This window comes from Elgaria multicarinata, chromosome 20, assembly GCF_023053635.1.
Source record: "Elgaria multicarinata webbii isolate HBS135686 ecotype San Diego chromosome 20, rElgMul1.1.pri, whole genome shotgun sequence".
Taxonomy (NCBI): Eukaryota; Metazoa; Chordata; class Lepidosauria; order Squamata; family Anguidae; genus Elgaria; species Elgaria multicarinata.
In genome coordinates this window covers 7,415,479-7,545,806 of record NC_086190.1, presented here as the reverse complement: position 1 = coordinate 7,545,806, position 130,328 = coordinate 7,415,479, and the positions used below count along the sequence as shown (strand labels likewise).

Below are 130,328 nucleotides of genomic sequence, written 5' to 3'. Positions count from 1 at the left end.
GAATTGTTCCAAACCACCTGCAAATGTTTCTTTACTGTTCAGATGCTGATCAGACTTCAAAATCTCCTGCAAAAGGTCAGTAATTTCCCCCCTCCCTCCCTCATTTTTTTCCTCTCTCTCTCTCTCTCCCCTCCCCCTGCAGCCCACATATTGGGCAGTTCAGACTAATCTTGTTGTGGTGAGCTGGAATATGAGACATTCTGGAGGTGTGCGTATGTGTGGGTGGGTGGGCAAACCTCAGGGCCAGCTTTAGGGGACAGGGTTTTGGGGGAGACATTGCATGTCCTTTCCTGTTCCCCACCCCCTCCGCATAGCACCTCTGTTGAAAGGAGCAGAGCATGACTCACCTGCATTCTTTCAGGCTGCAACCCTTTTCCCACTTACCTGGAGGCCTCAAATGTGCAGTTGGGGTTAAAAAGCAGTGTTGTTGTTTTTTTAATGATACAGGCGTAGAAAATTATGCATGGTGTGGAGGATGTGAATAGGGAGACATTTTTCTCATTCTCCCATAATAGTAGAACCCAAAGGGATCTACTGAAGCTGATTGGTGGGAGATTCAGGACAGATCAAAGGAAGGACTTCTTCACACAGTGCAGAGTTAAACTATGGAATTCGCTACCACAAGATGTAGCGATGGCCACCAATTTGGATGGTTTTAAAAGGGGGTTGGATACATTGCTGGAGGAGAAGGCTATCAAGGGCTCCTACAGCTTGAAGTGTTGTGATGAAGACGGAGTTTCACCGGGTTGCTGCATGCACACAAATGACACTTGCTGAATCATAGAATCATAGAATAGCAGAGTTGGAAGGGGCCTACAAGGCCATCTAGTCCAACCCCCTGCTCAATGCAGGAATCCACCCTAAAGCATCCCTGACAGATGCTTGTCCAGCTGCCTCTTGAAGGCCTCTAGTGTGGGAGAGCCCACAACCTCCTTAGGTAACTGATTCCACCGTCGCACTGCTCTAACAGTCAGGAAGTTTTTCCTGATGTCCAGCCGGAATCTGGCTTCCTTTAACTTGAGCCCATTATTCCGTGTCCTGCACTCTGGGAGGATCAAGAAGAGATCCTGGCCCTCCTCTGTGTGACAACCTTTTAAGTATTTGAAGAGTGCTATCATGTCTCCCCTCAATCTTCTCTTCTCCAGGCTAAACATGCCCATTTCTTTCAGTCTCTCTTCATAGGGCTTTGTTTCTAGACCCCTGATCATCCTGGTTGCCCTCTTCTGAACACGCTCCAGCTTGTCTGCATCCTTCTTGAATTGTGGAGCCCAGAACTGGACACAATTCCCTTTTCTATGCAACTGCTAAAGATACAGGAGCTCAGTCCTCCTTTTCATATGGTCACCCTATCTCTCGTATATGTAGTTTCTCCCTTTGGGCAATGCAAGGTAGTAGCACCCAGGCTGAACGAACTCCTACTTACGCCCCCAGCTCTCATACTTGCTGTGGGCCCAAAGCCTGACATGCCTTCAAATGATCCCTGCAGCAGGCAAGGCTGATGTCAACAGATGTTGGAGCCTAAACACTGATGCCAATTTTGTTCCTATGCACCCTGCTGCAGGGTTATTTGGTGACAGTGGCTGGGCCTGGAAAGCTAGCCACCATTTTATATTTCCCACAGTTCCTCGGAACTTTTGCCATTGCAACATTCCAGGGCATCGTGGGGAATTAAAATGGCAGCTGACTTGGCATAGAAAGCAGCTAGTGCTAGGTAAGCCCCTAGCTTCAGAAGACCAGGGGTGGGGGGAGGATGACAATAGGAGACACCTTGCCAGGGGGGGTACCTGTAAGCTAAACAGCCGTGGCAAAGGTCCACGTTTGACAATTTTCTGCTCAGTTCCCTCTGTTTACTTTCAACACACAATGGAGTGAAATGACCCTGTGAGAAAGGGAATATTGAAGGGGCATGTGGGTGAACGTGAGAATGAGAGGAGATGCAGTGAAAACTAATTTGAGCCAATTAGATTGACTAATTTACGGTTGGTAATGAGGCTCCTGTAATATGCAGACTCTTGCAAAATGAGAGGAGAGGGGTGGAGGCTGGTGGCTCTGATTTTGGTGGGGCTGTGAAGCCATTCTGGGTTTTAGTCCATAGCTAGACCTAAGGATTATCCCAGGCAAATGGAGGGGTCGTCCCTGCCTGCTCCCGGGATCCCCGGTGTGTCATTTGGATGCACAGAGATGATCCAGGGACAATCCCAGGATATTGGGCTGGTCTAGCCATGGCCTTAGTCAGAGCCAGCTCTAATTGTGTTTTTATTTGTGTTGTTGTTGTTGTTGTTGTTGTTGTTAAGGGACTGGACCTATTTGGGGGATATGGTTCAGCCCCTTGGATATCTCCTTTAGAGTTCTGGCTGGTTCTGACTAAAACCCAGAATGGATTTATGGCCCCCACTGAAATTGGAGCCACCAACCTCCACTGGATGAGGGTATATTGCAGGAGGGGAGGGCAGACTTCTGGCCTGTGGAATCTATTTTGGTGTTTTTTTACTAGAACACCAAGGTCCACCAATTGGGGCCAGATGCAAAATGGTGGCTTGAGAAAGAGCCAGGAGCCATACACTGGGGTGACTTGCGTACACAAACCTGTATCTGAGATGCTACAGATCAAGGATTCTAACAGTCTAAAGAGTACTGTTCAACACTGGGAGTTGGAGACTCTCGCCAATCTACTGCAAATCACCTAGAGTAGTAGTAGCAGATCCCGATCTACCTTCTGTCTGACCCTGTATCTCACACACACACACACACACACACACACACACTGTTTACTTCCAACCAATCATATGTTTTTCTAAAGTCGGGTTTCTCCCACCCCCACCCCCACCCCCTCTTCCTTTCAGAATGCAAAACCCGTTGGTTTGACCGTGACAATCCTTCTGGCACTGGGGACTATGAACTCATGTCACAACTCTGGGATGAAAATCCTGATAAAATCTGCCCCAATCCGATTGCAATTGAGGTCCAGACGGTGGACGGGATTCCAGCTTCCGAGACTGGGCAGAAGTTTTCTGTGTGAGAATCCACATCTCTTTTCTGTGGGATGGGATCAGTGGCTTAGGGTTGAAAAGGAGAGCCAGTGCAAGCCAAGCACTTAGGGTTCTGGAGCAGATGAGTGGGTTCAAATGCAAAGTTCATTGGGTGACCTTGAGCCAGTCACTACCTTTCAGCCCAACCTATCTCACAGGACTGTTGGGAAGCTAAAACTTGCAGGGAATTATGCGTGTTGCTTTGAGCTCATTGAAGAAAGAGGTGAGATATGAATCTAATAAATAAATCAAATCAAGAGGTGTTGCAGTAAAGCCATGTTTAGGAATGGATGGATCTCCCAGTTTCACTTTCTCCCTCATTCATTTAAAAAAAAACCCAATCTCAAGTCCTTTCCAATCCCGCTTATGAAGACATTTCGAAATTTGGTGAGCTTTTTATCAAATGATGAACTGAACAAAATTCATGCCCATCCCGAGCCGTGGTTCAGTCTTGCTGTGCATTAAATAAATAATGACTAGAGGTGGGCAGATGAGCTGCCCCTTGTCCGGTGTAATCTATGGGACAGAGAGCTCAATAGAAACGAAATGGGTCATCCCAGAGATCTTGGGTGCTTTCCTAGAAGATCTTGGGTGGTTTTCCAGCAGTAATTAAAACTGTCAGCTTATGAAACAAGAGTGGTTGGAGGTTCTTCAGTGGTGTTGGGGTGACGAAAACATGGCTTGAACTACATACTGACTTATTTTTCTGGCACAGAGGTGTGTAGGAAGCAGGGACGGACAGATCAGTCAATTTTTATTTCACTCAGTTTCTCATTTTTCCAACCCTAAGCTTAATTTTATGTTTCTAGATCAGTTTGCAATTTTTAAACATTTCTACCCAAAAACTGTCTGTGTTTTGTGCACATTTTGCTGAATATCTGCATGTTATTCACGCAATTTTCACGCAATTTCCACTAATACATTTCTGTACATTACGTATTTTTGTGTGCACAGTTTCCTTATTTACACATCTTTACATATCTTTTGATTGGCAAACTGCATTGGATAACGTAGAAAAGTGCACTATCGACGTAAAACTGTGTTTCGGTTTCCCTATTAGATTGGGAAACGCAAATGTTGAACCCATTTCTCCTACATCTTTAGTTCGAAGAGCTTGATGCTCATTGTTCCATGGTTAAGAGATGCTCTCGGATTCCTTAGCGGGCTTCTTGTCTCCTGCATCTCCTTAGTAGATCCACAATGCTTCTTTATTTATTTATTTATTTATTTATTTATGGCATTTTTATACCGCCCAATAGCCGAAGCTCCCTAGGCGCTTTCAGCTGACCTTCACAGCTCCATCTCTGACACCCCGCTGTTGCGCATTGTCCCCAACAGGAACGATGCCACCCGTGGATTCGCTTGTATCAATGCCCAGCAAGGGAAGGGAAAATCGTGCTTTGACTACAAAATACGTCTAACTTGCCCACCACCCTACTGTCCCCCTGGTGAGTATTTGCATATTTCTTACTCATGCTGTAACCATGGGTGAAAGCCAGTGTGATGTAGTGGCTAGAGTGTCAGACTGGGAGTCAAGAGATCCAGGTTCTAGTCCCCACTCGGCTATGGAAACCCACTGGGTGACTTTGGGCCAGTCACAGACTCTCAGCCTAACCCACCTCACAGGGTTGTTGTGAGGATAAAGTGGAGAGGAGGAGGATTATGTATGCCGCGCTGGGTTCCTTGCAGGAAAAAAGGCAGGATATAAATGCAATAATAAATAAAGTAAGTAAATAACTAGTTTATTACAATCAGAAGACCAGCAAAGAAAGACAGCGCTGTGAATATAATGATACAAAAGCAATACTAATTAATTAAAAAATAAAACTGAATAAGTAGATTTGAAAAAATTGCACATTTCCCACTCATAACAATGCAAGGTTTAGCAAGTTAAAACATTGCTGAACATTTAACACCATCCCACGCAACTGCAGCAGAGCAGAATCTAACCACCTTGGTAGTTACTCATGGATTCTGGTCAGCCAAGAGATAATCGGTATAAAACACATCAGATCTCTCAAGTATTCCTTGTAAAATAGGAGTAATAAAAATATGCCAAAAGTTACTACAGAAGGAACAATGCAGCAGTATGTGGCCAACAGTCTCCCCACCACACCAGCTTCACATCTTTTATATATTTAAGAATCTGACTTTTCAAGGTTATCTGTATTTTCCCACATTCTAAATAATGGTCCAAATCTCCAGGTGCTGTAGCATCAGCCTCCAGGGAAGAGGGGAAGCACAAAGCACTTAAATCTTTGTGGATTACGCAAGTATAGCCACACAGATCGAAAACCCAACATGTTTATAGTTGTAGTTGGGGTGAGTGGGTGGGATGAGGAGACTGGGGCTGAAGGAGGGAGAGACCACACCAGTTCCTCCTGCCTGTCCTGCCCATGGGTGAGGATGAGATGTCCATGGGGCACAAAAGATGCCTGAGGTGGGCCTACCGAGGTGGGTGGTGGGTAGAGTGAGGATGAAGTTGTGGGAGCTTATATAGCTCCAAGTAGACAATTCGCTCCAAGGAGATCTGGAAGTCAACAGAGAGTTTTCCTCCTCCTTGTCCCAGGACGCCCCTCTCATGCTCCACCCGCCTTCCTGAAGAGCAGAGAGCCTTAAAGGGGCAGTCCTCTACCCTGGAGCCTCGCATTCCATCACCTCTCAGTCTCCTTCTCCCTGGCGTGTTTGTTGTGCTAGTGAGCAGACGCTAGCGAGTGGGAGACCCCTGGTTGCGAGTGGGAGACCCCTCAGGGTCACAGCTCAGTGGTTGCTGGCTCTCAAGGGTTGGCAACCTCCATCTCAGTGTCCAGGCCTGCACCACTCCCCCTCTCTGGCAGAACCCAGGCTGCTGCTCAAGGTCAGGGGGGGTCATGACGCCGCCATTTCAGAGATCATCACAAGCGATGTGGGGATGGGAGTGCACAGGAGGCAGATAGTATGGAAAACCAGAGGCTCAGTACTGACTTACACAGTCTCTGAGTAGCTTAGACTGAGGAGCCAGGCCGGGGTCGGCTGTGATACAAGGCCACACAGAACCCTGCTGGCTCAAGTCACCTGACCCCTCCTCGGCTAAAACTCTCCGGCCACCGGAAATGATGCCGCTGCAGAGTAACAAAGATCCCCCTGAAGGAGCAGGTTCGTGGCTTGGGGGTTCTCCTAGAACCATCTTTGTCACTTGAGGCACAGGTGGCCTCGGTGGCACGGAGTGCCTTCTACCAACTTCGGTTGGTGGCCCAGCTACGCCCCTATCTGGACAGGGATAGCCTAGCTTCAGTTGTCCATACTTTGGTAACTTCCAAATTAGATTACTGCAACGCCCTCTACATGGGGCAGCCTTTGAAGACTGTCCGGAAACTGCAGCTTGTGCAAAATGCGGCGGCCAGTTTGATAGCTGGAACAGGAAGATTTGAGCATATAACACCGATTCTGGCCCGCTTGCATTGGCTGCCTATATGTTTCCGAGCCCAATTCAAGGTGCTGGTTTTAACCTATAAAGCCCTACATGGCTTGGGACCACAATACCTGATGGAACGCCTCTCCCAACATGAACCTACCTGTACACTGCGCTCAACATCTAAGGTCTTCCTCCAAGTGCCTACTCCGAGGGAAGCTCGGAGGATGGCAACAAGGGAGAGGGCCTTTTCAGTGGTTGCCCCCTGACTGTGGAATGATCTTCCCGATAAGGCTCGCCTGGCGCCAACGTTGTTATCTTTTCGGCGCCAGGTCAAGACCTTTCTCTTCTCCCAGGCATTTTAACAGCATTTAATAACGTTAAGTTTGTTTTTAATGGACCCCAGAATTGTTGTTTTAAATGAATACTGTTGTTGTTTTTATACTGTTTTTATGTTTTTTAATTTTTTTGTTTACTTTTAATGTTTACTATTTTTAATTGTTGTAAACCGCCCAGAGAGCTTCGGCTGGGGGGCGGTATATAAAATGTAATAAAATAAATAAATAAATAAATAAATCAGGCCGGCAGTATCCTCTGCTTACAAGATGTCCCAGGAATGGGGGGGGGGCATGATGAGGCACTTTGGCCTTGTTATCACTATGGATGGATGGATCTATCTCTGTCCTGTTTCACTGGGTGCCCAAGAAGCTGCCGCTGCCGCTTGCCCCCACCCACTGGGCCACTTATGCCCATGGAGGGCTCAGCTAGCAGACTGGGAGCGCCTCACCGCTGCTTGCTGCTAGAAGCAAGCTGGCATTTTAAGGAAGATCAGAGCTCTGGCATTTCTGTATATTTATGATGCGCAAAATAGTAGCCACCAAAGGCAATTTCTACAATATTAGAGGAACATACTGGGCGTGGGGGAGTCTGCTAGACTCCTGGACCCAGTCAACGGTGTGGGTGTGGGTGTGTTCCCCTCCCTAATTACCAGAATCCCTAGTCTGTGATCCACGGTATGTTATAACCATTTCCTTGCTGGGACGCAAAGCCCAAGCAAGATAACATGAAAACTCAATCAAACCAAAGTAAATGACCAAAAACTAATGTCAACAACAGAGAACAAAATTGCATCATTTTCAAATATCACTGGCAATTTCCCCATCTTTGATAGATTAGATCTGAAGCTCTGTTAAAAAAAGAAACACTCATAACCCCCGCCTGAAGCCAGATATATCAACACTATGAAGATAAATATGTGTCACGGGTGAAAAGCACAGAGGTAAAAACAAGGCGAATGAGGAATGCAAGCGAGCCAGCTCTGATGAGGATCTCTCTCTTCAGCCCCCAGCCCCCAGGCTGCAGCTGGAACGGCATTGCCTCCTGCCCGCACTCCCCAGCCTGAACGGGAGCAAACCACTAGTACCAAAAGTCAGAAGGGAGGTAGGAAACGAGATGGAAAATCACAGACTCACCTCACATTTGCAGCAGTCTGCATCGTGAGGAGTAAAAGGCCTCTCGAAGGAAAAGAGAGTTCACAGTATCACAGGGAGACTATGAACATGTGTCAAATAGTCGCTCCCTATTTATCAGGAGTGATTCCTGTTTTCTGCAACCTTCCCAAGGTAACACACTGACCCTATTTTGGCCTTACTTTACATTTGGGACAGGTGTGAAGGGAAAGATCCAATACCCGGGAGGGGGGGGGTAAAAGGGGAAAAGCTGCCCAGTGGCGTCATGGAATGTATGCCATTGTTAGAGCAGAACAACAATGGAACCAGTTACCTAGAGAGGTGCTGGGCTCTCCCACACTGGAGGCCTTCAAGAGGCAGCTAGACAACCATCGGTCAGGGATGCTGTAGGGTGGATTCCTGCATTGAGCATGGGGTTGGACTCGAAGGCCTTAGAGGCCCCTTCCAACGCTACTATCTCTGGGTCCAGTTCCAGCTGAGAGCCCCCTTCCTCCTGCTACCAACTGTCTCTGCAGAGGCCACCAGTGAGGGAGGAAGCAGCAGCCAGGCACCTCTCCACCGTGCCTGGGTCCAGCTCCAGCTGAGAGCCCCCTCCCTCCTGCTGTCAACTGTAACTGCTGAACTTTGCAACTAAGATTGTAGTGCCTGAATTTGCTTTCCTTTCCCCCCCCCTCCTCCCTCCCAATCCCCTTTCCTTTTGTGTCATGTCTTTTAGATTGTAAGCCTGTGGGCAGGGACTGTCAAGAAATACTTTTGTAAGCCGCCGTGGGAGCCTTTTTTGGCTGAATGGCGGCATAAAAATCCTTAAATAAAAAATAAAAATAAAAAATACTATTCTATGATTCTGTGATTCTATGTCCACTGTATTTTTAAGTATACAAGCAGAATACATGGGAAGCAAATAGTTTGTCCATCAGCAGGCAACAAATCCCCCATCTATGCAGCCTTCCAGCCACTCTCTTCCAAGGCTGAATTGTGAGTTTCAGTTCTGATTTGTCTCTTCAGCCCCCAGTCCTCAGGCTCCAGTCTGGCCAAAGATGACCTTCCCTCCTGTCCAGACACCTCAGCCTGAACCACAGAAAACCACTGAGAGTCTAAAGGGAGGTAAGAACACAAATGCCAACGTGAACATACACTTGGGGGATTTTGCAGTTTGCATCACCTGGAATAAATGCCTTGTTCACAGAGAAGAGGGACCACAATTTGGAGGTTTTATGAACACGTGTCAACCATATATGCTTCAACACTCCCAATTTGTCAGGGGCAAACCCTGTTTACTGGGTCCTGCTCTCGATAAAACATTGGCGCTATTCTGTCCCGCGTTCATCTGCAAGACAAATGAAGGCGAAAGGTCCAAATGCTAAGAAATTCCAGGGGAAGGTCTATTCAGTGTTATTTCCTTTGGCTGAGAAAGACAGAACTGGACAATTACCATGTCACTGTAATATTTACTTTATTTATAAATATACCAGGAGAACAGACTGAGATCAAATAGGAATGCATCAGGCAGCAGATCTCTGAAGAGCAGCTTATGCAGACCTTCCACCCACTCCCTTCCAAGGCTATGTCCTGAGTCTCATCTCTGACCTTTCTCTTCAGCTCCCAGTCCTCAGGCTCCAGTCAGGCCAGAGACAACCTTCCCTCCAGCCCAGACACCTCAGCCTGAACCAGGGGAGACCACCGAGAGTCAGAAGGGAGGTAAGAACGCAAACAAAGATGAGAAAACACAGACTCAACTGGGATCTGCTGCTGCATGCAATATCTAGAGGAAAATGACTTGTTCAAAAAGAAGAGGAATGACAAGCTGTAAGGCAGATAATTATATGTGTCGAGCACATATGCTCCAAGTTTCCCTATTCACCAGCAGTGGTGCCTGTTTCCTGGGTCCTCTTCTTGGTAAACATGCCCCTAGTCCATCCCTAGTTCTTCTGAATTGTAGATCCTAAAATATCCGTGAGGGAGAAATATCCAAATACTGAGAAGGTCCAAGGTGGGATTAACTCCCTTCCAAGGCTGCATCCTGACTTTCATCTCTAATGCGTCTCTTCAGCCCCCACTCCTCAGGCTCCAGTCAGACCAGAGATGACTTTCCCTCCAGCCCAGACACTTCACCCTAAACCAGAGGAAACTACTGAGGGTCAGAAGGGAGGTAAGAATGGAAACAAAGATCCAAAGTGAACATTCAGTTTGTATCTGCTCCCTGTATGTCATCTAGGATACTGGGCACCACTTTTGAGCGATTTGTATCACCAAGCAGGCAGGGCCATCTCACGGGGAGATTTCCCTAGCAAAACTGTAATGCCCAGTATGTAATGCTACTTAAGGTAATACAGGACCAGGGGCTGTCTGGATGAGGGGTTTGCCCTGGGGTGGATCCACAGTGGTGGCAGGTCATCTATGTGACGCAGCCGCCATCGCAAAGCCACCCAGGGGCAAACCCCCAAAGCTCTGCTTTAAAAAGGTTGGCTGCTTACCGCAACATTTTGCAGCGAGGAAGGCACCAATGTGCATTCGCTGTCTGTCACCTTGCTCTCGATTTGCAGCGGAGGTGTGACCCAGCCAAGAGCGACCCCTGATTGGTTGCCCTTGGCAGGGGGAGGGGGTGGGCCAGCAAGCTGAATGGCTGCTAGAATGCCTTCCCATGTCTCTGGCTTGGACAGAAGGACGCCTATGCTGTAAAGTTAAAAAACGGTTAAAAGAAAGATAAAACCTACGGGGGCACGGCCGTGCCACCGTATCCATGCACCACCATGCAATTGCACGTGTTTGGAAAAACTGGGGAGCACCCTAGGGCACCTGTGCAGTGTTGTCCAATTGTTGAACTTAGTGGGATTTACTTTCCATGAAATATCCTTGGGATCGGGATTGGCCATCTCGGTTAGGGGAAGATTGAGTTGACTGCTTGCTAGACTGGATCTTCTTTAAAAGAACACAGATCAAGAAACTGGATGGATGGAGAGGAGATCCTGGGGGAGGGGGGTGATTATGAAGAGGCCAAGCTCCAGTCCAGGTCCCGAAGCAATGGAGCCAGCAGTGTTTCTTTCCCTACCGACGAAGAAACAACAGCTCCTTGTAGAAGATCTGTGGACGCCTGCTTCAAATGCGCCAAGTAGATTTAACTCTGGCCTTAAACACAGAGGTCTTTTTTTTTTAATTGATTAAATATATAAACAAAGCAGATTGGAAGCAGGCAGCATATCCTAAAAGAACAGCGTACGGAGCGGTCCAACTCCTTCAAGACTGCATCCTGATCTTCATGCCAGCTGAGTACATTTCATCTCAGTGATGGGGAGCGCTGGGCACTCATGGTGTCTTTGTGATACTGGTTTTATTTATAACTATTCAAACAGACACCACTGGAAGCAAATAGGTCTTCCTTCAGCAAGCACGCAGCAAATCCCCACCCTATGCAGCCTTCCAGCCAGCCTCTTCCAAGGCTGAATCCTGAGTTTCATCCTTGATCTTTTCAGGTCCCACCCCCCAGGTTCCAGTCAGGCCAGAGATGACGTTCCCTCCAGCCCAGACACTTCGCCCTGAACCAGAGCAAACCACGGAGAGTCAGAAGGGAGGTAAGAACGGAAACAAAGATGCTATTCACTTGGTGTCTTCTCCCTTTGTGTCCTCTAGACCATTGTGCACCTGGCCCTCCCCACTTGTGAGTCATTTGTATCACCAAGCCGGCAGGGCCAACTCCTGGGGAGATTTCTCCAGCAATACTGTAAGTAAGGCCCAGATGCATCATAAGAGGTATTGCAAGCCCAGGGCAGTGTGGGGCATGTTTGCTGGTCCCAGGCACTCCATTCTCCCCTCCTAGATTTGGTCTTAAAAGACCAAGGAAAAGTGTGGATATGTTGTAAGCAAGCAATTTGAAGCAAATTGTGATATTGCACAATATTGTTCCAGATCACAGGGCACGTCTGTTAAGGTTCAATTTCCTGGCTTTGTGGAGCTTCAATCTACATAACATAGAATGTCTCTATTTTGTCCTTACTTTACATTTTGGACAGGAGTGCAGGGAAAGATCCAATATCTGAAGAGTAAAAGGCGCAAAGCTGCCCAGTGGCTTCCTGGAAAGAGTATGTCTGTGTGAGCACACTGGTAGCAAAGAGGTCCCCCATCAGCAAATCTCCCAGCCTATGCAGCCTTCCAACCACTCCATTCCAGGGCTGAATCCTGACTTTCATCTCTGATCTTTTTCAGTCCCCACCCACCAAGTTCCAGTCAGGCCAGAAACAACCTTCCCTCCTCTCCAGACACCTCGCCCTGAACCAAAGCAAACCACCGAGAGTCAGAAGGGAGGTAAGGACGCAAACAGAGATGCCAAAGTGAACATTCAGTTGGGGGATCTGTGATTTGCATCACCTGAAATAAATGCCTTGTTCAAGGAGAAGACAGACCACAATTTGGAGACTGTGTGAACATATGTCAAGCATGCCTGGAGGAGGGCAACCAGGATGATCAGGGGTCTGGAAACAAAGCCCTATGAAGAGAGTCTGAAACAACTGGGCATGTTTAGCCTGGAGAAGAGAAGATTGAGGGGAGACATGAGAGAACTCTTCAAATACTTGAAAGGTTGTCACACAGAGGAGGGCCAGGATCTCTTCTCGATCCTCCCAGAGTGCAGGACATGGAATAACGGGCTCAAGTTACAGGAAGTCAGATTGCGGCTGGGCATCAGGAAAAACTTCCTGACTGTTAGAGCAGTATGACAATGGAATCAATTACCTACGGAGGTTGTGGGCTCTCCCACACTAGAGGCATTCAAGAGGCAGCTGGACTACCATCTGTCAGGGATGCTGTAGGGTGGATTCCTGCATTGAGGACTCGATGTTGGACTCAATGGCCTTTTAGGCCCCTTCCAACTCTATTATTCTATGATTCCATATATACTTCAACACTCCCAATTTGTCAGGAGTGCGCCCTGTTTTCTCATCCCGCTCTCGATAAAACATTAGCACTATTCTGTCTTGTGTTCATTTAAAAGAGACATGAAGGACAAAGGTCTAAATGCTGAGACGTTCCAGGTGAAGATTTATTCAGTTTTGTTTCCTTTGGTTGAGAAAGAGAGAACTGACCAATTAACATGTCACTGTAATATTTGCTCTGTTTATAAGTACACAAGCAGAACACGCCGGAAGCCAATAGAACCTCTTTCATCATGCAGCAGATCCCTGAAGAGCAGCTTATGCAGACCTTCCACCCACTCCCTTCCAAGGCTATGTCCTAAATCTCATCTCTGACCTTTCTCTTCAGCCCCCAGTCCTCAGGCTCCAGTCAGGCCAGAGACGACTTTCCCTCTTGCCCAGACACCTCAGCCTGAACCAGGGGAAACCACCGAGAGTCAGAAGGGAAGTAAGAGATGCCAAACTGTTCTTATATGGAATCCGCTACCACAAGAGGTGGTGATGGTGACCAATTTGGATGGCTTTAAAAGGCGGTTGGATAAATTCCTGGAGGAGAAGGATATCCATGGCTATTAGCCCTGATGGTAATGTGCTACCTCCAGTGTCCAAGGCTGAGGAACATGGGTAGGAGGGTGCTGTTGCACCATGTCCTTCTTATGGGTCCCTGGTTGTCAGAGAGTTGGCCACTGTGTGAACAGAGCGTTGGACAAGATGGACCTCCTTTGTCTGATCCAGCAGGGCCCTTCTTACGTTCTTAACTGAAGGTTCAGAGCGTCTGTTGTTATGACATCTAGAATCTTGTCACTGAAGTTCTTGGCACTGAAATGACCCAATCATTTCATCACCATCATCATCATCATCATCATCATCATCATCATCATCATCATAAAAATAGTTCCCAGAGCCCCTAGGAAGGTACAAAAACAACATGGTGAAAACGTAGGCAAAGGCGCAGATTTTCTTCTTTAAAACAAAATGCAGACAACATGGAAACAAAACAATTGCGGTTTTGAGGCGTAAAAGAGACATTGTTAAGTATACATTTCATTGTCAACTGGAACTTCCTTTTCCTAAGTCATTAATCAAAATTGAATTAACATGAATAATCAGCATCGATCATACCTAACGCTGCTTCTCTTACATCAGCCTTACATGCCGTATGGTACGACATCTAACATGAAACAAAGCCCCATGAAGAGAGACTGAAAGAACTGGGCATGTTTAGCCTGGAGAAGAGAAGATTGAGGGGAGACATGAGAGCACTCTTCAAGGACTTGAAAGGGTGTCACACAGAGGAGGGCCAGGATCTCTTCTCGATCCTCCCAGAGTGCAGGACACGGAATAACGGGCTCAAGTTAAAGGAAGCCAGATTCCGGCTGGACATCAGGAAAAACGTCCTGACTGTTAGAGCAGTGTGACGGTGGAATCAGTTACCTAGGGAGGTTGTGGGTGCTCCCACACTAGAGGCCTTCAAGAGGCAACTGGACAGCCCTCTGTCAGGGATGCTTTAGGGTGGATTCCTGCATTGAGCAGGGGGTTGGACTCGATGGCCTTATAGGCCCCTTCCAACTCTGCTATTCTATGATTCTATGATTCTATGTATTTCCATTCCATTTTGGAAGTCATTCTTTTGTAACCAGTATTGGCCAAACTTGTCCCACTCTTCTAAAGGGTCATATTTTGTAACAAGGCCCTCCCAGATTTTCTTATCATACAGAACTGTGTGCATGAATGTCATGTGCCAAATTTTCCCATTCTCTTAAGGGTTGTAATTCTTCCCCCCCCCATGCCCCAATTTTTGGCTATTAGTAATAGTGGAGGCTGATGGCTTCGATGGCAGTGGGGCTGTGGGTTTCAGTCAAAACCAGTCAAAACTCTAAAGGAACTATCCAAAGTGCTGAACCCAATCCCTAAAATCAGTTCAGTACCTTGGACAGCTCCTTTAGAGGCCTGACTGGCTCAGACTAAAACCCACAATGGATTCACAGCCCCACTGACATCAGAGCCATCTGGGTTATGATTAGTAACCCAGCTGAGACTAGCATGTTGACAAATGTCTTTCTACTCTTAGATGCTTCTGATCCATCCATCCTGCTCAATAAGATGACCATCAGCTCCATTAATATTTTATACTCAGTAATTTTCAAAGATTCCCTTCTTAGAATCCGATATGAGCCACACATGGGGTGTGAATCATGTTTATACCGCTACCCTGACCAGCTTTCAGTCTCATCTCTCTGGTCCTTTTGTCTCTTGGCAGGGTCCGGACCTGATGTGGAATCTCTACTGGGGCCATCTCCAGCTCCTGACTCTGAGCAAAGCCTGTGTGGCGAAGACCAGTCCACACCAGAACCTGAACCTGTGACACCTCCTGCCCCAGCCCTCACGTCTGAACTGCAAGAGATGCCCCCAGTCCCAGCACAAGGTGTGTGCAAGACATGGGCACAAGGGTGCTTTCTAGCCCTTGTCTTTCCCACTGCAGACTGTGTTTTACTTGGGCATGCCTCTGAAATGTTCCTGATCAAAACATCTCCCTGGATTTTAGAGCTCTTGCTCCCAAATGGAACCTTTGCATTAGGAATCATCCACTGCTTCGTTGTTTTAAATGTCCAAATTGTGTAAGGAGTTGCTGGTAAGAGGCCTTGGTAAAGAAAAAAGAAAAAAAATGTTGGAGGGGTAGTTGTCCGGGGGGGGGGGGGGTTGACATGGGAATGACATCACCTACCCCTGTTCCAGAAGCACATTATGTTTGAAAGGTTCAGCAGTAAATGCCCCACCCAAGACAGGGGAGTGGTTTTGATAGGCTGGAGCGCTGGGCTGAAAACAACAGAATGGAATTTAATAGGGATAAATGCCAAGTTCTACATCTAGGAAAAGGAAACCAAGATGGGGGATACTTGGCTCAGCAATACTACAAGCAAGAAGGATCTTGGAATTCTTGTAGATCACAAGCTGAACCTGAGCCAACAGCGTGATGTGGCTGCAAAAAAAGCAAATGCTATTTTGGGCTGCATTAATAGAAGTATAGCTTCCAAATCGTGTGAGGTACTGGTTCCCCTCTATTTGGCCCTGGTTAGGCCTCATCTTGAGTATTGCGTCCAGTTCTGGGCTCCACACTTCAAGAAGGATGCAGTCAAGCTGGGAGGGCAACGAGGATGATCATGGGTCTGGAAACAAAACCTTATGAGGAGAGACTGAAAGAACTGGGGAGTCTCTGCGGAGTCTCTGGGGAGACTGAAAGAACCTGGAGAAGAGAAGGCTGAGGGGAGACATGATAGCACTCTTCAAATACTTAAAAGGTTGTCCCACAGAGGAGGGCCAGGATCTCTTCTCGATCCTCCCAGAGTGCAGGACACGGAATAACGGGCTCAAGTTAAAAGAAGCCAGATTCCAGCTGGACATCAGGAAAAACTTCCTGACTGTTAGAGCAGTACGACAATGGAACCCATGACCTAGGGAGGTGGTGGGCTCTCCCACACGAGAGGCCTTTAAGAGGCAGCTGGAGAACCATATTTATCAGGAGTGATTCCTGTTTTCTGCAACCTTCCCAAGGTAACACACTGACCCTATTTTGGCCTTACTTTACATTTGGGACAGGTGTGAAGGGAAAGATCCAATACCCGTGGGGTAAAAGGGGAAAAGCTGCCCAGTGGCGTCATGGAATGTATGCCATTGTTAGAGCAGTACAACAATGGAACCAGTTACCTAGGGAGGTGGTGGGCTCTCCCACACTGGAGGCCTTCAAGAGGCAGCTAGACAACCATCAGTCAGGGATGCTTTAGGGTGGATTCCTGCATTGAGCAAGGGGTTGGACTCGATGGCCTAAGAGGCCCCTTCCAACTCTACTATTCTATGATTCTATGATCCTATGAAGCAGGCCTGTTAAAAATACAAAGTCAAATGTACCAGGCAACCCTATTTTTAAACCTGAACTACTAGAGAAAATAATGGGTCAATCGGTTGTTTTATATATTTTTACCTTTCTTTTTTAAAAAATAAGAATGCCTTGATTAAACAAACAAGCAAACAAAACCTCCCAAAGGTGTTTTATTCAAAAGCAGACCCAAAGTTTAAAAGGTGCCCCATGCCATTTGGGGCGAGGGGAAAGAGAATCGCAGATTGACAGAGCTATCCTCTGCATGCCTAAGCAGATGTAGGCCCCATTCAGCTTAGTGGGACTTCTCGCCAAGTAGACACGCTGAAGAATCAGCAAAATGATTTTGAGAAACTGTGACCTAAGTCGCAGCCCACACAACAACCCACAATGAGTTGTCACCCTTGCTTGATTCAGGCTGGCTGGTCAGGAAGTCTGAACCTGGCGCGATTTCCTCGGTGTGGTTTGTTAACCGTGCACAAGCCACCCTAAGAACCCATGGCCTGTTGTTGGGTTGTTCAGGGTGGCTTGTTTGCTGAGGGGCTTGTCGTGACATGTTTTTGTGAACCCAGCAGAGTGGCTTGTGCATGGCTTGTCGGAAAGGGCTACAAGAGTGGCAAAAATTATTATTATTATTATTATTATTATTATTATTATTATTATTATTTATTTATTTATATAGCACCATCAATGTACATGGTGCTGTACAGAGTAAAACAGTAAATAGCGAGACCCTGCCGCTATTTAGGCTTACATTCTAATAAAACCATAATAAAACGATGAGGGGAAGAGAAAGCAGACAGGCACAGGGTAGGGTAAACAGGCACTGGGTAGGGTAAACAGGCACTGGGTAGGGTAAACAGGCACAGGGTAGGGTAAACAGGCACAGGGTAAACAGGCACAGGGTAGGGTAAACAGGCACTGGGTAGGGTAAACAGGCACAGGGTAGGGTAAACAGGCACAGGGTAGGGTAAACAGGCACTGGGTAGGGTAAACAGGCACTGGGTAGGGTAAACAGGCACAGGGTAGGGTAAACAGGCACTCGGTAGGGTAACAGGCACAGGGTAGGGTAAACAGGCACTGGGTAAACAGGCACAGGGTAGGGTAAACAGGCACTGGGTAGGGTAAACAGGCACAGGGTAGGGTAAACAGGCACTGGGTAGGGTAAAACTAACAGTATAAACCCAGTTGCGCCTTGCAATCTGGCTGTGTCGCCTCCTGCATGCGCACACACCAGGCTGCCATGTTTGTCTATCAGTACAAATAATGAGATGAGATATATGGGATGAGAAAGTAAAATGTGGGAGGGGGCTGCTGCAAACTTTATGCCTCCCAAAAGATGGCTCTGGCCGTGCTCTGACCAGTGATTGCAAAGGCACTGTGGTAACTGACGCGAACGACATAGTTTTATACAAAGAACCTTCACTGGTTCTTCTGCAATAATACCATAACCTCATAGGTTCCCTTACCACCACTTATCTGGCTGCAGGTCCAGATGTTCCTCATAAGACAGTCCCTCTCAATGGAGTGTTTGCATTCTAATCCCCTCCCCCCATTTTCCCTTTTCCATGGCCTCCTTCAGTTTGCACAACACGCTGGTTTGATCAAGACGATCCTGCTGGAAGTGGAGACTATGAACTCCGTGCTGATATTGGGGACAAGAATCCTGACGAAATTTGCTCCGAACCAATGGCCATTGAAGTCCAGACACTAGATGGGACTCCTGCTTCTAAAACAGGCCAACAATTTTCCGCGTGAGCATTCAGAATTCTGTGAAATGGGCTTGGGACATTTATGGCACATTGGATTATTATTTTTAATTTATTTTTACTGCGGCCTATATTTTGATTTTGTGTCCAAGCTAATGGTCCAAATTTCAGAATATTTTGATGGAATGAAACCAAGGGTGATTGGGACCTATCTAAATAGTATAGCAGTGCCTATTTAAATAGTACAATAGTGCCATGCTTACATTGGGGTTGATCCAGTGAAGAGGAAATTTTGGATATTTATCGGAAGCCGAAATAAATTGGGATCTGATTTAGCATGCTTGTTTGCATTTAGTAAACAAGACTAAATGTAAAAAGTACACCGTGTTAGTTTTTCATGCTAGAAAATAACACTTTTTTTTCCCCAGCAGCAAAATACTTGTTGAAATACTTAATTAGACAAATAAATTCAAGGAAGCACACAAACATGCAATCCCATATCCACCTACCTGGGAGTAAGTTCCATGGAATTGTAATCATCCAATCCTACACATCTCTACTCAGAAATAAGTCCTATTGAGTTCAAGGAATTTACTCCCAGGCTAAAGGATTACAGCCTAAGGCTAAATACACTTACTGGAATAAATCCCATTGAACACAGTGGGACTTACTTCTGAGTATACATGCAGAATGTTGCACTATTTGTTGTTGGGTGTCAGTCAGAACTCTAAAGGTGCTGAACCCAATCTCCAAAATAGGTTCCGCATCTTGGTTAGCTCCTTTTGAGTTCTGACTGAAACCCAGAGCTGATTCACGGCCCCACTGACAGCGGAGCCACCAGCCTCAGCTGCACATAAAACACATTCCAATAAGCTAAACATGGGGGCACCAAAGCATGGATCGCTCTTGCAATGCTATTTCACCTTTCCTTTGAACAGGAATGATGCCATTGTCGGTTTCTCCTGCATCAATGCCATGCAGGGGAAAGGGCAGCGCTGCGCTGACTATCGAGTGAGATTCATCTGCCCACAGTCTTTCTGCTCAGGTAAGTGTCTTTACCTCCGTCCTTTGAGCCTTGGTGACAAAGACACTTCCTGGATCTTACCTGTTGACACCTGCTTCCCTTTTGCTTCCTTTTTCTGATTCCTCACCTTCTCTCAAAACCTGCCAGTCAACTCCAATATCTGAACACAAGAAAGACAAAACTCCAGTTCTTCCCCATGCTCCCATTAGAGATCCCTACAAAATTCTCCCCATCTGAATTTCTCCTTGGATTTTTTTTTGGGGGGGGCGTTCCACACTACCTGAAAAAAGCCACAACAGGGTGAGATCTGCAATGAAATGTTGCAGTGTGAACATGTCTTCAGGGTGCCATCCATGCTCTCTTCCAATATACTCCATTCAGCCTCTGGTTTTCTCCTAAAAAAGTGGTTTTTCTCCGCTTCAAAAACTCAAATTTACGTGGCCGTGGATCATGCCTGGTCTTCATTGGGCCCTTTAAGGAGTTTGTTTTCCCTTAGAGGATTTTTTAAAATTGGATTTCTATAAACCTTAGAGTTCCTCTGAACATGCTAACACCTCCCCATTGGGACCTCTTTGAATATGCAATTTTCCACAGTATTCCTTTTGGTTCACTAAATTCCTAATTCAATAATGTCTCATCGGTAGCCAGCCACTAGGCCAATTTCCACAAATTTCATCAAAAGTGAAACTCAAAGCCCATATAAATCTGACAATTTGGGATATATAATTTAAGAAGCGTAACAATAATAGGTGCAATGGATATTTTTCAGCCATTATGAAGCTTGGCCTTTGGCGAATATTGTAGACATCCAGATGTATGTTATTTGGCAATGGATCAAATCAAATATGGATTTTCATATCAGCTTTTTTGATACAGTCTTCCCTTTTCAGGATCCTGACAATTGAGTCTTATTATATAAGAAAATTATTCAGCTTTGTATCTTATTTAAATCATCATTTCCAAGGTCCTCTCTGGCGTTTTTCATTTTTTGAATTATAGACAGCTTTCTATAAACAGTGGGGATCAGCCATTCCCCCACTAATGGGAGTTGTGTGTTGAGGGAGATGGCATTTTTTTAAACCACAGGGCAGCCGTCTTTCTCAACCCACAAGGGGAAATGGCTGTTCCGATCAAATTTCATCCCATCTCACCGTCCTGAGTGATGAAACTTGGAAAGTTAAGTTGTCTGGTTTCAGCACCTAACCAGTGGTGGCTGATGGCTCCAATGTTAGTGGGGCAGTGAATCCGCTCCAGGTTTTAGTCAGAACTCTAAAGGTGCTGTCCAAAGTGCAAGGCACAAAATGGGGATGTGGCATTTCCTTAGTTCATTGCATTGATCCCCATCTTTCAGCATAGGAACATAAGAAGAGCTGTGCTGGATCATACGTGTTCCCATAGAGGCCAACCAGATGTCGTTGAGAAATCCAAAAGCAGGACATAAGGGCAACAGCATCCTCCCACTGAAAATTTGGGATTTTTTTCTCACAGGTTCCAAAGACCAGACAACACCAGGACCAGAGCCTGTTACACCTCCTGCCCCAATTCCCACCTTGGAACAAGAACAAAGTACTGCATCCATCCCAGTGAAAGGTATATACATACATCTGCAGCACTGAAACAGTTTCAGGGGATGCATGCGCAGGACCCAAAGACTCCGTCCTCATACATGAGGAAAAACTTTGAACGCAGTCACTGGGTAAAGACCTAGATGCAAGCTGGTCATTTGCAGGGCAAAGAGAATGCAAATTGGCTGAAGGAAACAAGAGCTACCGCAAACTGAACATGTGCCAATTTGGGAATTAATTTTAGAACTTCTCCTAGTTAATTCTTCCAGAATCCAGGAGAATGAGTCAAAAGTAATTCAGGAATTTTTTTATTATTAACAGTATTGATATACTGCTTAATATCTACAGTAGATTCTGGAGTGGTGCACAGAGGAATAAAACAGTAAAAAGAAAAAAGATTAAAAACAGCAAATTAAAACTGTTCAATTTAAAACAAAGGACCAATCAAAATAGTGGCAGAGGAATGCTTCCTGCGAAAGAGCTGTTCTCAGGAGGTGCTGGAAGCAGCACAGTGTCGGCGCCTGCTTGACCTCCAGGGGCAGGGAGTTCCAAAGGGAAGGGGCCACCACACTCAAGGTTCTTCTCCTGGTGGACTCCAGCAAGGCCACAGGTCCACGTGGAACCACCAGGAGCATGCCATCTGATGACCTCAGTGACCGGGCATGTTGGTAAGGGAGAAGTTGCTCTCTTAGGTATCCTGGTCCCAAGTTACTACCAGAACCTTAAACCTGGCCTGGTAGTGAATAGGCAATATAAGAGTGGTATAAATTTTCTCATGCCTAGATTTGAGGCCCCATAGCCCAATACAACCCAAGTTATAATAGCTAACACGAGAAAGTGAGCCAAGCCACAGAGTACAGATCAAGTCCTATATGCTATGGATTACATGTGAATCTCAGGAGAGTAGTCTTGAGTGGAAAGGAAGAACAACTGGCTAAGGAAGAACATGGGAGTGTGGCATTTCTTTGGAAAGATTGCTCCGTCGCGCTGGACGTCATCTCCCCGGAACAAACTCAGGATCTTTTTCCACAGGTGGCCCAAACCAGACCACAGCAGGATCAGAGCCAGTTACTGCTCCAGCCCTGACTCCCACCTTGGAACAAGTCAAAAGCCCTTCACAAACTCAAGCACAAGGTTTGTGGCCATGCCAGGAATAGCGAGGCAAAACCCGGGTCATTAGGTTGTTCAAGTCATTGGGCAGATCCTTGTATAGTAAACTCGGACCACAAGTTTACTATACAAGGGTCTGCAATAATAGGAACACAGGACGCTGCCTTTTACCGAATCAGACCCTTGGTCTATCTAGCCCAATATTGTCTACACTGACTGGCAGCAGTGCTGTATCTAGACTGCATATACTTCAGGGAAGTGAATCAAACAAGAGGCTACAGGTCAAATAACACATGATATGCATGATACAATCCTAAGGATGGTAACGGAGGGGTGGGGTGGGGGAGGAGGAGGACCAAACCAGGTTTGGTTAAGGCATAAACAGGGATGGGGGCATTGTTCAGAGAGCTTGCTCAACAGCACCAGCGCTCATCCTTCAACATCTAACTCAGCATCCTTTTCAACAGCTGGCGAAGACCAGATGACTCCAGGACCTCCTGCCCCAACTCCCACCTCAGAACAAGTCCAAAGCAGTTCAGAGATCCCAGTGAAAGGTAGTGGAGAAAGGAAACACGGGCAGCCATACTCAGCAGCAGTGGACCTTTGAATCCCAAACGCTGAGAACCGACGAGAGCGGGGTGGCCTTCTGCTTCATGACCTCCTTATGAGCTTCCCAGAGCAGTGGGGCTGGACTCGATGGCCTTCAAGGCCCCTTCCAACTCTACTATTCTATGATCATGGAGGATACTTGCTTCTACTGAGTGGCATAGAGAGAACACACATTTCCATCCCTAAAGAATCTCCAACAGCTTTGTTTTCTTCTCTTTTTGTTCAGCTTGCAAGACTAATTGGATTGACCGAGACGACCCCACAGGGACTGGGGACTATGAACTCTTCACTGATATCTTGGATGAACATCCTGATGCAATTTGTTTTGATCCAATTGGAATTGAAGTCCAGACACGGAATGGGACGCCAGCGTCTGAGACCGGGCAGCAGTTTGCCTTGTAAGACTGTGGGGTGGGTTGAGAGAGAAATAGTAGAAGCTGTCCAGGCTGGGTCCAAGTGAGCTGAGTTTCCCTTTTGGTGACTGCGAACATTTATATTTTGCAGCGAAAGCTGTCCCAAAATGTAGGAGTGAGGTATTATATTGTAGACAACTTTTACAGCAGTTTACTAAGGTCTCACCACATTATTATTATTATTATTATTATTATTATTATTATTATTATTATTATTATTTATATAGCACCATCAATGTACATGGTGCTGTACAGAGTAAAACAATAAATAGCAAGACCCTGCCGCATAGGCTTACATTCTAATAAAACCATGATAAAACAATAAGGAGGGGAAGAGAATGCACCAAACAGGCAGTATAAAAGTCGGAACAAAATCAAGTTTTAAAAGCTTTAGGAAAAAGAAAGGTTTTTAGCTGAGCTTTAAAAGCTGCGATTGAACTTGTAGTTCTCAAATGTTCTGGAAGAGCGTTCCAGGCGTAACGGGCAGCCGAAGAAAATGGACGAAGCCGAGCAAGGGAAGTAGAGACCCTTGGGCAGGCGAGAAACATGGCATCAGAGGAGCGAAGAGCACGAGCGGGGCAATAGTGTGAGATGAGAGAGGAAAGATATTTCATAGATATGGATTTACCACCACAGAGGGAAGACTGCCCCATACTCGTCCCATAATATTCAATGGAGAAAAGGAGTCTTGCCTTCTTGAGAGGAAACCTAGCAAATGTACAGATCTATTTGAGGGCTCTGAGACTTCTATTAGAATTCTCCCCCTCGTCTCATTTATCCACAGTTCATCTTTCAATTCATTGTTCTGAGAAATTTGTGAGATTTCTCTTTTTTTCTCACCCACTTCAACCACTGCCTGAAACAGAAGACCCCTACTCCAAGTTTTGGGAGGGGGATGTGTGGCAGCCACCACTGTGACCACCACCACCACCCACCTTACACACACACACACACACACACACACACACACACACACACACACACTGCCCTGTGATGCAATGCTAGATCTGGAACATTGTGCAGGACACACACAAAAATGGCCATGCTGCCAACATAACTTGCAGCAGCAGCAGCAGTAACATCCCACACACCCCCGTACCCCTGCACCAAAAAAGAAAAGAAGAGAAGGCAGTGCTACTGCTAATGATGAGCCCCATCTCAGGAAAGTGCTGGAGAAATTCTCTGCTCCCTGTAGAAATTCACTGAAAGGGTCCCCCAAGTTTCTCTGACCACAAATGGGGTGCAAAATTTGGAAGGGCCATTTCCACACAGCTTGGCAGTAAATTCAAATCTCTGGGCCAACATGTTTGAATTCAAGACATGCTCAGCTGCTGTTCCACATGGCAGCTCTTCTTGAATCTAGATCTGAAAGGTGTGTTCTCAAGTCCGGATTCCGATCCTGTTCCGGTCTGAGGAGGGAGGACACCTTGCTCCGAGCTCTCGGAACTACCAACAATTATTTTTAGTATTCTTTTTTTAACTCGACCGATTTTAGCTCTCTTTTTTCTTACAAGCCTTGAACATTTTATCTTGTATTTTTTTTAAATCTACCACTTTTTAAAAAATCTATTAGTAAATCTACCACTGAGCAGGTGGCCAAATTCCTGAATTTGGCCATCCGCACCAGATCGCTTATGGATGTTGATTGCGCTTAAATCCACAGATTAGCAATTTTATTACCTACATATCCCTCCCTTTTTCACTATGCTAGGCCCCAATAACCCAATTCTGTTCCATTTTCAGAAACCAACAAATAACAATCTAGTATCTTTAACGATTTTGTAACACTCCTTCTTTTTTATCCCTACTCTGTATTGTTTTATATAATGGTGTATCTTCTTGTTTTATATTGGTCTGTTGACTGTAAATAAAGAAATACAATACACATGGCTAAAGAACATAGATCTGACTTCTTCCCCCCCCCCAACCCTCATACTAGCCGTTGCATCTGTTTTCAATTCTCTTTGTGGACTTGGGGCCCCTGCTTTCCAGGCACCTGGGATAACTGCTGGAGCTCCATCTTCCCGTGTTTGATTGCTCTTTTGCTTTATACGACCCTGACAGGAATGATGCTTCACAAGGGTTCACCTGCGTCAACGCCGACCAAGGGAAGGGCATTTCCTGCCTAGACTATCAGGTGCGGTTCATCTGTCCAGAGTCCTTCTGTGGTGAGTAGCAAAGACCCTGCTTGGTGCAAGTGCATAGGAAAGAGACCAGACGGTCCAGCACTTATCTGTGCCCCATATCCTGAGCACCATCCTCTTTCTCTGTCCCTACCATGTTTTTCTCTGCTCTGGTCTCTTCCGTTGAAACAAGAAGTCTACCAGTGCCAACAACCAGGGCCCCCGTCTTTAGGGCGGCATTTTGGCGCTGTGAGGCATCATGAACCCGCACTTGCGTTCGTTCCCAGCATGTGCACAGGAAGGAAGGCAAGTGAGAATTTGCCGACCCCGTGCCTCTGGAAAAGTAAAAAAAAAAAAAAAACGAGGGAGGGGAGGAGAGGAACAGGGACGTTCCTCCCCCCCTTTTAATTTTCTAATTGTATCAGCGAAGCTCTGCAGATACAAATAATAATAATACTAAAAACGGGGAGGGGGAACAAGGCAGCCAGAGGAGGATGTGAGAGGGACTGGAGAACCACGTCTCCTCCCTCTGGCTGCCCATTCCTCCCCACCCATCCGCATTTCTTTTTATTTATATTATCTGTAGCTGCGGAGATTTCATTCTATGTTGAGTAAGGAAGATGCAGCTTCTCTTTCTATCAGCCCAGCAGGGAAGGAAAAGCAGCTGAGAAACAGCCAGGTTCAGCTGTCAAGGGGTGGGAAATCCAGAGGGAGGGGGCTTGGGCAGCCACTGTGGACGAAGGCCCTCTCGGCTACCTGAGGACCAAGAGCATCTCAGGTGTGTTTTCTGGTCTTTTTAAACTCTCTCTGTGTTTGTATTCTCACTCTTTTCTCTTTTTCTCTGTTGCCATCAGCAACTCTAGCCCACCGGCTCTTGTTTCATTATCGTATTTGATTGAGAAGCTGATTATTGCTTGATTTTTTTCCCTCTCCCTGTATTTTTTATTATGTCATTATGATATAAAAATTCATGATCCAGCCTTTATTATACCCCAACCTTTTTCATACTTAGGCTTAAATCATCTTTGAATACATTGTTTAAGCTAGTAAAGAGATATTGGGGTGGGGGGCACGGGACCTGTTGTATACAACGATCCTGTAGGTGTCTACACAGAAGTAATTCCCACTGACTTTGATGGGGGTTACTTCCAGGTAAATAGGCAAAGTATTGCAATGTTAGCCTGCAGTCCTATACCCACTTGTATCCCATTGAATTGAATAGGACTTACTTTTGAGTAGACCTATTTAGGACTGCACCATCATACCCTTATTTAATTTTATTTATTTAATATGTTTCTTTGTCACCTTGGTCTTCCCAAGACAGCTTACAATGTAATTGTTATTATTAATACATGAATATTTTATGTAATTTCTAAATGTGGGCGGCTTGTCTTATATAGCCACATTCTATATATATCGGGATTGGGGAACTCCTCACCCCCCATCTACCAGGGCCTCTCTCTGCCCCCTCATTCTCTCTCTCCCCCTTCCTTCCTGCTCAGCAGGCTGCTGGGAGAGGGGTAGATCGCTCGTGCCAAAATTCAGAAACGGTTGCTTGAACGGAGCATTTGAGATTACATCACAGGTTGCCCACCCCTGTTCTATATCTTTGCATTTATGACTTTCCTACGACATTTTGTGGGGTTTTGTTTTAATTATTGTGGAAGACACCTGGGCTCGTGTGGAGTGGAAGATGAGAGATAAAAACCCATAAAATAAATAAATGCTCCTTTACAGCAGGAAAGGGCCAGACAGAAGCAGGATCCACACCTGTTGCACCCACCACATCTGTGCCAGCAACACGGACATCTCCCCAGAGTACGACACAAGGTAAGGCACGGAGGCGGGCGCACCGGGAGAGGTAGCAAAAGCAACGAAAGAAACTCACACAGATCTTTGCGTAAATGCGGGTGCTCTGTGGTTCAGGATGGGCTGAGTGGTTTGCAAAAGATGCTGCAAAACTGATGTCAACATTTGTTTCGCTTTTGGGGAGAGCTGGGCCACACAGTGATTCCTTCTTCTCACATCAGCCCGTTGGTTTCTGTTCACCACTCTGCCGCAAAGATCATCTTCTTGGCTAGCCGCTCTGACCATGTTACTCCGCTTCTGAAATCTCTTCATTGGCTTCCAATTCACTTCAGAATCCAATATAAACTTCTCCTGTTAACCTTCAAAGCTTTTCACGGTCTAGCTCCTTCCTATCTCTCCTCTCTCATCTCACACTATCGCCCCGCTCGTGCTCTTCGCTCCTCTGATGCCATGTTTCTCGCCTGCCCAAGGGCCTCTACTTCCCTTGCTCGGCTCCGTCCATTTTCTTCTGCTGCCCCTTACGCCTGGAACGCTCTTCCAGAACATTTGAGAACTACAAGTTCAACCGCAGCTTTTAAAACTCAACTAAAAACTTTTCTTTTTCCTAAAGCTTTTAAAACTTGATGTTGTGCAGACTTTATACTGTTAGTTTTACCCTACCCTGTGCCTGCTTACCCTACCCTGTGCCTGTTTACCCTACCCTGTGCCTGTTTGCATTCTCTTCCCCTCCTTATTGTTCCATTATGATTTTATTAGAATGTAAGCCTATGCGGCAGAGTCTTGCTATTTACTGTTTTACTCTGTACAGCACCATGTACATTGATGGTGCTATATAAATAAATAAATAAATAAATAAATAATAATAATAATAATAATAATAATCTATGACGCTCCTTTCACAGGATCGCTACAAGAGGCTTTTTTGTTTGACGCAGACAAACTTGCCACATTCTGCTTCACATAAAGGGGTGGTGGGTGTGATTTAAAGCAGAAATGAGTACAGAGGGGCTTCACCTGGTAGCCACCCATTGCTTGAAATCCCCACATCCCGTGGTTTAATTTTTGTAAACTTCCCACAGAGCTTCAAGGAGAAATGCCGGAAAGTGGAAGTGAAAATGGTCAAGCTGGGGAAGGCGCTCAAAACCTTCCTTCTCACCCACTGCTTTGAATCACACTCCTGTTTGAGTTGGGGAAGGGACAAGGCTGCAGCTCAGTGGCAGAGCACACACTTCGCACACCTAAGGTCCCAGGTATCTCTAGATAGGGCTGGGATAGACCCCAGTATAAAACCCTGGAGTGCTGATGCCAGTCAGTGTAGAATAAATGGTGCTAGCTGGATCAATAGTGGGACTTGATCCGAAACAATTTCTTCCAGCCTGCTTATTTTCCCAAGCCTTTTCATTCATATACAATCTGTATTTTCATTTCAGACAGGAATCATTCCCAGTTTTTCATGCTGTTCCGCCCTTTACTATTGCCAGCTGTCATTTTATTGGATACGATTGTTTTGCTTTGGATTATGACCTCTTGTAAACCGCCGCGTAGAGGTTTAACTGAAGGGTGGCATGTAGATGATTCACATACACGGACACATAAAGAGGAGCTGGGACTCCATTCAACAGTGTGGCCGGATTTCAAATTGACCTTGGAACCCTTTGGGGAAGGGCTTGTAGTTCAGTGGTAGAGTGCCTACTTTGCAGCCGGAAGATCCCAGGTTCAATGCTTGGCAGGAAAAGACCCCTGCCTGAAATGCTGGAGTCTGGACTCAATGTGGATGATACAGGGCTAGATGGAATAATCATCAGTATAAGGTAGGGTGACCATATTTGGGAAACCAAAAAAGAGGACACCTAGTGTGTGTGTGTGGGGGGAAGCAGCTTTCTGAGTCCTGCAGAAAGTATGCTATTCCCCCGCCACCTTAAAGAACCCGATTGGAGTGGAGGAAGGGAAAGGATTTCATTCTGCACCACCACCATCCACTCCAATTGGGGCCTTTTCTATAATGTCCACGAATGACCCACTTTCCCCTTTAAGACCTCAATTGGAGCTCGGGGTGGGGGGATGACGTGCCTCAAGAAAGCATGTCACTCCCTCCTGCCATGCTAATGGCAGCCTTAAAGGGGAAGGTGTGTCATTCCAGGACATTATTGAAAATTATAGAAAATCCCCCCTGACACCATGGAAAGAACAAAAACCAGGACAAATCCGGGGAAATCCTGACAGTTGGTCACCCTAGTATAAGGCAGCTTCCTGTGTTTCTGTTCATACATTTACACACACACACACACACACACACACACACTTTTATTCTTGCCAGGAAGTAGCGCCTTCACTCTGAATAGGCGTCTCAGGGATTCCACACAGCCAATCAGCTTCAGCTATGTGGCCAAGTCACAAAGCTAAATCAGAGGGCTAAATAAAGCAATAGGATTACATGGGCCATTACATGAATATCAGCTATACAAAGCCAAATTTACATATTTATTTATTTATTTCCTATACTGCCCAATAGCTGAAGCTCACTGGCCAGTTCACAAAAATCAAAACCATGAGATATAGCATAAACTATAAAACATGAAAACTTAAAACCACAATGGCCTTGTTCAGCTGACACCTTAAACCATGGCTTTAACCATGGTGAATAAGGCTTTTTGCCTTATTCACTGTGGTTAAAACCATGGTTTAAGGTGTCTTCTGAACGGGGCCAATATAAAACTACAACCAGAATAAAATGCAGCAGCAATGCAGGGATTTTTAAAAGAAAATTCAGATTTAAAATAGCAAAGTTAAAAGACTAGGATGCTAAAATTCTAAAATATTGGGGAAATTAAAAGGTCTTCACCTGGCTCCGAAAGGAGTACAACATAGGTGCCAGGTGAACCTCTCTAGGGAGCTCAATGTGAGTACCAAATCTATACAAGTGCTCTGAAAGGTGGCCTAGAAATCTATATAAATAAAAATGTAAATGTTTGTTCGAAACAGACGTTATATCTCCGAAAGTTCTTCACCGATTGCTTTGAAATTTTGACACAACGTTGCATTTGAATACGCGAGCGTTGTTATGTAACTATGTTCTATATGGGGTCAAAAGTTTGTCTTAAAATCGAAGAAATAGGCCTCCTCAAAACCAGTCCTGCTGATCATTGTGACATCGCCAACCAGTAGGCCAATCCACTGCCTCTGCCTCCTCTCCTATTTGCATGTTCTCTCCTATTTGCTCTTATAGGACATTGTGACATCGCCAACCAGTAGGCCAATCCACTGCCTCTGCCTTCTCTCCTATTTGCATGTTCTCTCCTATTTGCTCTTATAGGTCATTGTGACATCGCCAACAAGTAGGCCAATCCACTGCCTCTGCCTCCTCTCCTATTTACATGTTCTCTCACAATTGGCTGAGTGAATATAGATGTCACACCTGTGACAGTTACACATTCTGAAGAAAGGTAACTGCCAGGAGTTTCCACTAACCTCCTCACCGTAAAAACATCCTTTTTAAAAAACCAAACAGTAGGCCAATCCACTGCCTCTGCCTCCTCTCCTATTTGCATGTTCTCTCCTATTTGCTCTTATAGGTCATAGAAGCAACAATCTTGGCAGGACTTTTCAAAGGTGAACATGTCCTCATTCCTCGCATTCCTATGATTCCAACAGATATGCTATTTCAATTTAAGAGCTTGCAATTCCCAATTCGATTGGCGTTTGCAATCACCATCAACAAAGCTCAGGGCCAATCTTTAGAATTGTGCGGTTTAGATCTAGACACAGATTGCTTCTCACATGGACAATTATATGTTGCGTGTTCTAGAGTCGGCAAACCAGACAATCTCTATATCTACACAGACAATGGAACAACTAAAAATATTGTATATCCACAAGCATTGTGAAATTAAACATATTAGAAACATCCGCTTTGTCTTTTCTTTCTTTTCAATTTAACCAGACTGAGCCACAGCAACGCGTGGCCGGGTACAGCTAGTATTATAAATAAATCCCATTTGGCATGACCCACATTTTTTTAAAATAGAGACCAGGGTGCGACCCTGTCGTGGGTCCTGTCGTATTATGGGAAGACCAATGCTCTGGGGACACATGGTCATTTTTCCCCACAGTATTGAGGGTTATACAACAGGAAGCATAGCTTCCCACATGGTTCATACTCATCCCACTGGTTAAGTAGGTTTTGCAGACTTTTGTACCACTTCAAAAACCTGTAGACCCTTATTTGACCAGATACAAAGAACGGAATGATGTCATACCACATTCAACCCTTTTCTCTCATACACTGGTTTAAAAATGCAAGGGGTGACTTAGGACATAGCTAGACCTAAGGTTTATCCCTGGATCATCCAGGGTTCAAACCTGTTCATCTAGGTGACACACAGGGGATCCAGTGCTCAGGCAGGGGTGAACCCTGGATGATGCCAGGATAAACCTTAGGTCTAGCTGTGGCCTTAGTTTGGGCACAAGAAAGGTATCAGTTCTATCCTGCACATTCCTGCTCAGAAACTCTGTTCTGACAAATAATGGTGCCAATCATTTGCCTTACAGGACAGGATCAGTCTGAACTGAAACCTTCAACGACGACGTCTATTGACTCTGTGCAAGTACAAACCACCTCCAAGAGCCCTGTGCCAGGTAAAGAGTCAAATCAAAGTGAGAACTCCAACCATAAATTATTTTATTGTTCAGAAACAAAGATAGGATGTCTTGATCTGGTCAGATTTGGTTTACAAGACTATTTATGCAACTCTTTAACCCTGCACCAGCTATGATTTTTTGCCAGTAATGCCAGCTTTGAACCAGGATCTCCTAGGGTGCCATGTAGTTACTGCCGAATCCAGGTTTTTGAGGGTCCACAGCCACAGCTGGGCTTTCCTGAAAAGCTGCGCATTGAAAAAGTTGGGGACTTACCTTGACTTTTTCAACGGGAGTGACATCAGTATGGCTCTTCCGCTGAGGCTGCTCTGGGGCTGCTCTGGGGCCAATCCGGGGGTGGTGTCTGGTGGAAGGTGACCAGTGGTTGGTCACCTTCTGTCAGGAACTGGGCAGGGGTGGCTTTAGTACCAAGATGTCTGCCTGGAAACCTCACCCTCTCTCCTCGGTGTTGGGATTACCCGACGCCACCCTGGGAGGGGGGTTAACCATGGGGGTTTCGGAGAAAGACAGCCCCCTAGTGAATGAACTGACACTGTGTGGTTTTATTTCTCCTATTTTCCCATATTGTTTCCCTATGTATTTCTTATATCCACATGTATTTCCCTTAAATAGTTGTGTACTATTACTATATCTTATCACTATTCCTCTCTCCTCTCTTAATTTCAACCTTTATGTCAGTAAAGGTTGCTTCCTTCTATAACTTCTCTCATTGTTCCTAGTAGAAAATGTTGTAGATTTCGGATGCCACAGTGAACTTCTATGATCCCTACCCCATTAGGACTGGGATGTTATTATTGTAAGAGAATGTAAACTGTTCCGCTCACCCCATTTCTCCGAGTGTTGAGACGTTCCGGGGTGGGGTGGGCAGCCCTGATCTAGGTGCTGTGTTTGTGAACCGCCCAGAGAGCTTCGGCTATTGGGCGGTATAGAAATGTAATAAATAAATAAATAAAATAGGTTTGGTTTGATTGTGGGAGTTTTCTTGGAGTTCTGTAATATTTGTGTTTATTTACAAATAAACAAATTGAACATGGGGGCGGGTGGGACGGATACAGCTTAAACATAACAATGGAGATCCCCAGTTCATTGGCCCTGCATCAGGTCTCTAGAGAGATGGCCAGCACTGCAAATCCATACTCAGGGCCAAACTACACATTCTGCTAATTGTGTAGTAGTTGAGCTGTATATTTTTCTTTATTCCAGTGTAACTGCACATAGTCCTGATTCAGATCAGGACCGACACATTCCAGGAATGAAGGATTAAACCACCAACCCTTTCTCCCAAAATTACACACACCAAATGGAGGCCTTTTTCTACTACTTTTAACACACCCACATGCAGGTGGAACTTCAGGAAAGGAGGAGTGGGGAAAGGTTTAATTCACCCCACCAAGTGAGTGCCGGTCCTGATGCAAATTGGGACTATGCACAGTTACACTAAAATAAATCAAGCTCAGCTACGTGCTACGCAATTATTGTATCACACCCTTAGTTCTCTACTGCAACATGAACAAAGAAGTGAGGTGTTATTTGTGCAACAATTTCTAATCCAACCATTGCTATTTTCTCATTTTCTTGATCCTTAGTCTGCAAGACAAAATGGTTAAACCGGGACAAGCCAACCGCAACTGGCGACTACGAACTGATCCACTACATCAAAAAGGACTACCCCAAGGCTATTTGCAACAAGCCAACTGCAATAGAGGTCCAAACTGTGGATGGAATCCCAGCTTACCAGACTGGACAGAAATTCGCCCGGTGAGATCTCCCGGTCCTTCTTCTAAGGGTTAGGTTTATGGATCTGGTGGCATAATACTTCTAGGCAGGCATTGTTTCAGAGACAACAGTTCCTAATGAAATCAGTCGGCAGGACAGAGAAATTGGCCCATGTTCCTCTCACTCAGTCATTCAGTCAGCTTCAGTGTATGCATGGTTTGGTCCTCTGCCTCAGTTTGCCTACAAATTATAAGAACAGGGATGGAATTCCCGAGGCCCTTCCCTCAACGAAGTGCAGCAGATAAGAACTTCAATGTTGGAAAGAGCCAGCTGCTAAAATTCAAACACAAGGAATGGTGCAAACCTATTTGGCCAACATAATTCTAGTCTGATTACAAGATATAAGTGATGCCATTGAAAGACACAAAAACAGTTTTAGAGCCCAATATTTGAAGGCGCAACTCTCCCCGTATACAGCAGCCTGAGTATTCAGATCTGCTGAGGGGGCTCAGCTTTGTGTCCCACCGTGGGGAATTGTACATTATATGGGGACATGAAGGAAGGCCTCCTCGCCCATGGCTCCCGAGTTATGCTATACACACACACACACACACACACACACACACACACACACACACGGGGCCCAGATAGTACCAACCTTGGCTTCATTTCAGTGCCAAGTTAAGACCTGTCTCTTTACCCAAGCTTTTGAGTCTGTTTTTACTATTGCTAATCTTACATACCAGGTTGTGGATTATTGTTTGATGTTTGATGTTTTGGTTGACTAATTTGTATTGATTAAGCACATAAGAGCATAAGAGGACCCCTGTTGGATCAGACCAAGGGTCCATCATGTCCAACACTCTGTTCACGCAGTGGCCAACCATCTCTCAACCAGGAAGCCACAAGTAGGACACGGTGCAACAGCACCCTCCCACCCATGTTCCCCAGCTACTGATAAACATAGGCATACTGCTTCTGATACTGGATGTTGCACTTAGCCATCAGAACTAGTAGCCCTTGATAGCCTTCTCCTCCAGAAATTTATCCAACCCTCTTTTCAAGCCATCCAAATCAGTGGCCATCACTACATCTTGTGGCAGCAAATTCCATAATTTAACTATGTGCTGCGTGAAGAAGCTCTTCCATTTAGCTGTCTGCAATCTCCCACCAATCAGCTTCATGTGATAACTCCAGGTTCTAGTATTGTGGGAGAGGCAGAAAACGTCTCCCTAACCATATTCTCTACACCATGCACCTCTATCAGGTCCCACCCTGAAGTCCATTGACAGGGGTGGGTTAGAAATATTTAAATAAATAAACAAACAAATACAATGTTTTGCATGCACAATAAAATTCAGGTATTATTATTATTATTATTTATTTATATAGCACCATCAATGTACAAGGTGCTGTACAGAGTAAAACAGTAAATAGCAAGACCCTGCCGCATAGGCTTACATTCTAATAAAATCACAATAAAACAATAAGGAGGGGAAGAGAATGCAAACAGGCACTGGGTAGGGTAAAACTAACAGTATAAAGTCAGAACAAAATTGATTATGGTGTGCTTAGTCATTTGTTTAGTAGTCAAACAGGTTGTGCAGGTTTTTGAAGTGCTACGAAACCTATCAAACCTATATACCAGACAAATAGAGGAATGGACCAGATGCAGGCTGTTAGTCATACCTTTGTGAACCGCCCAGAGAGCTTCGGCTGTGGGGCGGTATATAAATGTAATAAATAAATATAAATAAATATTTAGCCTCACTGGAATCAACAGGACTTAAGACTGTCAGCTGAACTGAAGCCTGACTAATTTAGCCTGAATCCAACCCAATGGGTATGCAGACCACGTGCAACAGTGTCTCCTTCATACGGACTACTGATGAAGATGAGAAGCAGATCACCTGTCTTTAGCCTTAAGAAAGCCCTGCTGCCAACATCAGAGCAACTTACACAATAGAGCCTGGTCCAAGAAGTCAGCGGCCTTCAAATGCGTAGGTCGAACAGCTCAAACAGCTCAGACGAACTGCATACAATGCCAATCAAACAAAAAGTGTTTGATCAGCATTTGTCATTGATACTGGAAATCTGGCAAGTGGTCGCTTGCCTTGAGTCTGGCTATCATTTGTTCCTTACTTGGCTCTTCTCTTGTGTGCCCCCACCCCCCACCCCCGAGCAGGAATGACGTGGTGAATGGGTTTGCTTGCGTCAATGCCGACCAGGGAAAAGGGGTCTTCTGCCATGACTACAAGGTGCGGTTCACCTGCCCAGCCTCCTTCTGTTCAGGTAAGTGTCCAGGTCACAAGGGTTCTTATATATAGATGCCATTGGGAATGAGCCACCATTTCCAGGCCTGTCCATCTGCCTAATATTTCCCAAGCAATTGGCCTTCCGAGGCTCGGCTGGCCATAGGAATGTTCCCAAGATTCTTCTTGTCTGAATTTCTCCCCAGAGCATGGAGATTTGAAGTTACTAGATTTATTTCTGCAAGGGATCCAATGCATTAGGAATTCTTCATTCATTCTTTGGTTTGTTTTAAATTTCCAAATTGTATGAAGAGTGGGGAATGTGTTGGACTTCAATTCCCATCATCCATTACTGTGCTGGTTAGGACTGATGAGAGTTGCAGTCCAACATCATCCAGAAGGATACATTTTCCCCAATCCTGTTGTATTCAGAGCACTATTGTATACATAGCTTTAGTTCCAAATGAAGTCAATGGGACCTAAGCTAGTCATTAGCAGTGCAATTCTAAAATTGGTCTACTCAAAAGTAAGTCCCATTGAGTTCAATGGTCTTAATCCCCAATAAGTGGATATAGGATCACAGTCTAAATTAGATGCTTTTTGCCTGAGCTAAACCCATTGAAACCAATGAGATTTACATTATTCATGACTAGCCTGTCTCATTGATTTCAATGGGACAATTATAAGCATGCCCGAGCCTAGATCCAACTCATTGTGTGGTATAATTGAAAGCTACAGTTGAATAAGATAAACATGTGGATATTCTCCAGTTAGACAATATTTCTTACATGCCTCCATCAAGTAGACTAGGATTAAATGTCAATGGCGCTTTGCGAAGATCTTTCACTAAGTCAATGAAAGTCATTATGTGTCAAGAGGGAAACCATTTCCGGAAATTTCCAGGTGTTTGAGAATCAAGGTTGTCTTTAGATGGCTAGAGAGATCTTGCCCATTATTAGAATATCATGCCACACATTAAGAACTACAAATGGGGGACAACCTCCCTGAATCACAACAGGATAGACTACAGATTCAGCATTTGATTCATTGGCCAGTATGTCTCTTCAATGAACGGCCAATGAAGGGAAGCTGAGTTTAAATGCAGGAGGGGCAAAATGCAGCGTGCTGAATTTCTGTTTTCTTTCATTAAGGCGGTGACCAAAAAGATTCATGAACGCTGCAGACAGGCTCTGCCTCCACCTAGCCAAAACCTTGGGCCTCAGTTCCTCCTTGCATGATGCCCTTTCCTTCATCGGCGCTAGTTGCCTGTGGATCATACCTGATAATGCAATAAAGTCTAGAATGCAACCCAAAACGTTCTCTGTTGTGTCTAATTCCCTCCACGGGTACTATGCAACTGTTGCAAAAGGCTCCAGAAATTGATCAACTGCAGAAACGCTGAACAGACTGGCTATGTTTAACAGGGAAATTAGAGGAGGCAAGGAAATTCATAGATTTGTACATTTCACAGGCAGTTGCAAAGCATCCTCACTAGATTCAGCCCCATGTATCTTTTTCTCACTTTGTGAGAAAGCAGAACACGATGTGTGTGCATGTTAAATAATATGGTAATATATAATCAGATAAATGCACATGCATATTTTGATTTATTGCTACATTTATCTCCCACTTTTTTCCCCTCTTGCAAAGAACTCAAGGCAGTTAACATGGTTCTCCTCCTCTCCATTATATCTTCACAACAACCCTACGATGTAGGTTAGGCCGAGAGTCAATGACTGGTTTCACATGATTAGTTGGCACGTAAGCCACCATGGCTTGTTAACTGCCTGCTGATCATGTGAACCAAGCCAGTGTCTTGCCTAAAGTCCCCCAGCAAGCTTCATGGTCAAGTGGGGACCTGGATCTCCTGAGTCCTAGTCAATGCTCTAACTACTATACCGTAGTGTGGCTCTCTGATCATTTAAGGACCCAGAGAGCTCAAACTGAAGCATTCAACTTTGGGCACATAGCAGGTGACCTCACCTGAAGGGAGAAAAAAACGCCTTGCCTGGATGATGACAGGAAGTACCTCAGGTGCAGGTGGGCAGGCTGACAGAGTGGAGGTAAGCAAGTGGGAAACTAGAAGTCTGGGGTGTGACCTTCTGCGGAACCTCAAAAAACCATATTGAGATATCAGCCAGGCCAGATTTTGCCTGCAGGGCTGAGACTCAGCACACCTGCTCTAGGAGCTATATATTGGATAATAGCACCTGATTGGCTCTGTGGTATCAGCTGCCTTCCCAAGCAAAAAGGATCATGGGATGCTGTGCCAAACTCCCAGCTGTGAGTGACCTCCTTGGACCACCTCTCTTGGTACTGCAGGGAGCAATGAGCTGCTACCAGACCCACAGGACTGCTGGTTTGAATTCTGGGGGCCCAGACACACCTCCAGGATGATATACATGCCATAGCCCTGACAAGGCATCCTGGGAGTAGCAAAAATATGCTCTAACAACGTTGGGAGCCTGACTGAAGCCTTTTATACCTTAAGTCCATGTCACCCCTCTCAGGTTCCACCCCTTCCTTAAGAAGTGGGAGGTCTTAAAGGGGCAGGCTGCAAGCCGAGAGTTTAGCACTACTACTCCTGTGCTAAACCGGTGTCTGTTGGCAGTAATGGATTGGATGAGGGCGAACAAATTGAAGCTTAATCCAGATAAGACGGAGGTGCTCCTGGTCAGTCGAAAGGCAGATCAGGGAATAGGGATTCAGCTTGTGCTGGATGGGGTTACACTCCCCCTGAAGACACAGGTCTGCACCTTGGGTGTACTGGATTCAGCCCTGAGCCTGGATGCCCAGGTTTCAGCGGTGGCCAGGAGTGCATTTGCACAGTTAAAACTAGGGTGCCAGCTACGTCCGTTCCTAGAGATGTCAGACCTGGCCACGGTGACACATGCCTTAGTTACATCCCGATTGGATTACTGTAACACGTTCTACATAGGGCTGCCTTTAAAGCGTGTTTGGAAACTCCAGCTGGTTCAAAGAGCTGCAGCCAGATTGTTGACAGGAAGCACACAACTCCTCTGTTAAAACAGCTCCACTGGCTTCCAGTCTGTTTCCGGGCACAATTCAAAGTGCTGGTTATGACCTATAAAGCTCTATATGGTTTGGGTCCAGGTTATTTGAAAGAACATATTCTCCCTTATGAGCCTGCCCATGCTTTGAGATCTTCTGGAGAAGCCCTTCTTTCTGTCCAACCATCTTCACAGGCGCGCTTGGTGGGAACATGGGAGAGGGCCTTCTCGGTGGCTGCTCCGGTGCTCTGGAACTCTCTTCCCGGGGAAGCTAGGCTGGCTCCCTCCTTGATGGGCTTTCGGAAGCAGGCTAAAACTTGTTTGTTCCAGCAGGCCTTTGGAAAATAATCTGTCCCTCCATCCATATTAATGACTTATAATTTTGTTGTGTATTTTAAACGTGTTTTCCCCCTCCTTTTCAATGTATGTTTTAAACTTTGTAAGGCCGCCTTGAGACTCTGTATTGGGCAAAAGGCGGGATGATGATGATAATGATGATGATGATGATGATGATGATGATGATGATAATAATAATAATAATAATAATAATCCAGTTGACATAGGGGGCTCCAGTGTAGAAGGCATCAGTTCCTTGAGGCGGAGTCAGGGTCTGAGGGGGGTTCCTGGTCCAAGGACCTTTGAGCAGACAGATGCTGCAATGCGTTATACGTGGGGCTGCCTTTGAAAACGGTCCGGAAGCTTCAGCTGGTACAAAACAGGGCAGCCCGTTTACTAACAGGGACTGGCTGGCGAGATCACATTACGCCAGTCCTTTTACAACTTCATTGGCTGCCAGTCCAGGTCCGGGCCCGATTCAAAGTGCTGGTATTGACATTTAAAGCCCTAAACGGTTTGGGGCCAGGTTATTTGAAGGAACACCTCCTCCCATATGTACCTGCCCGGACCTTAAGACCATCTACAGGGGCCCTTCTCCATGAGCCCCTGCCAAAGGAAGTGAGGCAGGTGGCTACTAGGAGGAGGGCTTTCTCCGCTGTGGCACCCCGGTTGTGGAATGAGCTCCCCAGAGAGGTCCACCTGGCGCCTACACTGTACTCCTTTCGTCGCCAGCTGAAGACCTTTTTATTCACTCAGTATTTTAACACTTAATTTTAACTTAAATTTAAATTATACTGTTTTAACTCTGTATTTTAACCTTATATCAATTTTGCTGCGTGGTTTTATCCTGGTTGTGCTTTTTATATTGTATATTGTATTTGTGTTTTTAACTTGTTGGTGGTTTTATGATGGTTTTAATTTTTGTGAACCGCCCAGAGAGCTTCAGCTATTGGGCGGTATAAAAATGTAATAAATAAATAAATAAATAAAATAATGATGTCAGCTTTGGCTCCAGCTTGATCAAGATGCTGGGGCACTGGTTTATCTTTAGCATCTGCTGCTACTGGATTGATAGGTCTGTCTGACCCTCCTCACCTGAGTTGGAGTCAGAAAGCTTCTCTACATTATTTAAAAAACCCTGCTGCCTTACTAGGGCTTTTGGCTTCCATTTTGTTTCTGGGGTTATAATTGGTGCCATTACACAGATGGCCACGTGGTTTGAATTGAATACTTCCTCTCTCTGCGTGCTCCATTCACTTTAACGAAACAGCACCATCTAGTGGCAGAATTATAGCACAACACCAATTTTACACAAGGCTGATTTTGCACTTCTTTTTTAAAAACAGCTGATTACCTCTGTGTGCTTTTAAAGCGGGATATGGGGTGGGGAGCACAGGAGACATCCTAGAGGTTTCCCACAAACTTCTGTGAGTGGCCAGTCATGAACATGCAATAAATCGTTCATGTTGAGAAGCTCTGAGCCCAGGCTGCTGCTCCAGGGTGGGATGAGGAGGGGTAGGCTCCTGACAGTACTCCACAGATGGCATGCCACCCTCGTGGGCATTGCCCTGACAGTTCTTGGGGCTACCAGAGTGTCAACTCATAAATAAAATGAATAAACCCTGTCTTCAGAAGAACAACCAGGCAGCTGGTTGCAAAGTCCCCCAGCTCTTTCTAAGGGAGGTTTTGGCTGAGCCCTTTGCTTTCGTCATGCATTTCTTTTGTGAAATCCCAGGCATAAGCCAAGACACAGAGTTTGGGGAGAAGGCAGTTGAAAGGCTGGGTCCTTCCAGATATTTGGGACTATAACCCTCCGACATCCCTGACCATTTGCTCTGCTGGATGGGGCTCAGGGGAGCAGTAGGCCAAAACATCTGGAGGGACCCAGATTGGGGAAGATTGGCCAGGAATGAGGCACAGAGGAGGAAGGGTTAGGAAGCCCCTTTGCTTGTATCTCAGTTCATGCCCATCTATTGGACGTTGCACTAGTGAATTTCCTGGGGAAAAAGTGGTTGGACTAGATGTTTTCTTTGGTGCCTTCCAAAGGAGGAGGGGGGGATCCATTCACTTCATATTTTAATCTAAACTTTATCTAATTTCTCACTTATGAACAAAAACTCAGTTATCCTTTGAAATGGACACTTTGCCAATTTTGGGGGGCAATGGAGCTTCTCCAATCAAAATATGCATTCAAAAATGTGTACATTAGGGGGAAATGCAGGCAAAATGCACACGTTAGGGAAAATAACACCCCAATTTGCTTGCAATATTGCATACAACAGTGTGTGTGTGTTTGTGTGTGTGTGTGTGTGTGTGTGTGTATAGAAAATGCACTAAAAATGTCTCTTCTTTTTCATTTTCCAAAATATGCATTTACAATTTTTCCTGCAAACTTTAGAAAACATTCTCTTGGAATTGGAATTGAATGTAAATGTATGATGATGATGATGATGATGATGACGATGATGATTTGACTAATGTAACCAGAACAAAAGAGCAATACAATTATTTTTAAAAAGAAAGAAAGAAAACATTCTCAAAGTTTGTAATGAACCAAACTTAAAATTGGAAAAATGAGAAATAGAGTAGGGTGACCATATTTGGGGAACCAAAAAAGAGGACACCTAGTGTGTGTGTGGGGAAGCAGCTTTCTGAGTCCTGCAGAAAGTACGTTATTCCCCCGTCACCTTAAAGAACCCGATTGGAGTGGAGGAGGGGAAAGGATTTCATTCTGCACCACCACCATCCACTCCAATTGGGGCCTTTTCTATAATGTCCACGAATGACCCACTTTCCCCTTTAAGACCTCAATTGGAGCTCGGGGTGGGGGAATGACGTGCCTCAAGAAAGCATGTCATTCCCTCCTGCCACGCTAATGGCAGCCTTAAAGAGGAAGGTGTGTCATTCCAGGACATTATTGAAAATGATAGAAAATCCCCCCTGACACCATGGAAAGAACAAAAACCAGGACAAATCCGGGGAAATCCTGACAGTTGGTCACCCTAAAATAGAGAGAAACTGAAGCTCGTAGGTTCTTGCATTCTTGCGGCCAACACTGTGAAGTGGAAATGAGTCAGTGGGCACAACCAGCACTGCAGCGGCTTTCGCCCTTGTTCATTTATTCGAAAATAGGCCTCTTCTTCGTTTGTTTTTCTTTTGAGTGAAATGTTCATGCATTGTACGGATTTGTGGTACAGCGACAACCAGACGTTTTTCCTTCAGATTATATCACTCACATTGTTTAGGCTTTCACTAAGGCGGCAACTGAGTGCTTTTCCTTTGGATTATATCTTTTGCATTGTTCGGAAATTAAAGCTGCAGTCAAGTATGTTAAGAACACGAGAAAATAAGAAGAGCCCTGCTGGATCAGAACAAGGGGAGACATGATCGCACTCTTCAAATACTTGAAAGGTTGTCACAGAGAGGAGGGCCAGGATCTCTTCTCAATCGTCCCAGAGTGCAGGACACGGAATAACGGGCTCAAGTTAAAGGAAGCCAGATTCCAGCTGGACATCAGGAAAAACTTCCTGACTGTTAGAGCAGTATGACAATGGAACCAATGAGGGAGGTGGTGGGCTCTCCCACCCTAGAGGCCTTCAAGAGGCAGCTGGACAGCCACCTGTCAGGGATGCTTTGATGTGGATTCCTGCACTGAGCAGAGGGTTGGACTTATAGGCCCCTTCCAACTCTACTATTCTATAATTCTATGAGTATTGTACTTTCCTTACCACAAGGAACAAAATAAAACATGGAAGCTTAAAACCAAAATATAAAAACACAACTGGAATACAGGAAGCCAGATTCCGGCTGGACATCAGGAAAAACTTCCTGGCTGTTAGAGCAGTATGACAATGGAACCAGTTACCTAGGGAGGTTGTGGGCTATCCCACGCTAGAGGCATTCAAGAGGCAGCTGGACAACCATCTGTCAGGGATGCTTTAGGGTGGATTCCTGCATTGAGCAGGGGGTTGGACTCGATGGCCTTTTAGGCCCCTTCCAACTCTACTATTCTATGATTCTATGAGCTAGCCTATTCTGTTCACATAAGTGGCCAACCGGGTCTCAACCCCACAAGCAGGACACAAGTGCAACAGCATTCTCCCACCCATGTTCCCCAGCAACAGGTGTGTATATAGGCTTATTGCCTTGGATACTGGAGGTAGCACATAGCCTTCAGGGCTAGTAGCCCCTGATGGCCTCCTCCTCCTCCTTTAGGAATTTATCCAACCCTTTTTAAAACCATCCAAATTGGTGGCCATCACTACATCTTGTGGTAGTGAATTCCATAGTTTAACTCTGCGCTTTGTGAAGAAGTCCTTCCTTTTATTTGTCCTGGATCTCCCACCAATCAGCCTGATGGAATGTCCCCAGATTCTAGTGTTTTGAGAGAGGGAGAATTATGTCTCGCTGTGCACATTCTCCACACCATGTATTTTGTACACCTCTGTCTCCCCAAAGCCTCCATTTTGTTTCTGTTTTGTTTATGTTTATGTTTGTTTTGGATTAAGTCAAATGTAATACTTGTATGTAATAGTAGTAGTAGTAATAATAATAATAATAATAATAATAATAATAATAATAATAATGTTTTAAAAGAAAGAAAATATGCCTTTTATTAAAAAAATTAGTTGCCAACCAGGGGAGTTAGTCAAGGAAAAGCCAGTAGGAGCCACCCGTCACCTGGAAGGTCTATTAAGAAATGATAGATAGATCCTTCTCCATGCAAAGCCAACACCCTGCCTATGGACGTATGCACAACCCTGTTGTGTACTTGAAACAGGCAGGCGTCTCCTGCAGCCAATAGGATGTTTTGTCTGTGCCCCACAGACCAGATGAAGTCACAATGGCTACATTTCTGAGTGGCCAGAAAAGGCTTTCCCAACACCAGGCCTCTCACCTTGCGAGAGACCCCAGATATGGCAGAAGGCAGAAATAGTGGCATGAGGAGAGTGGCATCAGCTGGCAGACTGGGCAACTGCAGCATGAACCACACTGGTGGTGCTGGTCTTGTGGTGGTGAAATTGCACGAGTTCCTTACCAGTGTGCTCCAGTTATTGCATTGTCACTTCACACAGGTGGTAAGATGAAGGAGGCATCACCTTTAATTCAGAATTAATTGCATGATACCAAAGGGCATGTTTATCCACCGTGTTGGAAAGGAATTGAGTCTTTTTTATCAAGAAAATTGGAGAAGTCAAGTGAGAGTTAAGAGAGCTAGTTGGCGGCCACATAATTTCTTTCTCTTCCTGAAGTTTGCATTATATTATTAGTTAACTTAACAACAGCAACATAATATGAATATCAGAAGAGTCCTGCTGGATCAGACCAAAGGCCTACTTAGTCCAGCATTCTAGAATGTTCCCATAGCCCACCAAGTGCCTATGAGAAGCCCACAACTTTTCTCTTGTGTTTCCCAGGGATTGGTATTGAGACACTCTGAGCATCTCTACATTAAGGAGAAATCATGCTGCTTACCTGGGGCTTTGAGCTTCCTGCTTTTTTGGCACGATTGTTATGGGCTGCATTACACGAGCAGAGAGGGGCAACCACGTAGTTTGAATTGAATACTTCTCCTCCAAGTGTGCTCCATTCACTAGTGATGGAATATCCCATTTTTTCTGGATATTACCACATTAAAAATGGTTCTTTTAATAGCGGGATTTCCAGGGGATAGCATGGGAGATGTCCTGGTCGTTGATGACGTCATGTAATGGACCCGCAATCTTCCATGAGTGGCCACTGTCTCTGATACTGGAGGTAATATACAGTAGCCATTGATAGTATGACATCATTAACTCAGAATTCTCTTAAAGGCTGGCCACCAACGATTGTATAATTATATTTATTCTCTCTCTCTTTCTCTTTCAGCAGCCTTCACCTTCTCTCCTCTTCTCAGCCATTCCCTAATCTGCTCATCATGAGTTCTAGCCATAAAAAGGGGCAGCCAGCAATGCTCAAGCCACGGCCTCTGGGCCTAAGTCAAGGTAAAGAGCCCCAAACAGCCCTTTTTCCTGTACCAAAATACCTCCATATGACAGAAGGTGGCTCACATGCGCATTACTTAAAGGGAGGAAACACATCACCAAAGGAAAGTACAAAAAAGGGGCACATTTTTGCATAATATTGGCATGTGCAAATTTAGAAATAACGACTATAATTTCAATAGAAATACAACATTTCTCCATAATGGGGTGAGTGACCAGTTTACCTATGTGGCCTGCTGTCCAGGTGCCAACTGTTGATGGGCAACTCCGAAGACCCTGCTGCTCTTCCTCCTTATGAATCTTTGACTTTAAAGTAGACTTGGTTTAGGCCCCTCTTCAAAGAGAGGATCGTTTTCTCTGCCAGCTCTTCAAAAAAAGAGGATAGTCCTCTGTAAAGTAAGACACCTGGCCACCTTAATATAACATCATGAGTGTATAATATTCCAGATCCAGATCCTTTCTGTTCTGGGGGAAGCACGTATAAAAGAGTGAGAGACCAGAGCCAAGGGACAGACCGAAGCCAGACCAGGTCAGGAGTTTATGGAAGCAGCAGAAAGAAGCAGCTTAGGTTAAAAGAACGTGATTTTTTTTAATTTTATTTTTTGGCAACTCTTCTTTTCTTTCAATGCCTTTGTAATGGACTGGATGAGGGCTAACAAACTGAGACTCAATCCAGACAAGACGGAGGTACTGTTAGCGGATGGTTCATCTGTCCGGCGAGGTGATGTTTGCCCTATCCTGGACAAGGTTGCACTCTCCCTAAAGGATCGGGTCCATATTTTGGGGGTGCTCTTTGATCCAGAACTGTCATATGAGGCACAGGTGAACTCAGTGGCAAAGAGCACCTTTTAACAGCTTAGGCTGATATACCAACTGCGCCCTTATTTATTTATTTATTTATTTTGTTACATTTATATACCGCCCCACAGGCGAAGCTCTCTGGGCTGTTTACAACGGAGATAGCCTAGCTACAGTTACCCATGCTCTGCTAACCTCTTGTTTGAATTACTGCAAAGCGTTATACGTGGGGCTGCCTTTGAAAACGGTCCGGAAACTTCAGCTGGTACAAAACAGGGCAGCACAGTTACTAAAGGGACTAGCCGACGAGACCACATCACGCCAGTCCTTTTCCAGCTTCATTGGCTGCCAGTCCAGGTCTGGGCCCGATTCAAAGTGCTGGTATTGACATTTAAAGCCCTAAACGGCTTGGGGCCAGGCTATCTGAATCATAGAATCATAGAATAGCAGAGTTGGAAGGGGCCTACAAGGCCATCGAGTCCAACCCCCTGCTCAATGCAGGAATCCACCCTAAAGCATCCCTGACAGATGGTTGTCCAGCTGCCTCTTGAATGCCTCTAGTGTGGGAGAGCCCACAACCTCCCTAGGTAGCTGATTCCATTGTCGCACTGCTCTAACAGTCAGGAATTTTTTCCTGATGTCCAGCCGGAATCTGGCTTCCTTTAACTTGAGCCCGTTATTCCGTGTCCTGCACTCTGGGAGGATCAAGAAGAGATCCTGGCCCTCCTCTGTGTGACAACCTTTTAAGTATTTGAAGAGTGCTATCATGTCTCCCCTCAATCTTCTCTTCTCCAGGCTAAACATGCCCAGTTCTTTCAGTCTCTCTTCATAGGGCTTTGTTTCTAGACCTCTGATCATCCTGGTTGCCCTCTTCTGAACACGCTCCTCCCATATGTACCTGCCCGGACCCTAAGGTCATCCTCAGGGGTCCTTCTCCGCGAGCCCCTGCCAAAGGAAGTGAGGCAGGTGGCTACCAGGAGCAGGGCCTTCTCTGCTGTGGCACCCTGGCTGTGGAATGAGCTCCCTAAGGAGGTTCGCTTGGCACCTACATTATATGCTTTTAGACGGCAGGTGAAGACCTTTTTATTCTCCCAGCATTTTAACAGTCTATAAATAAATGTTAACTTGGTGTTTTAAATTTGTAGTTTTGCATTGCTGCTGTTTTGATCTGGTTGAGCTTTTATATTGTATTTTATATTATGGTTTTATACTGTTGTTTTATACTTTGAATGGTTTTATTTTTTGCGAACCACCCAGAGAGCTCCGGCTATTAGGCGGTATAGAAATGTAATAAATAAATAAATAAATTTGTATCACTCACCTCTACTGAATAAATACCTTTAGTTGCAATGTGCTTGTTTTACTTAACTGATAAACTGTTGTGTTAAGCCACAAGTGTCTGGTACACACCTACAGCCCAAACCCCACCTTACTGGGAAGGTAAGAAGAAGGAAGGTGGAATTGTTAAGGAGGCATAGATCTTTAAAGAGTTGCTCGGGGAGCCCAGGTCATAGAAGGAACCCTGACAACAACCAGGCCAGCAAAGCCCAAGAAACAGATGGAGAAATTTGATGAAATTTCTCTGCCCGTAAATAGGGTGAAGAATTTTGAGAGGCTGTTTCTGCACAGCTCTAATAGACAGTTCTATGAGCTCACAGGGAACAATTTCATGAAGCCTCACACCTGGGGAGAGGGGGAAATCATCACTGGCAAATGGGATGCTTGAACAGAGGGAGCGGGGAAAGATGTTGACATGGTATGTAGTGAGAGGGGGTGGGTGGAGTGTAGGGTGACCCTATGAAAAGGAGGACAGGGCTCCTGTATCTTTAACAGTTGTATAGACAAGGAAATTTCAGCAGGTGTCATTTGTATATATGGAGAACCTGGTGAAATTTCCTCTTCATCACAACAGTTAAAGTGCAGGAGCTATACTAGAGTGACCAGATTTAAAAGAGGGCAGGGCATCTGCAGCTTTAAATGTTGTAATGAAGAGGAAATTTCAGCAGGTTCTCCATATATACAAATGACACCTGCTGAAATTCCTTTTTCAATACAACTGTTAAAGATACAGGAGCCCAGTCCTCCTTTTCATAAGGTCACCCTAGTGGAGTGTAAATGAGCATTCAGCTAGGAGGCCTCACAGCGTTTCAGAAAGGGCTTGCATAAAAAATGGGGGGAATGGATGAGCTGAGAGAGAGAAACATGAGGTGCCGTGACAGAAAAGGCCCTGCCCCTATTGTGACCCACCTCACCTCAAAAGATAGAGGAACTCTAAGAAAGGTTCCTGCTGAAGGTTCATATGTGAGCAAGTGGTCCTTCAAATCACACGAGGGCATCGCTTTCAGAGAAGCAACAAAAACATTGCAGCTGCTGGTAGTTAAGGTGGGCTAGTTATTCTTTTGATCTGGGCCCCTTCTGAACAGTGGCTGGTCTGCTTCTATCTCTCTCCTCCTGACTTTCGTCTCACCCCCTGCTCCCAGGTTTAGCTGAGTTGTACATGGAAGAGCTACTCTGTGATGCCACCCTCGTCGCTGATGGACATAGGTTCCCTTGTCACAGGTAGGACATGACATTTCTGATCTAGAAGGACTTGGGTTCATCTCCAGGTAAGAAGGATCAGGGAACAGGTGCCAAGATATCACTGCCAGGCACTGAGTAAGATGGATGGATGCTTTTGCACAGCTGGACCTAGAGCACCAGCCAGAGTCAGTCTAATCGGGCAACATTTATGCATGCCTTGGATACACCATTGTTAGATGGTTGCAATGTAGACCCTTGAAGCTTCCATTGGTGCAAAATGTGGAAATTAGACTTCTACCTGGTGCCCGGTATCATCCTATCACCCTGAAGGCTGCCAGTTGTTTTCTGGGCCCAACTATCTCAGGAATCGCCTTTCTCACCTGATCAGTTACTAAGATCAGCAGGCGAGGGTGTCCTTTTGAGGACACCCTTGCTGGCAGAGGCTCATTTGCAGAGGCTTTTCTTCTGCGGTGCTCCCAAACTCTGGGGCTCACTCCCTTTGGAGTACTGGCTAGTTCCCACACTCTCTGCATTCAGGAAGGGAGTCAAGATGCCAGCCACGGCCCCCTGCCTGCCCATGGGACTTACCTGAAGCCTCTGCTCCTGCCAGCAAGCTGCCCATCCTCCAGAAGAGCTGCCATCTTCAAGAAAAATGGTGGCTCTAGCCTGCCATAGATTTACTGTTGAAAACTATGGTGGCAGGAAAAGGCAGCAGCTCATCAGATTTGGGGGTGAGTGGGGGAGGGGAGACCTATGGACTCCTGGTCGGCCTTATGCCCAGTCAACCCGCTTTGGATTCGGAATCGAACCTGAAGTGGGCTGGAGTGGTTCCGAGGCACCCCCGAGTTGAATCGGGCTTGATTCTGAAACTTGAAATCCGTCTCCAAGGTGAACCAGAGCTTCAGAACTTGCAACTGGGTTTTCCCAACTTTGCCCCTTGTTTGGACTAATCTCTCATGCCGCTGACCCCTCAAGCTTGCCTGTGCTTGACTCAGACCCTGCTTTTGGCCTGCCCTTCGGACTTTGTGCTTCTGATCTCTGCCTGCCTTCGGACTTTGCCCCAGGACAGAGCTTGACCCAGCCATATAAGAGGACAGTCCTGTGCTCCCCTCCACTTAAATTCTGGCTTAATGCACAGTTTGCCAGAGCTTTCCATTCCCTCCATTCACATGTATGCCGGGAAGAAAAGACAGGAAGCAAATGTCGGTGTAATCATCATGGACCACTTGAGCAGTGTTTTCTGGAACCAGGGATGAAGGCCTCACTATCTGTTGGGGCCACCTCTACTTGGGAACATCAGAAGCTGCTTTATACCAAGTCAGGCCAGTAGTCCACTTTGCCCAGTATTGTCTACAGCAAGGGTGGGAGAGTTCAGGCCTGTGGGATCTGCTTCATTTTTACTAGGATCCTGAGATCCACCAACCAGACCCTGGTGTAAGAGACAGACGTTTTGAAGTGAAGAATGCAGGAATTGGTTTTGAGTGCCAGAACTGAGCAGAAGTCATGGCCCTTTTGTCCTAGTTACCCTGAGTTTTCTTCATTTCAGCAGGATAATTTGGGGGGGGGGGGGTAAGGAAAGGGGAAAGGAATTTTGTTGCTTGGGGACAAAACATTTTCTCTAATGTCGCCAGCTTTGTACCCTTCTTTAACATTGGCAAACACTGCCAAGTTTAAAAAAAAAAAAGAAGTGTGAATTTCAAAGGATAACTGTGTTTTGATCCTCACCGTAGTTAAAAAGTGCAAAATTAACAGAATGAATTTCTCCCCGTCCCAACTTTCTTGCCTGCAGAGCACTGCTGGCAGCCATCAGCCCGTACTTTCGGGATATTTTCATCAGTACCTGGGAAGAGTCCAATGGGAAAGAGGTTCTGCTAAAGGATGTGGCCCCATCCGTTGTCGAAAGCATTCTTAAATACATCTACACAGAGGAAATAGCACTCACACTGGATCTGGCCCCATGCCTCTTTGCAGGAGCGAGCCAACTACAGATTGTTCCTCTCCAGAACATCTGCTGTAGGTAAGCCACTGGGTTCTCCTTTAACCATCTACACTATGGCAGTGCACACACAAGAGTAATTTGCAACATTCATTTATTTGTTTACAAAATGTGTATCCCGCTCCATATCTGAAACAGATTCCAGAGCAGTGAACAAAGTAGTAAAACAGTAAAAGATACTGGTCATTAAACAGGGTGGTCATGATGGTTCTTAGCACACCAGGGGTAACAAATCCCATCTTTCTGGGTTTTTGAAAGCTTTGAGTTCTTGTGCTAATTCCAAGTCTTCTTTTTCATAAGGTGGATTCAAATACTGAGAAATGGGCTAGCTCCAATCATGGCAGCTTGTTTGTAGACAAATTAGCAATTCTTTTGGCAACATCACTATTAAAATTGAACTTAAAAGCACACGCCACTAGGGTGACCATATGGAAAGGAGGGCAGGGCTCCTGTATCTTTAACAGTAGCACAGAAAAGGGAATTTCAGAAGGTGTCATTTGTATATATGGAGAACCTGGTGAAATTCCCTCTTCATCACAACCGTTGAAGGTGCAGGAGCTATACTAGAGTGACCAGATTTAAAAGATGGCAGGGCACCTGCAGCTTTAACTGTTGTGATGAAGAGAAAATTTCCCCAGGTTCCCCATATATACAAATGACACTTGCTGAAATTTCCTTTTCAATACAACGGTTAAAGACACAGGAGCCCTGTCCTCTTTTTCATATGGTCACCCTACACACCACAGAATGCCAATAAAAGTTCTGGCTTTCAGTTAAGGAATGCTTCCTAGAGTAGAGTTGTTTTCAGGAGTTACCAGAAGAAATACGAAGTTGGCGCCTTCCTGACCTCCAGAGGCAGGGAATTCCATAAGCGGGGGGCCACCACGCTGGAGGCTCTTCCCCTGGTAGACTCCAATCGATGATAGGTCTATGTGGATCCACCAGGAGCATGGCCTCGGATGACCTCAGGCACTCTCTTGGGTATCCTGGTCCCAAGTTGTTTAGGGCTTTGTACACTAGTTCCAAAATCTTAAACCAAGCATGGTAGCAAATCGGCAGCCAGTGCAGTTCCCTCAGCAAAGGAGCTTCAGGCTGAACAGGGGCAGCTCTTGACCACGGCTGAACTGCTGCCTTCTGCACATGCTCCAGCTTCCAGAGCAGCTTTAAGGGCAGCCCCACAAAGAGTGAGTCCATGCTGTTCAATCAAATTCCATGGAGCATCCAAACTGCCTCTTGTGGACTTAATGGAGATGGTTGCCATCAAGGAACTGGGTTTTCTTCAGCAAAAGGGGAAGAAAAGGTGATAATGAGGAACTGCTACTGATGCAGTTTAGTAACCTGCTATCATTGTATCATGGAACATTAAATCCAGTCACCTATGAGGAATCCAAGTTTCTACAAAATCCTAGTGAGGTTGCTGGAGATAGCCAGCTCTGAGGAACTCTGGGGAGCGCGGGGGGTGAGTGGGAATGTACCCCCCTGGGGTTCCTCAGATTGCTAACCAGTGATTGTCTGGGGCCTTCCTGGCTTTTGTGCCATTCCCCCCCCCCCATTCCAAAAGGTTGAAATCTCTCTCTGAAGCCTTGGTTAGTTAAAGTAAGAGCGTTATGCTAAAATATGCTGGGGTGGGTGGGTTATATCTTAGCTCCAGCCCTTTTGCCTTCAGGCCCACCTTCTTTTGCCTAAGAGCTTTTCTACATTAAGCAAAAACCCCACATCCCTCATGGGCTTTCTGCTTTCGGTTTCTTTGCGAGATTACAATGGGCTCTTTTACACAGCGAACACATGGTTTGAATCAAGGAAAGTCCTTCCTCAGTGAGTTCTATATGTTTGTTTGTTTCAATTTACAGCCACTAGATGGCACTGTCTCTGCATTTCACCCAGCCAATAGATCAGAATAATGTCCCTTTTTGCTTTTTGAAAGCACGTTAAAGGGAGAAAGCACGGGAGACATACTGGAAGTTGACAATGACATGTAAAGGACCCACTAACTTCCATGAAGGACCAATCGCTTGTGTAGAGAAGCCCTTTGGCTCTGCCCTTTACTGGAATGCAGGGTGATTTTCTGAAATGAAATCTAGCTCTTGGGCTTATGCACCCCTGGCCTAGATCCAGGAAATCAGGATCCTGGCCAGCTCCCTCTAAAGAAAGGGTCAGCAGTTGGATCAAGGTGTGTCTAAGCAAGGTAAGGATGTCACTACAGCAATTCTCTGAAGGGCCATGTGGATTTCAGTAGTCCCACACCCAGGGTGCTGTCTCTAGCTCTGCTTTTATTGAAGTTGATGTGGCTTAAAGGAATGGTGCCTTATTTCTCTGTTATAGATTCTGGTGGGACAGGGGAATCTCCTGTCATCTCTGGCTCTTGGGTAAGAGGTGAGGGTTCTGAGTAGGGAGAGTTCTCTGAGTAAGAGGAACGGGGAGGGCTATCTCCCAGCACTTCTGACATTTTCTGTAACACAGGCGTTTCCAGAGTCTCCTCCCCCAGGTGATTCCTGCCCCTCAGACTTCCCCATCCACATCAGGGACCATGGCCCAAATCTTCAGCTCCGACAAACTATTGGTGGCACACCTGGTTTGCCAGGTCGTGGTCTGTCTAGGCACTTACAAGACCCAGACCTGCTTACAATCAGCAAGGTGCCTGCACTGTGTACCTTCAGAACATTGCCATTCAACTGCCTCTCTTCTTCACACAGTACATAGTTAAACTTTGGAATTCATTACCACATGATGTGGTGATGGCCACTAATTTGGATGAGTTTAAAAGATGGGTGGATAAATTCCTGGAGGAGAAAGCTATCAATGGCTACTAGTCTTGATGGCCATGTGCTTACCTCCAGCATCAGAGGCAATACACCTACGTACATCAGTTGCTGGGGAACATGGATGGTTGGGTGCTGTTGTACCATGTCCTGCTTGTGGGTTCCTGGTTGAGAGCCGGTTGGCCACTGTGTGAACAGAGTGCTGGACTAGATGGACCCTTGGTCCGATCCAGCATCGTTCTTCTTATGTTTTTATGTTCTTAAGTTCTCGTCATTAAAAGATCTAGGAGTGACAGGCTAAGCAACTAATTTTCCAGATTGCGTGGGAGCCAGGAAGGTTCCTTGGGGGTCCTGTACATCCCTGTTCCTCCTTCTCTCCTTTTCCAGGTTCCTTGTGATGAACCTCTCTGTGCAGAACTGCTTTGAGACGTATCGTTTGGCTCACGCCCATAAGAACCGCGCCCTGCTTTACGCCGTCATACAGCTCCTCATCAAGAACTTTGACAGGGTCTTTGAGGAACGTGAGTTCCTCCATCTGGAGCTCAGCACACTTGTCACCCTGATATCCTCCAGTGACCTTGCCGTGGCTTCTGAATTCAGCGTCTACCAGGCCGTGCGGCGCTGGGTGCAGGGACAACCCGGCAAGCGCAACCCCCTGCTCAGGGAGCTGATGCAACATGTCCGCCTCCCGCTCTTGAGCTTGGAGGAGCAAGACAAGCTCCAGAGCGACTTGGACCAGTGGACGGACCTCAAACTCGAGTGGGAACTGCTGGACGGGGAGGAGAGGTTGCGCCAGAGTAGGGGCCTCCGGCAGGGCATGTACAAGCCGCATATTCTGTGCGTCGACACCCAGATGTGTGAGTACCAAGAGTTGGAGGCTGAAGAGGCGCACATGGGCTGCTACGATCCTCAGGCTGAACTGTGGGAGATGCTTCCTGGCTTGCACTCCTTGACGCATGCTTGCTGCGCCTCAGCTGGTGACAAAATCTATGTCTCCGGAGGCGCTTATAGGAATTCTTACTCTACGGCCGTCTATGAATTCAGCTCTTTCAACAGCCAGTGGTTGGAGCTACCCTCCATGGATGTGCCCCGGGCCGCGCATGGCTTCCTGTTCCACAGCCAGAAGCTCTTTGCCGTGGGGGGCTGGTGCAAATTCCAGAGCTTTCTTAACTTGGCTGAGTGCTTTGATTTCGGGACAGGGGAGTGGGCTCCCATGGCCAAGCTTCCGTTTGCCCTGAGCCACCCGGCTTCAAGCGTGTTCCGCAACAAGTTGTACTTCCTCGGTGGCGCGACGGGCATCTCGAGCCATTGGCTGTTCCACAGAGGGTTCCTGATCTACGAGGTCAGCTGTGACACATGGACTCGGGTACCTCTGGCTACTGGGTTCTTTGCCGCAGGAGCAGTAGCCATGGACAATGGGATCTGTGTGGTCGGAGGATACTCTGAGAAGAAGACCCGGGACTGGGTAGACGGGGCCCTCGTACCGGAGAACCGCCACAGTTCCCGCAGGTGCATATTTGTCAACGAGGCTGGCAAGGTGAGCCACGGCATCGTCACCCCCAAATTGCCACGGGGGATTGCCAATGCAGGAGTGGTCCGCTGCGGCAAACGGATCTATGTCCTGGGTGGGGAAGACTTAACCCAGCGCTACAAAACGATTTACCACTGGGCACCCGGCGAGCCCCGTTGGCATCGGTCCACTGCAGAAATGCCGGTGCCCCGGGAAGGCATTAGCAGGTTCGGCTGTGTTACCCTGATGAGGCCCAAAGCTCACATCCTTCAGCTTTTCCAGGTTGCCTCTCTTGTCCCAGTGGCTGTCATCAGCAAGTAGCCGGTCCCTGATGGGCCCGTCTTAAATTCTGAGTAAGTGAAAATCTGGCACGTGCACGTAAATAAATTATAGTGAAATTACGGCTGACCCCCATCGACTTGCGATGAGCCCAGGTCTGCTGTGCTTTGAACAACAAAACTACGATATGCAAAACAAGTGAAATAAGGAGATAAGAACAGCTTTGAAGCTGGATCAGGCCAAGAGTCTATCTAGCCCAGTATCCTGTTTCTGACAGTGGCTGATTTTGAGAAGCCCACAAGCAGGCTGAATGCAACAGGCCCGAGGTTTGTCAACAAGCAACTGACATTGGGCCTGTTCAGACAACAGGCTAAGCCAAAGTTAGGCCGCTGACGCTTTTGCAGCAAATGGCTAGTGAGCATGTTTAAATCATGGTTATGTAGCCACCGTGGTTAGGAATGGCTCACATGACACGCTAAGCCATAATGTTTGGCTCAAAGTGCTTAACCACTGTGGCATAGCATGTTGTCTGAACAGGGTCATTGTCTTGCAGATGGAGGGCCTGCATATTGATCGTGGCTCATATCCAGGATGGCGGCCTGTCCTCCAAATGTTGATCAAATCCCCTTTTAAACAAATTGCTTGCTAAATGGCTGTTGAGCCGTGCATCCCGCCCTGCATTCCAGCAAAACCGCTGCGTGGGTTTTGGTGTGAAAGAGGAGCATTTGTAATTTGTCCATCCTGTGAAGATTCACCAGCATTACTAGTGTGGATGGAGAAAATCTTCCTGCGTCAGATCTTAAGAAAGGCAGGATTTGTGGCGGGAGAAATCTACTTCTACCATCCAGTTTCCTTTTTTGAGCCTGAAATTGTAGTACCCCTGGTAGTTCCAAGGGGGCAGTCAACCACCAGCAAAGAACCTCCGCGAACAACCCAGAACATCACTTGCCAAACCTGGGGTAGAATTTAACAAGCCACCATACGTCCTGCAGAGCTCCCTTGAAAAATCGCACGCCACTCTGCTGTAAAGACGTCTGATCTTCAGGCACGCCAGACCTCTTTTCTTCCCTCTCATAAAAGGAATCCAGTGTTTCAGACATGCCACTTCCACCTGGTCCGGCTCTCTAGATCTGCTAGCTGACATGACTCCCCCCCACATATATCAATATGGGCACAAAGAATACAGACTCCATAGCCTAAGGATGGGGCAAGCTATCACTTGGAGTATTAATGGAGCGCTTGGGAAAGGCTACAGTTCAATCCCTCCATTCCATATGGCTGTGTCCAGACAACACAATAGTCCATGGTGGTGGGGATAGTCAACTTATAGTGGGTTATCTAGGGGGTCCTCCCCACACAACATGTTCCTACACAACTGTGGTTGGTTGGGGCTGGCCTTGAGTGGACTAATACTCAACCTGGCATTTGACTGACAGGGAGGAAGTAGTGGGTGCTCTTTTCTTCTTTTTTTAAAAGCAGCAGGGCTGGTTGCACAAGCACAAGGCCCATCTCCATGAAAACTAAATTAAAACACACACAACTGAAATCCCCCCTCCCCCCCCAACCAATTGCCTAGGGAGGTCGTGGGCTCTCCCGCTCTAGAGGCCTTCAAGAGGCAGCTGGTCAGCCATCTGTCAGGGATGCTTTAAGGTAGATTCCTGCAATGAGCAGGGGGTTGGACTCGATGGCCTTGTAGCACCCACCCCCAACTCTACTAGTCTATGATTCTACCCTACGGTGACCATATTTTGGAAACCAAAAAGGAGGACAACATGGTCGCCCCCAAGGGGGCGTGTCCAGTACCAAGGAGGCGTGCCTACCCGAACATAGCCTTGGTCACATGTCTGATTTTACAGCACACATTTAAGACAAATCTCTTCTACATAACATCTTAATGTTAAAATCACTGAAATAAAGAACAAAGGAGAGATTCAATGTATCTGAAATTAACTTCACTCACTCCTACTTTTGTAGGTTTTGCTGTACTTTGAAGCTTTTGCTATACTCTGTGTGTTACATTCTCCCCTTCCCTCAAATATCTTTTCTGACTGTATCTTCACTCATTGCAAGCTGCTGTTGTTGTTAACAGGGTTTGCTACTGGCCCCAGATCTGTTTCAAATTTGGTATGGCTAAAGCTCTACCTAAAAGCTATCATGGTGCCAACTTTCAGCTCTTTATTTTTAAAAATGACAGTTTAAAAAATAATATTTTTAAAACCTCATTTTTAAAAATGTTCCTAAAAAATCAATGGATGAACAGGTCTGTTTCAAATTTGGTATGGCTAAAGCTCTACCTAAATCCCATCATGGTACAAAGTTTCATCTCTTTATCTTTAAAAATGACAATTTTAAAAATAATTTTAAAACCTCAATTTTTAAAAAAATCCTAAAAAATCAATGGATGAACGGATCTATTTCAAATTTGGTATGACTAAATCCCTTCCTAAGAGCTACCATTGTGCCAAGTTTCATGGCTTTATCTTAAAAAATGACAGAGTTATAAGCATTTTTGTTAATTCCCATTAGAGCTGCTCTTTGGGGGGGGGAAATCAGGATTTCCCCTCCCCCTCCCGGATTTGCCATTGAAAACCCGGGCAAATCCGGTCATATGGTCACCCTATTTTGCCCAGGGGTGGCAAAATTGCCACTGCTCCCACTGATGGGCACAGAGTCACACCGTGTTGCTCTGTGCTATTTCTGGTGCCATGCTTACTCACGAGTAAGCACAGCACCAGGGGGGACAGGCACCTTGGTTTTAACCAGGGTTTCTTTATCCCTGGGAAAACCTGTGCCTGCCCCCTCTGCCCCCAGGAGTCCTTGTGCAGTATTTCTTGGCTGTCTCTGCTGCACTTATGGGGCTTTCAAACTGCTAAAAATAACCCTGGAAACAGGCAGAGACGCTTGTTTTTGGATCAAGATCCGTAATTAAAACTGGCTTCTGCAAACCCCTCTGACCTGCCCCATTCTGGAAATGAGCATTTCTGCTTGGTTTGGGCTACATTTAGCAGTGCAAAAGCCTGGTTATGAAGGCAGTTGTATCTGCAAGTGCATACACTCAATAGAATAGTACCCATAGTGCTGTGTAATAAAGAAATATTGATTGATCGGTATCAACTCAGCCCTATAGATAATTGCTTGGAAGTGAGTTCCTCTGACTTCAATAGAATTGAATCCATGTTAAGTGTGCGTAGCACAACTGTTAAAGAAAAAAGGACCTGTCTGAAAATGAAAAAGAGGGTAAAAACTACAACACAAAACTATTGGTCAGGAAAATGCTGGGGTGGAAACAAAATTCCTATGGACATCTCATATGGATTAAATAAAGTTTGGTCCATTATGGAAATGGAAACATTTGCATATTTTGCACAACAAAAATGTAAAAATCCAACTCTCCTGTAAGACCTGCGTGCTGTTTGTTGATTACAAGGATATTTAAGGACATTTGAGCTGACTGCACCCTTCTGCACAATCTCATTTTAGTTTCCTGTTTTTGTATCTGCCTATGTTTCACTCTTAGGATCATTGTCAGAAGCACTAAAGTAGAGCTGGGGAAGCTGCGGCCCTCCAGATGTTAGAATCATAGAATAGTAGAGTTGGAAGGGGCCTACAAGGCCATTGAGTCCAACCCCCTGCTCAATGCAGGAATCCACCCTAAAGCATCCCTGACAGATGCTTGTCCATCTGCCTCTTGAATGCCTCTAGTGTGGGAGGGACCACAACCTCCCCAGGTAACTGGTTCCATTTGTTGGACTCCAATTCCCATCAGCCCCAGCCAGCAGGGTCAATGGTCAGATATTATGAGAGTTGTAGTCCAACAACATCTAAGGTCCACAGGTTGCCTTCTTGTTGCTTACCCACGGAAACTGCTTTGTAAAATGGTTCGCCGACACTTTTGAGCCCGAGTTGAAGGATGAGATTCAAGATGTATTTGTTTTAGAGGTGGGCAACCCTTTCAAGTCTCTTGTTGGATTGCCTTGGGGTTGATAATCAAAAAATCCAGAGGGGAAATCCGAAGTGATGGCCAACACACCCGTGTAAGGATTCCAAAATGTGAGGTAAGAGAGATTTGCTTTATTCAGTTTAAAACTCCAATTCCCCACCTGTAGCATATGTGAAGGCTAGGAACTGTCCTCTAAGCCTAATTAGCCAAAGCCTTTCAACTAAAGTGTGGTGTAGTAGCTACAGTGTCGGACTGGGAGTCTGGAGATCCGGGTTCTAGTCCCCACTTGGCCACTTTGGGCCAGTCACAGACTATCAGCCCAACCTACCTCACAAGGTTGTTGTTGTGAGGATAACATAGAGTGGAGGAGGGTTAAGTATGCCGCCTTGGATTCCTTGCAAGAAAAAGGTGGGATATAAATGCAATAATAAATAAATAAATGGTTTCTGCTATGCCCGGCAGGGTTTTACCGGATGACTCCTTCAGGGCGGATCCTCTCGATCCAACTTCAGAAATGCAACCAATCTGACAGACCCCCTCCCACCTCCTCTCAGCTCTGCCCGCTTGACCCTGTGGTGGACTCGGGGAACTCTCAATTCCGATTCCCCCACCCCCCACCCCGAGAAAGGCTGAGTTCCCAGTACAGAAGGGGGAAGACGATCTCTGGGCCTGGGCCTCTCGTTCAATTAGCTCCTAGGAAGATTCCTCCCTGACCCCTGGAGAGTCTTGGGGAATTTCCTCCCCCACTCTCTGGCCTCATCTACACCAAGCAGGATATTGCACTACGAAAGCGGTATATAAAAGGCAGGAGCCACACCAAGCAGGATAATGCACTATGAAAGGGGAATATGGTCTGTGTCTGTGGGCCCCAACAGTTGTCAGCGCACTTCAATACCATTATAAAGCAGTTGTGTGGCTCCTGCCTCTTACATACCACTTTCGTAGTGCAATATCCTGGCTGGTATAGATGAGGCCTCTGTCTTTCCTGAGCTTCTTCTAACTCTGCCTCCAAGTCGGACTCAGCACCTGAAACCAAACCAGGGAGCCTGGACCCCATCTTAACCACTCTGGCCATAGCTGGACCTAAGGTTTATCCCTGGATCGTCCAGGGGTCAAACCTGTTCATCTGGGTGACACACAGGGGATCCAGTGCTCAGGCAGGGGCAAACCCTGGATGATCCCAGGATAAACCTTCGGTCTAGCTGTGGCCACTGTCTTTCCCTTACACGGACAGCGAGGCAAGAGCAGCAACTGAAAGGGAAGACCTTTTCCCCCCCCCCCGCCCTCCTCCTTCCACTCTCTGCTTCTCCTCCATTCCCCTGGTTAACAATGGAACTGGTGCAAGGAAGTACTTTGTATGCATGCAGCAGCTGGTGAAATTCCCTCTTCATCACCACAGATAAATCTTCAGTCACAGTGACCATATACAAAAGAGGGCAGGGCTCCTGCAGCTTTAACTGTTGTGATGAAGAGGGAATTTCACCAGGTGCTGCATGCATACAAAGTACACCTGCTGAAATTCCCTTTTCCATGCAAATTCCCTTTTCCATTTCATCCTCGGCCTAAAACCTTCTCCACAGGGGTCCTTCTCCGCGAGCCCCTGCCGAAGGAAGTGAGGCAGGTGGCTACCAGGAGGGGGGCCTTCTCCGCTGTGGCACCCCGGCCGTGGAATGAGCTCCCTAAGGAGGTTTGCCTGACACCTACACTATATTTTTTTAGACACCAGGTGAAGACCTTTTTATTCTCCCAGTATTTTAACAGTCGATAAATTTAATTTTAACTTTGCTGTTTTAAATTTGTATTTTAAATTTGTATTTCTGCAGTGCTGCGGATTTTATCCTGGTTGTGCTTTTATACTGTATTTTATATCATGTTTTTATACTTTTTGTTTTATCCTTTGAACAGTTTTAATTTTTGTGAACCGCCCTGGGAGCTTCAGCTATTAGGCATTATAAAAATGCAATAAATAAATAAATAAACAAACTGTTAAAGATGCAGGAGCCCTGTCCTCCTTTCACTATTGTCACCCTAGATAAAGGAACGCAGCCCTCATAAATAAATAAATATGTTCTCCATCTCTGTTTTACAACACGGCTCGGTGGTGTGGTGGTGAATATAAATGACAAACTTAACACAAGTGAGTAGGCAACCACCAATCTTTCTGTTCTATACCTCTAGACAGCAAGTGCCTTCAGATTTCTTAGGCAAGTGATCCTTTACAAGCTGGGGCCATGGGAAGCCATGCAACTGAGCTCCCAACATCACTAGGAGTTCACCACCTCTATGGCAGTCAAGGCAACGGACGTCTTTCGGAAAAGCTCCAGGATGGGTTTCTTGGGCATCTTCATTGCCGTGCACCCAAAGCCACTGAGCCCCCAGCTGGTAAAAGGAAGCCTTTCCTGGCACTGAATCCACTTAGTGGCCCCCGGCTCCCAGTAGTAAACGGTGTTGTAATATTCCTCTTCATTCTCCCCTTCCAAGTTATTATACAAATAGGTGTTTTCTCCACCCAGCACATAGATCCGGTGCTTCCAGCGCACCACGCCGGCTCCTGCCAGCTCTATCGGCAGCCTGGGGATCGCGACGCTCTTGTCCACTCTGCCATCCTCCCCCAGGAAAAAGCACCTCCGGGTGCAGTGCAGGTTCCCCGCATCCGGCCATCGCTCGTTGTGGTGTCTCACCCGGCTGCGGAAGTAGCCTCCGACCACGTAGATCCCGTTGTTCATAGCCACGGCCCCAGACCAGTAGCTCTCCTTGTCTAGGAACACTTGGCTCCACAGGTCTGCGATGACTTCGTAGATCAGGACTTTGCGGGAGGCGTACCACGAGCCCACGGAATCCGTGACGCCACCGACGACGTAGAGTTTGTTCTTCAGCACCGCGGAGGCAAAATGGCTGAGGGCGAAGGGCATCGAGGCGATGGGAGCCCAGGACCTCTCCGCCAAATCGAAGCTCTCCGCCGTGTCCAGGTAATCCTCGTATTTGCACCAGCCTCCAATGGCAAAGAGCTTCTCGTTGCAGGCGAGGAAGCCGTGGGAGGCCCGGGCCACGGACATGGAAGGGAGCTGAGTCCAGCGGCCCCTCAAGGGGCTGTATTCGTGCAGCGTGTCTGAATAGGTGTCGTCCGTGTGGACCCCTCCCGTGACATACAGCTTGTCTTCCACGGCCACGCAGCGGGCGCAGTACAGGCATTTCAAAAGGGGCAGCTTTTCCCACGTTTCGGTTTGCGGGTCGTAACAGCCGACCTGGAAGTCCTTGGTTTTCAGCTCTGGGCCTTCCATGTTGAAGAGGTCCACACACACGATGCAGGAGGTGTACATGCCCCGCCTCAGGCCGTGGCTCTCCTGCAGCCTCTCCTGGCGGTTGAGGCGCTTCCAGCGCGGACGGAGGTCCCGGTAGCGCGCCATTTCAGCCTGGACCTCCTTCAGCTCCTCCTGGGTGAGGAGCGGGAAGCGCACGCAGGAGAGCAGCTCCCCGAGGAAGGGGAGGCGGCTGGCGCTCTGGGCCTTCACCCAGCGCCACACCGCACGGTAGACGGCCATCTCTGAGGACACGGCCAGGCTGTCCGAGGAGAGGATGCTAACCAAGGTGCTGGGGCTCAAGTCGAGGAAGCTCTTGTCGTCCTGGGAGAGGCGTCGGAAGTGCTGGTTGACCAGACTCTTGGCTTCTTGGAGCAGAGCCAGATCGCTGTGTGCGTAGCCCAGTTCATAGAGGCTGAGGCAGTTCTCGGGAGCAAGGTGTTCCAGGAGGTATCTGAGGAAGGGAAGGAAGAAGGTATCTGAGGAAGGGAGGGAAGCCCAGGTGGATGCCTGCGTTGAGCAGGGGGTTGGACTCGATGGCCTTGTAGGCCCCTTCCAACTCTGCTGTTCTATGATTCTATGGTTCTATGATCGCAGCCTGGCGGGCGGGGGGGCATCAGACATCACGGGCAGGGGGGGGATCAGACATCGCTGCCTGGTGGGCGGGTGGGGGGATCGGACATCACGGGCGGGCGGGGGGGATCGGACATCACAGGCGGGGGGGATTGGACATCGCTGCCTGGTGGGCAGGTGGGGGGATCAGACATCACGGGCGGGGGGGATCGGACATCACGGGTGGGCAGGGGGATCGGACATCACGGGCGGGCGGGGGGATTGGACATCGCTGCCTGGTGGGCAGGTGGGGGGATCGGACATCACGGGTGGGCAGGGGGATCGGACATCACGGGCGGGCGGGGGGATTGGACATCGCTGCCTGGTGGGCAGGTGGGGGGATCAGACATCACGGGCGGGGGGGATCGGACATCACGGGTGGGCAGGGGGATCGGACATCACGGGCGGGCGGGGGGATCGGACATCGCTGCCTGGTGGGCAGGTGGGGGGATCAGACATCACGGGCAGGGGGGATCGGACATCACGGGTGGGCAGGGGGATTGGACATCACGGGCGGGCCGGGGGATCGGACATCGCTGCCTGGTGGGCGGGTGGGGGATCGGACATCACGGGTGGGCGGGGGGGATCGGACATCACGGGCGGGCGGGGGGGATCGGACATCGCTGCCTGGTGGGCGGGTGGGGGATCAGACATCACGGTTGGGCGGGGGGATCTGACATCACGGGCGGGTGGGGGGGGATCGGACATCACGGGTGGGCAGGGGGGATCGGACATCATGGGCGGGCGGGGGGGATCGGACAGCACGGCCTGGCGGGCAGGGGGGATCGGAGATCACGGGGGGGGGAACAGGGGCAGGGGGCAGGGGGAACCCTTTTTTAAAAACAACAACAACAGTCTACCTTGTCACATTGCCCCTTTAAGGTAAAAAAAAATGGCCGACGCGATGGGGCTTTGCTTAACCCCATCACGTGTCACGTGTGGACAGGAGCGACAGCCCACACTACATCTAGCACGGGCTGGCCCCTCCACACGCCGGGATTTAAAGGTAGGTCTAGCAAGGCCCGTAGTCATAAGAACATCAGACCCTTGATCTGATCCACCCTGCTGGATCAGACCAAGGGTCCACCTAGTCCAGCGTTCTGTTCACACAGGGGCCAACCAGCTGCCCATGGGAAAACCAGAAGCAGAACATGACTGCAACAGCACCCTGCCACCCTTGTGCCCTAGCAACAGGCATACTTAGGCTCACTGCCTCTGATGCTGGAGGTAATCCTGAGCAACAGAAGACAAGATGTCACCTGAGAAAACTCATGTGGCTCCCAGCAAGCAACAGTCAATAGCAGTGCATTATTTCTTGGTTACCTGGAGCAGCTCTCCAGCAACGGAATGATCTGGAACCGGCTAGCTGCTACGAACAGGTCTTGGGCCATCTCTGGCACCAGGGCGATCTCTTCTGTGTAGTAATAGTTCACCACCACTTGGATAACGGCGGGATCCATGTCCTGCAGCAGAACCTCTCCATCCTGAGACTCTCGGAATGCGTTGGAGAACATGGCTCGGAAGTATGGATTGATGGCAGCAAGGAGCATCCTAGCCAACAGAGGGAGCAAAGTCAAGACAGGCACATGGGACACCCGGTTAGGGAGAATCACTTGCAACACAGGCCAGTCCCTGCAAGGGCGAGTAAGGAGGTGAGGATGTAATTACATCCCTGGGATGGTCCTCCCAGGAGTAGAATGGAAGTCTAGGGATGTGTTTTTTTGGTTTTTAACTGCAACCAAGGCCAGATCTACACCAAGCAGGCTATAACACATTGAAAATGGTTTGAAGACGGTATATGGAATGTGTCCAGGGCCCCAGCAGTTGTCAATACCATTATGAACTGTTATAAAGCAGTAGTGTAGATCCTGCCCAGGTCTACCTCCTCCTGCCATGGGCATACAGTGCAAAAATTAGCATTGCTTGCTGATTCACAGTCAAATCATGGGTATAGTTGCCACCAAATTTCACCTAAATGTGAAGGAGAATTTGAATGTTCCTGGTTGGGTAAAACATCTGATAAGTTTCAACAGGAGGGGAAAATAACTTCACTAAGGCAAGCAAATTGTCTCAGGGGTTTTCTACACAATTCTTGAGTCATGGGCACTCACCGCGTGGAATCAGAAATACAGGGAATGATGAAGAATCTAGAAAGAGATTCTAGAAAAAGAAAGCGCTAAAAGGATTCTGCGAGGCGTAGGGAAAGAATGACATTTCAGCGTGAAATGTCCTTCTTTTCAGTGATAACCCAAGAAATGTTTCTACTTGAAGCAGGGCACCCAATGCCAACAGTTTAAAACTGATGTCTGAACTGATTCAGACATCTGTTTCTGCTGTCATCTATCCATCCCACTAAATTCCACTGCCTGAAGCAGCTGCCTTGGTGCATGCTCTACCTTGTTTCCCATTTTACACTGAGAGAGAGAGAGAGAGAGAGAGAGAGAATGTATCAGACACCAAAAGCCTGTGATAGTGCAAAAAACAGAAACACAAATGCACAATACCTGTGACAAGGAAAGCGCTCACCCTTGGCCACAATGGTTGCATCACAGAGAAGTTGTTCCTGGTGCAACTGCTTCAGCCCTGTATGAGTAGAGAAAGGCAAATCCAGATGTAGGAGTGGAGAGAGCCACCCAGAGGACAGCAAACCAGATGCATTTTTTGGCAGGGGAATGTACACAGAATGAAACCCAGAGCCTCCGCCCCATGAAAGCCCTAAATGACCTAGGGCCAGGATACTTAAGGTTACTTGGGGGACTAGGGATGCATAAAAGGATTTTTTTTCCCAGTCTGCATTTTTAAGAAAACCAACCTGGTCCATACTTCCCAGATGAAAACATAGGAACACCATTACCCTTCCATTTTTACACATCACCAAATTTTCAATTCAGTTCTTGGTTCAGAAAAAGTACCCAAACTGTATAAATAACTTTTCTTTTTTTCTAAAGCTTTTAGAACTTGATTTTGATCTTACTTTTATACTGTTGGTTTTACTCTACCCTGTGCCTGTTTGGTGCATTCTCGTCCCCTTCTTATTGTTTTATTATGATCCTATTAGATTGTAAGCCTATGCGGCAGGGTTTTGCTATTTTATTGTTTTACTCTGTACAGCACCATGTACACTGATGGTGCTATATAAATAAATAAATAAATAAATGTGTATTTTAGGTTAAAATGCGTACAAAGACATGTCTCTTGTGTGTATGTGTGGCAGGATATTGTTCGAAATTGCTGTACACAACCTTGATGGCTTTTTAGCACATGAGATAGTACATAAATGTTTAATAATAACAATGACAATGATTCAAAAACAATGAAAAAAGATTTGCACTCCTTTTTTTCTTTTTAAAACCGATATGGAAATGGGACGGAACAGATTTATGAATGTACACATGTGACCCCGACATGGACCTGTAATACAGTGCTCCGTCCCTCCATAAAACAGCTTAGAATGACTGTGGCCCTGTTCAGAAGACACCTTAAACCACGGCTTTAACCATGGTGGTTAAGCCAGAAAGCCAGGCTGTGTTCAGAAGACACCTTAAACCATCTCTTTAACCAATGTGAGGTCACTGTGGTTAAAGCCATGGTTTAAGGTGTCTTCTGAACACAGCCCGGCTCTCTGGCTTAACCATCGTGGTTAAAGCCGTGGTTTAAGGTGTCTTCTGAACACAGCCTGGCTCTCTGGCTTAACCACAGTGGTTAAAGCCATGGTTTAAGGTGTCTTCTGAACACAGCCTGACTTTCTGGCTTAACTACCGTGGTTAAAGCCATGGTTTAAGGTGTCTTCTGAATACAGCCTGGCTTTCTGGCTTAACCACCATGGTTAAAGCCATGGTTTAAGGTGTCTTCTGAATACAGCCTGGCTTTCTGGCTTAACCACCATGGTTAAAGCCATGGTTTAAGGTGTCTTCTGAACACAGCCTGGCTTTCTGGCTTAACTACCGTGGTAAAAGCCGTGGTTTAAGGTGTCTTCTGAACGGGGCCTGTGTTTAGATAATAGCCCTATTCAGGCATTCTGATTCTATGTGGAATAAACGTGCAAGGAGGGAGGGTTGTGTAAGGACCACACCCCCTCTGTTGTCATGGGCTCCTTCCTTCAGAAAGTCACCCTCAGTGTACAGAGGGTGACAAATGCAATGTCCAAGGGGACAGAAATAGCACACTCCGTCTACTTGTGCATATACACAGAATCAGAACACCTCAATAGGACTCCCGATATTGAGTAAATAATATATTACTTCACAATGGCAGCGATGTCTATTGCATCCGAACGCCTGGAGTATTATTAATTTATTTAAATAATAAATTTAGATAAAATTTAAATTTACCCTCCGAACGTCTGGAGGGTAAGATTTAAGCAAGCACAAGTTGGGACTTTGCACAGTTCTGTCATGAGAGCCAGAAAGAGGTTAATTAGCTTGCCTTCTATAACATTTTGATTACAGTAACGATTTCTAATTATGCCCATATACTTGAATATGTACATTGGCATATACAAATTTATGCAATTTTATGTCCTATGGGCCTGTGACCCCAGATCTTTTAGGCACCTAGCACCACCCCTGGCATCCTATCTGGAGATCCTTGCAGAAAAAGGCATTTCACAAACAAGTCATAGACCAAAGAATAGGGTCGCTACAATAAAATAGATAAAATAAGCAATAGAGCAATGGAGAATACTTAACGCCATCATTTCCACTCTAGAAACAAGACCAGGTAATTCAGAATTCCTGAATCCAGGGAGGAACACAGATGTGGAGAACTTTATCAACGTCCCTATTGACTATATACCTAAGCCTAGATTTATTGACTCAGGGGGTAATGGCCACGTAAGCCCTTGCTGCTCTGAGATTTGCATCCATGAGTTGCCCAAAGTGCCTTGTGCTATATTGGAATCTCTTGTACAGATTTCATCAGATCAGCTGACTCAAAGGTCGACGCTCGACATTCTGATGGATTTAGCAATCACTTTTCGGGAAACTTTTGCAAGAGTCTGCGGCTGCAATTCCACCACCACTAAAAGCAACTGAAGAATGATCTATCGCCATCTTTGCCATTATTATTATTATTATTATTATTATCATCATCATCATCATCATTATTATTTATTACATTTATATACCGCCCCATAGCCGAAGCTCTCTGGCTGGTTTACAAAAGTTAAAAACAGTGAACATTAAAAAGTAATATAAAAAATTTAAAACTATAAAAAGCATAAATATCTCCTTTGCAAATCTCTTTGTCCTCCACTTTTTTCGCACGTCTTTTGAGCACCATTGCTAAGCTAGTCTCAGTGTTATTTCCCATCTAACCCTGCCCCAGACTAATAATTTCAGGCTTCCATTTTACATCAGGGTGCCCAACCTTTTCAGACCCAAGGGCTGCACGTGATACTGGCTTGGGGTTTGTGGGCCAGGGGCCACATGGACACACACTTGTGCACATATGCACACTCAGTAATCCATGTGAGGATCCCTATGGGAGGTTGTGAAGAGTACAGGCAATGGGGAATTTGGCAGTGGGGTGGTGGTCAGGCCTTTGGGGGTTGTAGGTGGCCCCAAGACACAGGTTGAGCACCCTAGCATTTCATGTAAGTATAGTAGAGGATCAATAATTAGGTTGGGGGTATATAATATCAAAAGTGTAATGGATCCTGATTTAATCATACTTAGACTACATCCATTGAAATCAATGGACTAGTTAGTCATTAAGCCCCATTGATTTCAATGGGACTACTCTAAGCATGATTAAGAGCTTTTCTACAGAAGGCTGTTAATCCACTGTATTTACTTTTGATTTCATTGTAGAATTGAGATCCAAGTACTACATGAAGAATATTTCCTTTCCAGCTTTTCTATCACACAACCTCTAGGCGGCATTGTTGTATAGTGGAATAGCACAACTACACAAGTGGAAAAAGCTTTTTTCATTTTCATAAATAATAACACATCCTCCCTGCTCTAAAAAAAATACAAGAAGTGCTGTTTAAAAACCAAAGTGAACCTGAGGATCACAATAGTGTCTAAAGAACCTGTAAGCAACTGTGATTAGGGAATGATGCGCGTAGAATAAATCTCATGTAGAAAAGCTCTACGTCTTGATCTAACCCATAAGTTTTACAAACACCTTACAAATTCATTTAACATATTTTATAACCACAAAATTTAAAAGCAAGCAGCTTAATGGCAACTCTTGAGCAACTAAACATGGAATCCTTCATATATGAAAAACAACCATGTGCAGTTTTGCCATTATTGTTCTTCCTCCGTGGTCAAGTAAAGTCACAAAGACTCCAATAATCAGCGCTCTTCCTCCTGGCCCAACAGTGGATGCAGGGTGGAAGGGGGGGGGGAGGTGTTGCTTAATGTAGACAAGCTCTTACCCTCCCGTATGTAGTGATCTAGAGGCTGAGGCTCCTCTACCATGATATCCACATCTCTGTCCAATGGTGAGTTCATCATTGCATTCCAAATTGGTTCCAGTAAGTGAAGCTGTATTATAAGTCATTCCTGCTGGAAGAACAGAATGAAATTGGATCAGACATCCAAATCAGGGGAGTCTCAGGATCAGGGCAGAGAGTTGTGTGCGAATGGCCTCTTGAAACTCTCTGCCCTATTTGAGGTCAAAGATATTGAAGGTGAGGGACCCTTTCACTGAATTTCTCCAGCTTCTCTAGAGTATAACAAGAGAATCCTACAAAGTGGCCTTCTTTTCATAGGGTGATCAAGGAGGGGGGAAATCTGAATATTTTCCTTAAAAATGTCTACTGCAAAATTTCTGCTCAGCTCCAGTGCAGGCTCTGTTTTGAATTGGAAAGCTACGCTCTGCAGTAAGGGCACGATGAAATAATTAGCATCTGAAGAGCCCTCCTGGATCCACTCAAATCTAGTCCCACGTCCTGTTTTCCACAGTGGCCAGCTAGGTCCTTCCAGGAAGCTCAGAAGCAGGAGATGACAGCAGCAGCACCCCAGCAACTGCTATTCAAGATATATTGCACTTGATACGGGAGGTTCTGTTAGTGAAATGGCTAATAGCTGTTGATTTGTCTATCCTGCATAAATTTGCCTTCTAGGGTAGGGTGACCATATTTGGGAAACCAAAAAAGAGGACACCTAGTGTGTGTGTGGGGAAGCAGCTTTCTGAGTCCTGCAGAAAGTACGTTATTCCCCCACCACCTTAAAGAACCCGATTGGAGTGGAGGAGGGGAAAGGATTTCATTCTGCACCACCACCATCCACTCCAATTGGGGCCTTTTTTATAATGTCCACGAATGACCCACTTTCCCCTTTAAGACCTCAATTGGAGCTCGGGGTGGGGGAATGATGTGCCTCAAGAACGCATGTCATTCCCTCCTGCCATGCTAATGGCAGCCTTAAAGGGGAAGGTGTGTCATTCCAGGACATTATTGAAAATTATAGAAAATCCCCCCTGACACCATGGAAAGAACAAAAACCAGGACAAATCCGGGGAAATCCTGACAGTTGGTCACCCTATTCTAGGGGCAACTAAGCTACTGGCTGCTGCGTCGACCCCCCTTCTGTGAGACCGGAATAGGGGAGAAGGAGGAAGAGCAGGTGGAGGTCGGGCGTCCTTCTGTCTCAGGTGGCTGCCTGCCCCTACATCACCTGGCAGCAAATTTGGTGCATGGATTCTGCACTGTGCAGAAAAAAAAAAAATCTTTACCTGACCAAAATAGGCTGTCACCCATTTTCACTGGCTGGCTCCAATTTCTAGTGTTGTGAAAGACGGAGAAAACTTAAGTTCTACTTTCTCCACCCCATGGACATATTAATAGACCTCCATCAGGTCCTCCCTTAGTTCCCTTTTCTCCAAATTAAAAAGTCTCCGAGACTTCAGCTGTTCCTCATAGGTAAGTTGCCCTGTTTGACACCTTCCCCAGTTCTAAGATATCCTTTTCGAGACAGGATGACCAGGACGGTGCAGAATAGAGCCAAGGTTTGTGCTAAAGAACATTAATTTCTCAGCCCAAGAAAACCTGAGGATATTCTGATACATGCCCCCACAAAGGTCTTGAGCTCTGCCTCAAGGGAAACAGAGGCAAGGCACGTGAGAGCCAAAGAGGGCTGGCTTGCTTGGTGTTTGGAAGGTTGGAACTAGCCCAGAAGAGAGGCAAAATGTTGGTTTCAGGATGGCATGGGAAACCTCTTCAAAATGAAACACATTGGGCCTGTTCAGACGACACACTGAGCCATGGTTAGGCTGCTAACGCTTTTGCAGCAAATGGTTAGTGTGTTTAAACCGTGGTTATGTCACCAGCAACAAAAACAAAAACGCCCAACCCTGCTCCCCCCATGTTCCTGGACTTCCCCTGGCCCAGCTCCTGCCCTCTGCTGACCCCTGCTACTCATGGGGAGGAGGGAAGAAGCCAGGATGGGCGCCCACACTGCCCGTGGTCCTTGGGATCATCCCAGGACTGCGGGTAAAACCAGGATAACCGAGGTCTCGGTTATCCCAGAAAAATGGAGGGATCATCCCTGCCTGCTTGCGAGATCCCCTGTGCATCATTTGGATGCACAGGGATGATCCAGAGAAAAATCCAAGGTGTAGAAAGGGCCTTTGTTTCAAATCATTACGAATGTGGAATAAAAAGCAAGAAATGACACTATGAAAGCAGTATAGGAATGTGGATTGTGCCCCAACAGTTATCAGTGCACTTCAATGCCACTATAAAGCAGTTGTACAGATCTAGTACGAGTTGGCAGCCATCACTACATCGTGTGGCAGTGAGTTCCACAGTTTAATGATCTGCTGCGGTGTGAATTACTACTTTCTTTTGTCTGTCTTGAAATTCCCACTATTCAGCTATTCAGATGCCCCCAGGTTCTAGCATTAGGAAAGAAGGAGAAGATCTTATCTTTATTTACTTCCATAATACGCATAATTTAATACACCACAAGTGAATTTATATCCCCCTATTACTTTTGTAAACCGCCCAGACAGCTTTGGCTATTGGGCAGTATAAAAATGCAATAAATAAATAAATACTCATCCAAGTTTAAAGGCCCTAAATGTTACGACTGTTCCTCGCAGGGGAGTTGCGTCTGTCCCCTGATCATTCTGATTGCCCTTTTTTTTTCTGTACCTTTTCAAGCTTCACAAATTCGTTTTTGGGGATGTGGTGCCCCAAACCGTACGCAGTATTCCAACCATGGTTTCGTCATAGATTGGTAGAAAGGCATCACGATACTGGCTGTCATGTTTTCAGTTCCTTTTCTAATTTTGCCCGTTGTGGTATTTTCCTTTCTCACAGACCCTGTTCACTGATTCCATGGTTTCACCTAGCCAACCTCAAGTTCCCTTTCTTGGTCAGTCCCCATTGGCTCAGATCCACATCAGAGTGAATACGACGTGACGCGCGTAGCATGGCGACGTAATATGCATCACTTTACGCCTGCTCACCCTGAACTGCATTTGCTATTTTAAGGCCCAGTGAAACAGTTTGGAGAGATTCTTTTGGAGCAGCTTTTGGGGGCTGTCCAATTATCCTAGTGTTTTTGCACTCATTTGTTGGAACATCCGAAGGCAGGGAACGTTTACTCCTTAGTGAGCCGTTGGTCAGAGTTTTGCCTGCCCACTGCACAGTTCCATAAGCAAGAGTAAAAGAGCTACAGATTTATTAGCCTAAATGAAAATTCAGGGACTGCGCAAGAATATCCCTGAGGGCCCTTTCTACACCTAAGGATTATCCCAGGCAAATGGAGGGATCGTCCCTGCCTGCTCCCGGGATTCCTTGTGTGTCATTTGGATGCACAGGGATGATCCCGGGATGATCCCGAGGAAAAAGGCAGGTGTAGAAACGGCCGGAGTATGCTTCCCATCCACCCCATAGCACCCGTAATGCAGCTATCCCCAATTATTACTATTAACCCTCAAGTGTCCTGGTTCCTCACCCCTGCCTGTGTCCAGACCTGTGGCATCACACCCTGCTTTTCCTCCCCCCCAATACTTGGGGGCATATTTTGCCCTCCTCAGCCTGGGCATCAGCCTCTGATTGGTCCAACTGGGGCAGGTGTCATAGTCCGTTTTGCATATTTCTGCTCTGATTTGTTACTCTCTGATTATGTGCCTGCAAGGATGAGGGCGATGGGCGGGGAGGGCAGCAAGGGTCCAACTGTAGCCTCAAAAATGATGGGGAGAAGGAAGGGAAAGGGGGGAAGGCTCAAAATGAGCAGGAAGGACTAGGGCTGGAATCAGCTATTAGGGTGATGGACGCTCCTGCCTTATGATTTGTGTTAAGTACTCTTGATATATGAAATATTCTGTACTTCAGTAACAACCCAAGTTAGTTTGGGGCTTATGAACTGCTGTAAAAATGCTTACGTCTATATCAATCTGGGTGCTGAAGGGGCTCTCGTTTCTTTGTGTCACTGGGCACGTTTTGAGCACGGCATGGGTACTCTCCCAAACACGCTGCCGTGGGGCTTGCCCGTTCATAAAATGGCTGCTGTTGGAGGCACAGCCAGTCACAAAATACTCATTTCCCAATAGGCAGCCGGGAAGGCTAAAAAAAGAAAGAAAAGTAACTTGCCCAAGGACCTAAGTCCAAGCCAGAGATGGAAGAACACAAAGTCACCCCTTTTTGAACCCAAAGAAAGATGGGGTGAGAAGGCAGCACTTTGCTTTGCAGCGTGGAAAGACTCCCAGCTAAATCATAGAATCATAGAATCACAGAATCATAGAATAGCAGAGTTGGACGGGGCCTACAAGGCCATCAAGTCCAACCCCCTGCTCAATGCAGGAATCCACCCTAAAGCATCCCTGACAGAGGGTTGTCCAGCTGCCTCTTGAAGGCCTCTAGGGTGGGAGAGCCCACAACCTCCCTAGGTAACTGGTTCCATTGTCATACTGCTCTAACAGTCAGGAAGTTTTTCCTGATGTCCAGCTGGAATCTGGCTTCCTTTAACTTGAGCCCGTTATTCCGTGTCCTGCACTCTGGGAGGATCGAGAAGAAATCCTGGCCCTCCTCTGTGTGACAACCTTTTAAGTATTTGAAGAGTGTGATCATGTCTCCCCTCAATCTTCTCTTCTCCAGGCTAAACATGCCCAGTTCTTTCAGTCTCTCTTCATAGGGCTTTGTTTCCAGACCCCTGATCATCCTGGTTGCCCTCCTCTGAAATAGAGATGATTTAATATATATATATTTTTAAAAAATAAAATAAAATCATGAGGTGCAAAGACCCTGGCAGGCCCCAAGAGAAGCATCCAAGGGGTATGTTCGTGTCCACAGGCACCATGCTGGAGACTAGACTGGGGCTGAAACACACACACACACACACACACACATATTTTCTCAGAGCCACTGGTGCCTTGTCAAGTTTTTTCTTGACAAGGAAAAAAGGTTTTGCCATTGAGAGGTGTACCTTCTTCCTGCTTCATTCAACTAGCTTGTTTCCCAGACTTGAACGGGTGTATCTGAGAGTCACCAATTGGTCTCTGTAAGCGAAGCTGTATTACAAGTCATTTCCTGCTGGAAGAACAGAATGAAGTTGGATCAGTGGGCCACTGGCAAGACATCGAAATTAGGGGGTCCCAAGTCTCGGTTTCAGGGCAGAGAGCTGTGTGCGAATGGCCGCTTGAAACTCTCCACCTTATTTGAGGTCAAAGATATTGAAGGTGAGGGACCATTTCACTGAATTTATCCAGCTTCTCTAGAGTGAGGGTCACCATCAGTGGGGGCAATAGCACCTCTTCTTTCTTTTTTCCCAAGGTCCCCCCCCCCCCGCCATGGATGCTGCTCTTGGTGTTGCAAGGAGCAGCAACAGCCATTGTGTTGGCCGCCATTTGCATCTTCCACAATGCTCTGCGCTTTTTGTTGTCCTGGAGCATTGTAGGGAGGCAATTTTGGCTGCCCCAAAATAATAGGTGGAGCATATAACAAGAGAATTGTAGAAGTGGCCTTCTTTTCATAGGATCAAGGCCGGTGCTACCATAGAGGCCACTCAGGCGGGCCGCCTAGAGCGCCAAGCTAAGAGGGGCACCGGGCACAGTGCAGCACTCACGTGCATTGGCTGTGAGCTGGCCCGGCCCAAGGATTTAGCTGGGCCTGGGCATGCGAGATGGTGCCCCGCGCCCTCCCAGCCGAAGCGAAGCCAGGGACACTGGGGTGGGATGGCTCCACGTTTGGACTTCCAGAACGCGCCGGAAAGAGAGAGAGAGAGAGAGAGAGAGAGAGAGAGAGAGAGAGAGAGAGAGAGAGAATGAGAATGTATGGGTGAATGGGGTGCATAGGGTCTTTGAGTGAATGCATGTGTTCATGTAGAACAGCGGTTCTCAACCTGTGGGTCGGGACCCCTTTGGGGGTCGAATGACCCTTTCACAGGGGTCGCCTAAGACCATTGGAAAACACATATTTCCGGTGGTCTTAGGAAACTGTGTTGACTGAACTATGTCATGTATCATCTTTTGTATTATTAAAGCTATTGTTATGTATTATTTTCATTAGCAAACCATCCCATGACAATGGATCGTGTAGAGAAGAACGAAAATAATTTTATGGTTGGGGGTCACCCCAACATGAGGAACTGTATTAAAGGGTCGCGGCATTAGGAAGGTTGAGAACCACTGATGAAGAATAACCATAAGACTGGATTTGCCCAGATTTGTCCGGTTTTTTGATGGCAAATCCAGGAGGGGGAGGAGAAATCCGGATTCCCCCCCCCCCCAAAGAGCAGCTCTAATGGGAATTAACAAAAATACTTATAACTCCGTCATTTTTTAAGATAAAGACATGAAACTTGGCACAATGGTAGCTCTTAGGAAGGGCTTTAGTCATACCAAATTTGAAACAGATCTGTTCATTCATTGGTTTTTTAGGATTTTTTTTAAAATTGAGGTTTTAAAATTATTATTTTTAAAATCATCATTTTTAAAGATAAAGAGATGAAACTTTGTACCATGATAGGATTTAGGTAGAGCTTTAGCCACACCAAATTTGAAACAGATCTGTTCATTCATTGATTTTTTAGGAATTTTTTAAAAAACGAGGTTTTAAAATTATTATTTTTTAAACTGTCATTGTGGGCACGCCCCCTTGGTACTGGACACGCCCCCTTGGGGGCGACCATGTTGTCCTCCTTTTTGGTTTCCAAAATATGGTCACCCTAGTTCATGCGTGTGTTTGTTTGGAGTGAGTGATGCTGAGTGTGTGTGTGCGCGTGCGTGTGAGTTGGGGGGGATGATTTGGAGGTGATATTCCTATTAAATAATGCATTTTAGACCCATAGACGTTCCTTTCCAATTTGTTTGCTATAATTGGCATGACATATTTCTTGCACTTTAAAATAAATTTAGCAGTTTCAAGTTTTGTGCTTCTTATTTTTTCCAGGAAACATATGTTCTTAAAAATCAAAGTTGGCATTTTGGGTGTGTGTGTTTGTGAAAGTAGCTCACCTTGCCTAGGGCGCAAAATAGTCTGGCACCAGCCCTGCATAGGGTGATCAAGTGTGGGAGAATCAGGATATTTTCCTTTAAAATGTCAACTGCAAAATTTCTGCTCAGCTCGAATTCACGCTCTGTTTTTACTTGGAAAGCTACACTCCGCAGTAAGGGCATGATGAAATGAAGCTGCATGAGCTATACTAGAGTGACCAGATACAAAAGAGGGCAGGGCTCCTGCAGTTTTAACCGTTGCAATGAAGAGGGAATTTCACCAGGTGCTGCATGCATGCAAATAACACTTGCTGAAAATCCCTTTTCTATACAACTGTTAAAGATACAGGAGCCCTGTCCTCCTTTTCATATGGTCACTCTATTTATTGGCTTTTCAAATTTGTACTACTGTTTTTTAATTGTTTTCCATTAGCCATGTTGCATGTGGCTAATCTTCCCTACACATGCAATTTAATGCACACTCATGATTGGCCATTCACAAACATTTGTGGGTTTTACAGGACATCTGCACTTTCCCCCATTTATCTTGCTTTTAAAAAGATCAGAGATAAGCTGGACTAAACCTTAATGGGATGAAATTGGCAGTGTGTAAAGCCAGTATAGTGCTGTAATTCCACCTCTAGATGGTGCAGTTTCATTGAACAGAATAGCATTGTCGAGAGGAGATGTTTTCAATTGAAAATCACATGGTCGTCATCTAAAGAAGGCAGTTGCAAATGTGAAAAGATTCCAGAAGAAGAAAGCCTGGTAAGGATGTGGGTTTTCCCCCCTTAATGTAGAGAAACACACACCCAGCAATAGGAAAGAAAGGCGGAAATAGGTATTTTAAATGAATCAATAAATAAGCAATTGGGTGATTTCTTTTAAGTCCACAAATACACACAACAAAAAGAACATGACACTAGCCCTTCAATGTGACGAGGAAGGGTTTCATGGGTTGGGGGGCAATTTGGATGTAATGCCAAGCTATGGTTTCACGTTGTGGGAATAATGGAACTGCCTGGTGCTCAGGTTCACAAACACCCCTCCACTTCTGATGTGACTGCAAAGAGCAGAGCTGCAAACCTGGGCAGCCATTTCATCGCTCGGTCATCATATCAAGGTTGTTTTGGAGCATTGCCCAACACTGAGCGTTAAGGAAGTTCCCCCCCCTTTGGAACCATTTCCTTATTTTGATGCTCAAAATAGAAAAGGGGGTTCTATGGGAAACAAAGGAAGGCAGGGAAAGACTGCGAGGCTTGATTCAGAGAGCTGATCAACAAAGGAGTGGGTAAAAGGGACATTCCAGACTTGCTTAGCCGAGAATGCAAACAGTCCAATAGTGTTAGTGTAGGGTGTCAACATGTCAGAATTGCACAACTAAACAGGATTGCCAACAGCCCAGCTAATGCACGCACGTGCCCATCAACACACACACAGAGCCTGGCCTACAAGACTTAATGATTGGGCATGTTTAGCCTGGAGAAGAGAAGATTGAGGGGAGACATGATAGCACTCTTCAAATACTTAAAAAGGTGTCACACAGAGGAGGGCCAGGATCTCTTCTCGATCCTCCCAGAGTGCAGGACACGGAATAACAGGCTCAAGTTAAAGGAAGCCAGATTCCAGCTGGACATCAGGAAAAACTTCCTGACTGTTAGAGCAGTATGACAATGGAATCAGTTACCTAGGGAGGTTGTGGGCTCTCCCGCACTAGAGGCATTCAAGAGGCAGCTGGACAAGCATCTGTCAGGGATGCTTTAGGGTGGATTCCTGCAATGAGCAGAGGGTTGGACTCGATGGCCTTGTAGGCCCCTTCCAACTCTGCTATTTTATGATTCTGTGATTCAATGATTCTACCATAACTGCCCATACTTTCCCTGGAGTTCCCCATTGCCATGGTGACCATTCCTCTAGGCTTGACAAGCCCACCCCCTGCCCCCCTGCCCTGCTTTCCTGCCACTGCAAAGTAGATCCTGCAAATTTGAGGTCTGCTCACTCTTGGTCTACAGTATACAAAATGCGCTTGTTGTTGTTTCAGATCTGCAGAGTGAGGTTTATGTGTATCACTCATTATTGAATGCGATGCTTGAGGGTCCAATCTTTCTGAATTCCTACACAAAAATGACCTGAACTGCAGGTCTCTCCTCCTGGGGCATTGTTTCCAGACCTCTCATTTTAAAATACAGTTTAAAACCAACCCAAAGACTAAGAACAATTAAAAACATGGATGTTAAAAATGTTCAGGCAAACAACGATAGCAATGCTGCTTCATTAAAATCATGAAAGTTATAACATTCATAGAATCATAGAATAGTAGAGTTGGAAGGTGCCTATAAGGCCATCGAGTCCAACCCCCTTCTTTTTTTTTTATAACTACTACCAAACATAAAACAAAAAATTGTGATGTTCCATTAGAAAAAATCCCAAATGCATTTGGCCATTCTTTGATTTAGGACCAGCCAAACATGCGCAAAAATTTAGGCAAGCTTTTGAGATCTCCAGATCTCTGTATCAGGCAAGAAGATGTTACGAAAAGCACATAATGTCCAGCAAAGAACGAAAGAGGGTGTCTCTAAATTAAGGGGAACCCCCCCCCCACATCTTTACTGGGGTTTCTTCTTCTGGAGTCTTTCCGCATTTACAACTGATTACCATGTAATTTTGAATTAAAAACTTCCCCTCTAGGTAATGTTATTCTGTTCAATGAAACAGCACCATCTGGTGGCGGAACACCTAAAAAGCTCTCTTACACACACACACACACACACACACACACACACACACACACACACACATTAGGCTACTGAAAAAGAATACTTTGGAGAAAACCAGGAGTGGGGTTTTGTGTGAAAGGATGATTTTCTGGTGCTTGATTCTGGTACTGATCTTAAATTCCTGCGCTGAGTATGTGCTCCGAAGCACTGGCCGTGTTCAGACAATACACTATTCAATGGTGGGTTAATAGTCAAAACCTAGTCACCCTCTTCCTTAATTTTTTGCATGTGTCTACCCATCTGAGCCACTATTTTTGCATCTAGTTCCAATTGGTGGGTCTTAGGCTCCTAGTATATTATTATTATTATTATTATTATTATTATTATTATTATTATTATTATTATTATTATTCCCACCTTGTCCCCAATACTGGGATTCAAGGCGGTTTTACAAATTAAAACATGTACAGTTAAAACAGATAAAGATATTAAATTTTTTAAAAAAATAATTAACGCCAGCCGGAACAGAAAAGTTTTAGCCTGCCTCCAGAAACACACCAGGAAGGGACCCAGTCTACCTTTCCTGATTTTTTTTTTATACTGTTGTTTTTATGTTTTAAATTTTATATACTTTTAATGTTTACTGTTTTTAACTTTTGTAAACCGCCCAGAGAGCTTCGGCTATGGGGCGGTATATAAATGTAACAAATAAATAAGTAAATAAATAAATAAGGGAGTTCCAGAGCCCCGGGGCAGCCACCAAGAAGGCCATCTCCCGTGTTCCCACCAGGCATGCCTGTGATGGTGGTGGGACAGAGAGAAGGCAGAAAAGTAGGTCCTGCAAGTCCGAAATCTGCCCAGCAGGTTTTTGACACCCCAACTCACATTTCTCCTACAAACCAGAAAACCCAGAACCTGCAATCAAACTTTGAATTTGAAATGTCAAAGGTCGACTCCTTGACATTTGACATTCAAAAGGTATTCTGTTCACGCTTGCACTCACAAACGCGCTGTATAATTTGAAAGAGCCTTTTTCATATTCACTTCCAGTCGAAAACTTCCCCTTCTGGTTGGTCACCAAAGCAAAGCGTCACAGAAGGTTTCTCTTGGTGTCTTCTCAGTTTCAGCTTGCGTGACCCGTTGGTTTGACCGGGATGACCCTACTGGAGTTGGAGACTATGAAACAACCGTTGACTTGAGGAGGGAATTCCCCAACTTGATTTGCCATCACCCCTTCGGTATTGAAGCGCAGACCCTGGATGGGACCCCAGCATCTAACACGGGACAGGTCTTTAATCTGTGAGTAATGTTGGGGCAGTTGGGGGGAATCAATGGTGACTGTACAGCAGTCCAGGCCCTCGTCTTGACGGTGTTGGGTCGGCGGCGCCGGGCAGCGCCCCCCAGCATCGGTGCTCCTTCCGACCATCTTCAGCGGAAGAAGCACAATTGCAGGCTTTCCTGCACGAGCAGCAGTTCAGGAGTGCCTGGGAGCATCAGCGCCTCCTCTTCCAAGGTTAGGTGTTTTATATATATACTGGCCTCCGTTTTATTTGTTTGTTTTAAAGCTGTAAATGTGAAGGGTCGCATTTACAGCTAAATGGGGGGAAGGAAGGGGAAACGGGGTACTCCCCCCTCTCAGAATATCCACCTCCCTTTATTTTTATTTATTTTATTTTTAAAAACAAAGGTCCACAGTGGTGCGGAGGTGGTCCAGCGACCTTTTGGCTTGCTGGTCCACCCCTTTCCCTGCCCATGGCACACTTTGCAGCAGCTCCAAGCTAAACAAGTCAGGGTAAGTGCCTGACTTTTCTAGAGCAGAGCTTTGGGGCGGAGTGGCGGCTGCATCGTGTAGATCACCTGCTGCCACTCCGAAGTCACCACAGGGGAAAAGCAGCTGTCTAGACAAGCCCCAGGATGGAAGCTCACCTATGCCTTGCCCATACTTCCATGTTCTCTCTACTCCCTTAGTCCATGTCCTCTGCCTCGGCAGCACACCTCCCACTCCCCACTTTCTTTTTTTAAATAAAGGGTACTGTACATTACACTGAAGTAAGCGTGTTGCTTGAAACAAAGACATTATGATGTCGATGCCCTTGGAAATGTCATCCTGCCTTCTCTCCTGCAGTCACCAGCTCTGTACCTAGCTGTCAGGTGTACCTGAGGGTTACAGAGCAGTAAGTAGGATTGCAAAAATTGCGCAAAATTCAAGGCAGAGCAGTAGAATGGAGGGGAGATTTGCACAAAATTCCTAGCAATTGTCATTAGTTCCTGTGTTGTTGGGGTTTTTTTGTTTTTGTTTTTTAAAAGCATTGTAAAAGCATTCAGGACACTCTCTGGTATCTTTTCTTTATGATTAAGAAGAGGCTGGGCAGCCGCCAATCATGGATGGTTTAATTGGTGTTCCTGCACATTACAGAGGGTTGGATTGGATGATCCTTGTGGTCCCTTCCAACTCCACAGTTCTATGATTCCATGATTCTGTTCTTTGGTGCAGGGTGAAAGACTTGTGGCCCTCCAGAAGTTGTGGGCCTACAACTCCCATCATCCCTCACGTTGGCTAGGCTGGCTAGTGCTGATGGGAGTTGCAATCCAACAAAATCTGAAGGGCCACGTGTCCCATCCCCACCACCAGGTTTAAAACATTCTGCATAAACATTTGCAAAACAGTGACGTGGGTGAGAGAGCGACTTATCACACAGGCACGAGCCTATTGGGGCCTGTGACCTTTGCGCAACTGGGCTCCATTCAGCAAACAGTTTACTGGTTGCCTGGGGGTGGAATCACATTTTCCTGGTTGTGGTCAAGTGCTGGAAAAAAAGGGGGGGGAAGGGTTCTCGCAGAAGAAATGCTAGTTCAGGGAAATATCTTCTGTAATGATGGAGTAAAAAGGTTGCATTGACTGCACAGGAGAAGAAAGGCTGTCATAGTTTCATTAGCATTATTTTTCCTGTTCCTACTCTGATAATGTGGCAAGAGCCAGCAAACATGACAACACCTGCATAACGGACAAGCAACGTGGGCCCTACGATACCTCTCTGCTAGCAGATAGCAAAGTCCATCTTTCTCTAGCCCCACACAAGCTCAAACAAATGGAGGTTACACAGCAGCTTGGTGCATTATCAGAGGTTGGTATTGATGAGCACAGGTCAAGGCCTACAATACTGCTGGGGGCCCATTGCCAACCCCAAGAGTTCACTGGTTGTCGTCCTCCCTAATTAATGCCCATTCGCCTGTCTGCTTTCATTAGGCAAACAGTGACAAGTGTGGAAAGATGGCGCGGCATTCACCACTTGCTTTGCAGTCTTCCCCTGAGTCGTTGCATGGATCAGGCCAAGAGGGAGAGGGCAACTGAATGGTGGAGGTGACACTGTTGAGGAGGAGATGGGCCCACTCAGAGAGGAGTCTATTGACAGGGAGCTTCTCTACCATTTTAAAAAAATCCCGCTGCCTTACCAGGGCTTTCTGCTTTCTTTCTGGGATTGCAAGTGGCTCAATTACATATGCAGCCATGTAGTTTGAATTGAATACTTCCTCCCTCTCCCGAACTTCCATTGAGACTGCTGCATCTAGTGCTGGAATGATTGCACAATGCCGAGTTTACATGCTGGAAGATCCCACTTTTTCTGGATATTACGGTTCTTTTAAAAGCGGGATTTCCAAGGGATAGGGCAGGAGACGTCCTGGTCATTGGTAATGTTGTGTAATGGAACCCGCAAACTTCCATGAGTCGCCAATCACGAGCGTGTAATAAATCACTCATTCAGAGGAGCCCAGTATCTTTCTTATTTGTTTAATGCATTTCTTAGCCATCTGTCAAACTGCAGACTTCCCAAGACAGTTTAAAAACATACAATTCCATATCAATTAACAATTTTTACAATCCTATATTATTATTATTATTATTATTATTATTATTATTATTATTATTATTTCCCACCTTTTCCCAGTACTGGGACTCAAGGCGGTTTACAAGATTAAACAAATGTAAGAGTGAACCTGTTAAAAAAAGCCAGATCCAAACACTCTGAGATCAAGGTTGGAGGCCCTTATTGTCTGCCTGCCTATAAAAGCAATTAGGTGGGCTGACATGAGAGATTAGAATGTAAGCCTATGCGGCAGGGTCTTGCTATTTATTGTTTTACTCTGTACAGCACCATGTACATTGATGGTGCTATATAAATAATAATAATAATAATAATAATAATAATAATAATAAGAAGAAGAAGAAGAAGAAGATAGGGCCTACTCAGTAGCAGCCCCGCCACTTGTAGAACTCTGTTCCGAATGCTATTCAGCAGGCCCTATTATTTCAGACCTATTTACCTTGGCCTATAATTGACTTTATTGGATGCTATTGTGTATATGATGATGCTTTGATTTTAACAGTTGTTTTATTGTTTTCATCATTGTTTCATTGTGCTCTGAAGTTTTCTTTTTGTTTACATGCCACCTTTAAGTCATTTAAATAAACAAACAATAAAAGTAGCACACATAATTGAAAAAATCATATATAATACTAAAATTTTAGTCAAAAGCCAAAGAAAACATACACATTAAAACATACCCTCTTGAAAACAATTGATGGATCCAGCTGTATTAGGGTGACCATATTTGGGAAACCAAAAAAGAGGACACCTAGTGTGTGGGGGGGGGGGAAGCAGCTTTCTGAGTCCTGCAGAAAATACGTTATTCCCCCGCCACCTTAAAGAACCCGATTGGAGTGGAGGAGGGGAAAGGATTTCATTCTGCACCACCACCATCCACTCCAATTGGGGCCTTTTCTATAATGTCCATGAATGACCCACTTTCCCCTTCAAGACCTCAATTGGAGCTCGGGGTGGGGGAATGATGTGCCTCAAGAAAGCATGTCATTCCCTCCTGCCATGCTAATGGCAGCCTTAAAGAGGAAGGTGTATCATTCCAGGACATTATTGAAAATGATAGAAAATCCCCCCTGACACCATGGAAAGATCAAAAACCAGGACAAATCCGGGGAAATCCTGACAGTTGGTCACCCTAAGCTGTATATTTCTTGGCAGGGAAATCCAGCAGTCAGGGGCTACTCCGAAGAAGGCCCTATCTCTACTACTGCCTGCTAATGTTGCAGACCTTAATGGCGGGGCAGTGTGAGCAGGGCCAGCTGTCCCCCAAACCTGAAGCCAACACGGCTTTGAGTCTTGCTTTGATTTATCTCTTTCTTTCTCTCTCTTCTTTAGGCTGCACAACCCGTTGGTTTGATCGGGACAACCCCTCAGGAAATGGCGACTATGAACTCTCCTCGGATCTACGGAAGGAACATCCTAAAGAGATGTGTGATGATCCCATTGCAGTCAATGTAATGACCCTGGATGGAATTCCTGCCCTGCAGACGGGGCAAACGTTTTCAGTGTGAGGAAATCCTTTTTGGCGATGCACGGAGAGTGTGAGAGAGGAGGTTGCATTTCGAAATGAGACGTCCTGCAATTCCTCTGGTCCGCTCCTGCTGGGCCACATTCCTAGGCCAGGCCTCTCGGATGGCTTGATGTGGCTTTCCCAGTGATGTCTCGTTGAACTCATTGCTTCTTGTGCCTTTACTCTCTTGCACTAGTTTATAAACAACCCATGGAACTGCTAGCAATTACAGTGTGAATGTAGATATTTCTCTAGCAAATACGTACCTTAGATCAGGGATGCGCAAGAAGTCGATCCAGATCTACTAGTAAATCTCCAGGTGATTTGAAGTAGATCAACAAGGATTTCTGACACTATTTGTCTATTTTTATTTAAAACATTTCTTGGCCGACTTTCAGGGCAGACGCCCTGCCGAGGTGGCTCACAACAATAAAAGACATAAAAACAGTTAAAATATTAAAAGTGGCAAATTCTTCAACAATAGCAACAACAAAAGCCCTCTGCAGAAATGGGGAACAATTGGGGAGGAGGAACTATAAGTAAGAGTGAGGTTTTGTGCGGAAGAAGAAGTTTGTTCTGGTGATCTGAACAAATTCTTGAGCTCAGATTTAGGGGGGCTGTTCAGACAACACGCTAAGCCATGCTTAGGCCACTAACCCTTTTGCAGCCAGTGGTTAGTGTGCATGTTTAAACCGTGGTTATTTAGCCACCATGGTTAGGAATGGTTCACACGACACACTAAGCCATGCTTCATATGACCAGCTAAGTCATAATGTTTAGCTCAAAACGCTTAACTGTCATGGTTTAGCATGTTGTCTGAAAAGGCCAGTGAATTGTCAATATATGCCTGCACTTATCTCAGTGGAACTTGGGATAATAATAATAATGATTAATTAATTAATTAATTAATTAATTATTAATAATAATAATAATAATATCCTGACAGCCTGCCCTCCTTAGTTCTAGATAGTCATGGGATATGGTTCTCTGTTATGTGGACGGTGACATGGGTGGACTGAATTTCACATTCTGGAATGCAGAACTGGAGACGTGCTACTTGCATTTCCCAACTGAGTCTTCACTGAGTCAGTGTAATTTCCTTTTTGTTGTGGGAAAGTGATCTGCGCACTTCTACATTCTGACCGCCCCTCGTGATCGCCGGTCTTGCCCCAAATCCTAGGTGTCCCTCACGTGACCTCCAACTTCTAAGTGACAAAGAGGAGACGGGCCCTACCTTGCTGGTCCAAGCACAGGCTTTGCACCCTAGAGGCGCTGGGTTCAATCCCCAGCGTCGCTAGCAGAGATGCTGGAAGAGCCCTGCCTGTTCAAGACCCCAGTCTGGAACCTTGACAGCTGACTCCAGTCAATGTAGAAAATACTGAGCTAGAGGAACAAGTCTTCAGACTCAGAAAAACAGCCAAGACCAGAGTGATGTCTTAGTGGCTGAGCACACCCTCTGCACTCCAAAGGTCCCAGGTTTAAAACCTGGCATCTCCACGTAGGGCTAGAGGGGAAACAACTGCTTGAGACCTTGGAGAGCCGCTGGGTATTGAATCTGGTGCTGTGGCTTTCATGTCCTGTTTGAGTTCTTCCCAGAGGCATCTGGCTGCCCTCTGGGAAACAGGATGCTAGATTAGATAGGGCAGAGGCCGGAAGCAGCATGGCACTTACATTCTACTATTGTTCTTCTCTGAGTGGCAGCATCGCCAATTGTTTCCCGTCTGTTGCTACCTGGGCAAAGCAGGTAGAGCTCAGTCCCCAAATCACGGGTGCAGAACGGGTGCAGGCCAAATTTGGCTTTCCAGGGTCCTCAGATATCTACACCCACTTCCATCAGCTTTTGTTCTGCACTTGTTCTGCAGAAGTTCCCCAGTTCAATCCCCGACATCCCCAGGCAGGGGCTGGGGAAAGCTCCCTGGGGAGCAGCTTCGCCTCTCCCTTGACACCAAGAGGTTCGACTTCCACCAAGAGTCCCTCTTTGGGGAGACCCCTAAGGTGTTTCTGTGCCTAGACCCCATGGAGGTCCATTGCTTTCCTGCAGAAAGGATATGTAATACCTGTAGGCATCTCTCTCTCTCTCTCTCTCTCTCTCTCTCTCTCTCTCTCTCTCCCTCCCTCCCTCTCCTGCCTATAGTGATCTTAAATACCTCTAGGATCTTCTCTCATCATTAGGCATAATGATGACTGGGGACATAACTCAGTGGTACGGGCACTTGCTTTGCATGCAGATGTTCCCAGGTTCTATTCCCAGCATCTCCAGGTAAGGATGGGGACGGCCCCTGCCTGAGACCTGGGAGAGCCCCTCCCAGGCAGCATTGAAGATACTGAGCTGGAATGGACCAATGGGCAGGCTGACTCTGCCTGAGGCAAGCTTCCTATGTTCCTGTTTTGCAAGCTCAGTCATGAACAGGTGGCCTCTCTTCATGCCTCTACATGTCCAGGTTTGATGCCATCCAAGGATTTGCTTGTGTCAGTGCTGAACAGAAGGGGCCCAGCAAATACTGTCATGATTACAAGGTTCAATTCACCTGCCCAAAGACGTTCTGTAAGAAGTATGGAGATGGGAGCAAAGAGGGGGACATGCGCTGGTAGAACACGTACTTCGTAGGCAGAAAATCCCAGTTTAGTTTGAGGCCTCCCCTGGTAGGGCTGGGGGAAAACCCTGCCTAAGGCACTGAGGGCTGCTGCTACCAGGTGGACTCCGTGAATGAGGCAATGGGACTGCCCAATCAAAGCCATGCCTCGTGACTCCCCGGGCACAGCAGCTTCCCTGGCTACTGCTCCGTTTCAGGGCACAATGCACCGTGCTGGCTATGACTACCGAGTCCTACATGGCTCGGGGTCAGGCTACCTGAAGACTGCCTTCTCCCATATCAGCCTGCCTGAGTTTTAAGAACTCCTGGAGAGGCCCGTCTCTCAGTTTCACTAAACAAGCGATTTATTGCATGCTTGTGATTGGTCACTCACAGAAGTTTGCAGGTCCATTACATGATGTAGCCTCAATAACTCCACAAAAAGAAACACAGAAGGAATTCTAAAGCAACATGAGAACAACGGCAGAAAAATGGCAGCCTGTTTCGCAGAGCGAGAAACTTTCTTGGAATTGGAGGGTGCATTTCAGCCCAGCACTACAATCTGCATTCCTCTGTGTTGGCTAGAACTTTAAGCAGAAATGTTTAAGCAGCATAATTATTTTCAAAGTTGTGTGGTTAATCTTTTTTCTTTCAAAATTACATTTCAGCTGATAGTTCTTCCCTAGAAAAAGCACTACATGCAGATCTGAAATACCAGAATCCATGAACAAAGAGACATCTCCTGGGATTCAGAAGTTCCCTCCTAGGAAAGAATGGAGTTAACCATTGAAAATGAATAAATAAATGAAAATGATTTGTTTGTTTTGGGAGGGGGGGAATGAAACTTTCAATGGTCAATTACACCAACGAGTGTTCCTGTTTTGCTGTTTGAAATGTTGGGCACACAGGAACATGCAAACATCCAATTGATGCTCATTTCCCCACACTGCTTCTGCCTCATGGCCGCATTATGCTTATGTAGGCTCAGAGACCCCCCATGGCAACTTCTGAGTAGACACACGAGGGACCACTAGCACAAATCAGAAAATATACATATGGGGTGGGGGTGGGGGTAAACAGGTAACAGGTAAACAGCGGGGGTAAAAAGGTAAACAGTACCTTTTTAAACTATTGTTATTATCAGCCATATTTCTATACCGCTTCTCATTTGCACAAATCCCAAAGCGCTTTGCATCAGCACCATAATATAATAGAACAAAACAATAAATCCACAGGAATGTAGTATTGGCGATTGTTCAAACCATGGCCGGGGAGAGCCAAAGTGAAAAGACGCTGCTGCACCCCACTTCTGAGCGGTGCGACGTTTCAGGATTCCACGGTTTACTGAGTGTCCTGTTTCCTTAGAAAGGCGTCTCTGGACTCACAGTGTTTCTGCGATATAAGGCAGGTCTACTCAGAAGATGCCACGGAGGGGCTCTGAGCCTACATAAGCACAATGCGGCCATGAGACAGCAGCAATGTGGAGTAGAGTCCATAAATATGTGGGGGAAGAGTTTTGCCTCTTGGGTTAGAGCTAAGAACATAAGAGCCCTGAGGGTTCAGTCCATCCACTCCAGCTCCCTGTTCACACAGTGGCCCACCAGCTGTCAACCAGAGACCCACAAGCAGGGCAGGAGGGCGACAGCACCCTTCCACCCACTGGAATATATAAATGTTGTGGTGGGTTGCAATTGGGGCTCGCAATTTAATTGTTAGGGAGGTGCTCACACACCAACACACACCAGTAGGGCCGTGTGTGTGTGTGTGTTTGCCGGTAGAGAATAAATAAATGAAAGTATCTGTATTCTAAAGGAGATTCTGAACACGATTTTCTTCACACTTCTCTGGTGGTGAGCAGCAACATTTTTGCTCAGAAGGGAGATCTTGCTACCCACTGGTATGGGATCTAGGAACAGTGAACTTGGCTCTCTGTACATGCTCAGATTCACCACGTGAATCGCGATTGCCTAGGAGCATGCTCAGAGGTACTGTTTGTGGCTTGGAAATATAGCAGTCACGACAGTGGTGTTCTGTAAATGCTCAGATGGACCGTTGTGACCCGGAGATGCAGCAAAGGCAAAAATGGCGGTCTGTACATCATGCTCAGCTAACACTGGCTGAGTTCAGACGACACGCTAATCAACGGGGTGGGGTGGGGTAGTCGGAACAGAATGGGAAACCACCGTGGATTGGCATGCCGTCCGAACTCAGCCACTGTCTATGGCCTAGGAGGAAGCCGTGGTGAAGTGGTGAAGAATTCACTCCAGAATCCAATATAAACTTCTCCTGCTGACCTTCAAAGCTCTTCACGGTCTAGCTCCTGCCTATCTCTCCTCTCATCTCACACTATTGCCCCGCTCGTGCTCTCCGCTCCTCTGATGCCATGCTTCTCGCCTGCCCAAGGACCTCCACTTCCCTTACTCGGCTTCGTCCTTTTTCTTCTGCTGCCCCTTACGCCTGGAACGCTCTTCCAGAACACTTGAGAACTACAAACTCAATCACTGCTTTTAAAACTCAGCTAAAAACGTTTCTTTTCCCTATAGCTTTTAAATATTGAGTTTGTTCTGACTCTATACTGTTAGCTTCACCCCACCCGGTGCCTGTTTACACTTCCCTGTGCCTGTTTGCATTCTCTTTCCCTCCTTATTGTTTACTACAACTTTATTAGATTGTAAGCCTATGCGGCAGGGTCTTGCTATTTACTGTGTAATCTGTACAGCACCATGTACATTGATGGTGCTATATAAATAATAATAATAATAAGGGGAGGGGGAGTCTCTGTACATGTTCAGAGTCACTCCTTGCAGGGCGGAAGGGAGCAATCACTAAAGGGTGTCTCTGTACCCGCCCAGATGCGCCTTTTGCGTCCCGCGGGGAGGCAGCATCGGCGGAGAGGTTTCTCTTGACACCCTCAGAGGCACTCTTTGCGGCCACCGCGCCGGGTGTCCTCTATGCATGCTCAGAGGCACCGCTGGACGCCCTTCAGCTCTCCCGGGCGGGCTCCCACGTGAAGGCTGAGCCGGGGCTGGTTCCGCGTCCGGCCATGCCCCGCGTCGTCCCCTCCTCCTCCTCCTCCTCCTCCGGAGTCCGCCCCCCTCCACCGTCTCGCCTTGACCCGGGCCTTCCCGTGCCTACTTTCGCTTTTCGCTCGGAGCAGCGGCAGGATGTGGAGGCGCCGGCGTTCCGCGGGGCTGCTGTGCTCGGCGCTGCAGCTGGCGCTACTGCAGGTGAGCGAGCGCGCGAGCGAGCGCGGCCCTTCCAATAGCCCCCTCCGACCCACGGGCGACCCCTGCCACTCCCCCCCCCCCAGACCTTCCAGGTAGCCTTCCTCATCGCGCCAGCGCCCCAAAGAACGCCCCCCCCCCCCATTCCACGACGCAGGGTCCACCTTGCCATAAGACCCCACCACCACCCCTTTCATCTCCGGATCTTTCTCCTGATGTCCACGATCTTATCTCGGCATGTCTTTCAGATATCTCAGCTTGGTTGCTTCACCGTCCTTTGAAACTTAATATGGCAAAGACTGAATTGCTTGTTTTTCCTCCTAAACCAGTGGTTCTCAACCTTCCTAATGCCACGACCCTTTAATACAGTTCCTCATGTTGTGGTGACCCCCAACCACAAAATTATTTTCGTTCTTCTCTACAGGATCCATTGTCGTGGGATGGTTTGCTAATGAAAATAATACATAACAATAGCTTTAATAATACAAAAGATGATACAGGACATAGTTCAGTCAATGCAGTTTCCTAAGACCATCGGAAATATTATTATTATTATTATTATTATTATTATTATTATTATTATTATTATTATTATTATTTATTTATTTATTTATATAGCACCATCAATGTACATGGTGCTGTACAGAGTAAAACAGTAAATAGCAAGACCCTGCCGCATAGGCTTACAATCTAATATGTGTTTTCCGATGGTCTTAGGCGACCCCTGTGAAAGGGTCATTCGACCCCCAAAGGGGCCCCGACCCACAGGTTGAGAACTGCTGCCCTAAACCTTCTCCTCATCTCTCTTTCTCTCTTACTGTCAACGATGTCACGCTTACTCCAGTCAAGGAAGCTCGTAGTCTTGGCTTTATATTTGATTCCTCGCTCTCCTTTATTCCTCATATTGAGGCAGTAGCTAAATCCTGTCGTTTTTTCTTGTATAATATTGCCAGGATTCGATCATTTTTGTCTGTCTCTTCTGCCAAGACTCTTGTTCATGCATTGGTTATTTCTCGGTTGGACTACTGCAACCTTCTTCTCACTGGCCTTCCTTCTTCTCACATCAGTCCGTTGGTTTCTGTTCACCACTCTGCTGCTAAGATCATCTTCTTGGCTCGCCGCTCTGACCATGTTACTCCACTTCTGAAATCTCTTCATTGGCTTCCAATCCAATATAAACTTCTCCTGTTGACCTACAAAGCTTTTCACTGTCTAGCTCCTTCCTATCTCTCCTCTCTCATCTCACACTATTGCCCCGCTCGTGCTCTTCGCTCCTCTGATGCCATGTTTCTCGCCTGCCCAAGGGTCTCTACTTCCCTTGCTCGGCTTCGTCCATTTTCTTCGGCTGCCCCTTACGCCTGGAACGCTGTTCCAGAACATTTGAGAACTACAAGTTCAACCGCAGCTTTTAAAGCTCAGCTAAAAACTTTTCTTTTTCCTAAAGCTTTTAAAACTTGATTTTGTTCTGACTTTTATACTGCCTGTTTGGTGCATTCTCTTCCCCTCCTTATTGTTTTATTATGATTTTATTAGAATGTAAGCCTATGCGGCAGGGTCTTGCTATTTATTGTTTTACTCTGTACAGCACCATGTACATTGATGGTGCTATATAAATAAATAAATAAATAATAATAATAATAATCTCCATCCCTGCACAAGAACACCTTCTCCCTCTCTCTCTCTCCCCCCCTCCCCCTGGCAACACTAGACGTAGGAATCTCTCCACTTTCGAGATATATTAAAAACGGGGCATGGAAAAGACAGAGGACCTTTGGCCGGTTTGAGTAAAAGCTTCATCCCACGTACCTGCTTCCCTCGGATTATCCCCGTAGCGCTGAGCTTTCGCGGTTGTTGTTGTTTTGGGGCGACAGCGATCCTGTGCATACCAGGAAGTGAGTTCAAGGGGGGGAAATGTAAAAAAAAAATCATTAAAAAAAAATCAACGGATGACCCAATTCAATTCAAATTTGGTATGCTTAAGGCTCTCCCTAATATCTATTACTGTGCCAATTTTGGTGTCTTTATCTTTAAAGCTTACGCAGATGCAAGCATTTCTTTAAAATCCTGCTCCTGAGCCCCAGCGGCAGCTCGGAAGATACGCTCTAAAAGTAGGGGCTAAATATGGCGAATCTTTTTGCTTTATTGCACAATTAAGGCAGGATGCCTGGGAGTACTTCACAATCAAAGCAGATTATAAGGTGGAAAACTTCAGAAGTCCTTTGCATGCAATTTGCAGTGATTGCACAGTATAACGCTGGTGTAATAAAGCTCGGCTTCACCTTTTAAAAGCAGGGGCTAAATCTACGCCAGGGCTTTTCATCCGTATTGAAGCGCATTCTTGGGCCACGTTCTGCATGCCGTTTTCATGGCGTTTTTTCCTGCCTTTTGTCCCTTTTCCATCCAAAACACTGCTTGCGCGTGCTGCGGAGGTATAAATGCACAAGAGGGTTATCGTCCCACCATATGCCATAGGATGGGATATAACATGAGGGGAAGATCTGGGTCAGACTGAATTTCACTTGCTTCAAGCAGAGGTCCATCATGTCCTATGAGAAGCCCATAAGCCAGACCTGTGAAGGCGATAGACAATTCCTGTTTTCTTGTTGTTCAGCTGTTCGTGGGGGTTCCCTTTAACTTGCAGTCTTCTTAATCCCATTTTCTTGGGATGAAACACCATTGAACTCAGTGGGACTTCACCTTTAAGGAGACATGTATAGGATTGGACTTTCAGCTATTTTGGTAAAGCCATAAATCTGGGGTGGGCAGAAGGTAGTTCTGAATCTATTGGCAGCTCTGTTTTAAACAAAAGCGGCAGAATTATAACAAAAACAGGCACACCCACCCACCCAAATTATACTGCTGAAATGAAGATAGCTTGGGGAGTAACCAGGACTTATGTGTAGAAGGGCTGTGAACTCTGCTTAGTTCTGGGCGCTCAAAACACTTTCCTGGGCTCAGAATGCTTTGATTCTAAAAGTGCAGGTCTTTTGCACCACCTTCCAGTTGTGGGTTATTTTGATTCTAGTAAAACAGCAACAACAAAGCAAAGTAGATCCTGCAAACATGAAGTCTGTGTAAAGTCGTTTTCCAGCACACACACCTCTATGCATCTACTCAGAAGTAAGTCCCGCTGGGTTCAAAGGGGCTTGCTTCCAAGTAAGAGTGGATAGGATTGCAGTCTAAAGCTAGTCTCTGCTGCATCTTGCAGCAGTGAGTTCTGCAAGTTAATTGTGTATTGTATGAAAAAGAAGGACTGTATTCTGTCTGTCTCGGTCTACAGTGAATAGGTTTTATGGTGGTGGTGGTGGTGGTGGTGGGGAGGGAATCCCACGTTCTAGGAGTAGGGAAGAAAAACACCCCCCTTTTTTGCACTGTTTATATTTACCTATCATCCCCACCATTATTATTATTATTATTTATTTATATAGCACCATCAATGTACATGGTGCTGTACAGAGTAAAACAGTAAATAGCAAGACCCTGCCGCATAGGCTTACATTCTAATAAAATCATAGTAAAACAATAAGGAGGGGAAGAGAATGCAAACAGGCACAGGGTAGAGTAAACAGGCACAGGGTAGGGTAAACAGGCACAGCGTAGGGTAAAACTAACAGTATAAAGTCAGAACAAAATCTACAGTATTGTAGTCTTTTTTCCTAAAAGAAGCAAACCTCAAAACTCAAAGATTTTTGCCTGTCCTTGCAGGGGAGATTGTACCACACCCCAAAACAAGGAATTGAGGTGGCTTGGGGGCCCTGGAGCAGTTCCATCAATACTGTTTCCCCCCCGCCCCCAATAGTAATCATAAAAAAACACCTTTCTGTTTTCCAGAAAACATTTCACTTATCCTTGTATTCCCACTTTCTAGGGAAGAGTGAGAGAGAAGGGAGGGGGGGAGTTCACATGATTGCAGCTGGGGAAATAAACCATGGGAGCTTATTTGCCTTGCCACAAATGCCAGTTGCACACCAGAGGTATTTGCATAATTATTAGTGTGGCTTGTTGTGTCATGCGAACCTGGCCAGGGTGGCTTGTTGCTGTGGGTAAAAACCACCGAAAACGCATTGTTGTGAGGTTCTGGATGACAACTGTCCACTTTGGCTAGGTTTGTATGACAAGAGAAGCCCAGCTGCTGAGAGTAATTATGCTAAACCTGCTGGCATGCGACCAGCAGGCAGGGGAAAGAAACTACGGCGGTTTATTAACCCTCCTGCAATCCTGCAAACCAGGCCAGAGAAAACACTCCTTCAAGCCAAGGAGGTTGGAACTGTCCTACCTCAAAGGGTTGTTGTACTATACTCTCAATCAAATCAGATGGGGAAAGCCTAGCAACAAAGTACAGAAGTAGCCATGTAGATGTATAATGAATGTTAATAGAATTTGACCTGACTTCATTCTGTTCTGGTGGCCATTGCTGCTCTCCTCCGCCTATAGAGGTTTTGCTGGAAAGTGGGGCTAGATGGTCTTGGGGCTGATCCAGTGCAATTTGGCCAAAATTTTGGGGTGGGATTTATGGGGTGCCCTCCCCCTATTTGGAGCAGTGAAGGTTGAGATTAAAAATAACCCGTTGACATTGAAAATGCCAAAGATGAGCAAACGACTATCTCATCCCAGGCACAAGTGGTGGTGGTAGTGAGAGCTTTGGTCATTTGCATGGGAAGGGGCTCAAAAACGTATCTTATACTTCTTTTCCAAAGGATGAGGGTCTTATTTATTCTTGAAATACACTAAGAAATGCTCAAAAATCCTTTGGTGTTGCAATTTACTCAGGTAGGCTTAGCTCCCCTGTCTCCTTTGAAAGAGATGTATAATATTGAAATGTGTTGGGAATAACACCTCTCCCCCTCTCTTCTCTCTCTCTCTCTCTCTCTCTCTCTCTCTCTCTCTCTCTCTCTTCTTTCTTTCTTTCTGTGGTGCTTCCATCCGACGACCTTTTTACCTGCCTTTTTTGAATTCTGTGATAGCCTTTCAAGGTGGCCGAATGAGATGTGATTTGTGAGAGCCGTGATCGATCAGGAGGGGCCAAGGCTGTGTGTGTGGAACAATGCCTCCACCTCCAAAGCTAATAACAGCCTCTGAATGTCAGTTGTTGGGGAATGTCTGTTGGAGATCGTTCTTGCCTCTGTATGTGGGCATCTCAGAGACTTGGGTTTAGCAAATGTGGAAAGTAGGACGCTAGACTAGATAGGCAATTGGTCTGACCCAGGACAGCTCTTACGGTATTATGCGGCAGAGTCTTGCTATTTACTGTTTTACTCTGTACAGCACCATGTACATTGATGGTGCTATATAAATAAATAATAATAATAATAATAATTAGAGGGTGACTTTATTATTATTATTATTATTATTTATTTATATAGCACCATCAATGTACATGGTGCTGTACAGAGTAAAACAGTAAATAGCAAGACCCTGCCGCATAGGCTTACATTCTAATAGGCTTGTCAGAGAAAAGGCAGGTACACCGCCAATGCTAAACCATGTGTTCCAGCCAAAGACGTCCACATCATGTATGGCTTGGCCCTGAGATTTAACAACCAGAACTATACACTTTTCTTTTCTGTTCCCTATAGCTTTTAAATATTGAGTTTGTTCTGACTCTATACTGTTTAGCTTCACCCTACCCGGTGCCTGTTTACACTTCCCTGTGCCTGTTTGCATTCTCTTTCCCTCCTTATTGTTTACTGAAACTTTATTAGATTGTAAGCCTATGCGGCAGGGTCTTGCTATTTACTGTGTATAATCTGTACAGCACCATGTACATTGATGGTGCTATATAAATAAATAAATAAATAAATAAATAATAATAATAATAATAATAATACACAGTATTCTAAATTCACATCCGAGATTGATAGAATAGTGTGGTGCTCTTTTGACAACCAGCAAAAGCATGGTGTCCAGCACACACTTCACAGAATCATAAAATAGTAGAATTGGAAGGGGCCTATAAGGCCATCGAGTCCAACCCCCTGCTCAATGCAGGAATCCGCCCTAAAGCATACCCGACAGATGGTTGTCCAGCAGCCTCTTGAAGGCGTTTACTGTGGGAACCACCATTTCTTTCCTCTGTCTTTTACTACTCACGTATCTGAAGAAAGACTTTTTATTCCTTTTAGCATCCCTCGCTAATCTCAGCTCATTCTCAGTTTTAGCCTTCCTGACGCCATTCCAGCACTTCTGTGCTACCTGTCTGTACTCTTCTTTTGTAGCCTGCCTTTCCTTCCACTTCCTATATGTATCCTTTTTTGTTTTCAGGTCATCTCTAAGCTTTTTGTGGAGCCACGTTGGGTCCTTCTGTTGTCTTCTATCTTTTTTCTTTGTTGAAATTGTTTATAATTGTGCCTTTAAAATTTCCTTTTTGAAAAACTCACCCATATTGGACTCCTTATATGAGACACGGTGATGGGGTGATAAAAGCCTCATCTGGTAGCACTCTTTTTTATTATTATTAGAATCATAGAGTCATAGAATAGAAGAGTTGGAAGGGACCCACAAGGCCATCGAGTCCAACCCCCTGCTCAATGCAGGAATCCACCCTAAAGCATCCCTGACAGATGCTTGTCCATCTGCCTCTTGAATGCCCCTAGTGTGGGAGAGGCCACAACCTCCCTAGGTAACTGGTTCCATTGTCATACTGCTCTAACAGTCAGGACGTTTTTCCTGATGTCCAGCTGGAATCTGGCTTCCTTTAACTTGAGCCCGTTATTCCGTGTCCTGCACTCTGGGATGATTGAGAAGAGATCCTGGCCCTCCTCTGTGTGACAACCTTTTAAGTATTTGAAGAATGCTATCATGTCTCCCCTCAATCTTCTCTTCTCCAGGCTAAATATGCCCAGTTCTTTCAGCATCTCATCATAGGGCTTTGTTTCCAGACCCCTGGTTGCCCTCCTCTGAACATGCTCCAGCTTGTCGGCTATACCTCTATTAACGCAGCCCAAAATAGCAATTGCCTTTCTTGCAGCCGTATCATATTCAGCTTGTGATCTACAACAATTTGAAGATCCTTCTCGCTTGTAGTATTGCTGAGCCAAGTATCCCCCATCTTGTAGCTGTGCATTTGGTTTCCTTTTCCTAGCTCTAGAACTTGGCATTTATCCCTATTAAATTTCATTCTATTGATTTCAGCCCAGTACTTCAGCCTATCAAGATTAGAGATGTAAAATTTCTGGAAATTTTGAAGCCATGGAAAAAAAGCACAACCCGGCCATTATTTAAATGGTTCCCTCTTTTAATTTTGCTTTCTTAGATTTCTCTCTCTCTCTCTCTCTCTCTCTCTCTCTCTCTCTCTTTTCCCCTCTCTCTCCAGTGTGGTATAGTAGCTAGAGCAGTTTTCCAATCTGGTGCCCTCCAGACATGCTGGTATCTCGCACTGTTCAGGGGATGCTGGGAGTTGTTAGTGCAACACCTGTAGAGGGCACCAGGTTGGAGAAGACAGTACTAGAGTGTCAAACTAGGACTGGGGGGATGGGGGGGGGGAAGGGACATCCCCATTCAGCTGTGAAACCCACTGGGTGGCCTTTGAGTTACTCCTTTCCTTTCACTTTGACCAGGGTTGTTCTTGGCATAAAAATGGAGGATGGCTTGAATGCTATCTGGACTCTGGAGCTGAAAGCCAGGAGATGAATGTAAATAATAATGAAGTAATAATTTGGTGCAGAGAAGTCTAGTGACCTCCCCGAAGCAAAGCTTGCTGTGTTCCCACCCCCACATTCATGGTTTGCGTGGAGGCGAGATATGGCAAATAGATGAATTACAGGAAGCATGACTCAAACCCTTCTCTGAAGTGTGACTCTCACGTTTACTGCTGTGTTTTGGAAAGAGGTTAATGTAACAGCGCAAAATGAACGGCACCCACCACAATGAGTCACGCAGCGCAAGCCAGAAAGCCACAAACAGCTGTGGCCCTGATAAGCACTGTATTGTTGAAAGCTAATCAGATTTAGCAAGAAACGTAATTCATTATTTTACAGGGTCAAAGGAATATGTCAGCTCATTACATTCCGATCATCAGGATAACATCTCCTGCACTTTGCCAGTATTGGTCACAAGGTAGTGAAATTGGCTGGTTTGGATCTTATCACTGGGCAGAGGCCAATGTTCACCTGTTCTGGATCTACATGTCAGTCAGAAAGCACATAAAATACCTTTGTCTGGTGTCTGCTGTTCTCCTCTAAATGAGCAATTGTTGTTGTGAACAACCAGGACGTCTCCTGCAGAATCCTCTGGAAATCCTGGGATAAAAAAGAATTACTTTAAAAGTGGTAATAGCTAGGAAACAGCAGGGTCTTCCACCACTAGATGGCACTGTCTCAGTAGAACTCAGTGGAACTGAACAGAGGGGAAGTATTCAATTCAAACTCCTTGTTGCCCCTCTCCTCATGTGTAATTCAGCCCATAACAGTCGTGCCAAAGAATCAGAAAGCACAAAAGCCCCGGGTAACCAATGTGATTTCTCTTAATGTAGAGACGCTCTCAGTGTGGAGGCCACAATAAAAGCCAGTTACTGCCATCCTGTGGAGACAGGGCTTATTCCCTAGTAAGTGTGCATAGGTTAGTAGTAGCATCAGGGCCAGTTTGGAGGCAGAAGTGTGTGTGGGGTGGCAGGGTGCAGTAAGATCCTTAGGTCGAGTTAGTCATAACTTAGCCTAGATCCAACCCTTAGTCTCTGTCTCTTAAAGTTATATTTGTTTAACTGTCATGTCTTTCCCCAAAACGTCATAGGAACCATACTTTGGCAAAGATCATAGAATCATAGAAGAGTTGGAAGGGGCCTTCAAGGCCATCAAGCCCAACCCCCTGCTCAATGCAGGAATCCACCTCAAAGCATACCCAACAGACGGCTGTCCAGCTGCCTCTTGAAGGCCTCTAGTGTGGGAGAGCCCTGCGATTTCTCTGTGAAAAACCCTTCCTCCCCCCTCCTCTGACAAAAGACAGAATTATAGACCCTAGGGCAGCCTTTCTCAACCTGGGGCGCTCCAGATGTGTTGGACTGCATCTCCCAGAATGTCCCAGCCAGCTGGCTGGGGCATTCTGGGAGTTGTAGTCCAACACATCTGGAGCGCATCAGGTTGAGAAAGGCTGCCCTAGGGAGAGGCAATGACTATTAAACCAATTTAACTGCTGCACTGCAGTGTAGATCCTGCATTGAGAAGGAGGCTTGACCAGATCACCTCCTGACTTTTCCAGCGTCAACTTCAACTCTTCAGTTCTATGATTCTGTGAAATTGCGGGTGTAGATCTGTCCTCACAGTGCTTCTGTTTGGTCTGTGGTCCCCTCCTTATCTTACGTTGGGGTTACGGGTGTTGCGCCTTCCCACACCACCTGGCAGACACAAGGAACCCCTGGCCCTCGGAGCTGTAGTACAGCCTCCTCCTACATGTTTTCCCATGAAGCCTTTGGATGGAGTCCCCAGACTCCCTTGCACTCTCCTGAAACTCAGCCTGAGAACGTGCAGCTGAAATAATCACATCTTCTCGCCTTGATTGCTCCCAGGCCTCAACTTCCCTTCCCCGTTAAAGATACAAGAGCCCTGTCCTCCTTTTCATATGGTCACTCTATTTATTGGCTTTTCAAATTTGTACTACTGTTTTTAAATTGTTTTCCATTAGCCATGTTGCATGTGGCTAATCTTCCCTACACATGCAATTTAATGCACACTCATGATTGGCCATTCACAAACATTTGTGGGTTTTACAGGACATCTGCACTTTCCCCCATTTATCTCGCTTTTAAAAAGATCAGAGATAAGCTGGACTAAACCTTAATGGCATGAAATTGGCAGTGTGTAAAGCCAGTATAGTGCTGTAATTCCACCTCTAGATGGTGCAGTTTCATTGAACAGAATAGCATTGTCGAGAGGAGATGTTTTCAATTGAAAATCACATGGTCGTCATCTAAAGGAGCCAGTTGCAAATGTGAAAAGATTGTGCCTGAGGGCTTCACTGATCAACCTACCAAAGACAATCAGGAACACAATCCTTTCCTCCCAGACTGAGATCTTAAGGAAAAGGGCCTCTGGAAACCTTCATTAACTCCAGGAGGGAAGCTGCCATTGGCAACAACAGAACCTTCATCCCGAGGTTAATAGAGGAGAAGTTGATCTTTGTTCGGGCTGCAGCATGGTGGAAAGGATGAAATCCTTATATTCATTCATTTAAAAAATTATGAAGTGCACGCCTTCATCCCAAAGAGGATTTCGGGGTGGTGTACGTAAGGAGCAACTGCTCATTACAATAAACTTAAAATCAAACATCAGGACAATAAAACGAAGAGGCATAACAACCATTTCAACCCCCACCTTAAAAAACAAATTACACATTTGTCCGGGCAAATCAAAAGATTCTAACTTGGTGCTGGAAACGGTACAATGTTGGAACCAGGAGTACCTCCCATGGAAGGGGCTGTGGCTCAGTGGTAAGAGCCCCTGTTCTGCGTGCAGAGGGTTCCAGGTTCGATCCCCCAAATCTCCAGGTAGGGCAGGAAAACCTCCTGCCTGAAACCCTGGAGAGCCATTGCTGCCAGTCAGTGTTGACAATACTGGGCTACATGGACCAGTGGACTGAGTCAATATAAGGGACCTTCCTATGTTCCAGTCGGAGGCATTCCAAAGCCAAGGTGCCATTATCACAGAGAAGGTAAATGCACTTCTGTTATAGCAGGAAAACACAGAAGGGCCTCCCGTGATTGTCTTAAACACACACACACACACACACACCAATGTGGAATAGTCCCACTCCAGATGACCTCCCACTGGGCCTCTGCTATTTAGAGCTTTTAAAAGATCCGTGCAACTTTTAAGTAATGGGTTTTTGAGTCCTGTGGAGTTTGGCTGTAAGACAGGAGGCCTAAATGGCACAAAGACCTTTGAGTAGGCTTTTCCTAGATAAGTGAAATTCAGGGCATGAGTAGGATGGGTCCAAAATGCCCCTTCTAGTGATGAACAACCCCTTGCATAAGAGTGTGGTTTCAGAATGAGTCGAGCACTTTGGCGGTCTTTGGCTGTAGCCTTGCTGGTGCAGCTCTTCAGCTGCCTCCCTTGCAACTGTCTGAAAGGTTGGACTTGGCTGGTGTCTCCTCTTTAGATTGCTGGTTGGGCATTTATTTTTCTTCATTTAAAAATAAACAGAAATAAAATAGAAAAAATAAAAGTGCCGCGTTGTTTCCCTTTCACAAGATTCTGCTGCTGCACACAGCGGTCTTGGAAACACTCTTCTTTTCCACAGCTACAGGTTCTGATGTCAGAAAGTGGGTGGCTTCGTCACTGTGGTTTTCTCATCTAGCATGTGTGATACTTTTCTTTTTTCCATCCCCACTTAAACATGTCGGCTTTCTTTCAGCCTTCTTCTCGGGGCCTGAGGTCTGCTGCAACTACAGAGTATTGGGTGGGGTGGACTCACGTGCCAGGGGAACGCCCTTTTAAAAATAGATAGCGCACGGGGGTCACTTCCTGGTCAGAGTCCAATAGTGGGGCAGTTTGGTGATTTCAGATATTGGACTTCAGGGACTTATAGCCCCCCACCCCACTCTTTAGGTGGTAATGTGCATTACTTCTTTCTTTCATAAGAACATGCTGCATCAGACTGAGGGTCCATCTAGTCCAGCACTCTGTGGCCAACCATCTGTCGACCAGGAAGCCAACAAAGCAGGACATGGTGCAACAGCACCCTCCCCCCCATGTTCCCCAGCAACTGGTGCACACAGGCTTATTGCCTCGAATACTGGAGGCAGCATACAACCATCAGGGCTAGTAGCCACTGAAGGCTTTCTCATCCAGGAATTTATCCAACTCCTTTTTAAAGCCATCCAAATTGGTGGCCATCACCACATCCAGTGGTAGTGAATTCCACAGTTTGACTATGCGAAATGGGGTCAGCCCACCAGCTCATTCTGCTAAGTGGGGCCCTAGAGCTCTGTCCCAAAGTCCTACACTGACGGCACTACTAGATCCTCTGAAAGTCTCCATCCAGCAAACACTTGCGTGTCACTGAATGGGAAAGGAGCCTTGCTAGATTAGACCAAAGGTTGATCTAGGCCACCATCCTGTTCTCCACGGCAGCCAACCAGATGCCTATGGGAAGCTCACAAGCAGGAAATGAGAGCCATAGAGCTCTCCCACTTATTTTCCCGGTGGCTGATAATCTTGGAGATGGCACACAGCCATTATGAGTGGCAGCTACTGATAGGGATGGCATCAGGTATCAGCATTGCTAGGCATTTGCCCAAAGTTTGCAGGGGGAGCACTACTGGCCCCTCAGAGCTTTGGGATTCTCCTGCCCTTCCTTCTTGCTGTTACTGCCTGTTCACCCTCCCTCCCTGAGGATGCAAATAGTGGCAAGAGGAACACAAAAGTGCAGGCATCTTCTACTCCCTTTGGACCCTCTTGCTTAGGGTGACCATATGAAAAGGAGGACAGGGCTCCTGTATCTTTAACAGTTTTATTGAAAAGGGAATTTCAGCAGGTGTCATTTGTATATATGGAGTACCTGGTGAAATTTCCTCTTCATCCCATCAGTTAAAGCTGCAGATGCCCTGCCCTCTTTTAAATCTGGTCACAGTATAGCTGCAGTATAGCTCCTGCAGCTTTAACTGTTATGATGAAGAGCAAATTTCTCCAGGTTCCCCATATATACAAGTGACACCAGCTGAAATTCCCTTTTCTATGCAACTGTTAAAGATACAGGAGCCCTGCCCTCTTTTAAATCTGGTCACTCTAGTATAGCTCCTGCAGCTTTAACTGCTGTGATGAAGAGGAAATTTCACCAGGTTCCCCATATATACAAGTGACACCAGCTGAAATTCCCTTTTCTGTGCAACTGTTAAAGATACAGGAGCCCTGTCCTCCTTTTCATAGGGTCACTCTACTCTTGCTGGGTAGCTGTGCAGATTGGGCCCAGAGGGAGAGGACAAGTGAACCGGCTGCAGGGAGGGTCTGCATGCAAAGTATGAGTTCTGCCACTGCAATGTCTCCTTCCCTCCCTCTGACACCTGCTATGCAGTGAGGGATTTCTCTCCCAGCCCTCTCCCCCACTCTGTATTTCTTTATATCCATACAGCCAGCAGTTAATGGCTGAAGTTCCATATATGGCAACCTGAATTTGAGGAAGGAGATTTGGTGATGGCTGTGAGCTGTTGCTGCTGCTTTTGCAATAGGGAAACGGTGTTGCAGACTGCAGACGTTTCTCACTAGCGGCTGACTGTGGCATCTGAGAGGAAACGTGCCAACTTGACACGTTCCTGCACACTACAAATTTCGACATGATTTCAACAGTCCATTTCTGTTCTCAAATATCCTTGGAAAGTTCAGTTCTGAAGGGGAACTAGGGATCTCTCGCAGATTTCTCAGCACCTCACCAAAACAAAAAGCCCCAGGATACTTTGGGGGGCGGGCGGAGAGAGAGAGTTGATGTATATAGGCCCCAGGGGTAGAGCTGAACTCACACTGGAAATACTTCATCAGCATGGCAAGATGCAGAGATTTCAATTTCACTTATTTATTTCATTTCTATACCACCCAATAACCGAAGCTTAAACCCACAATGCAAAAGTATAACCAGAATAAAACCTACCGGCAATGCAGAGATTTAAAACACAGATTTAAAATAGAAGAGCTAAAAGGCTAGGAGGCTAAAATGCTAAATATACTGGGAAAATAAAAAGCTCTTCACCTGATGCTGAAAAGAGTACAATTCACTGGACATGGGTTGGCATTATGTCAACTAATCTTCAAAGACTTTGTGTTTGCCCAGCAAACAGACTGGAAGCCGTAGTTGAGGATTTCCTGACGATTTATGGAATTGCTAATATGTTTCAAGTTATTCTGAGTCGGCAGCTTGGCTCAAGAACATAAATAAATGTCCTGCTAGATCAGACCAAAGGTCCATCTAGACTAGCAGCCTGGCAGGAATTCCACCAACCAGCAGGCACGAGTTGGACTACAGAAATTGGCCAATGGTCCATCAATGGAGCGTAATCTACCACCTGTCCACTCTTGTTCATATGGAATACCAGAATAGTATCAGTGCTCTTCATTGCAATGGTGTTTCTTTGGTAAGCAACAGATAAGTACTTCTTGAATAATCTCACCCACATTATGATTTTTAATGTGGTCTGCCTTATCGTTCTCTTTGTGCTTGAACTAAAGATCTCTAGATTTCTTTTGGGGATGTTTTTGCTTCACTGATTGATAGCGACTTCCGTCTCCTCTGTACAAATTGCAAAAAGGCTGATCTAAAAATAATCCATTTAGCATTGGGACTCATTGCTTCCCCTACTCCACCTTCTGTTTTGATATTGTTTTCTACATCTCAAAATGGTTTCTGCTCATATTTGCAAGTGTTTGTTTGTTTGTTTATTTATTTATTTATTACATTTCTATACCGCCCAATAGCCGGAGCTCTCTGGGCGGTTCACAAAAATTAAAACCATTCAAAGTATAAAACAACAGTATAAAACCATAATATAAAATACAATATAAAAGCTCAACCAGATAAAAACAGCAGCAATGCAAAATTACAAATTTAAAACCATGTTATTTAAAATTTATAGATTGTTAAAATGTTGGGAGAATAAAAAGGTCTTCACCTGGCGTCTAAAAGCATATAATGTAGGTGCCAAGCGAACCTCCTTAGGGAGCTCATTCCACAGGCGGGGTGCCACAGCAGAGAAGGCCCTGCTCCTGGTAGCCACCTGCCTCACTTCCTTTGGCAGGGGCTCACGGAGAAGGACCCCTGTGGATGATCTTAAGGTCCGGGCAGGTACATATGGGAGGAGGCGTTCCTTCAGATAGCCTGGCCCCAAGCTGTTTAGGGCTTTAAATTTTAATACCAGCACTTTGAATCGGGCCCGGACCTGGACTGGCAGCCAATGAAGCTGGAAAAGGACTGGCGTGATGTGGTCTCGTCGGCCAGTCCCTGTTAGTAAGCGTGCTGCCCTGTTTTGCACCAGTTGAAGTTTCCGGACCGTTTTCAAAGGCCTCCCCACGTATAACACATTGCAGTAATCCAAACGAGAGGTTATCAGAGCATGGATAACTGTAGCTAAGCTATTAAGTGTTGTGGTTTCTCTATTGCTTGCCACCTTTTCCTGCACGATTGTAGGAATCACTGACCCATGAACCAAGAGTTTTGAGTATTTCTTCTCTCCTCCTGATGCAGTTGCTGAGCGGTGACATTTATTTATTTATTTATTTACAATATTTATATACAGCTCAGTATCTACAACAGATTCCAAAGCAATGAATATCGGTATAAACAGTAAAAAAGAAAGAAGATTTAAAAAGCTAATTGTTCAATTTAAAACAAAGGAGCCAAAAAACAGTGGCCACTTAGTTGAGGAAGGCTTCTCGAAACAGTGTTATTTTCAGGAGGTGCTGGAAGTAGCCTAGTGTTGGCACGTGCCTGTCCTCCAGGGGCAGAGAGTTCCACAGAGAAGGGGCCACTACACTCAAGGCTCTTCCAATTGGGCCACAGGTCACAGAATCACAGAATAGCAGAGCTGGAAGGGGCACACAAGGCCATCGAGTCCAACCCCCTGCTCAATGCAGGAATCCACCCTAAAGCATCCCTGACAGATGGTTGTCCAGCTGCCTCTTGAAGGCCTCTAGTGTGGGAGAGCCCACAACCTCCCTAGGTAACTGATTCCATTGTCGCACTGCTCTAACAGTCAGGAAGTTTTTCCTGATGTCCAGCTGGAATCTGGCTTCCTTTAACTTGAGTCCGTTATTCCGTGTCCTGCACTCTGGGAGGATCGAGAAGAGATCCTGGCCCTCCTCTGTGTGACAACCTTTTAAGTATTTGAAGAGTGCTCTCATGTCTCCCCTCAATCTTCTCTTCTCCAGGCTAAACATGCCCAGTTCTTTCAGTCACTCCTCACAGGGCTTTGTTTCCAGACCCCTGATCATCCTAGTTGCCCTCCTCTGAACACGCTCCAGCTTGTCTGCGTCCTTCTCGAATTGTGGAGCCCAGAACTGGACGCAATACTCTAGATGAGGCCTAACCAGGGCCGAATAGAGAGGAACCAGAACCTCACGTGATTTGGAAGCTATACTTCTATTAATGCAGCCCAAAATAGCATTTGCCTTTCTTGCAGCCATATCGCACTGTTGGCTCATATTCAGCTTGCGATCTACAATAATTCCAAGATCCTTCTCATTTGTAGTATTGCTGAGCCAAGTATCCCCCATGTGGAACCATCAGGAGCACGCCGTCCAATGACCTCAGTGATCGGGCAGGTTGGTAAGGGAGAAGGCGCTCTCTCAGGTATCCTGGTCCCAAGTTGTTTAGATCTTTGTACACTAGTAACAAAACCTTAAACTTGGCCGGGTAGCCAGTGTAGCCAGGCATTTGGGCTTGGCAGGCTCTCTGAAGAGCCATGCTGGCCAACACACCTCTACAGGGAGATTCTCAGAGCAAGCCAGAGAAGGGCGTCTGCACTTCAGAGCCCCAATGGCTGACTTGGGAGAGCGGGGGCTCTTTGAAGCTGCTGCCCACCTGCTGGCACTGGAACAGGTGTTCTGTGTGTCAGTTAAGAACACAAGAACATCAGAAGTGCCCTGATGCTGGATCAGACCAAGGGTCCATCTAGTCCTGCACTCTGTTCACACAATGGCCAACCAGCCATCGGCCAGGGATGAACAAGCAGGACATGGTGCAACAGCACCCTCCCACCCATGTTCCCCAGCAGCTGGTGCACACAGGCTTACAGCCTCGAATACTGGAGATATTATTATTATTATTATTTATTTATATAGCACCATGAATGTACATGGTGCTGTACAGATAGCACACAACCAGTTCGGGAGAGCCCTGCTCTCACTGTGAGGGGAAAGCCACAGCAGGAGAGGAGCCAGCAAGGTTCTCTTGAGCATCCAGGAGCAGGGGGCAGCCATGGCACACACACACACACCGTGCAATTTGCCACTCTACCCAGGGATTCACCCTGCCTCATGAGCGAGGCGGCCCTGCTAAGTGGCACAGAATATAAAGATGCTCCGCTGTGCATTGCAGTGTTTTGTAGGACCAATGCGGAGTCCTGCATGCAGTTCTTTGCAGGCTATTTGAAACAGCAAGAGAGCCAATAACTGCTCAGCGGCATTTACCCATTAGCTCAAACCAGACATATAGTCACTTCTTCCTGTTTTCTTTTTGCTAATGCCCAGATTAGTGTTTTGTTGCTTGTTCCGTTAAGTACTGAACATTTAAAATGAACTGAAGTGTCTGGCTTATTAGTGTTATTCCCCACCCACCCCACCTCCCAAGCCCCACTTACTAGGATAGTTTTCCTACTTTCAAAACCTGCTCTTAAGCTATTATTAAAGACGTATTAAAGCATTTGCCTTTCAACATTAGAATAATATAGTTTCCTTTTCAGTGAGTCTGAGAAGCAGATGCTTATCTTTTCTAGCGAAAAGCAGACTCACTGGGGTCACTGTGGGGTTTACAGTAATGAATGGAGAAAGGATATTCTCAGTTCTGGTTTTGTACCTCTTTGTTCTTGCTCCGTGCTTCTCTTATTGTCCAAAACCACTTCAAATTATTTCTGTACATAAACCCAGATGAAATTTCTCCACATCTTGGTGAGGATCTCTTCCTCCCATAACCTCTGTTTCTGCACATTGCAGTGCACTGATCATTTTTATTTTCTGAATAATAGCTGTAAAAATCAGGAAACTCCTACTCATGCACTGTTTTGGAGCACCTTTTGCGGCCTCATCGTGTGCATAGGAACAGCGTGCAATTTCACTGTTTCCCCACACCTGTGTATGTTTGGAAGGGCTTTGAAAGCGTTTTCAAGTCCAGTTGATCCTTCCCATGTTGATTCTCACATTAACCTGCTTCAGCACAAAGTCTGAGTTCACCCCATGTCCCTCTTAATCTAAGGACCTAAAGTTACTTTGTTCCCATGTTAATGTGGTCACCTAGGTCATCAATGAGGGAGAAAGTACAGATGAGTGCCCTGATTAATCTGGGGGCATGTCTGTATGATTGGCATTCAAAAAAAGTTTTTCTCCAAATTACACTCCATGAGCTTTACTTCTGAGGCTGTTGGAGCCAGTTGGAATAACTGTATTTTAGCTGTTGTCTCTCTAAGGAAATGGGTTTTTATGCCAGGTCGGACCATTAGCCCATCTAACTCAGTATTGTCTTACTCTGATTGCCAAAGGCTCTTCAGGATCTCTGGCAGAGGTTACATCCACCACCTGTTACATGATCCTATGTCTGCTTGGGTTGGCCTAGGACAGAGCTAGGTTCCCCGGGGGCTGAACTGGATTCCTTCATCTGAAGAGCTCAGGATAGTGATGAGCACCTGACCTTACAATTATAAGCTTTCACCTGAAAACTATTTTCCCTTTTGATTTCCACAGGTGTACTCACTGCCATATACTCCCCAACACCAGGAAAAGTGCCAACATCCAAAAATGGAGTACTATAACGAAACCATCAATAAATGTTGCAGCTTGTGTCGTCCAGGTAATGTATTTGCATTGACCAATAAATCTGGGGATGCCTTTTTAGTCCTTTTTTTTTTTAAAAAAAAAAAACCATCTCAGTCAATCAATCTAACCAATTTATCTAAAAGGTTGCAGAAAACAGGTATCAAGTGTGAAGGAGCTATCAGAGGTAAAAGGCAGGGGAGCCAGGGCTGAAACTGGATGTGGCTGGAAACTTCAGTCCAGCTGTTGCAGGAATTTATGGGAGTTCAGAGGAGGACAATGAGGATGATCAGGGGTCTGGAAACAAAGCCCTATGAGGAGAGACTGAAAGAACTGGGCATGTTTAGCCTGGTGAAGAGAAGACTGAGAGGAGACATGATAGCACTCTTCAAATACTTAAAAGGTTTATTTATTTATTACATTTTTATACCGCCCAATAGCCAAAGCTCTCTGGGCGTTTCACAAAAATTAAAAACCATGAAGAGCATAAAAACAACCAACAAATTTAAAACACACATACGAAATACAATATAAAAAGCACAACCAGAATAAAACCACACAGCAAAAATTAATATAGGTTAAAATATGAGATTAAAACAGCAAAGTTTAAATTTAAGTTAAGTTGTTACACAGAGGAAGGCCAGGATCTCTTCTCGATCCGCCCAGAGTGCAGGACATGGAATAATGGGCTCAAGTTACAGGAAGCCAGATTCCGGCGGGACATCAGGAAAAACTTCCTGACTATTAGAGCAGTACGACAATGGAACCAATGACCTAGGGAGGTGGTGGGCTCTCCCACTAGAGGCATTCAAGAGGCAGCTGGACAGCCATCTGTATGCTTTAAGGTGGGTTCCTGCATTGAGCAGAGGGTTGGACTCGATGGCTTTATCGGCCCCTTCCAACTCAACTATTCTATGACTCTATGAAAGATGTGTTTGTGTGAAAGGGGAAGCAGAGCAACAATGTACACACCCATTCCTTTTTCTGTGTGTATCTGTTGACAGCCTTAATATTCCCTTCCCACAGCACAGGCTCTAGGGATCTCAGGACCCTGACCGCTGGGTTAGAATTAATCTCTGTCCAATCACGGTCCCGTCCACAACTCAGGTGGAAGCAGCAGTCTCAGGGCGTGTGTGTGTGTTTGTATAAGTTCCATGACATTCCCAGAAGTCTTCACAGAGCTACATCCTCTCCATGAGTAAGTGGGGAAAGTACATTGGGGAGGTGTGAGGTGTGGTCATTAAGCTGCACTGCCCTCTTCACATCGTGTTTTGATAACCCTGGTAATGTGCGCTTTGGGACAGAAGCAATTGTGAGCTGTCTGGTGTTCATTTCTTGTCATGCACCATGTGCATTTTGTCCCAGTTACCAAGATTTGGCTGAACAAGCAGGAAACCAGAGTGAACAAGGGAAGGAGCCCACGTTCTGTGAAGTGGATAATTACTAGCAAGATTGTCGAGCTTCCTTTGTTATTATTACTAAGGAGCATGTCTTCCAGAAAGCTCTCAAGAGAGAACTCTTTGGTCCTTGGAAGTCAAAGAGGAAAGTCTCATGTTTATGTTTTCCACTGTGCTGCCACCAGTGTGATTATATTGATGCATGTATGGAAAGAATGCATGCTTGTAACTGAACACACACAAAACTGTTATTAAATATACCTCAGGAACCTAGGAAGCTGCCTCATCCTGTCAAACAATCCATCTCAGTGTTGTCTGCTATGCTGATGACAACAGCGCTGCAGGGTTTCAGACACCAGTTTTTCAGGGACTGAATGAATCTGGGACCTTCTGCATGCACAAAGTGGGCTCCCGCACAGAGTTATAGTTCCCCCTTTCTTAAAAGTTCAAAACAAACACAGAAAGAATTCAAAATGACGGGATTACAGTGTCCATGGTCAATGCTGAAGGTAAATACAGTTTCGAAACAGTAGTGATCTTTTCACTTGTGTAGTCCATTCCATTGCAGATTCCGGGAAGCATCAATTCTCAAAACTAATTCCCATTTGCTGATTCATGTTTTCCAAGGCAGCCTCAGTCAGATGACTGATTGAAAGCTGGGGATTTGTTTATTTTATTGCTCTGAAAAATCAGAAGTCTTACAAATATTAAAACAATTAAACTTTTTCTTTTAAATAGCTATAAAAATCTTACTCCGAACTCCTTTAAAAAGAAGAGAAAGAAAAGGAAGGTGGTGAAAATACATTGTCCATCAATTCTCAGGGGAATAAAAACTATTTAACTGGTGCCTCAGCAGATGATCTCATCGAGCTGTGAACAAATGGCTTCTTGAAATTATCCACTTTATTTGTGGGTGGAGAAAAAGAAATCTCGGACATTTTTTAAGAAAAAAAGTCTGCTGAGAAATCTCGAGCCTGACAGCTCTTTTCAGAGTGATCTTCAAGAAATACTCCTGGCCTGACTTTAAGCAGACATCTGGTTCAAGACTACATTTTCCATACATTTGAGATAACTCCTTCTCCCAGCAGAAGTGACTTTTCCATTTCAGCATGGTCTGCCAGGCTGACTCCTGTAACACTTGGACATATTGTCAGGACCCTGCAGGGTCAGGTCTGCAGGCCTTCAGTTGGAAGAGGTGGAGGTGAGCATGTAGTCCATTTCAGGCAGGGATCTACCTCCGGAGGGGTGAACAAGGGTTACAGGGGCCAGAGGCAAGTATGCCGTCTCAGGCACAGGAGTCTTTAGAACAGCTTTCTTTCCCTAACCTGGGGCCCTCTAGATCAGTTGGATTGCAACTCCCACCATACTGGCTGGGAATTATGGGAGTTGGAGCCCAACCCATGAGGGACTGGGTTGGGGAAGGCAGCTTTAAAACAACTGCACCAGACAAGTGGTTTAGTCCAAGGAGCCAAGTGCGATGACAGGTCATAGTGATTTCCTTGTTTTCCCTTCATCTTTTTAACGACCTAGTTTGCGGTGATTTTTTCAGACTTTTGAGTAGAACTGCATTACCAATTGGAGCCTTTCAGGTCAAATGCAACTTTAATTAGAAGCTTCCTCCCTGTGATGTCTGCTGCTATTTGCTTCTTGTTTCACAGGGATATTGCAGTACTGAATTTATCCTTAATTGGATGTTGATTATTCACTAGGGGTGTGCACGGACCCCCGCTCCGCCCCGCGGGCCGATCCAAAAATTTCGGATCGGCCCGCTCCGCTCCAAAAATTTCGGATCGGCCCGCTCCGCTCCGCGCTGCTCCGCCCATACTCCGCTCCTCTTCGCCACGGAGCTCCGGCTCCAAATCGGAGCTCCACAATGGAGGGGAGTGGTGCCAGGTAAGGCCGGGAGAGGAGGGCCTTTATTAGATTGTAAGCCTGAGGGCAGGGACTGTCTTTTTTGCTAAGTGTAAGCCGCTCCGAGAGCCTTTTTTGGCTGAGGAGCGGGGTATAAGTATGATAAATAAATAAATAAATAAAATAAATAAATAAATAAGGGGGAGGGGGGCCTTACCTGCCTCCGTCCGCGGTCCGTCGCCTTCTTCAATTGAGCCCGCGGTTCAGCCAGGAAGTCTGGGCTCAATTAAAGAAGCCGAGGGACCACGGACGGAGGCAGGTAAGGGAGAGGGGGGGTTTACCGGGCCCTGCCGCTGTCGCCGCATGGGCAACACCAACAGCAGCAGGGCCCAGTAAACCCCACTTACCTTTCCGGCGGAGCTCCGGATTGAGGCAAAGGATCCGCCTTCACCTCAATCCTCTTCGCCATGCTCCGCCGGCCCCCCAATCCTCTTCGCCTCCGCCTTAAGGGGAGGCGAAGCACCCCACTCCGCTTCTAATTCGCCGGTCCGATTAGAAGCGGAGCACATCCCTATTATTCACAGCCTGTTTTCCGCTGTGGGGGTAGGGGGAACTTAATTATTAGTTTCAAGAGCAATTGCTCTATTTGGCGGGGGGAAGGTGCAATTACAGCACTGCACAATCAAGCTCATAAAAATAAACAAACAAATAAAAACAGAGCCCTGCTGGATGAGACCCAGGACCCATCTAGTCCAGCACTCTGTTCACACAGTGGCCAGCCAGCTGTCAACCAGGAACCTATAAGCAGAACACAGTGCAAGAACAACCTCTCACCCATGTTCCCCAGTGATTGCTTTGCTTGCACAGCAAAAACAAATACTTAAAGCCCCCTCCCTAAAAAAAAAAAAAAAACCACCTATAGAATGGGAACTAATTAAAGGGCAATTAAGAAATACCTGCAAGTGAACTGACTAGAAGCAGAAGCTACAAGGAAGACACTTCCATTCAAAGGTACAGTTGCCTTTGCTGAACGGGACTTACATTCTTGTGTGTATTGCAGGTTACCGGGTGCTTCAGAGGTGCAGCGCGAGTGTTGACACCATGTGCACACCGTGTGAAGATGGGATGCATACTGACATCTGGAGTAGAGCTGTGCGCTGTTTTAGCTGCAACCCAGAATGCACTGGAGGTACACAGTAGGCCACGGAGCTTGTCAGCCTCAAGGGGGAGGGGCGGAGTCATGGAGGTGGGAGGTGACAATGCACCAGAAATCTCTTATGCTTGTAACCCCCTCCCAGAAGATAAAAACATCTGAGCTGTAGTGTTGGCTGCAGGTTTGGAGGGTCCTTGGGCATGAAACCCTATGTGAAGCCCACTTCTTCCTTACCACTGTCACAATAGCCCATGTGCTACCCCTGGTCCTTGGGGCCCGATCCACATTTCACTCCAGAGGGAGAGCACACAAGGCCCGTGGTGGGTGGGTGATGCTGCTCCGTCTCCCCACTCTAGTTACTGCTTGCATGCTCAGACAAGGCAGCTGAGGAGGCAGAAACAGCTAGGAAGAAATGCAGCCGCCATAGCTGGGTCCAGTGGGCCTAGTCACATGCCCAATTATGCCAGCCCAGGTGCGTTGCAAAGTTCAAACAATTAATTACAATTATTATTTTTTGGAAAAAACAAACACTTCTGTGTTGGATGGGCAACAGTGCTTGTTACCTGGAGCGTGTTCAGAGGAAGACAACCAGGATGATCAGGGGTCTGGAAACAAAGCCCTATGAGGAGAGACTGAAAGAACTGGGCAGGTTTAGCCTGGAGAAGAGAAGGTTGAGGGAAGACATGATAGCACTCTTCAAATACTTAAAAGGTTGTCCCACAGAGGAGGGCCAGGATCTCTTCTCGATCCTCCCAGAGTGCAGGACATGGAATAACGGGCTCAAGTTAAAGGAAGCCAGATTCCAGCTGGACATCAGGAAAAACTTCCTGTTAGAGCAGTACGACAATGGAATCAGTTACCTAGGGAGGTTGTGGGCTCCCCCACACTCAAGGCATTCAAGAGGCAGCTGGACAACCCTCTGTCAGGGATGCTTTAGGGTGGATTCCTGCATTGAGCAGGGGGTTGGACTCGATGGCCTTGTAGGCCCCTTCCAACTCTGCTATTCTATGATTCTATGGAAAGGGTTAACCTGATTAACCTTCCTTTAATTTTTCTTTATTGGATTAATTGGTTCTGCCCTTTCTTCTGCGCCTATAACTTGACCACTCCCTTTCCAATCTGCTTTGCTCCTCCATTTTCTTATTGCTCCTCCTCGTTTTGAAGTGAGGTTTATTTTTGCTTCTCTGACATCTGAGATGACAACGTATGCATTTTTAAACTTAGAATAAAAGCTATTATTGTTGTCTTTTTTACCTTTACCATAAATCTTAACACTCGTTAAGCTATCCTACATTTTGATCAACTAAAAACAAATGCCCGATAAATCAAATATGCTGTTTTAAAATAGAAGCAACCCTTTAATCGCCCATGCCAGGGAATGCTTCTTCTAGGATGATGCTACTAGAACTAGGTGTGGACAGATCAGTCTAAATCCAGTTCGCTTTCACATGTGTTCGTTACACAATCATCTCCTCCGTGGTTCCACATTAAATGTGCCCCCTCCCCCAATCCAAAATCTGAACACTGTACAAAATTATGGCCAATGACCACATTGGCTGGGAATTACGGGAGGGCACCATGTTGGAGAAGGGCGGTGTAGTGGTTACCGAGACCCAGGTTCAAATCCTGACTTGGCCATGAATCTCACTGGCTGAATTTGGACCAGTTGTTCGTTCTTGCTTTAGACTACTCCATTGGGTCTGTTGTGAGGATAGAAGGGGGGGGGTGGACTCTGTACCCCGCTACAAGCTCCACGGAACAGCATCAGGATATGTCATTATTATTATTATTATTATTATTATTATTATTATTATTATTATTATTTATATAGCACCATCAGTGTACATGGTGCTATACAGAGTAAAACAATAAAATAGCAAAACCCTGCCGCATAGGCTTACATTCTAATAAAATCATAATAAAACATTATATTTTATATAAAATTATAAAGATGATGATATGCAGACTAAATGACCCATCTCGGATTCTCCATTTCGCTTTGCATCGTGGCCCCTTTCTGCTTTTTGCCTGCCTCTTATATAGTTCTTGAATTGTGAGGGGGAAAGTGAGGAAGTTCTTAGTAGGACCTGCAATTCCCACCTTGGCCCTTCCACCAAATCATGTCCTCCTTGTAAGTGAAATTATTAGAGACAGATAAATGGGCACATTGTTCTAAAACTCCCAGTAGCCTTCTAAAAACCATAGCTTTGCGGGTGGGAGGATGCCACAAAAAGTAAGATGTGCAGGGTTGTACTTAGCACAGACCTCTAACAGTGAAGGGTTTTGCTTTGGCTGCTGTAGCGCCAAATGACATCCAATATCTTTCCTCAAAATTAGACCTTGTGGAAGTGAAGCAGTGCAATCGGACACAGAATCGAGAATGCTGGTGTCAGCCTCACCAATTCTGTGCTTCAGAGCACTCCGGTGAATGCCTCCAATGTCAAGCATACAAGCAATGCAAAAAGGGCTACGGAGTTAAGGAATCGGGTAAGTTCAAGTAGTCGTTTTCTGCATTGGTGGAAATTAGTGATAGCAGACATGAAACAGGTGTCTTTGGCTGCCTTAAAGCAGAGATTGGCCAAAGGTAAATTGGGACCTACTGATAGATCTCCTGGTGATATGTAGTAGATCAGCAAAGGATTCGTGCCTTCCAGTTGTATAACGACAGCAACAACTAAAAAGCTATTTTTCTCCAGAATCAGGCTGCTGAAAAATAAGACTTCAGGGGAAAACCAGGAGTGCTTCCAGACGGAGGGCTCCCAGTGCTACCGAGTAAAAGGCATTGAGCAGCTATTCCTTCTTTTCCTCTTCAACAGATGTTTTTTTCTGGAAAGAAGTGGTAGGAAAACATGGGAGGGTTGCAAGTAGGTGTCGGCATCTGCACCCCCTGAAATATTCTGGGAATGTGGCCTGGGGCGACTGCACAATAAAAGACTTGTCTGGAAGCATCTCTGGAGTGGATTTTGTGTGAAAGGACTTGTGAGCTTGGTTCTGATGCTGATCACCAATTCCGGGGCTTGCCATATGCTCTGAGGCACCCTGTTCCTTAAAATCCAAATATACGGGCACGGAAAGCCTTTCTGGTGAAGCTGTGGAGAAAAAAAGTCAGGGACTTCCCGTGACTTTTTTCTTCAGACCGATCCGAATATGGTGTATTCACCATCTATCCTTGCTCCGGAGTTGCGGCAGAGGCATGGCTTGGCGGATCATGACCCCTGATTGGCTGCCGTCTGCTCGGGACAGAGGGTGGGCGTGATGCTTGTGGGAAAGCCTCCCTTCATGAAGGTTACTCACCGCCACCCCGGCCCAGCGATACTGAAGAAGACAGCCCCAAAGTCTGCCTGAGTCAGTATTTTGTGCCCGCCTCCTGTGGGTAAGACTCAAGGGCTCTAGTAAAATACAAGGTAGATCCCCCTAACCCTAGTCTGGCCACCTCTGCCTTAAAGGGACAGAATTACTGGTTTCACAATAAATTGGTGACTCTTTTAAGGCACCACAAAACGTTGTGGTGCATGTGTGTGTTTTGCATTCCGAAAGGATGGACACGATAATATCTTGTAGATTCCTTTTTTTTAATCCTCAGTATTACACTTCCTTTTCTTCTCTTTTTCATTGCTTCTGGCTCCAATTCCATTGATATCATAAACCACACAGCTGCACTTTTATTTTATTTTGTTTTTGAAAGGACTCAACATCCCAGAAGGGTTGAGATAAAATTGGCCAAGTCATTTCGTCTTGCTGTCTGGCTGAACTTTTAAATGGGGAATTAGGTATTGCATAAACCAGTGTCTTATGTTGGATAGGTCTTGTATCCCACAGGTGAGATCAGGGCCTCTCACAGGCACAGCCAAAGGACCTGGGTCCTTGCAGGCCTGGCTGTTTATACCAAGGCAATCTCGCCAACAACAAGACAAAATAAAAGGTCACACAGGCAAGCAGAGACACATCTTCAGAAAGGCAAATAAGACAGGTACTTCGAGAAGCAGGAAGGTGGAAAAGTTTGCACTGCTAAGGAAGCAGAGCAGTAATGAACGGAGAATGCCAAGGAGTAAAATTTCTGCTCTGCACACAGAGGCAACTTTGCTTGAGCGAAGTTTACTGACAGGAAGAGGAAGTTTACACAGGGACAGAAAAGGGCAGTGACCGATAATACAGGGAGAGGTTTGGAGTGTAGCAAAGAGCCAATGAAGCTGCTTTTGGCGCCAGGCAGGAGGCCAAGGGTTCCTAAAGAAATGCAACAGCTCAAGGAGTAGGCCTCCAGCTCCAGAAAGGCTGATCAAGTCACTGTCAGGACTTGGCAAGAGTCAGGATCTGGGCAACGCAGTTCCAGGACCGAGGGGGAGCTGGCCGCCAGTCCAGTTGGCCAGAAGCAGGTGCCTGGTCCAGGAGAGGCAGGGCTTGGTTGCCAAGGCAGCAGCCCAGGCTCAGAGGGGCCAGAGGCAGGTGTGTCATCCACCTGCCAGGCAGCAGTCAGGACAGTGGAGCGAGAGCCTCAGTAGTGTTATCACTCCAGAGATGAGTTGTTCAGATTGAGGAGCAAGTTCTCCAAAGGTGGGTGCCAGGGATTGGCCCTTGCTGGTCACCTGACAGAATGCTCAGGGAAGCTCATACGGAGGTCTAGATGTTGTCCATAAATCACAGAACTCAGCCTGGCAGGCTTGTAGGTGAAGCTAAGTGCTGGTGGTGGAGCAGGAAGTAAGTGCTGGGCTTGACCGCTGGAGCTCTAACCCTCCCCTGGCCACCAACCAGCACGGATTTTTCTTCTGCAGTGGCTCTTGTGGAGAGCAATACAGCGCCATGTGAGCTTGCGGAGAATGCAAACCTGGCTCATGGATTTGAATTTTGTCTAGAAGTGGCTGAAACGGGTGGGGCTGGACAAGTTCCTCTCTGCTTTGAAACATCGGCTCAACATCCTGAGCCATTTCCTTCGCTGTTTTTCTTCCGACATAGCTAGTTGGAACTCTTTTGAGGATGTTCTTTTGCTTACAGGCACAAGAAGCAGCGATGTGCAATGTGCTCCTTGCACTCGGGGCACGTTTTCGGATGTGGAATCCCACAGCGCCACCTGCAGGCCCCATAGGATGTGAGTTGCCCAGTCTCCCATTTTTAGGTGGATGCATGTCTGGCATAATTGCAAACCGGGACAGTGATTCTCCCTTTTTGGGGGTGGGTGGAAGAGCCTTTCTTTTCATAGAGCTGCACACTGGGAAAGCATAAGCCGGGTAACCCCTAATGCACTCATTTGATAGCAGCGACAACCCCCCACCCACCAATTCAACATGATTTGGTTAGAGCAAATAGCAGGTTTTGTTGGATACTTCACATACCCCGCAACCGGTTAGATACTCTACTAAAGCATAGTCCTCCTTTAAAATGTGGTTTTCACTACCACTAGGATTGGTTTTAGAAATCCTTCCACCCATTTGCTGGTTGCATCCAGGTGGGAAATTGCCCAATTCTGGAAAAGCGACAGACCTTTGGACCATCAACGCTGGTTTGATAAGATTTGGAAACTAGTTTTAAATGATAAATTGACACAACATAGCAGGTTAGCAAGAGGAGAAATAACATCAGACACATTTGTGGAAAACTGGCTGGACTTTTTCACTTTTATTAATGTGAATCCTGGCGAACCTAGACCCCCAATGACTCAGGAATCCTTTTGGTCAGAGGTTCTAACTTAACCTGCATCTTTTTCTGTACCAAGTGCTTATTGAAGGAATGAACACCCATGCTTTTTTTATAGTGGTGCTATGGGAACATCTATATTGTTGTTGAGTGTTTTCTTTTACTCTGTGTATTTATTGTATTTGTCCTTACTTGAAAATCAATAAAAATAGTATTAAAAAAAGAAGAAGAAATCCTTCATTTCCAATTTTCTAAGTTGCTCTTTTCATTGTACCTCACAGCTGTAAATCGGAACTTCTCCCCGGAAACAGCACCAGCGATGCCATTTGTAGTGATAGCAGTGGGTCTTCTGGCATCATTGCGACTTCTCCACGCATCACAATAACCGGAAAGGGGCCGTTGCCCCCACAGCATGAGGTCACTACGATTCCAATGCTGAACAGCAAACAAGACCTTTCAACAGACGTTTCCTCCATTGCTGGTGAGCAAGGATGAATTCATTCAAGTTCTCAGTGGGCTATGAAGTGAGCTTGGGGTTGCCCCCTGTATTGTTGAGGGGCATAGCTCAATGGATGGGGACCTGCTTTGCGTGCAAGAGGTCCCACGTTCAGTCTCTGACATCTCCAGATATGGCAGCGGGGGGCGGGGGGGAGGCTGCCTAAATGCTCGGAAAGCCCCGGGGTAACTGTGCGGTGGCGCAGTGTTAGAGCTTTCCACCGAAGCTGCAGAGAAGAAAAGTAGGGGACTTACCCTGACTTTTCTCTCTGGAGCAAGGCGAGGATGTGCAAGACAGCATCAAGATAGCCCCTCGCTTTGCCCCGGAGTCACAGTGGAGGCGTGGCCGGGCAGTGCCTGGTGGAAGGCGACCTATGATTGGAAGGCGACCAGGAAGAGGGTGAGGGAGGCTCTGGTCCCCAGATGGCCACCCAGAAACCCCACATTCCCTTCTCAGAATCAGGATTATCTGACACCACCCTGGGGAGGGAAAGCGTGGGGTTTGAGAGGGAGGTAGCGCCAACCCGGGCCATGAAGATCCCCCCCCCCAAAGATGTCTGCCCCAAACCCTAGAGAAATGATGCCAGTTTGTACAAATAATACTGAGCCTGATGGACCAAGGGTGTGACTTGGTATAAGGCAGCTTTCTCCTCCCCATGACAATTTTTAGGTTATAGCTCCCCTTTTGTACTTCATAGTGGCCGAGACAATGAGCTACACATCAGGAAGTCTCCAGTTCAATCCTTGCCTCTGTCTTTAGTTAAGTCTCTCTCAGTCCCCCCATCTGCAATAAGGGGAACACTAAAACTGACTTATAGGATCATTGTAATTACAATTACAACTAGATCAAGCAGGTCAAGTGCTTTGGATACTTGAAAGTGTTATGCAAACGATGATGATGATGTTCACTTTTATACCGCCCCATAGCCAAAGCTCTCTAGACAGTTTACAACAATTCATAAAAATACAAAATACAGCATAATAAAAAGTCTAAAAAAAAATTAACATAGAAAAGTTAAAACGATGTAGACAGCTAAAAACAAATTACATCATCACCACAACAGAGCACAGAATTAGACAGTCGGTCTAATCAGACAATAGACAGTGCTCTGGATTGTGGCCAATACATTTCACCACCCAAATCTAGCTAGGGACAGTTAAGGATGGTGCATGAAGTTTAGGTTTGATAAGGGTTACATGTAGTTAAATTTCCCCTAGAATTCCTTGTGTGTGTGTTTTTAAAACAATTTTTTCCACTGCACCACATTTTTTTTCTGGGACGTAAACATTTCCAGAAATCGGACATCTTTCCCCTCAAAGTTTGTGCCAGGGAGGGGTGTTTGACAAGTTGCTATTTTTCTGGCTTAGCATGATTTTGGTTCCGTTTTGTATTTTTGGCATTTTTGTTTGTTTTCAGGTTGGGTGGCTGGAGTGATGCTCGCTATCCTTATACTGATAGGAGGGACTTTTTTCTCCTTCGCATTAAGGAAGAAAGGTAAGGAGTGCATAACGAAGGCAGGACCAATCAATCTGTCGACCTATAGGAGTCTGGGTTTTTTATTTACTTATTTGCAAAAGAGCCTTTACCTAGAGATCAGAGAAAAGAATGAGATCTGGGCTGAGGCAGTAAATATAAGATGAGGATATTGCAGAGCTGCTCCAGATTCTTGGAAACTGAAGAAAGAAAGCCCAGATGATCCAGCAGGTAACAACTGATGTCCTTCTAGTTCACACTTCAAACGTGCTCTCTAGCAGTTTTTGGAACTGTGGTGGAACACAAGCACTGAGTGTAAATAGACGGCTTTGCATTTCTCTCTCTCCCGGCTTCCTATGTCATCCCTAAGTGGAGAATGCACACAAGCACTTTAGGGCACCACATAGGTGCATGCGCGGGGGGGGGGGGCAGTGGTTGAATGGGGATTCCCTGCTATCAGTCTGCCATGCCTTATGTCCTGCACCACCACCACCACTACTGCTGTGTATCCACTGCTTTCAGGGGCAGCGCCTGGGCTGCAATGTCAGCTCACGGGAGCATTCTGTCAGCTGACCCCAAGGGCCAATCACTACCCACCAGGTCCTATAAAGCCTGAGCCTCACAGCTTTCTCCTTAGTCTGAATGTCTCTGTGGCTGAGGACACTGCCTAAGCCTGCCTTTGCCAACCTGATGTTTTAGATTACAACTCACAGGATTCCAGACCACTGCCCATGCTGGCTGGGGTTGATGGGAGTAGAAGTCCAAAACAACTGGAGGGCAGCATGTTGGGGAAGGCTGGCCTGAGCACTTGCTCTCTTTCTGATTGCTGCCTTGGATCCTGACCCCTAGTTTGACAGCCTCAGTATCTGGCCCTTGTTGTGTTTAGGGGGCCATGGCAGCCCCTCTAATCCTTGTTTGCTAAACTGAACTTGACTCTGTGCCTACTCTTGGCCCACTTAAACTGACAGCCTGATCCCCCAGGTCCTCGACCCAGATTGCCTGGAGTCTGACCATTGCTGAGGACTTGACAAGCATCCAGTGTGACCAAGGCTATTTTCAGAATGCTTAAAATCCACATTTATTCCCTACATTTGGCATTTGACAACAATTTTGTTTTCTCCCAATAGCGACATTTCCTCCTAAAACTGCAGTGTTGTTTTTAATTAATCACCCAACACAGGGAGAAAATTACAGTTGAATATAGGAATATGACCAACGTTATTCCCTTCCAACAGATAGTATTAATGTACTAGTTTCCCTACAGGTTTAATTGTTGATCAGTAACTGTTTTATTGTTATAATTTAGTGCTGATGTTGTTATTGGCCTAGTTCAGACAACACATTAGTCAACGGTGTGTAAAAACTCCACTCAACAGTTGAGTTTTTAGGAGGTACTCCCCACACAACATGTTCTAACGCCACCGTTGCGTAACTGTGGGCTACCATGCAGTTGAATAAAATCTATCACGATGTTTGATAGTTCCTCCACCTTCTCTCCTCTCCCTGGTCCTCCTGATGGTATCCCATGAACCACTGCTGCAAAACAACAACAACAACCCAATCCCAGTGGCTCTCCTACAGTGGCACTTGGCTCCTTTTGCCGCCCTTGCCTGGGAACTCTGTAGCCAATGGGAAAAGTCAACTCAACGCAACAGAAAACTCCACGGAACCTGCCACACAACGGTTGAACTCTCCTCTGCACAGATTGGATATTCTGCGTAGAGCGTTCCCCCCCCCCCCCCGCAAAAAAAAACACCCACCGTTGCGTGGAGTTTTTCCTGCCAGACAACACATTTCTCAACAGTGGTGTAAAAACTCCACTATGGAGTTCTAAAATCACCGTTGAGAAACATGTTTTGTGAACTGAGCGATTAAGTTCACCGCTTCAGTAATATTGTCGGGAAGCAGTATATAAACTTGGGAAGTAAAATAAATAAATACAAATGAGTAACTTGTGAGAAGAAGATCTCATAAGCTTGGGGATCTTAGTGCTTCTTTAAACACACACACACGCACTTTGCATGGAAGGAGGTTAACTTCAATTTCTTATTTTCTCCTTGGCAGGCCAACATTGTGCTCCACTGTGTGGCAATGAAAAACAGGTCAGTGTGAACATCACTTCCAATCTGTATGAACACCTTCATCCTCAATCAAACCAGAAACTAAAGGCAGCCTGGCTGCTCTTTCCTGCTGCAAAAGCCCCTGGAACCTTAGGCAGCCCCAGCACCCCAGCAGGATTCTTTGCTGCCATTGCTCCCCCCCCCCCAAGTGCTGGGTCTACAACTACTACAACAGCAACAACCAAAAACAAGAGAGACCAAATTCTCAAAGAGCACCTAATTTTTATTCCAGACACGTTTCCAAAAGACATATTCAGGGGTTGATCTCAAACAATGCTCCTGCCACTTGGGGAGGGGGATCCACTCATGTAGGAGGAGTCCCTTTCCTAGGGGTCCTACTGAATTTGGAGCCACTTCTGCATAACTTATGAAGCCATGGGCCTGTTCAGAAAACATGCTAAATCATGGATAGGCCGCTAATCCTTTTGCAGCAAGCGGTTAGTGAGCGTGTTTAAGCCATGGTTAGATAGCCACCATGGTTAGGAATGGTTCACATGACACAATAAGTCATAAAGTTTAGCTCAGAAATGCTTAACTACTGTGTCTTAGAATGTTGTGTGAACATCTAGTCTAGTACAACCTAATCTGCCTGGCAGCATCTCTTCAAGGCCTTAGGCAGAGAGAGATATTTCCCAGTATTCCTGCTTGACAACCTGGACATTCCACGAATTTAACCTGGGACCTTCTGACTCAAAGTATGTGCTTCATAACTGAGTGACGGGACATCACTGTGCACGTGAAGCAGTTGTCTCTTCTCCTGGATGCATGAGGCTGTCAATAGCTCTCTAGCCTCCATGTTTACATCCCACTGTGACCGTCCCAACTTAGCTCAGTGGTGAAGCACTTGCTTGTAGGCCAGCCTTCTCCAATCCAGATGTTTTTGACCTCACCTCCCAGCTTTTCGGATCCTTGGCCATGCTGGCTGGGGCTGATGGGAGTTAAAATCCAAAACATCTGGAGGGCACCGGATTGGGGAAGGGTGGCATGGGCAGTAGAGAGCTAGATGGACTAATGATCTGTATAAGGCAACTTCCTATCTTTACTTTTTCTCCCCTGTGGCCTCATGCAGGCGGGGATGACCTGATCCCAGAGCCTGATCACCCATGAGAGGGTCGGGTACAAATGCCATTAGTTTCAAATTTGGGGGGGGGGGATGTTGGGCCAGATGCCTTCAACCAGCCCCTCCCTGAGAGGGGGCTTCACTTCCAGTGCCCATTCACTTGCTCTCTTCTTGTGGCTCTAAAATATATCAGCAAAAGATATGTATTGCACTTTGATGACTGTGTGCGTATGCATACACTTTTTAAAATAGTATTTTTATACTGTATTTTATACAGCATAAATGTATGTTACTACATTTGACACTACCCCACCCCCATTGTTAGCTGCTGGGGGGTCCTTTCTGACAGAACCCAGGGTAGAAATAATTTTAGCAACACATTAAATAATAGCACCTAAACACAATGTGATAAGGTTAAATGAAGAAATGTGAGCACATTTTTCAAACTGGCAATAAGAAGGCATAGATGCCTCAGGGGAAGAAAGGTTTGGCCAATCAGTTTGGTGCCAAATTTATTTTCTACAGCCATTATGATTTTCCAGGCAGAGTTACAAGTCCAAACGTATGTGTGCATTTCTTCAAATTACTTGCAAGCTGGCTTCCCGCGGGACTGATTAAAATTAGATCCACTCCTTCCTGTGGAATGGCTGCAGCCCGTTGCTTCACACGACAAGATGTGTTTCTTCCCTTGAACTGCTGGAGCGGCAGGGCAGGAGGTGTGGGAGAGAATGGCTCCAGTCCCCCCTCACCATTGCTGCTGCTCATGATGAACGAACGGCCTCTCAAACATTGATCTCCCAACTCCTCCAAGAGGCCCAAAAGCAACGCACATTGTTCTCTTCCCCTTCACTCACATTTGTAACTCCACAACAACCCTGAGAGGTAGCTTCACTTGAGAGAAAGTGCTTGGCAGGAGGTCACCCAGTGAGCTTTATAGTAGACTGAGGGTTTGAATCTGCCCTCACCTGCCACTCCGAACCACTGTACCATGCTGCCTTTCCAAAATCCTCAACCTTATTTGCAGGTGGTGAAAGTGGGGAGTGGCGGCACAGCTTCTTTCTTCCTGCCCCCTGGTTTTTCGTTCTTCCTCCCCAAGCAGTAACAGCAGCGCTTCTTTGTTGATAGCCTGGGTGCCATTTTGAATCCTCCATAATGCCCCTTTCTTAGTGTCATTAAAAATGGTGGCAGGCACAAGAAAATTGCAGAGTATTTGGCTCTCTTTTTCCAATTGCAATGAGTGTGTTGGGGGGGGGGGATTATAAGCATTTTTCTTAACCCCCTCCCCGCCCCCCCGTTTTCAAATCCTTCTGTAGAAATGGCTTAGGGGAGGGAGAAGGGCTGCCTCTCTCTCAATCCACTCACCCCACACCTTTCCTGGGTAAACTTTCTTTTGTTACAGCCATCCTCCTTGTTCAATGGTCTGCTGATGGGGAAGGAGCCACGTTTCACTGGGGCAGCTCTACCATTATGTAGAGGTGTCCCCCTCAGGTGGTAGATGCCAAGGGCTGGGGAGATGCAGTGAGATGTTTCAGGACAGAGCTGGGTGTGTACCTTGTGGTCCTAAGCTTGCCTCTTGTGCTCAGGAACAAGGGAAGACACCATTGCCGGCGTCAGAGTATGTTTCAACTAACAGTCTGGTCAGCTTATGTACATGTAATGCCCGGGGCAGGCCACCACTTTTGGCCCATGGGCTGGATTGCTTCCCCTCGCCAAAACTGCTGGGCCAGATCTTGTGAAAGGGATGGAGCCCCACTTTTCTGATGGCATCATCTGCCCCTCACTTTATTTTCTTTGTGCCTCTTTCTGCATGGAGAAAGGGACTCGGCTGGTACCCTATTTCTTTGATTCTAAGACACACTTTTTCCCCCCTATAAACATCTCTAAAAATGGGGTGCGTCTTAGAATCATGGGTATGTCTTAGGGTTGTTTTTTTCTGTTGGTGGTACTGAAATTAGTGTGCGTCTTACAGTCGATGGCGTCTTACAATCGAAGAAATACGGTACTTCCCGGCTCTTGCAGGCACAGACCAAGTGAGGCTGCTCACCCTCCCAATGGAAATAACATGGGGATTTCTCTCCCCCACCTCCCCAAGCATCCAGGCCGGGGGCAGGGCTTGGGAGGAGGCGGGACCCATGGAAAGTGTCCAACTCTCTGTGGGGTGGATTGGGAACCTCTGCAGACCAGGATGCCATCTTGTCCTTTGCCTCTGGCAGCAAAATGGTTGGAATGGGCCCTGATGTTCCATTAGCATCATATACATCCCCAGGCAACAAGCCACTGTGAGCCTGCTCTTGTTAGTCTTCTGAGGCAGGGTTCCACGTTGGTGGCATGACCCTAGATCAACTGAATACATCTCTGAAAGTCTGGCTCCCAATTCTCTTTCAGTCATTCTCCGGGAACATGAAGGTATCTGGCAGCTGGCCCCAGGCCTCAAGCACCCTGAAACAAGAGGAGCAGAATCTCTTGCAGGTCTCTACCTCAAGTGGCTCTTTAGACAGCCCACCCGGGTCTAACAAAAGCAGTGGAATCAGTAATGTGAGCACGTTAACAATTGAAGCAGAAAAGGCTCCGGAAAGATCTTCTCCATCAAGTACCTGCATGCACCACAATGGCGCGAAGTCAAGTAAGAAACTGTCATGACTAGAGATTATTTATATGTTCCATTTATTGGTTGCCCAATAACAATAGCTCTCCGGATGATATACAAAATGAAACAGGTTAAAAGTAATCATTCCAAGTCCAATAAAACATGGATTAGAACATAAGAAGAACCCTCTTGGATCACAGGAAGGGTCCGTCTAGTCCAGCATTCTGTTCACACAGTGGCCAACCAGCCATCGGCCAGGGATGAACAATCAGGACATGGTGCAACAGCACCCTCCCGCCCATGTTCCCCAGCAACTGGTGTACATAGGCTTACTGGCTGTGCTACTAGAGGTAGCACATAGCCATCAGGACTACTAGCTATTTATAACCTTCTCCTCCAGAAATTTTCCAACCCCTTTTTAAAACCATCCAAATTGGTGGCCATCGCTACACCGTGGGGTAGCAAATTCCCTAGGCTCAATGAAGAGGCAGGCATAACTATAAAAACAAAACCAACCATTCCACAGAGTAGGGATCTTGAGAGTAAAATATCACAGCAACAATGTAGTAAGTAAGTAGTTTATTACGGTCACAAGATAGCACTGTGAATACAGTGATATGAAAGCAATGAGTAGCGTTCCACTCATAACGATACAAGATTTAACAAGTTAAAACACTGTCGGTCATTTAACATCATCCAACACCAACAAGCAATTGCAATAGTGCTGAATCAAGCCACCTGTGGATTCTGGTCGGCCAAGAGATAATCTACATAAAAAACACATCAGATCTCCTGGGTATTCATTGTAAAATAGGAGTAATAAAAACATGCCAAAAATCGTGATAGAAGGAAATATAGAAAGCCAAGAGAGGGAAAATCAAAAGAGTTAAAAAAAAACCATGCTAAAACCACAGCAAAATGCAGAGATATTATTATTAAATAAAATCTATGAAAATAGTAAGGGGTGGGCCTGATGGCCAAAGATGTTATGGCAGCAGATGGACCTCTCTGGAGAGGGAATTTCACAACATGAAAGGCGTGGGGAGGGGCACCACTAATATACCTTCAGGCCCTGGATTTATTTATTTATTTATTTATTACATTTTTATACCACCCAATAGCCGAAGCTCTCTGGGCGGTCCAGCTCTCTGGATGGATGCTGAGGATGCCTAGGGCAGGGTTTAGAGTACTGTCCAACTTCTTTGCTTCAAACGACATTGTGAGTGGTTGTGGCTGTGCCTTAGACTGCTCTTAACCAGAGTAGGGAATAATAATGATTATTACCTGCTTCTCTCTCTGGATCGAGGCAGGGAACAACATAAAATATAAAACATCATAAAATACATAAAACTGATTAAAACATATAAAATTAATGCATTAGAATAACAGCTAGACATCTTAAAATTCGACTGGCTAGGCCTGCCAGAAGAGATCAGTCTTTATTGCTTTTTTATATTCAGAAAGACTATTGAGTTGGTGGATCTCTCCCGGCAGGCCATTCCACAGTCTGGGAGAGATAACAGAGAAGGTCCTCTGGGTAATAGTTGTTAAACTAGTTTTTGCTGGCTGAAGTAAATTCTTCCCAGAGGACCTGAGTGTGCGAGGCGGATTGTATGGGGGAAAGCGATCCCACAGGTAACCTGGACCCAACCCATGTAGACCTTTAAAGGTGTTAACCAACACTTTATACTTTGCCCAGAAGACACAAAGCCAGTGCTCAAAAAAGATGAATTCGTATAAGAAGCACTCTGAAGGGAAGATGATGTAAATCAACACACTTTTTAAAAGTCCCAGTGGGGCATTTTTTAAAAAATTAGCAATCTGGTCTAACCATTATGGAGGAACTTTTTCCCTCCTATTCTTCTGCTTTAAACGGATTTTCTCTTTCCGGTTTTGTTTTTGTATAGAGCAATCTAGCAATGGAGGAACACATGTGAATGTTAGCTGTATTGTCAGCGTCTGTAATTCAGACCACAGTTTGCAGTTCCAGTCCCTGAATGGTTCGGTCGTGGCTGATTCCAGAGATTGTGCTTTGGCCGCAGAAGACCTCCCCTTGTCAAAGGAAGAAAGTCCCTTAAAAAGAGAGCCTGGAAGACAAATCGCAGTAGAAGTTGAGGACAATACAGACATCTTTGATCACGAGGGAAAGCCACTTCCACTCAGCATACAAGATGTAGGCATGAAGACTACGTGAGGATGCGGGCTGTGCCGGAAGCTCATCATAGATCATAAAGAAGCAGCTCGATGGCTTTTCTGCAAAGCTGCTTTTGTTCTTAAAACACTTTAAAAGTTGTTCTTCAAAAAGTGATGCAAGCCATTTGAAGTGGCTAGAGAAACTCAGGTGCTTCTAGCAATATGCAAAAGACTTGGACAGGAACTAGGGTTGTGAAAATGTTTTTAATTCTTGTATTTGTGGGTGACCAAATGAAATAGGATGACAGTGAAGGTTCTCGGTGCTACACGATTGCCCCAAAACAGCAACTGCAGTGATCTGGACCCTGCCCGACTCGTAAGGCAGACACCTCCAAAGCATATCCTGTAGCTCAGGGATAGGGCATGCGCTTTGTATGCTGAAGGTTCCATATTCAGCCTCTGGCATCTCAAGGCAGGGCTGGGAAAGACCCCTATGTGAAATCCTGGACAGCTACTACCAGTCAGTGTGGGCAGTTCTGAGCTGTGGTCTGACTTGGCATAAGGCGTCTGTCTTCCTACGATCTACTTAGCAGCTCGAAAACAGAAGGGGGGATTTTCAGTCATTCCACAAAGGCCCAAGATATGGAACCCTGAAATCTTCTTTTCAAAATAATTGTGCATAATCCAAAGGAATAATATATATTTTTCTAAACTCTTTTTTTAAAAAAGTTTTATTGAATGTGCACTTCCCCCACCCCCATGTTTTGCTGTAATTTTAGCTATAATTCTTCATTCCTATTATGTATTGTTATTGATAATGAAAAATCTTCCCTGAAATGGAGGGGAAACCCCAGTTATGTAGAAAAGGGAATTTTGGTATGGAGGTCATGGGTACTTCTAGATGAAGATTATTAAGGGAAAGGGCTCCAGACAACATCATCGTCAATTTGTTCCCACTGCCTCTCCTGTCTTTTTTGCTTACCAAAGAAAATCCAGTAAGGACAGAAAGACAGGACAGCTGCACGATGTCTTCTGATCCATTGTGCTAGGAGCCCTCTGTTTGGAAGCACTCCACGTTTGTCACGTAGGCGCGAAAGAAGCAGCTTCATGTGCCGTACTTCCCTGGTCTACCCAACTCCTTAACAGATAGTTATTCTCCTGCCTTTTGTTGCATTTACTCGCAGAGATGTTTGGAACAAAACTGTACAGAATTTTGTCTTGTCCTTTGAAATGTACTCTAGCTTCTCTCTGGAAATATGCGATCCCCTTTCAACTTTGCCTTCATTTTGAGTGACCTTGAGCAGCTGATAAATAACGAAATCTTTGTTTTCAGGTAGTAAGTGGAGATTGCAGGTGCTGACAGCTGCCATCGAGTGGAAATAAGGTTCTCATAACATTACCATTTTTTTCATAATTTTTCTCTTTTTTTTTAAACCTCAGATTTTACCAGGGCCATCGCTCAGGGTGCACAATCTTGCCAAATTACTCCAAATCAAGCAGTTGAATCAGAGTGTACAGCATATCTATTTGCCTTCTGTTATGTGTAAATAAATCTAATCACATTTCTATTGTGTGGTAATTTCTAGAAACACTCTTATCAGACTTCTATCCTCACCCCCATCCTCCTGATATGGTAGAGCTGGAACAATTAATGGAGGATAATGCTATCAATGTCTATTAGTCATGATGGCTGTATTTTACCTCCAGTAGCAAATGCAGCAATGCATCGGAATAACAATTGCTGGGGAACACTAGAAGGAGAGTACTATTGCATTCGGTCTTGCTATTTACTGTGTTATCTGTACAGCACCATGTACATTGATGGTGCTATATATATAAATAAATAATAATAATAATAATAATAATACTCACAGGTTTCTCATGGGCAGCTGGTTGGATACTAGAATGTTGGACCAAATAGACCTTTGGTCTGATCCAGCACAACTGGATACAATGTTAACCCCGCTGGCAGATCCTGATTTTATGGTCTTTTAATCAT

General features: G+C 46.0%; 3 protein-coding genes across 3 annotated transcripts; 2 read left to right on the top strand and 1 right to left on the bottom strand.

Moving 5' to 3' along the window:
* The first annotated feature begins 44,917 nt into the window (after positions 1-44,917).
* Positions 44,918-54,888, top strand: LOC134411534 (kelch-like protein 3). Its single transcript, XM_063145379.1, has 4 exons — positions 44,918-44,984; positions 48,263-48,341; positions 50,092-50,319; positions 53,445-54,888. The coding sequence occupies exons 1-4, from the start codon at positions 44,918-44,920 to the stop codon at positions 54,886-54,888; spliced, it is 1,818 nt and encodes a 605-aa protein (XP_063001449.1).
* A 6,162-nt stretch (positions 54,889-61,050) lies between these two features.
* LOC134411529 (kelch-like protein 2) lies at positions 61,051-69,158 on the bottom strand. Its single transcript, XM_063145374.1, has 4 exons — positions 69,083-69,158; positions 65,202-65,280; positions 64,021-64,248; positions 61,051-62,539 (listed from the first exon to the last, which is right to left on the bottom strand). The coding sequence occupies exons 1-4, from the start codon at positions 69,156-69,158 to the stop codon at positions 61,051-61,053; spliced, it is 1,872 nt and encodes a 623-aa protein (XP_063001444.1).
* A 20,771-nt stretch (positions 69,159-89,929) lies between these two features.
* TNFRSF1B (TNF receptor superfamily member 1B) lies at positions 89,930-129,895 on the top strand. The gene is made up of 10 exons (XM_063145295.1): positions 89,930-89,997; positions 108,363-108,468; positions 112,740-112,868; positions 115,170-115,319; positions 117,822-117,915; positions 118,742-118,941; positions 120,373-120,450; positions 122,494-122,531; positions 125,995-126,232; positions 128,104-129,895. The coding sequence occupies exons 1-10, from the start codon at positions 89,935-89,937 to the stop codon at positions 128,388-128,390; spliced, it is 1,383 nt and encodes a 460-aa protein (XP_063001365.1). The 5' UTR covers positions 89,930-89,934; the 3' UTR covers positions 128,391-129,895.
* The last annotated feature ends 433 nt before the right edge of the window (positions 129,896-130,328 follow it).

Excerpts from the sequence above, each read along its gene's own strand:
- TNFRSF1B (XM_063145295.1), top strand. The coding sequence starts at position 89,935 with ATGTGGAGGCGCCGGCGTTCCGCGGGGCTGCTGTGCTCGGCGCTGCAG. Across the intron at positions 120,451-122,493 it reads CTTCGCATTAAGGAAGAAAG|GCCAACATTGTGCTCCACTG; the intron begins GTAAGGAGTGCA and ends TCTCCTTGGCAG. Across the intron at positions 126,233-128,103 it reads CCACAATGGCGCGAAGTCAA|AGCAATCTAGCAATGGAGGA; the intron begins GTAAGAAACTGT and ends GTTTTTGTATAG.
- LOC134411529 (XM_063145374.1), bottom strand. The coding sequence starts at position 69,158 with ATGAACTCACCATTGGACAGAGATGTGGATATCATGGTAGAGGAGCCT. Across the intron at positions 65,281-69,082 it reads AGATCACTACATACGGGAGG|GGCTGAAGCAGTTGCACCAG; the intron begins GTAAGAGCTTGT and ends CTACTCATACAG. Across the intron at positions 64,249-65,201 it reads GAGCGCTTTCCTTGTCACAG|GATGCTCCTTGCTGCCATCA; the intron begins GTATTGTGCATT and ends TCTGTTGGCTAG.
- LOC134411534 (XM_063145379.1), top strand. The coding sequence starts at position 44,918 with ATGAGTTCTAGCCATAAAAAGGGGCAGCCAGCAATGCTCAAGCCACGG. Across the intron at positions 44,985-48,262 it reads GCCTCTGGGCCTAAGTCAAG|GTTTAGCTGAGTTGTACATG; the intron begins GTAAAGAGCCCC and ends CCCTGCTCCCAG. Across the intron at positions 50,320-53,444 it reads CTCCAGAACATCTGCTGTAG|GTTCCTTGTGATGAACCTCT; the intron begins GTAAGCCACTGG and ends CTCCTTTTCCAG.